At 46.4% G+C, this 140,439-nt stretch overlaps 12 protein-coding genes and 2 pseudogenes across 18 annotated transcripts; 9 read left to right on the top strand and 5 right to left on the bottom strand.

Moving 5' to 3' along the window:
* Positions 1-285: 285 nt before the first annotated feature.
* LOC307091620 (targeting protein for Xklp2-like) lies at positions 286-11,235 on the bottom strand. Of its 4 annotated transcripts, XM_079759260.1 has the most exons (18): positions 11,137-11,235; positions 10,803-10,913; positions 10,106-10,237; positions 9,566-9,689; positions 9,068-9,190; positions 8,846-8,890; positions 7,363-7,449; positions 6,817-6,926; positions 6,387-6,532; positions 5,911-6,088; positions 3,853-3,991; positions 3,293-3,512; positions 2,331-2,426; positions 2,033-2,206; positions 1,602-1,748; positions 1,386-1,497; positions 1,000-1,187; positions 286-733 (listed from the first exon to the last, which is right to left on the bottom strand). In XM_079759260.1, exons 2-18 carry the CDS (start codon positions 10,894-10,896, stop codon positions 623-625), a joined length of 2,226 nt encoding a protein of 741 aa, XP_079615386.1. In that variant the 5' UTR covers positions 10,897-10,913; positions 11,137-11,235; the 3' UTR covers positions 286-622. The 4 variants fall into 4 exon arrangements, with proteins under 4 accessions (XP_079615386.1, XP_079615383.1, XP_079615384.1 ...); XM_079759257.1 differs by lacking the exon at positions 8,846-8,890; XM_079759258.1 differs by lacking the exon at positions 8,846-8,890 and having other exon boundaries at positions 1,000-1,166.
* Positions 11,236-20,824: 9,589 nt separating this feature from the next.
* LOC307091627 (sodium-coupled neutral amino acid transporter 3-like) lies at positions 20,825-41,956 on the bottom strand. Its single transcript, XM_079759266.1, has 16 exons — positions 41,847-41,956; positions 36,900-37,013; positions 35,027-35,096; positions 34,526-34,641; positions 32,946-33,019; positions 32,462-32,554; positions 31,677-31,758; positions 31,254-31,336; positions 30,610-30,668; positions 30,176-30,292; positions 28,269-28,348; positions 27,894-27,994; positions 27,289-27,413; positions 26,377-26,521; positions 25,806-25,909; positions 20,825-22,830 (listed from the first exon to the last, which is right to left on the bottom strand). Exons 2-16 carry the CDS (start codon positions 36,950-36,952, stop codon positions 22,726-22,728), a joined length of 1,407 nt encoding a protein of 468 aa, XP_079615392.1. The 5' UTR covers positions 36,953-37,013; positions 41,847-41,956; the 3' UTR covers positions 20,825-22,725.
* Positions 41,957-46,003: 4,047 nt separating this feature from the next.
* Positions 46,004-62,135, top strand: LOC307091617 (coiled-coil domain-containing protein 22-like). Its single transcript, XM_079759255.1, has 16 exons — positions 46,004-46,348; positions 46,696-46,873; positions 48,300-48,432; positions 49,485-49,591; positions 50,537-50,621; positions 50,927-51,096; positions 52,784-53,005; positions 54,537-54,728; positions 54,826-54,945; positions 55,326-55,442; positions 56,107-56,208; positions 57,244-57,351; positions 58,884-58,979; positions 60,318-60,377; positions 60,461-60,535; positions 60,758-62,135. Exons 1-16 carry the CDS (start codon positions 46,299-46,301, stop codon positions 60,869-60,871), a joined length of 1,929 nt encoding a protein of 642 aa, XP_079615381.1. The 5' UTR covers positions 46,004-46,298; the 3' UTR covers positions 60,872-62,135.
* A 711-nt stretch (positions 62,136-62,846) lies between these two features.
* On the top strand, positions 62,847-74,276 carry LOC307091622 (TBC1 domain family member 25-like). Its single transcript, XM_079759262.1, has 7 exons — positions 62,847-62,991; positions 63,724-63,833; positions 64,052-64,206; positions 64,632-64,828; positions 65,549-65,737; positions 66,906-67,181; positions 69,633-74,276. Exons 1-7 carry the CDS (start codon positions 62,947-62,949, stop codon positions 71,289-71,291), a joined length of 2,631 nt encoding a protein of 876 aa, XP_079615388.1. The 5' UTR covers positions 62,847-62,946; the 3' UTR covers positions 71,292-74,276.
* A 914-nt stretch (positions 74,277-75,190) lies between these two features.
* LOC307091629 (NADH dehydrogenase [ubiquinone] 1 beta subcomplex subunit 11, mitochondrial-like) lies at positions 75,191-77,141 on the top strand. The gene is made up of 3 exons (XM_079759268.1): positions 75,191-75,414; positions 75,750-75,880; positions 76,932-77,141. The coding sequence occupies exons 1-3, from the start codon at positions 75,241-75,243 to the stop codon at positions 77,059-77,061; spliced, it is 435 nt and encodes a 144-aa protein (XP_079615394.1). The 5' UTR covers positions 75,191-75,240; the 3' UTR covers positions 77,062-77,141.
* Positions 77,124-79,061, top strand: LOC307091632 (rho-related GTP-binding protein RhoA-C-like; annotated as a pseudogene). Its single transcript has 5 exons — positions 77,124-77,144; positions 77,558-77,710; positions 77,894-78,013; positions 78,335-78,470; positions 79,057-79,061. The product of its transcript is annotated as a rho-related GTP-binding protein RhoA-C-like (transcript).
* A 1,269-nt stretch (positions 79,062-80,330) lies between these two features.
* Positions 80,331-84,374, bottom strand: LOC307091625 (annotated as a pseudogene). Its single transcript has 8 exons — positions 84,186-84,374; positions 83,332-83,573; positions 83,166-83,229; positions 82,658-82,788; positions 81,851-81,969; positions 81,054-81,186; positions 80,717-80,813; positions 80,331-80,582 (listed from the first exon to the last, which is right to left on the bottom strand). The product of its transcript is annotated as an uncharacterized misc_RNA (transcript).
* A 1,266-nt stretch (positions 84,375-85,640) lies between these two features.
* Positions 85,641-89,569, bottom strand: LOC307091628 (troponin C, slow skeletal and cardiac muscles-like). Its single transcript, XM_079759267.1, has 6 exons — positions 89,448-89,569; positions 87,915-87,945; positions 87,436-87,582; positions 86,842-86,956; positions 86,253-86,389; positions 85,641-85,987 (listed from the first exon to the last, which is right to left on the bottom strand). Exons 1-6 carry the CDS (start codon positions 89,469-89,471, stop codon positions 85,956-85,958), a joined length of 486 nt encoding a protein of 161 aa, XP_079615393.1. The 5' UTR covers positions 89,472-89,569; the 3' UTR covers positions 85,641-85,955.
* Positions 89,570-93,232: 3,663 nt separating this feature from the next.
* LOC307091631 (extracellular matrix protein 2-like) lies at positions 93,233-101,058 on the top strand (the record flags this gene model as incomplete). The annotated part of the gene is made up of 10 exons (XM_079759270.1): positions 93,233-93,380; positions 93,733-93,852; positions 94,973-95,085; positions 96,191-96,641; positions 97,092-97,207; positions 98,431-98,566; positions 99,179-99,336; positions 99,464-99,603; positions 99,975-100,301; positions 100,887-101,058. The coding sequence occupies 10 exons, from the start codon at positions 93,233-93,235 to the stop codon at positions 101,056-101,058; spliced, it is 1,881 nt and encodes a 626-aa protein (XP_079615396.1).
* A 1,576-nt stretch (positions 101,059-102,634) lies between these two features.
* Positions 102,635-108,978, top strand: LOC307091621 (biglycan-like). The gene is made up of 8 exons (XM_079759261.1): positions 102,635-102,841; positions 104,352-104,618; positions 105,337-105,449; positions 106,282-106,495; positions 106,804-106,914; positions 107,128-107,221; positions 107,558-107,696; positions 107,856-108,978. Exons 2-8 carry the CDS (start codon positions 104,378-104,380, stop codon positions 108,051-108,053), a joined length of 1,110 nt encoding a protein of 369 aa, XP_079615387.1. The 5' UTR covers positions 102,635-102,841; positions 104,352-104,377; the 3' UTR covers positions 108,054-108,978.
* Positions 108,979-110,083: 1,105 nt separating this feature from the next.
* LOC307091619 (phospholipase A and acyltransferase 4-like) lies at positions 110,084-112,632 on the top strand. The gene is made up of 4 exons (XM_079759256.1): positions 110,084-110,228; positions 110,893-111,013; positions 111,697-111,995; positions 112,220-112,632. The coding sequence occupies exons 1-4, from the start codon at positions 110,211-110,213 to the stop codon at positions 112,319-112,321; spliced, it is 540 nt and encodes a 179-aa protein (XP_079615382.1). The 5' UTR covers positions 110,084-110,210; the 3' UTR covers positions 112,322-112,632.
* A 552-nt stretch (positions 112,633-113,184) lies between these two features.
* LOC307091623 (death effector domain-containing protein-like) lies at positions 113,185-123,139 on the top strand. 2 transcript variants are annotated; one of them, XM_079759263.1, is made up of 5 exons: positions 113,185-113,341; positions 114,191-114,806; positions 116,907-117,011; positions 117,596-117,733; positions 118,300-123,139. In XM_079759263.1, the coding sequence occupies exons 2-5, from the start codon at positions 114,266-114,268 to the stop codon at positions 118,689-118,691; spliced, it is 1,176 nt and encodes a 391-aa protein (XP_079615389.1). In that variant the 5' UTR covers positions 113,185-113,341; positions 114,191-114,265; the 3' UTR covers positions 118,692-123,139. The 2 variants fall into 2 exon arrangements, with proteins under 2 accessions (XP_079615389.1, XP_079615390.1); XM_079759264.1 differs by lacking the exon at positions 113,185-113,341 and adding an exon at positions 113,435-113,560.
* Positions 123,140-123,172: 33 nt separating this feature from the next.
* LOC307091630 (UDP-glucuronosyltransferase 2A1-like) lies at positions 123,173-124,783 on the bottom strand (the record flags this gene model as incomplete). Its single annotated transcript, XM_079759269.1, has 1 exon — positions 123,173-124,783. One exon carries the CDS (start codon positions 124,781-124,783, stop codon positions 123,173-123,175), a length of 1,611 nt encoding a protein of 536 aa, XP_079615395.1.
* Positions 124,784-130,595: 5,812 nt separating this feature from the next.
* LOC307091624 (plasma membrane calcium-transporting ATPase 3-like) lies at positions 130,596-138,083 on the top strand (the record flags this gene model as incomplete). Its single annotated transcript, XM_079759265.1, has 4 exons — positions 130,596-130,782; positions 135,590-135,787; positions 136,475-136,732; positions 137,958-138,083. Coding segments are annotated over 4 exons (769 nt in total), but the record flags the coding sequence as incomplete, so codon positions are not given.
* Between the last annotated feature and the right edge of the window lie 2,356 nt (positions 138,084-140,439).

The raw sequence follows: 140,439 nt of genomic DNA, 5'->3' as shown, positions 1-140,439 counted from the left end.
AGGGATTTTTGGAACTAAGCGGCAAAAAGCTTCCAGAGTCAACGGGAGTGTCACCACTGTTTTCTCGATCACTCTGGAATTTAGGAAGCAGTAGTCTTCCATTTTCAGTTAAATAGTGACCCAAATACCATAACTGACAAATGAGTACTTGCGACCATAACTAAACGTTAGTAAAGGGAACAAATAAAAAACACATCGACATTACAACAAGACACTGGCAAGAGAACGTTTTGTTGTAAATAACATTTATTAAAGTTTACAACAAAAAAGGATGAAAAACAAGTTCAGGTTTAAAACAAAAGACAACTTTAAAATGTACACTAGAAGAGGAAAGGGTCAGGGCTACAACAGGGAAGGGTTAGGGCCCAACCATAACTCTAACAGAGCAGAGGGTTAGGGCCCAACCATAACTCTAACAGAGCACAGGGTTAGGGCCCAACCATAACTCTAACAGAGCACAGGGTTAGGGCCCAACCATAACTCTAACAGAGCAGAGGGTTAGGGCCCAACCATAACTCTAACAGAGCACAGGGTTAGGGCCCAACCATAACTCTAACAGAGCAGAGGGTTAGGGCCCAACCATAACTCTAACAGAGCACAGGGTTAGGGCCCAACCATAACTCTACAAGTGGAAACGGTCGGAGAACTTCGGAGACTGTGGCACAGTGAGCGCAGTGTCGCACTTCCTCACCTCCACCGGTTTGTATTTCCTGACAGGTTGCGCCTTGTGCACCTGGACAGGGAGAGGGAGGAGTTAGGAACAGCACTTCAAAGCTTTTTGTCCCGTTGTAATATTTACAGTCCAGTGCCCAGGCTGAGCGGCAGTTTGAAGGTACAGACATTCTGGTTATTTACAAGATGAACTAGAAGAAAATAAGAAAAATGCATCAGTTAAACTATCGACGGTCACATGCCCAAGAGGCCAAACACACAGGGGTCCAGAGCATCCCCTACTAGCCTTCACCCTAAACCGCCGCGCCACCTCGTGCTCCCCTTTACCTGCTCGTGGCGCATCCTGGCCACCTCCTCCACCTCGCGCTCCTCCGCCAGTCGCCGCTGCTGCTCCTCCATGCGGGCTCGGAGCGCCTCCTTCTCCATGGCCGCGCGCTCAAACTCCTGCCGCTCCACGGCGCGGCGCTCCGTAGACAGCTGGAAGGCCTCTGGAACTGTGGAATGGTTAGTGTCGTCTACAGGGAGACGAGAAGGGAGTGAAATACAGCAGGTGGGGGGGACACTGCCTGTTGGAGCTATAGTGCTGCCGCCCGCCAAATAAATAATGCTTCTTATGGATCGAAGAAAGTCCCGGTCAGGCCGAGGAGAGTACATTTGTGATGCCTCCAGGTTGTGCCAGGCGTGCGAGCGCCACAGGATCTGCGCCTACTTACCCGCAGCGCAGCGGTTCTCCTTCTTGGGCTGGAAGGGTTCCTTGTGGATCACTGTGTTGGGCCGGGCCCTGAAGGTGGTGGCCTCCACCTGCCTCTTCTGCTCCTCCTTCACCTGAAGAAGGAGAACCCTCCAGAGTTAGAGATGGACCAGTCCGCCCACAGCACTCCTCTCCGGGACCATTTCTTGTTGAGCAGATGTATTTACAGGCCCCCCACCATTTTGTCCCAGCGGTCCGTCTTCACCCCCCCCCTCTCGTCCACCCTCAGCCTGAAGGGCTCCGGCTTGGTGGAGAGCACCACCTTCCTCTCAGGGAGGTTCACCTCGTGGAAGTCAGGCAGGGGCTGGGCCTTGAACTTTGGTACCTGAAGGATCCACGAGGAAAAAATACATTCAACCCAAGAATCAAAACCGTATGCAAACTTATGTTTGTATTGGTGCACGTAAAGCATGTGTAAATGTAACCAATTTATTATTAAATTAACAGATTACCATCTCCCCAGGTGACAATAAAGGTGTGCAGTATGAACATAGTACTTCCACTTCAAAAGCATCACTAGGAGCCCCCTCTCTTTAAAGGGTTAGGGTTAGGGTTAACCTAAACCTAACCCTCTCTCTTTAGAGTAGCAGAATGCCAGGGGAGTCCTACCTCCTCGTTTCTCAACATCTCCAACTTTTTCTCCTTCAGCACCCGGCTCTCCTGCTCCCGCACGTCGAAGGAGAAGGGACACGACTCCACCTGGCTCTTCTCAGGCAACCGTGGCTGGAAGGGCAGGCCGAAGTGGGGCACAGGATGGGCTCTGATCGGAGAGGGGGGCTTCACCTGGAGGGGGAGAAGAGCGGGAGGCACAGATCCTTCATCAACAGACGGCAGTGGAGCAGATATTCAAACATCTCAGCCAAAAGAAATCTGAAATGAAGCCGATGAAACAGGCGATAAAGTGTACCTCCTCTGCTTTAGGTTCCAAGCGGACCCTCTTCTTCAGGGCGAAGGCTGGGGACTCTGGGACTGTGGGATGGGCCACCTTCTTATCTGGGACTCCCTGTGGAGGAAAAAAAGGGATTTCAGACATTGTCCACAACTAAAATGTTTGGATTTATGAGATTTACACACTCTCCGTTTGGGAGCCGAAACTTTGCCTTGACGCCATTTATTTTTTACTGTGGGCTCATGATGATCTAAGGTCATAGCGGCAGCAGGTTTAGATCAAAGCAACAACATTTAGAAATAAGAATCTTTACTACATACACAGCTCAGAAAGCACTTTTGAAAGTCATGGTTCGGCAACAGTCTGGTTGAATCTTGTTCAGCACGATACTGGTCATTAACGATGACTTTTATTTAAGGGGCGCTATTATGCTTTTCTGTTTTTTCCCTTCTATTGTGCTTTACATATGTTTTTCGGTATGTAAATGGTTGGCAAAGATACCATACCACAAAGCGGCCACAAGAGGGAGTCAATTAATACCGCAAATCTGTTACTGAGCTGCCTAGAAACGGCTTGTTGTGAATCCCGTAGGGGCTTTCCTTTACCCCCGGTACGAGGTGACGTTGTACTTTAGCTGGGAGTCAACGGGAGAGGGTCGGATGATTCACAATCAGTCAGAAGGACAGTTCGATTTTGCTACTCTCATCAAGTAAAGTTTTGGATCAAACTAATTATCTCAAAGTGCTAACAAATAATCTCAAAGTTCGAAGCCGTTTTTTTGTTGTGAAGGGACATCTCCGTTTTATGCTTTTCCAAAGGCAGAGCCCTCACATAGCCGTCTAACTGTCAACTGGGGGTTTCACATAGGGGTTGTGATACTCATAAAAGTAGGAGAAAGAATAATGTGCTTAACAACCCTTTATTTTTCATTTGTTTGATCTGGTAGAAGGGCCATAATAGGACCCCTTTAAATCACTCACCACCACCTCCGCCAGGAGGCGTGTTGGCCGCGGCCGGGGGTGGAACACCACAGGCCTCTCCTCTTCCTCGGGCTTGCGGGCCGCCTGCCGCTGCTGCAGCCGCTGGTCCACCTGCAGCTCGAAGCTCTGGGTCCGCGTGGGCTCCTTGGCCGCCGGCTTCTTGGGGTTCAGCGCGCCCTCCAGGATCTTCCTGTTCAGCTCCAGGGCCTTGAACTGGAACCTAGAGGAGCAGAAGGAGTTCTGCCTTTAGATTTCCCCCCGTGGTGCCATAGTCCCTACCTGGACGCCCTAGAGGCTCTGGGGAGTAACACGCTCATGTTGTTACAAGGGGACGTGGTTAGCGGGGCCCAGGGCCTAGCTAACCCTGAGCGGATGGGACCCCCAACCCAGCGACAGTCCGGTGCACACTACGCCAGATTGAAGTGCAGCAGTCACCTCTTTGCCCTTCCTACACATCAAGCCGCCGTTTCCTGCCCCTCAAACATGTCACCCAAGGGGAGGAATACAAAAACCAATTGCTAGTTAGAAATAGCGGATGGACTTTTGCTCCGAGGACGTACTTCTGCATCTTCTCGACCTCTTCGTCCTCCAGCTCGGCGTGGCTCTTGGTCAGGGTGGGCCGGCTGCGCTGGCCGGTCATCAGCTGGGGGGTGTGGGGCTGGGTGATCTTCAGATGCTCCCCCTTCACTTGGGACGGACCTGGGAGGCACAAGACACAACCAAACCATGAGCTCCACTACCGGGACAAACCCGTGTTTAATCCAAGCCAACATGACGTAGAGTGAGGCTGGGGTCCAAGCCAACATGACTATTGTATTCAACAGTGTTCACCCCATATGCACCTAGCAGCGGTGGTACGCCGCTGCTAGGTGCATATATGACCGCCGCTGCTGAATTTCTTTTTTTTTTTAACGAGAGAAGAGCTTCAGCTTATCTCTTTAAATTACGAATGTTATGGGGTCTTTAAGTTACGAATCCATGCGCTACGGACGATTCCGTGCACTACGGACGCTGGACATGCGCTTCATATCCAGGTCAATTCACACACTTGTGAGTAAAGCATATAAACGGCGAGAAGAGGAGAGCTCCTTATCTCTTTAAAAAACTAATGTTATATTATTTTGCGCTACAGACGCGTCATATCAAGGTCAATTCACACACCTGAGTAAAGCATATAAACGGAGAGGAGAGCTCCGTCTTCTCTTTAGAAACAAATGTTATTTTGCGCTACGGACACTTCATATCCCGGTCAATTCACCTGTGAGCAAAGCATAAACGGAACTTCCGCAGATTCAGAGTTTGCGGTTCAATAGATCAGTGAAACATCGTTGAGTCACAATTGAGTGTAGTAACCCAGAGAACCAGCTACAACATTGCTTTCATCCAAACGAACCGTCTTTAGTGAACGGTGAATTGCATTGGCTTCTATGAGCTGTCGGCTTTCAGCCACGAGCTTAGCGACCGTCTGCAAAGTGCAAAACTGAAAACAACCACAATGGTACAATTTCAATAGCATCGCCATTATTGACTCTAGAGCCCAAAAAAAATCGTTCCATGGAGGCATGGCCTCTTCATGGTCCTACTACAACCTTTAGTTTTGAAAAATATATCTCTTCTTATTTGAGGATTTTTTATTTAGGAACAATTTCAATAGCGTTGCCATTATGGACTCTAGATCCCCAAAACGTTTTCCATATGCATGGGCCCTTTTTTGTCTTACGGAAACCTTAAGTTTTGAAAAATATATCTCTACTTATTTTTAAGGAATTTCTTTTTAGCAAAAATGTCAATATACATTTTTTTAGCAACAATTTCAGTAGCGTCGCCATTATTGACTCTAGAGCCCCAAAACTTGTTCCATAGAGGCATGGCCTCTTTATGGTCCTACTACAACCTTTAGTTTTGAAAAATGTATCTTCTTATTTTTGAGGATCTTTTATTTAGCAACAATTTCAATAGCGTCGCCATTATTGACTCTAGAGCCCCAAAACTTGTTCAATAGAGGTATGGCCTCTTCATGGTCCTACTACAACCTTTGTGATGGGTAGAGGGGAGGGAGGGGGAAGATGCATTGGTTTGAGGCACAGACCTTTTCGATTGTTGTAGTATTTGGGTTATGTGATTTTACTGTATAGGGTGGTTATTGAAAAATATTTTTTGTTGAATAAATGTAAATAATGGTTTTAAAGATTATACTTGTAATATGTTCAATCTATCCTTATTTCCCCTGCTCATTACTGTGCACAAATGTACTGTATGTATGTTGTCAGCAGACACATAGAAACCTCCCGGCAGGGTGCGCTTTGCGAGCACACAAAAAGATTTGCTCGTGAAAAACATAACATTTGACCTCCGCTGCTGCAACTCCTTCCTAGGGGAAACCCTGATTCAATACAGTGAAACAAATGGCAGCCAGCCAGGGCACAGAAGGGCTACAGCAATGGGTGGGGAGGAGCTTGTTCATTAGCGGTAGTCCAGTGTGAGTGCTGACCTCACAACACGCCATGACTCATCAATAATCCCCATAACCAGCTGTATCACATTGGCTACGTCTTAAAAGCAAACGGGACCATCCACCCACGCCTCCAGCACGCCACACCTAATGTTGATCCACCCACCTCTCCCTTGCATCTGCCGGCTGCGCAGGTGGTAGCGGTCGGGGGTGCGTCTCTGGAAGGCGGCGATCTGCTCGGCGATGGGGACGTAGGGCTGGGTGGTGGCGTCCTCCGCCCTGCGCTTGCTACCCGCGGAGAGGTTGAAGGGCCTGGGCATCGTAGGCCCCTTCGGCCCCTTGGACTGCAACACAAGTAGTGTCCCGTCGTCACAACAGCTCATAACGGGGATCTCCCAAGGTCCCACAGGTTGCCAGGTTGAAGACAATGAGCGGACAAGGGCAAATATCATTTTGCCGATGACGAGTCCGTAAAACTTGCTCCTCATTTTTCGATCTAAATCAAGATCAAGTTCGAAGAGTCGAAGGAGTGCTTTGTGAAATCAGCCTACTATCTGAATAGATTGTTGAAAATGATAGAAAACCTAAATATCCAACTTTCTATCGTTCAGGCCCTAGCACAAGAAAACCTACTGCTCTTACCGGAGAGGACGGGTGTTTTCGGAGCTGGGCCTGGAAGTTGCCTTGGTCGCTGGCGGTGCTAGAGCCGGGCCTGACACGAGCGTCAGTCGAGAAGTGGAACTCCTTGGGAATGGTGGTGGACAGAACCAGCCTCTTTGGTAGGTGATCTGAAGGAGTGGGGGGGGGGGGGGGGATTTCAAGCCTAAATATATTACAACAAGATGTAGTACCCCACTCCAGATGAGGTTCAATATATTGAATAAAGTGCAAGGATATATAGTCATTTTAAAATCATAATATAATGATACTTAAATTTTTCACCCGATTTAATTTTTACATCTCGCCCAGCCCTTGCTTCTGCCATAAAATTACACCAATGAAGCACAAGTTCCTCCCGAGTGGGGGATCCATCTAATCCCAGATCAGTGGTTTCAGCCCCAGGGACGCCTACCGCCAGCGAGCGCTGCCTTGTAGCTGGCCTCGTTCTGCCGCCGGTGCGCTGCCACCTCACTCTGCAGAGTCTTGATGCGCTCCAGCTCGAGGGCCTCGGTGCTGTTGGGCCTTCAGGGGAACACAGAGCAGACGTCAGAACCCCGTTGCAGACCCAAGCCCTCTGGCGGTCAAGGAACATCGCATTTACACCATTTCAGCAGACATTCTGTGTCTCTTGACTACACCGTTGTGGTGCGTTTAGTGACTGGTTTAAGCAGCTTCAGCCCGAGTCAAGTCTGATGGTGAGGCAGCACACGTCCAGATGACTGATCTCCCTGTTCCATGTCACAACTCGCTGATGAACTGGGTCTCAGCAGAGGAGTCCCGCAAAGACTCTTAGGTGGCAGGGTCTGCTACCACAACCACTTATAGGGACGGATCAGTTAGGTCCCATCGAGCGCCATCCTGTGAGCCAGAACCAACAGGGGCAGCCCCACCCAAACATGGCACGCGTTCAACCCTGAAGGGGACATACTGGGAGTCACATTGAAGAGGGCTGACTCACAGTGGGCTGCTGGTGGCGGCCGTCTGCGGCCTGCAGCTCCTGCGGAGGTTACCGCTCAGCCTAGGAGCAGGGCGGCCGGCCGAGCTTCTGGAGGAGGAAGCAAAACAGAGCTGAATGCAATTGAACACAGCATGTCACAATTGGAAATGGAACTTTAACAATGAATATCTAGCTATTAGAGTTTATTTTGGGTTGTACACCCAGTGCACACAGACAACCAACGCAGTAAACAGACCAAAGTGTGCTTCCCAAAAGGTGCAGAGGGACAAGGCTTTATGCATGTGGATATCAGTCCTTAGGGATGCACAGAGATTGGTCTTTCACAAGTGATACAGTCCAATACCACCATAGGAATTTGATATAAATGAAACGTTGTTATGACTAGGGATGGGAATCATCAATATTTATTGATATCAATACCATTCGATACTCCTTAACGATCCAAGTCTTTATCTATACTTTTCGATGAATTGGTGGAAATACAACGCATTTTTAGTGATGAGGAAAATATTTAGGAAAGAAAATAATTGTATTTTAAATTAAATATGTAATTCTTAAATAAATATTGACATCAGTAGTTTTAATTATATATACTAAAATGATTAGAGCACTAATACAACTGTATTAGTAATACAGAAACATGAGTTATACAGTATTACTCATGTTTCTCACCATAAAGTCAATTTACTGTTACATTTGAACGCATCATGATAACAGTCGTTTTACTGAGCCACCCTCAACACATCACTCAGCACATCTGAAACTTTATTTACTTTTTAAGATAACTAGCTTGTATGCTGCAGATTACAACACCGATTTCACAATTGAGTACTATTTTTAACTGACGGGACTAGCGACAATGTCTGTGTGCGATTACCGCTCGTAGTTTGAGTGGATGATTAAGACGGGCCCGTCTGCGGTGCGACAGGAGAAGGAGGAGACAGGAGTCTTTTCAACTCGGAGACAGTCGAAGGTTCTGCATTTGGTCTTTATTTGATGCACAATGCTACTGTGCTTGGCCATTGAGGTTGTGTTCCCCCCTTTACAATAAATGATTTTTGCCCTTTTCGCCCGTTCAGTCATCCTCGCGAGCAAAGTTAACGGCCAGACTTCACTTGTAATACCTGTTTGCTTACAATTCCATTCAAAAACATTGGTGGACACGATGCAGTGATTGGATTGATTTGATTTAAATGCTGTGAGGCAACTCGAGGGACACAACATTACGTTACAAGACCAACGGGACAAAAAATAAATAAACGAACGACGGGACTCGATAGTGGTATTGATAAGCCTAAACGTTAATGAATTTTGGGTTTTGAAAAAAGTGGACCCGGGTCCTTGATAGAACCGGGTTTCGATCCCAATCCCTAGTTATGACTGTTACAGATAAAGACATTGGCATCTAGATCAGGAGCATGATGTTCAGTAAAATAAAAACAGTCTCAGTGCATCCTCATCGTGTCAGAAGAATAAGACTTGCCTTCTTCGTAGAGTCTGCTGCCTTACAAACACAGTGGACAACATGCTGCAAATGGTGGTCAACAGAGGCAAACGGGAATCAAGATTGGAAGTTCAAATTGTTGTTTAAATCTCAAAGCATACACAAGTACTACTAAACGGCAATCGTTGGTACAGAACAAAAGATGACCGTACCCTGGTAGAAGTCATGTATTTTTCTGACATGTATTTTAAAGCTACCCACCTTTTTTGTTTTTTCACAGGGGGAACGACCACAGCGCTGGTGGACTCCACTGGAGCGCTGGTGGTTTCAGCTGGAGCGCTGGTGGTTTCAGCTGGAGCGCTGGCCTCTTTCCTCTTAGACACCCTTCATGGAGAGAGGAGAGAACCAAACATTAATGGACATCCGCATGGTTAAGATAAACAGATTTTACTGTAGTTTGTAGGGTAGAATAATGTTTGTGTGGCCCAGTGGAGCACGGCATTCTATACAGGTAGGTGCGTAGTCTCGCAGGCTTCAATAATCAGCCAAATTCATTGTCAAGATCCAAAGCTCACCTCCATGATGGGATGACGTTGGCAATAGTGTTGTGACGTCTGGATGAAATGTGAATAAATCCTGACCACTTTGGCCACAAGAATGCACGGAAAATGGTTTTGATCAACGACGTCTACCAGATTGAAGCCATTTACATCTCTGCTGGCTAACCTGTTACTTCATACAAGCAGAACCGCAACAAACCTGCGTGGCTGAGCAGAAGGATTGGTCTGGGCGGCGGGCCCGCGGGCGGCGTTCCGATTGGGAGGTTGTCTCGGACCCCAGGAAGTGATTATGTTAGATGGAGGTGCGGCGTCGGTGCTGGGTACTAGACCAGGAATACATCCAGACATTGGTTGGGTTAACCCTAACCCTGATATTGTCATCAGGCAACGACATGGGGCGTGACCTTGCGCAGGTGGATTGTCATTCCCGAGGCCTGAACTTGAGCATCGGCTGATATAGCAAGTACGATTTCTGATTGGGATATACATTTATTTAATTGAACTGCCATGTCCTACCAACCCTGTATGGAATTTATAGGATTGCCATCAAATACATATAGCATGCAACTACTAATAGCACTAGGTCTTATTGCAGGGTCCTCTGGATGACAGGAATGTACTGATTGCAAGTCTTTGGATACTTTGGAAACAATTAAGCCTCTACTAAAGGACTAAAACACATACAGAGAATGAATTCTCATATAACTACAATAAGGACTTGGTTGGGATCACAACGTACCAGGGTCGACCTCCGCATCCACATAGGGGCAGACGATGGCTTTAGGAAGGTTACCTTTACTGGCTCCACCGAACTGCTGGCCTCTGTTGAGCGGAGTGGCCAGCTGCGCCTCAGACCCACTGGCCCGTTGTTCTAAGAGTCAGAAATCAGGATTGATAGGCCATTGTTTCACCTTCAAATTACAGTTAAATATTCTAATTCAGATGTGAATTAACAAACAGAGTACACAATACTTTGCTCAAACAAAATGTGGGAGATTCAAAAACAATTTAAAAAAAGCGACCAAAGGAATGTCTGAAATGTAGGTAGTGGGTGGGAGAGATGGGAGCCGCCGAACAAGAGGCGATGGACGCCTTTTGACACAATTGGTTACAACAGCTTGTGCATCACAGGTAGTATATAATAATAATATATACAAACACAAACGACCCAATGTAACGTTTGGCAGGGGGTTAAAGTTGAACGAAACAAGACGTGAAACACACGACACAAAACACACCGATAAACCCTTCTCTGCGCGGCCTTCGCAATACTACACAACCCAGATGGCTGATCTGAAGACACTACGGTGAATAAAGTGGACTGAGAGGAACCAGTGGCTGCTCTGATGACACTACGGTGAATAAAGTGGACTCACCGAACCAGATGGCTGCTTTGAAGACCACTCAAATTAAACAAGTGAATAAAGTGGACTCACCGAACCAGTGGTCGGAGGTGTCCGTTCTGTCAAGATCCTTGAAGTCCACGACGTGCGACGGGGCGTCGTATTCCCAGCTGTGGTCCTGCTCCATGTTCTGTTTTAACCGTCCTATATGAGAGCGACGCTGATTGAGTTGGAGACATGCTTTGGACATGTTTAACACACCTTTACAATACAACTCTTCGTAGACCCGATGCTATTCGTTTTCTGTATTAGCTTAAGATGAGAGGCAATATCATGGCCCTGCTCTAAACTAGGAATTTTAGAAAGCACTACTGAAATTAACCCCCAACGACAACATTTTGAATCAAAAACAACGTTTAAACCTTACCTAAAACGACTAATCCAGCGAATGTTGGTGACCGATGCAGTACAAGTCTTGTCTCAAAATGAGGACATTAACGTTTACGTTCAAATGACCACCTTTTTAAACCGCCCAATCAGTAACGTCTCACCCGTGATGCTCTCACTTCTATTGGCTGGTTTGAGGCGCAGCGACAGGAAGTATAATGTCACGTGACAGTGAAACTTTAAGACGAGGAGGACGTGACGTCCTCCTGGGATATTTCTTGCTGTAGATCATAAACATTAATGTGCTTATGATTAGTTGATACCTTCCCATTCTGTCTTGCACAATGTCAACATAATATGGAAGCCAATTACTGCCAGTAAGGGACAAAAGGAAGATGAAAACAGCCTTGATAAAAAATATATATTATCTAATATTGACACGTTAAAACGTCCAAATGTTATGTAAAAAGAAAAAAGTTGTGGGAAGAATGTTAAATATCTGATTACAGAGGTAGGCCAATCCACCGAAAAATAAATGTTATGTGGATCTAGGAAATTATTTAAAATAGTGTTTGGTACTTGTAGTGAACGATACATGGCACTTTGGGCCATTAATGCAGCAAAAGGGATATATTCATCCTGGGACATAGACTCTAATAACTGGAGTACTCCAACATTTCTTAACCATAAAATGAGGCTAACTCATAATCATGGGTGCTTGTGCAAATCCTTAAACTTTTTCTAAATAAAAAGAGTTGAGGGCAGGCCACAATGTGGGGAACATCTGGCTCCAGCTGTGATCTCTGTGGAGCACCACGAGCCTCTACTCTACTCTCCCTCCACCCTGCTCCTCCTCTCCGGAACCTGATAGAGGGGAGAAGGGCCTGAGTGGTCAGTTTCATGATGGTACTCTATCGTGTGCTAACGTCTATTTATGCACTATAGGGAAGCTCTCTCTCTCTCTTCAACTTTCTTCAACATCTTCTCTCGCTGCCTTTTTCTCAGTCTGTCGCCATCTCTCCTTATCTCAGTCCATCTTCTCCTCTCCAACGTGAAATAAAAACGAAACAACACGGATCTGGCCACCGTACACAACGCTTATTAATGTGTGGTGCTGTAAAATTATTAAAGGGATATTGTGCTTTGATAAAACACAAGGTTGCGTCATTAGCCTGAAGAACGTCCATATATTTTACAATTTTACTATTAAAACGTCATAATTAACATCATTTAAACTTACATCATTGTCACAGTTTCAGCGGGAAACTAATGCAAAGATCCATGTTCTACCAATATATATATAAAAAAGAAGTTATTCTGGCTCCCTGGAAAAACAATCTTGTAAAAACAATCTCGTGGTTTTCATATACATGAAGAACGACAAATATTGCATTGATAATAAAACATAAGAAATGTAATATGTTACGGATCCAGGTCGAAAAAAACACAATTGGTGCAACGTGAATAATTTTGCATTCGTTTTCACGCTAATTTATTTGCATTTTTTTGGGCCCTGTTTCATTTTATTTTTGTCCACTAGATGCTGGTTGTTGCATATTTAAGAAACTGCCACGTTTGGGCCATTAATGTCATTTCAACAATCGACACCTGTGCATGTTGTGCTAAATAGCCCCATTGACGCTGTGACAACGGGTAAAAACAAATATACATTTACATTTACATTTAGGGCATTTAGCAGACGCTTTTATCCAAAGCGACTTACAATAAGTACATTTGTTACAATAAGTTCATTTGTCATAAGAAGTGAAACAATATATCGCTGTCGGTGCAGTAAAGACGTTCATAGAACCAAGTGCAAGTATTACAATCGCTAGGCTAACCCGTTCCCCGTGTAAAGCAGCGATAGCAGCTACTGTAGATGCTACACAATTAAGTACCTTGAATAAGTGCAATGTACAAGTGCCAGGACGTACAACATTCAATGGTGGCTGTGCATTGGTTTCTATGCAGAGTCGAGATGAACTCTGAACAGGTGAGTTTTGAGTCTTTTGCGGAAGCTGGTGAGCGACTCTGCGGTCCTAACATCGGTAGGGAGCTCGTTCCACCACTGAGGTCCCAAAACAGAGAAAAGTTGTGACTTTGCTGATCGACCTTTGCTTGCTCTTAGCGATGGCGGTACCAGACGTCCAGCTGAGGTAGTTGAGCGGAGGGATCGAGCTGGGGTGTGTGCAACGAGACAAATACATATTATTCTTGCGTGGCCTACAATATAAGTACACCGTGTAGATAACCCTATGAATTGACTGCATACTCTAGAAACACACATGAAACCAAAAAGAAACACGATACTGAACCGTTAGCGCAATGAGCCTTTTGGCAGTACCAAGTAGAGGCACTAGAGGGCACCAATGTGCGTTTCTGTACTGCACAGTACGCAGTGGCGTTTCTACATTGAATTACACCACGGACGAGACCCCCTCCGAGCGCCCCCGGGGGGGGGAGGAACAAACAACCATGTTTTAGCATAACAATATGAGTGAAAGGGAAACGTCTATTTCTCAATTGCAAGAAATTCGAGGTGGACTGACTTTAGCCCACTAATTCCATTAGAGTACTGCTCTATGCCAGGTGCGTGCCGTCCATATGGGCAGGTGGGGCTGCGAACTACTTGCAAAAGCATGATCCCAAAAAGATAGTTTGTAAATCATTGCACCGAGTCTATTTTCAATAATGTGATTGTCACATTAACTATCTATAGTTCTGTTTTCTTTATGACTATTTTTGGTCGCAATGGCGGAGCCAAAGTGGTGGCCGGGGTGGCATTGGACACCCCTGAAATCTGATTCAAATGGCAATGCATTCGCTACCGGCGGCGACTTTTTCAAATTGGCGAGGAAGAGAGAATATTTTCCACAGCTCACTAGTCATGCGAGAGATTGACTGCGGCGATGGGCGAAAGCACCATATTGAAGTAAGTTTTAAGGTTTAGCATCGGGTTTAGGTTTCCTGAACAACTTTTACGAAAGTTGAATCGCTGTGTAGATGCATATTGGCAAATTGGCTCCATAACGGACAGTTAATCAGATAAGAGAGATCTCTGCTGATCAACACTACGAATGGTAACAAATAAATTCTAAAAAGACACCTTGTGAAGTTATTTTTTCGTTTGGCAAGTAGACGCTCATTATAGAAAATAAGCCCCTTCAGGTCGAAGCAAGACACCTCCATTTCGCGTCAGTGTCCGGTTCGCCCTGTCTGGGCTTATTTTCCCGATAATGACCGGCGTTCTATTATCCCTTACTTAACGTCAATATTACTCTGTATGTGGAAGAGAAAATAGCTTCATTTGTAATTAGAATATTATGCTGCTGTATTTTCAGAGACCCCCACAGATATTTGAGTTTGCTGCTTTCATGGGACCATCTGGGTTACTAACTAACTAACTAACCCTAACCATAGCCAGACCTCTCTCTATGGGAGCTCAGCTCCCATAGAGAGAGGTCAGGGTTACTAACTAACTAACTAACTAACTAACCCTAACCATAGCCAGACCTCTCTCTATGGGAGCTCAGCTCCCATAGAGAGAGGTCAGGGTTACTAACTAACTAACTAACCCTAACCATAGCCAGACCTCTCTATGGGAGCTCAGCTCCCATAGAGAGAGGTCAGGGTTACTAATTAACTAACTAACTAACCCTAACCATAGCCAGACCTCTCTCTATGGGAGCTCAGCTCCCACTGCCCCCCCCCCCCAACCCTAACCCTGGTCTCGGGTATTTGGCTCATTTCGAATCGCTCCTGCCTGCTTCAAATGTGCCTACGCCACAATTAAGGTTGTGATTGGACTAAAATGTCGGTAACTGGATGCTAAGATGTAACCATAGACTTCTTAATTTTGCATAGGGTCAATTAAACAATCATGAAAAGAAAGGGAAAGATATCAGACTTATTTTTAAAGAAGAATAAACAGGCAGCTCAGGTGCAAACAGACCCCAGCCCTTGCCTCACCAACGAACCCCAGAGCAGCTCCCTACCTGAGGCTTGTCAGAGTCAGTGTGGTCAGACTTCACAAGAACCCAGTCTACCACCACCAGGTCAGAGTATCTACCAGACAGTCAGTCACATGCCCAGTTCAGAATTTAAGTTTAGCTTCAGCTTTTTACAATAGAGGACTTTCTTCAGATTAAGCCTCACTTTAAAATGTTGGTTGTTGATTCATGTGTGTTCTTGTTTTGATGGCTGTGGCATTTTTATTGTGATTAAACACTAACGGTTCTTGTGTTTTCTTAATTTAAAAGATTTACCAAAGGATGACACAGATACCTCTGGCTCTGAGCAAGACAGTGAGCCAGAGCTGCCAGGAGATGTCATCAAGCCCCTCCCAACTGCATCAAGCACCAGATACGCCGTTCCAAAAGGACCTAATGGTAGCCCTATATTTTGCAGCTGTCAGTATCTAATCTTGTGGATCCCTTAATTATCCATTCCCATAGAGATATGACACATTATTTAACGTGTTTTCCAGACACTTCAAGATCCAGAGAAGAGGGTCCTGTACAGCCGTGTTTGAAAACATTTCCCAGAACTCAGCATGGTACTAGGAAAAGGGATTTTAACAGCTCCTGGTATAAGGACAATTCATGGCTTGAATATTCTGTAAGTCAAGATTCAACTTCGACTGTAGGCATTTTTCTCTGCCCAATACACCTGAATCTGCTTTCACATCCCAGTCAGGCTTTTGTAACTGGAAAAAAGCGCTATTAAAAGATTCTGGATTTAAGCTCCATTCAAAGGCAGAGAATCATATGAATGCTATGTATGATTGGAATCAGCATAAAAAGGCCATTGACAGCAACTCATCAATGTTAGATGTCATAAATGAGGTCCGGAAAAAGAAAGTGGAGGCAAACTGTACTTACATTAAAACAATTGCAGATGTCTTCCTATTAACTGCCACTCAAAATATAACGCAGAGAGGTCATCTAGAGTCTGATGACTCTCACAACAGGGGTAATTTTTTTGACAATTTTAGAATAAATAGCAAAGCATGACCCTCTCATAGAGAAAAGGATGAATGCATGTGGCAATGCTAAGTACACAAGCCACCAAATCCAGAACGAAGTTCTTGAGGGCGTAGCTGAGATGGTACGAAGTGAAATAATAAGAGAATTAAAAGAAAATGAAGTTTTTAGTGTAATTGCAGATGAAACCAAAGACTTAAAGAAAAAATAACAAATATCTGTAGTTGTGAGTTACTATTACAACGGGGCCATCCACGAAAGCTTTATACACTTTCAGTCAACTGAAAGCTTAGATGCAGCAGCTCTCACAAAGATGATAATTGATGGCCTTGGAAAACATGGTCTGGACTACAAAAAGAATCTTGTGGGGCAAGGCTATGACAGTGCATCCGTCATGAGCGGAAAGCCTTCTGGTGTGTCTGCATGGATTAAAAACAGTGCAAAATTTGTATTTTATGTGCATGGTAATGCACAATGTTTAAATTTGGTTCTTGTCGATGCTGTAAAATCAGTGCCTGAGGCAGTTAACCTTTTTGCTCTCCTGCAGAAGCTTTATATAACTTTGTATCTGGCTCGTACGTTCATCTCAAGTGACTTGCGGTTCAGAAAGAGCTGTATCCACAGCAGCAGCCCAGGGTACTACAGAGACTTACGGATGTAAGGTGGGCATGCAGATACATGGCATGCCATTATCTGAGGGACAGGCTTCCAGCAGTTCTGAGACTGCTACAGGACATCGCACTTGAAAATAGTGGTGATAGATCAGTGGAGGCAAAGGGCCTTCTTTCTCAGATAGATTTACACTTCATAGGGCTTTTGGTTACCTTTTGTAAAGTGCTTGGTGATGCCAAATGTCTTTCTGACATGCTCCAATCCAGCTCTGTTGACCTAGCAAGGGCTGTGGATCTAGTAGGTGCCCTTACAGACACATTACAGACTACAGAAGTGAGGGTTCCTTTGGAGAACTATTGAAAGAGGTTGAAGAGATTGCAGAGCACTGCAAAATAAGTGTACAAACAATGTGTTAAAGAAAGTCTAAAACAAGCTCAAGATTTCATGACTCATTGATGATGAGCACTGTAGGACAGAGAAATGGTGACCAAAGTGAGCTTCCAAAGAGCTATCTTTTATCAGGTGCTTGACTGTCTCACAGCAGAGCTGAAGAGACGTTTTCAAATAAAAATTGAGGGATAATGCAAGGGGTCCAGTTCCTCAACCCAAAGAGTGCAACATTCTTAAATGAGGAGCGTCCGTTAGCCTTTGCTCAGACCTTTGAGTCAGATTTAGAGGACCTCAAACATGAGGTTAATCAAACCAAGCGGCTTCTTGATAGTAGAGAGAAAACTGGAATGGTCTACTCTCCTTGACTTTGTTTTGTTTCTAGAACCTTATAAAGAAGTCTTCCATGAGCTATTTTGACTTTGTAAGATTTCTGTTGTTACACCAGTCAGCAGTGCGTCTTGCGAGAGAAGCTTCTCAGCTTTAAAACTGATTAAAACCCACCTTAGGGCAACAATGGCTGATGCCAGGTTAAGTCACCTTGGAATTCTCAGTGTTGCATCAAGGAGGGCACGATCCCTCAACATGGATGAGTTTGTGAAACATTTTGCCAGTTCTCACCGGAACCGCAGAATTATGCTATTTTAAATCTACCTAGGATCATTTGGCACTTTGGCGGTTCCTCTGCTGACATTCTAAAATGATAAATCCAAAGGGTATCATAAGTTTGTAATATTGGTGGCTACCACAATTATTTTTGTTTTTCAAGTCCATTTCTGCTTGATAATATTTTGTGCAGGCATACCTTTTGTTTTCAGTCAGACCGAAAAAAAAATAATATTGTTTGACTTCGGGGGGGGGGGGGGGGGGGGGAATGAGAGAGGCCTGTACACGTTGGTCATACCTGTATGTTTTCAGTGTTTTTTTTGTAAATGTACTTCCAGAAATAAACTATGCAAAGTATGTCACACACAAATGCTGTCTTATCTCCTTTGTAGCTTTAACTTTCTTCTCTGAAAATATATTTTGGGATGTTCAACACTGTGTGTGTGTGTGTGTGTGTGTGTGTGTGTGTGTGTGTGTGTGTGTGTGTGTGTGTGAGAGTGAGAAATTGAGCTGCAGAGACACTGGCTATTCATAGTATGTTAAAGAATTCTAGTGAAGTAACCCTAGTGGACCACACTATCAGCCACATTGTAGCGCTCCCGCTGCTACCTCTAATCAGCAATCATAGGATTCATTCATGCTCCTTAGATGCCATGTTAGGGTTACACACACATTTTCTGTCATTGTCTATGGACCCCCTGAAGTAGCCTTGGCCACTCCCTGGCCACCCCATGTATAAAAGTCTGTTTCGTCGTATTGGCTCATTTCCACCGGCGGGTACGGGTCGGCCCAGCACGCCTGAGCCCAGTCATGAGGGTGCGTTATAGCTCAGCTCAGTTACGGCTCTTGTTTCCACCGACAGTACCCTTATGGTAGGGCGGGGTTTAAGCCGGATGGCGATAGCCGCGGCAGCTACGTAAGCATCGTGACCCATAGTACCTATTGAAGCATATATGTAGCAAAATTCTAATGGCAATGCAATTTGCAATTCAATAAGTCAGTACATTATGCAATTGACAATTCATTATGCAATTGAATAATGTAAGTTGTAAATATGTTATTCAAATTGTATTTTAATATGCAAAGTGACCATGAAATCAATAAAATTTGCAATAAAAATAGAATAACATTTTGTTACATTTTTTGAGTTCCTTTATTCGAATTGACGTTTTGCAAAAGATTATGCAAAACGCTTTGCAAATGATTATGCAAAACACTTTGAAAAAGACTTTGAAAAAAGTTTTGCAAAAGATTATGCAAAACGCTTTGCAAAAGATTTTGCAAAACGTTTTGCAAAATGTATCAGCCAATCGCGTCTGGGCGGGAACTACGTCACTTCCACGTCAGACCAGCTGATCATCCACGACCTAGCACTTGGCACTTTCTTTTCTATGCCTAGCATTGTGCCAGGTTTGACCGGGTTGAAGTATATAGTAGTAAGGTGAAAATGGCGGAAAAGACGGTGGCGGAGCTGCTGCGGGAGGCCGCTGCAGCTCTAGAGGAGCGGGATGCAGGGTCTGAAACAGCGACCAACATGCCTGCACCGGATCGCACCGGAGAAGGGCGCGCAAACCGCCTGTGCCACTTTTCTGCTCGTATAGGCTACTTTACTGAAATAACTAGTCAGGGGCGTTATCTAGCTTGGACGATCTGCTTTTTTGATCTGAATAAACGTTGTGTCTCGAGTGATACTACTGCCTTGTGTCACGTTGATTCTCGAGCTCGCTGCTTTGCTTTGAGACGATCCAGAGCAAGAGACTACACCAAATCAGGCGACCGAAATGATAGCGAAAGAGCGAATAAAATAACTTTTGGCTGGGTTGTAGGCAGTGGAGGGAAACACAAAATTAGCTTTTGAATAACTGGTGTAATGGCCTCTGCTTTTTGGAAACGAGACAAATACCATGGTCTATAATAACATGGACACTTTTTAGTACTGCGGATGATGAAGTGTGGCTCAACGTTACAATGGAATGGGATCTCAGCTTGAAAAATTTCCCCCTAAAAATGGTATGAGTTTGAATCCCGAATTTTATTATAAAAAACCTAATTTTCCATTTATTTTGGCTTAAAATTTCCTCCAATTAGACTCCAAATACGAATGAGATGAGTATGTTTCTGACATTTTATTGAAAACAAATCAAACAGTCATTGCGAGGACAGCTACGAGTCTTTTCTCGATTTCCAACCATGGACGTATTCCAACAGCTACCGTAGCCACGACTACAAGCGACACATTCAGCTGATGGTCACCAGTTAACACGGTCACTAGTTGAACTGAAACACCGGTTTGCGCGCCCTTCTCCGGTGCGATCCGGTGCAGGCATGTTGGTCGCTGTTTCAGACCCTGCATCCCGCTCCTCTAGAGCTGCAGCGGCCTCCCGCAGCAGCTCCGCCACCGTCTTTTCCGCCATTTTCACGTTATTACTATATACTTCAACCCGGTCAAACCTGGCACATGCAAAAACGTTTTGCAAAACGTTTTTCAAAATCTTTTGAAAAGCATTTTGCAAAATCTTTTGCAAAGTGTTTTGCGGATTGAAATGCAATTTGAATTTCGCAACACACGAGAGTGGCGAAGTGCATTGCAATCACGGGGACGCTTTAGCTTTTCAATTTGAATAAAGGAACTCAAAAAATTAATATAAACCAAGTTTATATTAATAATATTTTCGTTTATTGATAAAGTTTATATCAATAAACGAAGTTTTTGCCGTTTACAATACCTCGTGGGTACTGTGCATGTTGTTATTATCTCCCTGTCGCAAGGAAGTGACGATTCTGTCGACCAATCAACGAACGGCGTGTGTAGCTTGAACTTGCCGGCACCCTTTCAGGCGTCTCAGTACCCCAACGGAGCAGTACTGCAAGACGAGTATGGCTCAATATGGCTCTTTCCGGATCACGCCCACTTTTGGCGGTGGAAACGCGAACCGTGCCTGACCTTTGCATACTGAACCGACCTGTACCGTCTGATGGAAAATAACCTGGGCTATACCGCACCTTCACTACTGGGCCATCAACAGAGGAAAGAAGAAACCAAATAAGTTGCAATGATGTCAATATCTTCATGTTACTCACAAATGTATTTTATTATGAAAAAGAAGCACCAAGTCAATGATACATATTATGCATGCCGTGCTATAAATCTTAGCAATAGACAATTACGTCAAAATCACAGATATAACCCCTTCATAAAGGGCATCCCCTTTTCACGCTTTTCACCCCTTCACAAAGGGGTTACTCCTTTAATATGAAATTCAACCCTGTATAAAAGGTTAAGCCTCTTAGATTGGCATTCAGCCCTTCATAAATGATGCAACCCATTTTCTTTATAATCCACTCCATCGTAAAGGGTTTACCCCTTGAAAAGGGAACTGACCATTTCATAAAGAGTTTACCCTTTCATAATGAAACTCACTCCTTCATAAAGGGTTTACCCCTTCATAAAGGAAATCACCCTTTCATAAAGGGTTCACCTCTTTATAAAAGGTGCCAGACTTTTATAATGCTATTCCAGCCTTCATAAAGGGTTCACCCTTCATAATGCGGTTCTCGGGGTGACCTGGGAACCCTTCATGTGATGAAGCAACCGGCACGGTAGAGATGCCCACCTTCGGTCTCTTTTTCCTGCTGCATTCCTTTAGCGCCTCCGACTGAGTTAGCAGCCTGTATCAGCCGGGTCACGGTTTACATAACTGAACAAAAGACTAAATGTGTCAACATGTCTTCAAGCACATGCATACAAGGCAATTCATGTATAGGAAGCAAATACCAAAACAAAACGTTTCTGAAACCTTTTTTTTTTGAAGAAACTACAATCCATTGGATTACTTTGTAGAAAATAGTTTGGCACACAATAGTTTAATAGTTTATAGTTTTTAGTCATGTGACGTAAACAAATGAGGAACTCAACTGAAAATCTCTTCTATTCACTGTGATCAAATCCTGTGATTATTGACCATTTTAACAATGAAGGGATGGGTTAGACCTTTATATGTCACCAATACTGATCCATACCAGTAAACACAGTGTGTTGTTAGTTGACACCAACGGTATGATGATACCTTCAATGAGCTAATTATTTTACCTAGAGAAGCTTTTTACTCTCACCTGAGCTATTTCTGAACACAGAATGATTTAATAAGCATTTTAACACTGTATAATCTTTAATCATCATAATAAACAAGTTGTTTATTATGCTCTGCCTAATCACAATGCAAAACAAGTAGAGATGTAGGTAAAAAGTAATTTACTGTTTGATACAGTTTTATATTTTGTCACATATCGGCACTAAATTTGACCTGGGGATTTGAAGGCTTTCGCTGTATGGCCTAACATTTAATTTAACATGATAAAATCGTATCGACATTCAAAATGGACAGCTGTTTTCAAGCGATGTTATATTATATAACAAAAACTCATAAAAACCATGATGATTTTCTTTTCATTGTTGATATAAAAAAAAATGAAGGACCAATAAGCCCCCAATTAAAGTTATTTAAACTTAAAAAAAGTATACTAGTTCTCCTTTGGTAACAGTCATAATAATGACCAAATGCGAAATGCAATTTGAACTTAAATTCTTCTTGAGCAAATTCCTCCCTGCAATCGTTTGAATTGTTTTTTAATCGAATCCAACTCCTCTGCATTGGAGATAGCGTCCAACGTTAACAGTCTGTGCTTCCCTCTGTCCTAACTCTAGCCTAGGAAGGCAGCTTGCTTGATTTGGTTTGTCTTTAGCAGGCAGCGTGGCCTCGATTCCTTAATACAATGTAGAGGTAGTAACTCATCTTATCCGCAGCGCCCCCCACACCAGCGGCCGCCTCCTGGACTCCCTACCGCCTGGCTTCAGTGGCGATAACAAAATTAATCAGGGGGGGAATTGTCTTACCAAAATATAACAACAAATCTAAACTCCAAGGTGGTGGGGTTAGCCTTCAAACGGCAGCAGATTGCATCTGGGTGGAGGGCGACGTGCGCCGTGCGCTGTCCCGCTATTGGCTGGTAGTGTCGGGCCACTCCCTTGGGGGGGGGGGCGTTTAATGGCCGCCGGCGCTCCGCTTCTCCCCAGACATCCAGTCGATCCCGATGAAGGTCAGACTCATGACCATGAAGACGAAGCCCAGCGCAGTGAAGCACGCAGCCTGAGGGAGGCGAACACAGATGTAAGAGTTAGCCTAAGGGTTACCCTAACCCTAACCCTAACCTACAGACCCTAACCCTGACCTACAGACCCTAACCCTAACCTACAGACCCTAACCCTAACCTACAGAACCTAACCCTAACCTACAGACCCTAACCTGCAGACCCTACAGACCCTAACCCTGACCTACAGACCCTAACCCTAACCTACAGACCCTAACCCTAACCTATAGACCCTAACCCTGACCTACAGACCCTAACCCTAACCCTAACCTATAGACCCTAACCCTAACCTACAGACCCTAACCCTAACCTACAGACCCTAACCCAGACCTACAGACCCTAACCCTGACCTACAGACCCTAACCCTGACCTACAGACCCTAACCCTAACCTACAGACCCTAACCCTAACCTATAGACCCTAACCCTAACCTACAGACCCTAACCTGCAGACCCTACAGACCCTAACCCTGACCTACAGACCCTAACCCTAACCTATAGACCCTAACCCTAACCTACAGACCATAACCTGCAGACCCTACAGACCCTAACCCTAACCTACAGACCCTAACCCTAACCTATAGACCCTAACCCTAACCTACAGACCCTAACCCTAACCTACAGACCCTAACCCTAACCCTAACCTATAGACCCTAACCCTAACCTACAGACCCTAACCCTAACCTACAGACCCTAACCCTAACCTACAGACCCTAACCTGCAGACCCTACAGACCCTAACCCTGACCTACAGACCCTAACCCTAACCTACAGACCCTAACCCTAACCTACAGACCCTAACCCTAACCTACAGACCCTAACCCTGACCTACAGACCCTAACCCTAACCTACAGACCCTAACCCTAACCTACAGACCCTAACCCTAACCTACAGACCCTAACCCTAACCTACAGACCCTAACCTGCAGACCCTACAGACCCTAACCCTGACCTACAGACCCTAACCCTAACCTACAGACCCTAACCCTAACCTACAGACCCTAACCCTGACCTACAGACCCTAACCCTAACCTACAGACCCTAACCCTAACCTATAGACCCTAACCCTAACCTACAGACCCTAACCTGCAGACCCTACAGACCCTAACCCTGACCTACAGACCCTAACCCTAACCTATAGACCCTAACCCTAACCTACAGACCCTAACCTGCAGACCCTACAGACCCTAACCCTAACCTACAGACCCTAACCCTAACCTATAGACCCTAACCCTAACCTACAGACCCTAACCCTAACCTACAGACCCTAACCCTAACCCTAACCTATAGACCCTAACCCTAACCTACAGACCCTAACCCTAACCTACAGACCCTAACCCTAACCTACAGACCCTAACCTGCAGACCCTACAGACCCTAACCCTGACCTACAGACCCTAACCCTAACCTACAGACCCTAACCCTAACCTACAGACCCTAACCCTAACCTACAGACCCTAACCCTGACCTACAGACCCTAACCCTAACCTACAGACCCTAACCCTAACCTACAGACCCTAACCCTAACCTACAGACCCTAACCCTAACCTACAGACCCTAACCTGCAGACCCTACAGACCCTAACCCTGACCTACAGACCCTAACCCTAACCTACAGACCCTAACCCTAACCTACAGACCCTAACCCTAACCTATAGACCCTAACCCTGACCTACAGACCCTAACCCTAACCCTAACCTATAGACCCTAACCCTAACCTACAGACCCTAACCCAGACCTACAGACCCTAACCCTGACCTACAGACCCTAACCCTAACCTACAGACCCTAACCCAGACCTACAGACCCTAACCCTGACCTACAGACCCTAACCCTGACCTACAGACCCTAACCCTAACCTACAGACCCTAACCCTAACCTACAGACCCTAACCCTAACCCTAACCTATAGACCCTAACCTACAGACCCTACAGACCCTAACCCTAACCTATAGACCCTAACCCTAACCTACAGACCCTAACCCTAACCTACAGACCCTAACCCTAACCTACAGACCCTAACCCTAACCTACAGACCCTAACCCTAACCTACAGACCCTAACCTGCAGACCCTACAGACCCTAACCCTGACCTACAGACCCTAACCCTAACCTACAGACCCTAACCCTAACCTACAGACCCTAACCCTAACCTATAGACCCTAACCCTGACCTACAGACCCTAACCCTAACCCTAACCTATAGACCCTAACCTACAGACCCTAACCCTAACCTACAGACCCTAACCCAGACCTACAGACCCTAACCCTGACCTACAGACCCTAACCCTGACCTACAGACCCTAACCCTAACCTACAGACCCTAACCCTAACCTACAGACCCTAACCCTAACCCTAACCTATAGACCCTAACCTACAGACCCTACAGACCCTAACCCTAACCTATAGACCCTAACCCTAACCCTAACCTACAGACCCTAACCCTAACCTGCAGACCCTACAGACCCTAACCCTAACCAACAGACCCTAACCCTGACCTACAGACCCTAACCCTAACCTATAGACCCTAACCTGCAGACCCTACAGACCCTAACCCTAACCAACAGACCCTAACCCTGACCTACAGACCCTAACCCTAACCTATAGACCCTAACCCTAACCTACAGACCCTAACCCTAACCTGCAGACCCTACAGACCCTAACCCTAACCAACAGACCCTAACCCTTACCTACAGGCGTTAGGGTTAGCCTAACCTACAGACCGTAACCCTAACCCTACAGATCTTAGGGTTAGCCATCCCTAACCCTGCAGATGTTAGGGTTAGGGTTAGAGTAACCAAATCCAGGAATCCAGAAACGGATCCAAGGTATTTCGACCGATCACGACAAGGTGTTGAGCGAGACATTACAATCCTGAATTGCAATGTTTGGCGCCAGTATTTTATTTCCCCAAAAACTCAAAAGAACTCTTTCATTTCAGGAATGTGTTGGGATCAAAGTGTGGGGGGGCTCATTAGATGTACCTGGATCTTTGGTCTGGACGTCATGGGCTCCTGCTCTATGGGCACGATGCGAATGTAGAAGAGGCCTGGGAGGATGAAGATCAGACAGGGGGCGGTGGTGGCTCCTGGACCAGAGTATATAAACAGTTTATTATGTGCATGTTATAACGTGCTCAATATACATCATATGAACTTTCATGAACTGCAGCATCTTAAATGCTGAGAATGCAATATCCCCATATGAGCAATACATGTTCTGTCTTATATCTCAGCTATCATCAAATATACTATATGTAATACTATAAGAGTACTGATAAAAATCAACCATCAAACACAGAAGACCTCCTGGTTCTGACCCGGACCAATGGATGAAGGATTAACCGACACATATGAAGCGGTACCCTTAGAAAATGTGAATGTGAAATGTGTGGTCCCCCCTAAGGAATGTCCTTGGCTACTTCCATCCATTTTCTTTCTGGTGGCTTGGGTTTGTTCCTGTGCCTCCCTCACTCTCCTTATATCGTGACATCGGGTCCCCCTGCCCTTCTGCCACAGCGAGTCCCGTAGGGTCAGGGTTAGGGTTACGCCGTACCGATGATGCCGAAGATGTCCCGGATGTTGGGGACCAGGATGACCAGCAGGTTGACGCAGAAGAGGAGACACACGGCGATGGCCACGTGACGCGCCCAGTGGAACGGCTTCTCAGGGAACAGCAGCTGGAGCAGGGCTCGTCGGATCTGGACACACAAACACACACACACACACACGCACACAAGAGCACACACACACATACACACACACAAGAGCACACACACACAAAAGCACAACACACGCACACAAGAGCACACATACACACACACACAAGAGCACACGCACACACACATACACAAGCACACACCCTCATTGTGTTAATCAGCAAGAGAATCACCTACTTTACTTGAGTAAAGTAGGAGTGTGTTCGGCCGAAAGAGAACATGTGTGTGTTTCATTTTGTGTTCATACTTTTCTGTCAATGTAGGTTTTTGATTTACAGTTTCTACCTGTTCGTTCAAATATGGGGTTCTAACTATATGGAAGTTTGTGAAAAATTTAAGCCACTGAATTATTAAACGAAAATCTGCACATTAGCAAACATTTCTGCCTCAAACATGTACTTGAATATCAACAGCAGAACCAAAACTGTATTCTGCCAGTACTGGTTTATCTTTTACTTTGCTTGCTCAATCAAACTATTCGATTAGCCCTATGGAGTCGAGTGACATAACTGGGTACCAATTTGGACCAATAAGAAGCGTTGATTGTGTGACTGCTGTTAGTTGCGCCCTGCAGCAGGGTAACAGTCCCACAGACTAACCTCACATCCAGAGTCTGAGGAAGAGGACCTCAGATCTGGGGGATAGGCCTTACTCTTTCTTTCGCTTCATAGTTGTTTCGACCAATCATGTTGCCGGAGTGACTGAGTGAGTGCATGTGTGTGTGTGCGTGTATTTGTGCGTGTTCTTACAGGGAACAGCACCACGGGCACCGTCAGGGTGACGGCCACCAGGACAGCCACGCGCACACACAGGATCAGCGTGTCCAGAGGGTCCACCTTACTGTAGGTGTGCAGGAGCTCCGACTCTGTGTTGACTGTGGACACACACACACACACACACACACACACACACACACACGCACACACAAACACACACACGCGCACATACACACAAACACACGTACACACACAGACACACTCGCACACAAATACGCACACACACACATCCACACCAAACAAACACACACAGACACACAAGCATACACACACACACAAATGCACACACACGCACATACACACGAACACACGTACACACACACAGACCCACACACACATGCACAGGCACAATCACACACGCACATGCGCACAAATGCACCCAAGCACACACGCATGGGCACACACACACACGCACACAAGCACATGCACACACACGCATGCACATACACATAAACACACACATATGTACCCAGATACACACAGAAAACTCAAATGAAATACAGAAGCAGAGCTAGATAAAGAAAATATATAAATATAATGGTACAATAATTGTGTTTGCATCATATAATGGTTGGTACCGTAGAAGGTGAGGTAACCGAAGATGGCAGTGAGGAGGTACATCACAAACATGCCCAGGATGGACACGTTGGCAATCCCCTGCATCCTCCTCTTGGTAGGGCTTCAGGTCGGAAAACAGAAACACATGCTCGGTCTCAAATACGGATTGATACGGATATCATGGAATAGAAGAAGTTCGAAAAATATTGAACATGAAAATATTAGATGTGATTATTATTTATAGCAATAATATTTGCATTAATATTTATCTGTAATTGTATTATTGATATAACTATTCCTATCATATACACTAATGTATATGCAGTCACAATGTCTCTTGAAGAGCACATCTGCATGGAGACATCTCTCCAGCCCGGCTATATTTCGCATCTTACTTGCGTAGCTCGGTGTAAATAGGCAGCACCTCAGGGTGGCACACGAAGGCAAACGCCAAGATGGGAATGGTATACGCCGTCTGAAATAATCATAAACAGCAAAGTGGTCACTGGAGAAAGAAACTGGCCAGCATTCAGTGGGGGGGGCCGAGTCTATCATACGCAAGCAAATGGAGCTAAACTGTAGTGCAGCTTTAAACCAGGCAGGTGTGGCCCTCTAAACTGTACTGCAGCTTTAAACCAGGCAGCTGGAGCCCTCTAAACTGTACTGCAGCTTTAAACCAGGCAGGTGTGGCCCTCTAAACTGTACTGCAGCTTTAAACCAGGCAGCTGGAGCCCTCTAAACTGTACTGCAGCTTTAAACCAGGCAGGTGTGGCCCTCTAAACTGTACTGCAGCTTTAAACCAGGCAGCTGGGGCCCTTTAAACTGTACTGCAGCTTTAAACCAGGCAGCTGGGGCCCTCTAAACTGTACTGCAGCTTTAAACCAGGCAGCTGGGGCCCTCTAAACTGTACTGCAGCTTTAAACCAGGCAGCTGGGGCCCTCTAAACTGTACTGCAGCTTTAAACCAGGCAGCTGGGGCCCTCTAAACTGTACTGCAGCTTTAAACCAGGCAGCTGGAGCCCTCTAAACTGTACTGCAGCTTTAAACCAGGCAGGTGTGGCCCTCTAAACTGTACTGCAGCTTTAAACCAGGCAGCTGGAGCCCTCTAAACTGTAGTGCAGCTTTAAACCAGGCAGCTGGGGCCCTCTAAACTGTACTGCAGCTTTAAACCAGGCAGCTGGGGCCCTCTAAACTGTACTGCAGCTTTAAACCAGGCAGCTGGGGCCCTCTAAACTGTACTGCAGCTTTAAACCAGGCAGCTGGAGCCCTCTAAACTGTACTGCAGCTTTAAACCAGGCAGGTGTGGCCCTCTAAACTGTACTGCAGCTTTAAACCAGGCAGCTGGAGCCCTCTAAACTGTAGTGCAGCTTTAAACCAGGCAGCTGGGGCCCTCTAAACTGTACTGCAGCTTTAAACCAGGCAGCTGGGGCCCTCTAAACTGTACTGCAGCTTTAAACCAGGCAGCTGGGGCCCTCTAAACTGTACTGCAGCTTTAAACCAGGCAGCTGGGGCCCTTTAAACTGTACTGCAGCTTTAAACCAGGCAGCTTGGGCCCTCTAAACTGTAGTGCAGCTTTAAACCAGGCAGCTGGGGCCTTCTAAACTGTACTGCAGCTTTAAACTAGGCAGCTGGGGCCCTCTAAACTGTACTGCAGCTTTAAACCAGGCAGCTGGCTGGGAGTAATGGATACCTATGGGTGGGTGGGCTGGACAGTTCAATGACGGACGCCGCCCCTACCAACCCACAAATAGCTTGTGACCATATGCGGTCAGAGGCATTACCCTTTCAAATGTCTAGTTTTTAACATCTAGGGCTTTCCGTTAGAGACCCACGATGCTGTCTGTTAAAGGACGCGTGTTAAGTAGGGTTAGGGTTAGGGTTAGGTTAAAGGGTTAGGGTTAGGTTAAAGGACGCGTGTTAAGTAGGGTTAGGGTTAGGTTAAAGGAAGCGTGTTAAGTAGGGTTAGGGTTAGGGTTAGGTTAAAGGACGCTTGTCATGTACGGACGACTCGAATGTGACTAGCGTAAGACAAACACAAGGGTTAGATATGCAAATTGATTGCTTCAATAGTGAACCATGATAGTATATTCTGCATTTATCAAATATCAGTGAGGCAGGACATACTTGCGAATGTATAAAATGGAGTCAAACAACCTAAACACTATACCCTCCTAAATCCCACCTGTTTGGGAACCCCCTGATGCTACCACTGCATTGTACTAAGTCCCCCAGAAACCCTCAAAGGGGACATTTTGTGTGGGTTTGTGGGGATTCGGCTGGGATGTTTCTCATGTGTTTCTGACCTCTCGGTTGACGGTGAACAGTTTGGCGGTGCAGGTGTCTTCAGGGATGGTGGCGTTGGCGGAGAAGTTACCGAACGCTTCCAGCGGGCAGGGGATGTTAAACCTCTTGTAGATGACCTGGCATGTGAGACAGAGGGCGAGAGAGGTTTGAACAGAGAGAGATATTAGAATGAGAGAAAGAGAGAGAGAGATGTAGGTAAGGATTTCCTATCAGGAGATTTGTGGATACATGTAGTTAAGGAGCAGGTTAAGTGTGAGTGGATGTTGCTCTTGAAGGCCGACATGTTGGGCTGCGGTCATTGGGGCACACACACACACACACACACACACACACACACACGCACACACACACACAGACATTGGGAGATCAAACCCAAGCCCACGCTCCATTACCAGACAATACAGTATGATAGCATCCCATAGTAATACCCCACCGAGGAGAGGAAGAAGACCATACAGGTGAGGGAGAATCCACTGGTGTAACCCAGGTAACCTGTAGGGTGACATCATATAGTCCAGGTCAATCCTCTGGCAGAACGCTTCAGACACTGATGCAAACACAATCAGGTAGGGTTAGGGTAACCCTAACCCTAACCCTAACCTGTAGGGTGACATCATATAGTCCAGGTCAATCCTCTGGCAGAACGCTTCAGACACTGATACAAACACAATCAGGTAGGGTTAGGGTTAGGGTTAGGGTTAGGGTTAGGGTTACCCTAACCCTAACCCTAACCTGTAGGATGACATCATATAGTCCAGGTCAATCCTTTGGCAGAACGCTTCAGACATTGGTACAAACACAATCAGGTAGGGTTAGGGTACCCTAACCCTATCCCTAAGGGTTAGGGTTAGGGTTACCCTAACCCTAACCCTAAGTTTATTGATCTCAGTAGAAAATTCAGGTTTCCACTGCAATTTAAGTAATTATTAACCTACAAATTAGGGTAAATATAGAAATGGTTTATCATGAAATAAGAAATTATTAAATAAATTAAGCAAATAATGAAAAATGAAATAATTAATATAATCATGAAATAATTACACAAGCACATGGATAAATGATAGTAGAAATGCCCACCGAGGTGTTTCATCAAAGCCAGCGGGAGGATGATGGACACACTGACGATGACAATCAGGTAGTTCCCGTTCATGTACCAGTCCCTAGATACACACACACACACACACACACACACACACACACACACACAAATGCAAATGAAATAGTCAAACTCTACCCATCGACTCTGGGTATATGTGAACACACTGGTTTGAACTTGGTTTACAAATTTGTTCATGCAAATATAAAATATATTCTACTTTCTACCAAAAACATTTATAACAATATTACGACAACGACGTGAAATATCATCACCAGTCTTGTGTAGGTTTGCAAGGAAATATAAAAAAATGTTTGCTTTAAGAATAGGTTCCATACAGAAACAATGATGTTGGTAGTTGCATACTTGAGACAGATGTGTGATCCACTTTCCCAGGTACTCACTCAGAGCTCGATGTCTGTCCAAGGAATGCCTGGATGACCAGGGGAAGTTCAAATTTCACGATGAAAAGGTAACTGGACATAGCTGAGGAGCACAGAGAACCATTCAGAATATTCAAAACAACTGAACAAACTAGGCTACATCAATATTTACCAACCCTCTTGTTTAATACATCTTATATAACACAATTTGGTGTATGCATATAATGAATGCAAGCAGAAAACATTCCTTATATTTATGGTGTCCTTTTCAGGAGACGAAGAGTTAAAGGAGGTGGTAACAAACACAGAAGCCAGGCTCAAGTTACAAGTAACCACGATTCTCTGAATTCCTGCACCATGAATGGTTGACAACATGGAAAAACCAAACATATGTTCTCTCTCTCTCTCTCTCTCTCTCTCTCTCTCTCTCTCTCTCTCTCTCCAGGCAAAGCCGGAATCTGTTGTCTTAGAAAAGTGATAAACTCCATCCAATATGTAGGCTACGCTATCAAAGTGGGTTTGGACTTCTGGACTTTCGATGCCCTTTGATGACGTCAACCATTACGGCGAGGTCAGCCAATAGCAGCCGCCCGTCCCCCGGAACCTCCTCCCAGCAGCTCTTTAACAGCAGCTTCAACAATGCAACAAATATAATTGTGGCACTTTAATACGCCATTTTGTATTCTCCATTCAGCTCAATTTGGTATTCCCCATGTGCCTTGAGCGCCTTCCTGGGTCCCTGGTGTACGGGTTTGGAGCCAATAGTCTGGCCGGCACCCCTCACCCCCACCACCACCTCAGCTTACCTCCGATATTGTGTAGGGTTATGATGACAGCCGCAATTATTTTCCCCACTTGGCCGAAGGCACGAAGACCAAGTTGCTCGTAGGCGCGAATACCTGAACAAACACAGAGGATCAATATTTGCTAAGATTGGCATCAGAAGGTCATATAAACATACACACACACACACACACACACACACACACACACACACACACAGCACAAGAGTATACATTTTCAACTTTCATTTAATAGTTAATAGGTAGTCTTTCATCCAAAGAGTCTTCTGTGAATTGTCATTAAGGAGCAGGTAAGGGCTACGCATCTTGCTCAGGGAGGCCCAACAAATCTGCCGACGTTCGGATCTAAAAGAGAAGCTTTGGGCCGAGTCATGACAACCTAGCCAGGAGAACACCCTGCCAGCCCTGGCGTTCTGCTCCCTCAATGTCCCCAAGGTCTACCTGTGAGGGAGACTTCAGCTTCACTAGGAGGAGGAGGAGAACTCACCCACTACCCCTGCACTCTGCAGGAGGAGGTGGACGGAGTAGCTGGACAGGCAGGCGATGGCCGTCAGAAGGATCCTGCATGGAGCAGAGAGGAGGCCGATAGACAGTCCATACTTCACATAGGGGAAATGTTAACAAGACAAATGAACAGCAGTGTTTACCAATGTTACAGTTTAATTCTGTGCCTTGCTAAAGACCATCGCGTTAGGGTTAGGGGCTAGAGAATGAGGCTAGAGGTAGCTTTAACGCTAAAAGCTGTTAAGGCCTTCCATGAGCAATCATCCTTTATTCATTATCTCATAGGAACCATGGTCCTTTAAACCTGAATCTAACCTGCCCAGCTGAGACACTTTTACACATAGAGGCTTGAACAATGGATTCATAAACATGCCGGTAGGGGTCAGGTATCCTGCCAAGCATGCTGTCCTGTGGACATAGGGTACCTTCCTTTAGTGGGGGGCTACATGTGAACCCCCCTCTAGCATAATGCTGCGGCCAACTGCTGGTAAACAGACACCGCCTCATCCACGCCCACTCAGGCCAGAAATAAAGCATGGCCCTCGGCCAATGAGCTACCAGCGTTGCAGTGTATTGCTGACATTTATGGGACATTTATGTCTCCATATTTTGTCTCAATCGTAAAAATGCATGTGGACAAATATCTCCATATTTTGCTATCATGGAGATGTTTTTCTGGGCCATCTTGAACATCTCTATCATGGAGTGAGTGAGTGAATATTCTACCTGTACGCTACATCTCAGACCGGAATAGAATCAAAAGCGATCCGATCCAAGCCGATCGTAACTCACCCTCTCATCAGCTAAGCAACGTTGTGGGTGTATCCGAATGTGGAGCCATGTGCTGTTCGACCAATCAGCTTGACGGGTTCAGCGGCTCCATAAGCTGTGTTCCTTTACCTCTGGTGAAGGCTTTGGTTTCCTCGCTCATGAGTGGCGGCACACGTCTGTTAGCTTTGGTTGAGGGTGAGTGTAGTAGACCTATTATCTGTTCTTTGGTTGGGGTTAGGGAGTGTAGTAGACCTTTAAATCTTAATCCTGTTTTTAACCTCCTTGGTTTCCATACCAACAAGTCAATTCCAGTGTAATGTCAGTCAGTGACTAAGAATATCACAATGGGATTGATTATTGAAGGATGTTAAAAACAGATTGATGATATATTTAGAAGGCGAGTGTCAAAGCAGAAAATAAAACGATTCCTGCCTTTTGGACGAAAATTGCACAATATTTAACTCTCCAGCACAGCGCTTTTCTTTGTTCTATTTCGGTCATTTCTTTGGTCTCATTGGTCCACTGAGGTACAAACCACAGATGCATGCATGTTTGGTTTGTGTGTATTGGTATGTTTGCATCCATGTTGGTGTTTACGTGACATTTCTGCGTGTGTCTTTCTGTGTTGCCGGGGGCCATGTTTGCCCCTGTCTCTCCGTCTCTGAGGTGAGCTTAGAACTCCCTAACCCTAACCCTAATTCAAACCCTGACCCTGACCCTAACCCTGACCCTGACCCTAACCCTAACCCTAACCCATCCCCTAACCCAAACCCTAACCCAAACCCTACTCACGGGAATAGGACGATGCCGGTGTTGGACATGGCGTAGGACAGGCCCAGGATTCCGCTGCCCATGATGGCATTACTCAGGTTGAAGGCAGACATGCCGAACGACGTTTTGCCTTCAAACTGTCAAACATACATAAAGTTTGGAATTGATCAACAAGTGAAAGTAATTTGTGGAATTATAATTCACAAATTAGAAAAAACCTAACTAGCAATGATTACTTTTCATTGAATTCATTGCTAGTTAGGTTTTGTCTAATTTGTAAGCTATAATTACAAATTAGACAAAACCCCTCAAAAAGTAATAAGAAATTAACTTTTTTTATATGTTGAATGATATGCAATGTGTGATTTTATATGTATTTTTTATGTTGTTGCTTAAACATCGAGGTTAACTTTAAATACATGTGTTAAAAACTTGCTATATGTTTTATATTTTTTAACTGTAGATAAAATAAAATCCAATGAAATCAAACTAGGTTTGGATTTGACCAATCGTCGCACTCACGTCGGTGAACTGCTGTTTCTTAAAGCCATCGCTCTTCTCTGGAAGGAAGGACTCCTCCTCTGGTTGTATTCTGAAACAACAACAACAACAAAACAAACATCTACAATTAAACTAACGTTTAACCACATGACAAACTCGAAGAACCAGATACCTTTATCAATCATTTAGCGATTTCTAATCAAACACTGAAACAAACCATAGCAATCAGCCTAAATACACAACAATTACGCAACATGTATGTCTGATGGTTGCTGGCCATTTGCCAATAACATCGCCGGCCTCCAGCATAAGCCAATCAGAGCAAAGCATTGTTGTTTACTAACAGTGTGTTATTCTAGAAATTGTGCTGAGCGTGATTGTATTGTGGCATCCCGCCCCTTAAACCTCGGCCCGGCCGGGTCCGAGGATCAGTGGTGGACGGCGTATACCGCCGCCACCCACTAACCGGCGACAGAGAGCCCCCAATCAGCGAGATAGGGGACACAGGCGCCCCAAAAAGACCAGGAGCCATTTTAAAAGGCACACCAGGACGGGAGAGGGGAGACGAGTGACACGGGGGAAAAGCTGGAAACCCCAACGGAATAGAGGCTCTCGGAGACCCTATATCGAGTACATGTGTTCTCCGTCTTGATAATAAACGCCGTGTGTGGCTTAAACCCCGACTTCGCAGTGTGATCTATCCTTGACCCCGAGACATCGGGGAGCGGGTTCCACAGTATGTAGCCTTTTGCTTACTTTTTAACAACTGTGGTGTTAAAGTCATAGTCTGTAAGATTGAACCACTCTCAGTTAATAGGCGGGAAACTCAAAAATAGTTTTCTGTCCCTGGATGTGCAACTGTAGGCATTTTGACACTGCCAAGCAGGTACAGTTGCTGCTTGGCAAAAGTTACAATATCAGCGTCTTGCCTGTGTAAAACCGAGGGGGTATATTCCCCCTAGGTCAAGGAGCCTGCTACCTTGGTTCATTAGAGTAGGCAGGAAAACACAAGGAGAACACTTTAGAATAATTTGAATACTCTTGACTTTTTATTTATTTTTTCAAGCCTACAAGAATGGGAGACTACATCTGAGTGTAGTCTACAAACGCGATGAACAATTAACAAGTGCAAAAACGCCAATATATTCTATATATTGCTGACCACTTGTTTTTTATCCATACGAAAGCCTCGTAAGGAAAGTTCCTCTGCTGCTGTCTGGTAGATCGCACCATCTTTCGCCGTCTTCGTTAAATGCGACTGCATCTCCCTCTCTCCCGTGATGGTTAGGGATGTGTTAGATATTTGAAGTCCTGTGGGTATAGATATGTGGCGTTGAAAAAACGCTTTGTGTTACACGAACTAGCGTGGTGCCGGAGTGGCGTTTTGGGATAGTGATAGTATGATACTTGTAAACTACGAGACAGATATGGGCAGGCCGGCATGTTTTCTTGGTAGAATACATCAGTTATGCATCTGTTAGGATTATATTTAATTAATAAAAAATGTTTAAACACTATCGATCAGCTCGGATACAGACATGTCTGTTATTTTATCATAAGCGCTAGTTGAAATGTTAAATACTGCAACTTTAAAGTTAATGTTTTATGTTTCACAATCATTCCATTTTGTTGCAAAAATCGTTCTATATTGGATGGGTAGGGTGGTTTGGATATATTAATTTGTTTAAATAATATGATTAGATTTGCATTACATTTGATGTTAGCTTTAACCCCAGTCTTACCTTTGCTACTTGTTCTCATCATCACTACTGTGTGATTGAACGTTTTTTTGTTGATGTATGTCGAGGACCCCTGCCTTGTCACAACATTTCCAAAATGACCGTGTTGTGCAACACACTGTTATTGAAATACTTTGACTTGAAGGTGAACATACCCTTTGTCCAAGGTTTCATATTCACGTCCATTATGCACCTTCTGCAGCTCCATGCTGGCTAAGGCCTGGTTCTTCTGGTCGGGGGATGAGGTACAGTGCGGGCCCACAACGTTTCTGTTTTCAATTAATGAAGAATAGAAACAATTCATTGCAGATAGACAATTTTCCAGTGTCAGTCACAAACACAAAGAAGAAAAAGATTAGAGGATAAGCCTTTATTTTTTTTATACTTAAGGCTACCAGTGTTGGAAACATCGGTTGGTTAATGGTAGCGTTGGGTCCATCTGACATTCCCTGTGGTTCTGGAGAACCCACAGAGTTCCCCTAAAGCCCTGGTCAACTTTAAATAGCCAGAAAATGGACTGCTATTTAAATAAAATGTGCTTATTGGTTGTTTTTTTACTGTATATTTTTTGCTATACTGTAATAAAATGAAACAATTAAAACAAAGCACATAAAACCATTGAAATATTGTTATTTGTGAACATTTTGATGTTAAAACCAAAAGTACTCGTACTCGTATTACTTACCGTATTATTACGTATATACTTACCATATCTTTTTACAGCCATTTAACTTTCAAATCTATTATTATACTGTCTAAATGTATTTCTGACCCTGGATTAATTTCATCTCAGTAGATAATAGAGCTGGGGAGAAAGCTTTGTACACTTTGGTCCTCATTGGCCACACACACACACACACATACACACACACACACACACACACACACACACACACACACACACACACACACACACACATACAAACAGACACATACACACACATACATACACACACACACACACACTCACACACATACAAATAGACACACAAACACATACACACACACACACACACACATACACACACACACACACATACAAATAGACACACAAACACATGCACACATACACATACATAAACGCACACACATACAAACAGACACACACACACACACACACAAACACAGACAGCCGACACAGACCCATACAAACGAACAAACATGCCCACACTAACACACAAACATACAAACTGAGGATCGACACCAGCTACTAACTATGCCATCCCCCTGTGGTGCACAGTTTGTGAGCTGGGTTAGGGTCTGATGGGTTAGGGTTAGGGTCTGATGGGTTATGGTTAGGGTCTGATGGGTTAGGGTTAGGGTCTGATGGGTTAGGGTTAGGGTCTGATGGGTTATGGTTAGGGTCTGATGGGTTAGGGTTAGGGTCTGATGGGTTAGGGTTAGGGTCTGATGGGTTAGGGTTAGGGTCTGATGGGTTATGGTTAGGGTCTGATGGGTTGTGGTTAGGGTCTGATGGGTTAGGGTCTGATGGGTTAGGGTTAGGGTCTGATGGGTTAGGGTTAGGGTCTGATGGGTTAGGGTGAGGGTCTGATGGGTTAGGGTTAGGGTCTGATGGGTTATGGTTAGGGTCTGATGGGTTAGGGTTAGGGTCTGATGGGTTATGGTTAGGGTCTGATGGGTTAGGGTCTGATGGGTTAGGGTTAGGGTCTGATGGGTTAGGGTTAGGGTCTGATGGGTTATTGTTAGGGTCTGATGGGTTAGGGTCTGATGGGTTAGGGTTAGGGTCTGATGGGTTATGGTTAGGGTCTGATGGGTTAGGGTTAGGGTCTGATGGGTTAGGGTGAGGGTCTGATGGGTTAGGGTCTGATGGGTTATGGTTAGGGTCTGATGGGTTAGGGTGAGGGTCTGATGGGTTAGGGTTAGGGTCTGATGGGTTATGGTTAGGGTCTGATGGGTTATGGTTAGGGTCTGATGGGTTAGGGTTATGGTTAGGGTCTGATGGGTTAGGGCTAGGGTCTGATGGGTTAGGGTGAGGGTCTGATGGGTTAGGGTCTGATGGGTTATGGTTAGGGTCTGATGGGTTATGGTTAGGGTCTGATGGGTTAGGATCTGATGGGTTAGGGTGAGGGTCTGATGGGTTAGGGTTAGGGTCTGATGGGTTATGGTTAGGGTCTGATGGCTTATGGTTAGGGTATGATGGGTTAGGGTTAGGGTCTGATGGGTTATGGTTAGGGTCTGATGGGTTAGGGTGAGGGTCTGATGGGTTAGGGTTAGGGTCTGATGGGTTAGGGTCTGATGGGTTATGGTTAGGGTCTGATGGGTTATGGTTAGGGTCTGATGGGTTAGGGTTAGGGTCTGATGGGTTAGGGTTAGGGTCTGATGGGTTATGGTTAGGGTCTGATGGGTTATGGTTAGGGTCTGATGGGTTAGGGTTAGGGTCTGATGGGTTAGGGTTATGGTTAGGGTCTGATGGGTTAGAGTCTGTTGGTTCGAGATCCTGCACTATCGTTGAATGGTAGAGTTGTCTTAACAGGCAAACCTGCATCTCTGTGGCAACACTGTACTGCGTTCACCCGTCTACAGTGAGGTGAGTCTGCCTTACGTTTATATCAGATTAGATCATCAAGCTGATGCATTTATCCCACGAGGCTGACAATGACCAAAACATTCGATCACAATTGCAGTAGAAAATGTATAGTTCTGAAGAGCACAACCTACAGTGTAAAAAAAACAAAACTTCTTGCTAAAGGGTGTGGACATTGGGGATCGACCCCAGTACCTTTCAGCTGGGAGTCGTACACCCAATAACCAATCCGCTACCCTGTAGTATAGTTGTGCTCTTTGCTCCACAACGCTGGGAGCCAGCAGTTATAGCCACAGTGTTGGCAGAGCCTTCTTCTGGGAAGGGGCCATCGTCGGGGAGGAAATCTGATTTTACTCCAATAAAAATAAGCTCTCACTAATTTCCATGTCTGCCTTCAAAAAATGTCAACGGACCTCGACTGGGGGAGAGGAGTTTGTCACAGACAATTTACGGGGGATTTTTCCGACGCAGAACACCAAAGGACCAGGATTGCTTTGTGACGTTAATCTTTCTCTCTTGAAATGTGGATTGAACATATCCTCGATGCACCATGAGTAGGATACAATAACAGTGTGTGTTTCTACTGTTGGTGAAGTGTCATCCGTACCCTCACTGCCCACAGAGGCCGCTCACATCCTGTCTCGAGAGTATTCTACGAGCCGCACACAGCGCTTAGCCTTCTGGGAATAAGGGAGGACATGTGTGGGGAATACAGCGGCAACTGAGACACATACCATTGTTGTTTTTTCTAACTTATCAGCCTCTCTCTCTTTCTCACTCTCTCTTCCTCTCTATAAACTCGGTTGGTAGGAAGTTCTCCGCACGCTGATCCTGTGGATGTCCAGCGAAGAGGAGCCATTGTTCAGACCCTGATTAAACAACCATACTGCGGTTGGGGTTAGGGTTAGTGTCTCGTAAACATGAGGCCAATTTTGACTGCAGACATTAACACACTGTGGAACTACTGGTATGGCTCCCTGACCGGATTGCCTTTTTCCAAAATAGTTTGATATTTCTTTAATATTCCTAGAAAATAACTCAAAACTTCAAAGAAATAGTGTGGGGGGAGAACATACAACAGGATATCTGAATCAACCGTGTTAATTCGGCTCTGTCTCACCAAGGTATCCGGTTGAAAGTGTGCTCCACAGGGTGTTTGAGTGTCTGTGAAACTCAGCAGCTCTGACCGCTCAGCATAAGTATAGCACAGGTCAGACCAAACTGCCTGGAATGTGTGAGGGATTGGATGTGCCAGAGACTTCTGTCTTAAGGTTGAGTGATTGATGCTGTGGGAGGGTGACTGGCCCTTTGTAACCTAGGTTCATCCCTGCTAAATACCCACAAACACACACACACACACACACACACACACACACACACACACACACACACTGTTGGCGTAGAGGAAATGACCACTATAATCAGAAGGGACACACATCACCATGGTCAGTATATACCAGGTCCAACTTGATAACTCCAACTTTCTATTCCAGGCTTGCCAACTCAACATTTAAAATAACCTCCTCCTCTCCCTGGAATAGTCGATCATGTATATCAAGTTGCTAGACAAGCCAGAGTCAAGGGCCACCACTGTTGTGTTCAAGGACACCGCTGAAAACACAAACCTCTGCTTTTGGACAGTGGTGTTTTTTTTACTTGAGCAAACCAGATCCATGTTGATTGTTCCAAAGGACATGAGCAGTAGCAGAGGATATGTAGGTTTTGTCTGTGGTTGGGCCTACCGACATGGGGGGAGGGTGGGGGGAGACACACACATACGCATTACTGTGTACAGGAAGGCGTATGGGGGTTTCCAGGGTCTGTTCAGAGTAGCAGACCCATTCTGCAGGCAGGCAGAGAGAGTGTAGAGTTACGCCTTATGTAATATTGTCAGTTTCCTAGGGACTGCTGTGACTGTGATTGGAGCGGCAGTTACTTTATAATCTTGGCATCTACAACTTGTGTAGATGTGTGGCCACAGAAAACTGTTTATGCTATCTGATGCTTGCTTCTTTCTACCTTATTTCCCTTGTTTATTTCTTTCTTTCCTTCATTTTTCTTCTTTTGGGGGGGAAATAGATAGATGTAGTAGGGAAGTAATTACACAAATGTTTATGAAGCTTTCTCTGCTCAGTCCACTACTAAAGACATTCCTTCTAATAACTTGGACTATGGCTACCATTAAATGGGGCAAGCAATTATTCTCCAATCTCAAATGTAAGGATCCTACCCCTAACCCTACCCAATCAAACTAAGAAAACCAAAATACAAAGCAATATATCAGATTAAAAAGAGACACACAATTTTTTAGGACAAAATCCTCAAACTAATAAAACAGATAACCAAAGTTGAACACCGAAAGCCCGATTAGTATTTTGACATGGTCCACACACACACACAACCACACACACACACACACACACACACACACACACACACACACACACACACACACACACACACACACACACACAAACAGATCTCCACCTCCCCCCTGGAGATATTCTCCGTAGAGAAAACCACGTGGCAAAGGAACCCAAAGAGTGAAGACACCAACCTGCGGCCGCTGAGAGCTCTGGAGCAGCAGTCACTGCTGCTTGGTCCTGGGGGACGGTCAGCCAGGTAGGGGGAGAAGGGAGAAGACAGGTGAGGGGGGTTAGCTCCAGGGGTACAGCTGGCTCAGGGGGAGAGGACCTAGACCGAAAGAGAGTCAACATGCAGGGGGAGAGAGGGTGGGAGGCAGGGTACAGGGGGAGGGGGAGGAAGAGGAGGCGGGCATATATGGAGAAAGAGGAATAAAGGGCGGCTTCTCATTGGTCTCAAGTTACTTGCCCTGTCACAGGAACACGCCCCTCTGTAAAAAAAAAAAGAAAGAAACACACACACACAGTAGACATGGCTGATGGAGTTAGGGGGGCTCTCTGGTGGCTCATGGAATTGTTTCCAAGCAGAGTGGACCCTCGGATCCCATATCACACACACACATGCATAGGCGCATGTCCAGGCGTGAACACACCCACATGCAAACACACACATCCCACTCCCCCAACCACACACACAGTGGAAATGAATATGGAGGGGTGATGAACCTTGCATTGCAGAAGTTTGACCAGAGAAGCCACACAGGACAAGGTGGGAACGGCGGAGCAGCAAAGTAAAGCCACTAGCAGGGCTAGCCGGTAGAGTGAGGGTTGGCGTTAAGCTAACCGTCATCTGTTGCTGCGCCTGAGCAGCACTGTGTCAACAACACCAGATGGTAACAGACAAGGGCATTCCCATGCCCATTGGACAGTTGGTACACAGACATCAACATTACTTTTAACCACATAAATACCTCTCTTTTGCTTTGGTGAACATTAGTGGAGGGGTCTTTAGCGGTTTGGTCTCAGCGCATGAGAAACCACCTCCCCTTGTTGATGTATTGTAACGGTGTGTGACATAGATGTTTCCATTGCTAGCCTACAGCATTCACACGATATAACTGCTTAACAGTCTGCTGCTAACTTAAAATAACAGTAACTGTTCCAGGCTACAAACATATGAAATGATTTATAGGTCTATCTCACAATAAATGTAATAATAAACATAATAAAAATCCTAATAGGAATGTTATTCCACTATATATATTGTAAAAGAACCATGTATGCTGTCAGGTGATTGGTTGAATGCTCCTTGTTACACCCTGTTAACTAATCTGGCCCGTATCTGAAGATCCCCAGTCTGTCCCTTCTTGCTAGGGAAGAGTGACATCAACTACTTAGTGAGGCAAAATGTTGAGAATGTGTCAAGATCTTTGGTGGTGGAGCCCCCAAAGCCCAGTACCTGCTTCCCGTTTTGTGCAAGGGCCGCCTTTATGGGAATACAAAAACTACAAAAGGCCTATTACATAGGTTTACAGAATATCTATGTTTGAATAACTAAATAATAATAAAACATTGAATTTAAAGGGAAACTATGCAACTTGTTTGTCTTAAATTACCTTAATATAAGAGGTTAAGAGTCATTGTGATGGTTCTATAACCCTTTATGGGTCGATTGGCCGCTGTTTGACTGCCCCTGGCGCATCTTGGAGGGAAAAGGGAATATGCAAGTTTCTGCCGGCGACCCGCCGCCCACTCTCGCGCGAGTCTCGGGTCTCGCGAAGCACCGAATTACTCTACGGCACTACAAACCCACAAACACGGAACCGACTCACACAAGTAGCGAAGGGATTGTTACATTCATCATGGATCAGCCGATTAAAAAGAGACAGAGAAACACAATGTCGGAGAGAGAAAAGGGAGATTGACCGACAGAGAGGCCAGACACGAGTAAACGTTGGGCGAGCTTCTCAGGAATAGCGTGAACTGAAAGAAAAAGAAGACTGCAAATCGGATGCCGACTTGCCATGGCCGTGTTCAGACATCCTATACATAGACGCAGCATTGGCTGCTGGGCCGCCATCTTGGAGTGGGGATGGGGAGCCAGGGAGCAGCATAAATTCCGAGGGGAGATTGGAAAAGAGGATGTAATTCTGCTTGGGGGACACAGTTTGGCATCGACAACCACCATTCGGACTTGTTATCATTGGTTGTGTCTGTGTTTCATAAGATAAGGTTGCACCACATTGCCAAACTCGCCTCTCTTGAACTTCAGAAAGGAAGCACGAGAAAGAAGATATGCAAAACAGTCCAGCTCAGGGTTTTAATTACTGACACTACATTGGTCAGTCTGCATTTACCCTGATTGCTTTTTATTGTATTTTGAATTTAACTCCTAATTCATGATAGTCAGGCCTAATGCGATAGATATATTTTCCATGATAATTATTTTGTATTTTATTCTCTTATTTTTGAAAAACTGTAAATGGTCAGTCTGCATTTACCCTGGCTGCTTTTTATTGTATTTTGAATTTCACTCGTTCTGGTCTGATCATTTTCCTGTATCAATTCCCACCTGCAAACTCCAGACCATTCCATCCATCCATACACAAATAAACATTCCATCAGCACCATGATATAACCATGATATAAATGGAGTCATTCAAGTAACAATATTCAAATACTTACATTGTTGGGTAAGACTTTTTTTTTTTTTTTTCTGAATCCAGTGAAACAGATTGGTGGTTTTAGCATTAAAAAAACTTTCAGGTGTTTATATATGTTTAAGTATTTGGCAGACGCTTTATTCCAAAGCGACATACATAAAAAATACATATAAAACAATCACTGTAAACATAATAATTTAAGAAAATAATTTTGTTAATAAAAGTAAATACAAAATATCAATACAAAGTGTCAAGGCAGAATAAACTGCTGTTGCAGCAAGTCAGCGATACAGTCTATAAGGTAAGATATATAGATATCTAATGTATTCATCCATTGTTTATGTAGGATATATATGTATATATAGCCTAATCATATATTGTTTCTTCTTCTGACCGGTTTTTTTATGTTCCCAGTTTTGATCGGACGTCTGGATTACACATGAGTGGAGCGGTGCAATCCCGACATCTGAAGGATAAATCCAGCCTCCGAGCCTCCCGGTTCCCTCGGTCAAATGTCTATGGGAAATAACGGGGCTTTTGAATGATCGTACATAACAATCTCTAGGTGACGAATAAGTCAAAGCTGCGTCACGTTTTGAACTACACACTTTTTCCATCTAGTTTCGACTGGGTTTGGGATTGTCGGTGCCGTTAAAGTAGTAAACGGCACCGACAATCTAAAAACCCAGTCACTGCAGTCATGTGATTGGCTGAAAACGAGGGAGGCATCTGATTGGCTACAGATAGTTCCTTGTTGAAAAAAATGCATTTGTGAATCCAGCCACGTCAGGAGAGTCTCAAAAATCCACACATAAAGACAGACCAGTTCACACACAAATGACAACAAGTTCACAAATGAAAAGCGTCTTGTAAATTCAAGGTTACCAGTTTGTATATAAATGTAACAACATCCAAATACATTTTGATGAAAATTGCAAACTATTTTTTAATTAATATATTTATGGATTTATATTACATTTATTTAAAACAAGACACATTTGTATGTGGATCAGAAATGTGTTTGTGAAACTTATTTTTGTTTATGGATTTATTTTACATTTATACATACCGATATCCATTTGTGTGTGCATTGAAATGTATTTGTGAGAAGAGAGTAATTTATATTTAAATCACAAAATACATTTGTGAATCGTTCTCTGTGCATTCATTATTAATGAGACTGTTCTGACCCCATAACTTTATTCCGGTCACCAATTTATGCATTGCACGGTCTTGCTGTGAGTGCAATACAATGTAAAGTTGTGTTGTTTGTTTTCGAGCTGGTTTGCTGAAGAGGCTAATGTAGCTAACAATAACAACGACTAGCCAATGACATGACAAAATCACAAAGACGAAGGGGAACAATGGACCTATTAAAGAACGCTAGGGTAATGCTATAAATGCTACGAGACATGAAATGACGTCACGAGTGCAACTCGGAAGGCTGGTGTCCGAGGCATCCGGAACACACCATAACCCCCACCTGGGAATGACAGGGTTAACCGTTTTATTTGGTCATGCGACTCCTAAACCCAATCTCTCGCGAAGCACCCTGGGAGTCCAAGTTTTACTGGGTTTCATTGCTTTGCGTCAGTATATATATCTATGGCTCTGACATCCATTTAAAACTCCACCTCCCACAACACCCCGCGGCACAAGCGCTGCGTGACTTTCTCTGTGAACCCGACTAGACGCTGAGAGAAATGTCTGTGTAGAGTGTAGCTGCTAAACTAAACTAGCTAGGGACTTCTATTGCTCAATGCAAATATATCCGGCAAGTCGGAAGAAATGCCCTGCTAAAGAGCACATCGGTTCGAGTCTGTAGCGCTCGGTCAATGGGCGCCAGCGCTCCTTATTAGCTGCTGGCTACTGGGCTAGCATGGTTTTATCAAATGTTAAACACATCATTCAGCCGTTTGACATCAGCTGAGCTGCTCTTTGCCGCTGTTATTTCGTATCGCAGATCGGCAGTAAACGTGAACAATGGAGGAAGTTGATAAGATTTTGATCCACGCACTCCGACAAAGCGGCACGTACGTATACATTCAGTGTATGTGTCCATCCAACAGTAGCATTAGCCCGGCTGTAGCCTGGTACTGAATGCATTGGAGAGGTGAATAGGCAACAGTACGGGATATAGTTATGAACATATGTGTGTGCCAGTCTTGACAACACCATCCACTCCCACCTATCGTTCATTCACATGCCATTAACAAATGATTATGGTGTAACGTTATAGTCATGTGTTGGTCTCGAGCAATACCGTGTGTGTGTGTGTGTGTGCGCGCGCGCGTGCGCAGGCAGGCTAGGGGGTCACTTATTGTACTGTGTTTTCAGACACCCTATTGATCTAGTTGTACCTTTCACCTTGCGACCACAGAGAGGTGGCTGAAGACATTCAGAGTGTGAAACAGTTCACCAGCGAGCTGATCGTGGAGGCGGTGGTGCGATGTGTCCGGGTCATCAACCCCGCCCTGGGAGGGGGGCTGTCGCCGTCGCTGCCCCCCGGCATGTCTGCCCGCTTCCGGGTAGGGATGGGCTTGGCACAGGCTTGTCAGGTAAGAGCTCCAATGCTTAGAACTGAAACATTGGGCTTGACATTGGATTCTCTGATGTGGTCACGATATGGTGGTTTTACGTGAAGTGAGTGAGCAGATATTAATGCACGGGATGCATTATACTTTTGTTATAATCACATCTTGTTTGAGTGCAGTGTGAACAGATGCAAACGAATGAGGTCCAGTCTCTTGCTATAATTAGATCTGGGCCCTCCAGAATGTGGAAGTGATTCATTATAACAACGGTCATGTGGTCAGTAATCTGCATGCTTTGTCATCGATATTTTAACCTTTAATTGTGTCAGCTACGTTCAATGAATGCTGGAAGCAGTCACAACTATTTTATTGAAATTCCCTTTCTTTGAATTCTGTGAGTCGGCTGAAACGGGTGATAACTCTTGGTGTGTGTAAATCATTGAACGAGGGAACTCCTAGATGAATGGGTTTGGGATGAGTCTGTTGCAACGTGGGATGGTGCAGGTTAAGGTTATGGTCTGGTAGCAGTAGCTCCGGCTAGCATGAAGTCACGGTAGGCAGTATGTGGCATTCTCCTCACGGTACTTTTATTAGACTCATTGACCACATCAAGCCAGGTCTCAACGACACCATTTTTAGTATTGAGCATACATGCATTCTAGAACATAGTTTGAGATTCCTGCCTAATACCAAGGTATAGAAAAGTAAAAAGCCCAATAAAACATGCTGGCTTATGGGTTCTACAGTAGTCTCCATGAACGGCCCTTGCATGATTGGATCCCCTGTGTTTTATATCATGTGTTGGTCACATGCTGCTGCAGTGACTGTCAGGCTCATTAGTGACTACGGTTGCTTTTTACACGATTTACCAGTAGCACCACCAAACTCATTCTGAAAGAAGAGCTCTCAAAAACTGTTCCTTTCCTGCTGCCACTGGTGGGAATACAGACCTGTAGGTGGATTATAAAATCCACTCTATCAGGCTCTTTACAATGGCCAACTATGCATTTTACTATTGTTCAAAAGATCTTTTCCATTATGCAGGAATACAAAATGTCGCTCTGTGGTTAGCAAGGATGAGCCATGTGAGTTAGGTGCTTCAGACTAAAGGGGAGGTAGACTGGTTAACCTGCACTAGGTTAACCGGAGTGGAACATTGACAGTGCACTGCTGTAAAATGTCTACAAGGCATCCTGTGTCACTGAGAAGTAACAGCAAGCAGCTTCACACACTCGACACACACTCAAATCTCACACAACACACAGATATATTAGTGAAGACCTATAATATTCCCACTTACAAAGATGCCTATGTATTACCCGTTCAGTCCGTTTGACTATTAATCAGAACTTAAAATGTCTTGCATTGTAGACATAGAAAGAACTGGTTCAATACAAAGGGGGTGCCTGGGCGGGGGTCCACAGACCTTCACAGTGCACTGCTCTTCCAGGACCTGGGCTACAAGGGGGAGATGGGCTACCAGACCTTCCTGTACAGCAATGAGCCCGAGATCCGCTCCCTGCTCATGTTCCTGGTGGAGAAGCTGCCGAGAGAGAGCGCCGAGGCATCGGATCAACCCGCAGGCCGGTCCAATACGCTACATAGTGTCCTCTTCATCACAACACAGACCTCTTCATCACAACACAGACCTCTTCATCACAACACAGATCCTCTTTATCACAACAGACCCTCTTCATCACAACACAGACCCTCTACATCACAACACAGACCCTCTTCATCACAACACAGACCTCTTCATCACAACACAGATCCTCTTCATCACAACAGACCCTCTTCATCACAACACAGATCCTCTTCATCACAACACAGATCCTCTTCATCACAACAGACCCTCTACATCACAACAGACCCTCTTCATCACAACACAGACCTCTTCATCACAACACAGACCCCCTTCATCACAACACAGATCCTCTTCATCACATCATCACAACACAGACCCCCTTCATAAACACAGACCCTCTACATCACAACACAGACCTCTTCATCACAACACAGACCCTTTTCATCAACACAGACCCTCTACATCACAACACAGATCCTCTTCTTCACAACAGACACTCTACATCACAACACAGACCCTCTTCATCACAACAGACCCTCTTCATCACAACACAGACCCTCTACATCACAAACCCTCTTCATCACAACACAGATCCTCTTCATCACAACAGACCCTCAACATCACAAACCCTCTTCATCACAACACAGACCCTCTTCATCACAACAGACCCTCTACATCACAACACAGACCCTCTTCATCACAACACAGACCCTCTTCATCAACACAGACCATCTACATCACAAACCCTCTTCATCACAACACAGACCTCTTCATCACAACACAGACCTCTTCATCAACACAGACCCTCTACATCACAACACAGACCCTCTTCATCACAACACAGACCCTCTTCATCACAACAGACCCTCTACATCACAACACAGACCCTCTTCATCACATTACATAAGTGTTTGTTATTGTAGCGTGGACATGGTGATATGTTGTAATTTGTTTGGTGCAGACATTTTTAAGAAGGAAGGACCACCATGGGCCAAAGTATCCTGAAGTTAGTGCCGTGAATTAGCTTAATTTCTCCTGTTACCCTTCCAGGTAAATCAGTGGTGCTCCAGAGAGCTATTTCCGCAAAAATCAAAGCCCAGCTCGCCCTCCCTTGGCTGCCCCACAACTGCAGGCTGCCTCTCCTTTGTAAAACACAGGTAACACTCCTTAATCAACAGCACTATCGATCCCCAAAGAAAGACATCGGAATAACTATCAAAATGACTAAAAGCAACATCTCATAGCTATTATGGTACGGCCACACTGAACCCGTTACGCGTGTTAGAGGTGTTGAAAATCTGCATTTTTGAATAGGGAACCTTTGGTTTAGGCGCGTAGATGCGTTACATGCGCTAAAGCAGCGCGTTAGATGCGTTTTACGCACCTAAATAATGCATCAACGCGCAGAGTTCAAAGAATTTAACGATAGCCAATCAGCGTTGAGCTTGACCCGATGTCACTGGCAGAGAGACGGAGGACGCACAGAAGCAGAAAGAACATGGATGACCAAGTCATCGTTTCAGTGTGTGCTGAAACGATGAGTAGGTGGTGAAACTCACACAGCTGTGAGCGCCTACGGAGGATGTCAGTTTAGATTCTCTGCCCGAGCCTGAGCCGATCCGCCGTCCGGGTCGGGCCGATATTTCCCACCACTATCCTTGGGCCGGGCCTTTGATCAAGCGTTTGTGTTTTTTGCTTTATTGGCCTAATCTGAGTAGAAATCTATGCCATAAACAGAAATATTATAGGCCTTTATTACACGGGTCTTCTCAATGCCGTGGAACACTCCGTTGACTTGCATGGGTAGTAGTCCGGTAACTTGTCAACCCCAGCGTCTGAAGTTATTTTTTCGTTTTGGCAAGTAGCCGTGTAATAAGCGGGATAATGTATAGAACGTCGCCGGTCATTATCGAAAATAAGCCCCCTCAGGGAGAAGCGTAGGCGCGTTGAACCAGTTTTGTGACACACAATGATCAAGCGTCAGGTTAGGCGCGTAATGCGTTCAGTGTGGCCAAACCTTTAGTTTTAACAGAAGTAGCTGGTAGTGTCTTGGTGACATCTGCTTTAGACTCTGAGCTCTGATTGGTTGCTGTTGTTTTCAGAGTGTTGGAACGTCCCAGAGTCTCCGAACTCAGCCGCTGAGTTTACCGTACAGCAACAAATCTACAGGGAGGGCGCCACCCAAAGGTAGGCCGTAATAGCTGTTTGACCACAGAATGAGAAAGAGGTGTGGGTTCATGGAGTTTGGAGGGGGGTGGACTCCCAGCTGCAAGGCTCCCAGCTTACTTGTTGGCATCCTAAATGAGGAGGCTTCACCATTATATTTATAGTTTCAGACTGACCACTTTTCCATTCTTCCTGTTCCTGTTTGCTGCTGTATTGTTACGGTCTAGTTACTTAAAACAGAAACGCCTTTCATTTTCTACTGGTGTTTTCTCTCAAAATAATATCAACCTTTTTCCTGTTCAAATTCTCCCGTTCCCGCCAATCAGCATTGAGGGATTACCAGAGGGACGTGGTCCTGCCCGTCACAGCTCAGCCCCCCCACCAGGGGGCGCTGGTGGCGTCCCTGCTGGAGCAGCACACGGCCGAGCTCAGCGCTGCCCAGGAGTGGGACAGCGAGTGGAACAGCCAGGGCTTGCTGTCCCGCCTCACGCCGGAGGTACGACCCCCCCCCCCCCCCCCCCCCCACGTCATCAACCCTGGTTCTGGCAGCCGGAGCTGCAGTGAAGCTCTGGACAGATGGGCCTCTTCTGTTCTCCTCTCTCTGTCGGGGTGAGGGTTAGTACCGCCACTGCTAGGTGCATATAGGGGAAACACTGGGGGTAATAACCCTAACGGACGCTGGATATGCGCTTCATATCCAGGTAAATTCACACACCTGTGAGTAAAGCATATAAACGGAGAGGAACTTCCGTAAAGTTGGAAATAAATTGGCAGATTCAGAGTTTGCAGTTCAATAGATCATCAGTGAAACATCGTTGCATTACAATTGAGTGTAGTAACCCAGAGAACCAGCTACAACATTGTTTTCATCCAAACGAGCCGTCTTTAGCGAACGGTGAATTGCATTGGCTTCTATGAGCTGTCGGCTTTCAGCCGCGAGCTTAGGGACCGTCTGCAAAGTGCAAAACTGAAAACGACCACAATGGTACAATTTCAATAGCGTCGCCATTATTGACTCTAGAGCCCCAAAACTTGTTCCATAGAGGCATGGCCTCTTTATGGTCCTACTACAACCTTTGTGATGGGGAGAGGGGAGGGAGGGGGAAGATGCATTGGTTTGAGGCACAGACCTTTTCGATTGTTGTAGTATTTGGGTTATGTGATTTTAATGTGGTTGTTGATATAATATATTTTTTGTTAAATAATTGTTTTAAAGATTATACTTATTATGTTCAATCCCTCCATATTTCCCCTGCTCATTACTGTGCACAAATGTACTGTATGTACACCCTTCTGGTGCCGGTAGACACATAGAAACCACCCGGCAGGGTGCGATTTTGCGAGCGCACAAAAAAACATTTCACCTCCGCTGCTGCAACTCCATCCTAGGGGAAACACTGAACCCCAACCCTATAATACAGCAAAGCGTTTCTCTAACCTCTTTGTCGGGGTTAGGGTTAGGGTTACTCCCTAACCTCTCTGTCGGGGTTAGGGTTAGGGTTATTCCCTAACCTCTCTGTCGGGGTTAGGGTTATTCCCTAACCTCTCTGTCGGGGTTAGGGTTATTCCCTAACCTCTCTGTCGGGGTTAGGGTTAGGGTTATTCCCTAACCTCTCTGTCTGGGTTAGGGTTATTCCCTAACCTCTCTGTCGGTGTTAGGGTTATTCCCTAACCTCTCTGTCGGGGTTAGGGTTAGGGTTATTCCCTAACCTCTCTGTCGGGGTTAGGGTTATTCCCTAACCTCTCTGTCGGTGTTAGGGTTATTCCCTAACCTCTCTGTCGGGGTTAGGGTTAGGGTTATTCCCTAACCTCTCTGTCTGGGTTAGGGTTAGGGTTATTCCCTAACCTCTCTGTCTGGGTTAGGGTTATTCCCTAACCCCTCTGTCGGGGTTAGGGTTAGGGTTATTCCCTAACCTCTCTGTCTGGGTTAGGGTTAGGGTTATTCCCTAACCTCTCTGTCTGGGTTAGGGTTATTCCCTAACCCCTCTGTCGGGGTTAGGGTTAGGGTTATTCCCTAACCTCTCTGTCGGGGTTAGGGTTAGGGTTATTCCCTAACCTCTCTGTCGGGGTTAGGGTTAGGGTTATTCCCTAACCTCTCTGTCGGGGTTAGGGTTATTCCCTAACCCCTCTGTCGGGGTAGGGTTAGGGTTATTCCCTAACCTCTCTGTCGGCGCTCCCTCCAGGAGTACCGCTCCAGGAAGGCGGCCCGCCTGCAGAAGCGGATCCAGGAGCAGCTGCGCTCGGCGCCCGGCACGCCGTCCCCGGGGTCCGGGGGGGCGGGCTCCGGGGGGGCGGGCTCCGACCTGACCCAGCTGCTGCTCTCCTTCCAGGGCTCGGGCCCCGGGGACCGCCTGCTGCCCAAGGGCACCCACTTCACCCACACCCAGAAGTTCACCTTCACACAGGTGAGTCCCACACACAGCAAGCACACGCACACGCACAGAACGTACGGAATGCAGTAACATAGTATCAAGCAGCCCTGAGGGTGTGGAGTGAGCTATAGCAGCAAGAAGAAGAAGAAGAACCCACCTTTGAATGAACACGTTACAAGAAAATATATGCATCGAAACTTGACCTGGTTGGTTTTGCAGGTGTAATTCTACGTCAAATCTGACAGGAAGGTTAATTGGCCTGAAAATCCCAGGCTGTGTTTTGTATGTCTTTATTCTGCTTTAAATGAGCTTCTGGTTACCCAGAGCATGTATCTTCAGTCTGTTGAGGCCGTGTACTGTTCGACAGTCGTGGATCCAATATGAACAAGTCAAAGTTCAGTAAGAGCAGTTAAATAAAGATATAAGAATATAACGTCAGCAGGGCTCACGGTTGGAGTGAAGAATAATATAAATTCTCTTCAGCCTCTAAGGATCTACAGAATCCTGAAGGTGAACGAGATAAAGAAAAAGTCACCCCTGGGCTCAGTAGGATTCTGTAATCGGATGCACAATGTCAAATGCAAAGCTTGCTACTAGTAATCAACCAATATTTCGGCCGGCCGATATTTGGTTCTTTACGTGTATCGGTATCAGCCGATATTTCTTTCAGTATCAGCCGTTTTTTTATTTTTTTTTATTTACAGACAGTTCAATAAATGTTAATTTTTTAAAATCGACACATTGTAACATTTGTTATCATCATTGTGTAATTTTTATAATGTAAATTGAGGGAGGCTTAGCCTGGAAATCCAGACCCACATCTAGGAAGCTGTAGGGTCTGGCAACGAGTAATGAAAATGGCCCAACTCGAGGGGCGGCACCAAGCATGCATTTGAAAATACCACTGGATAACACACATTGGATAACACTATGAACAATCAGAAGAATACAAGGGCTGACGTATCCAGGCCAGTGGAGCTAACCAATAGATAAGACTCTTGCCGTATCCAGTCGGTAAAACAGCAATGCTTTTGGCCCGCCTATATTGATACATCGATGTGATTGATTAATGTTCTGGGCCAGGAGAGGCCCAGAATATACACCAGTATATTGCTCGTTCCCAGAGTGACTCGCTGAGCAAATTCAAATTGTGCTCTCGCGAGAACTCTGGATTTCCAGGGTATTACCGGCTCCAAATATCGGCTCAAGAAAATCGGTATCTGCGTATCGGCGAAGGCTGATTAAAAAAATCGGTATCTGCACTAAAAAATCGGTATCGGTCGATCCCTACTTGCTACTGCTATCATTTAACCTAACGCTGTGTGTGTGTGTGTGTGTGTGTGTGTGTGTGTGTGTGTGTGTGTGTGTGTGTGTGTGTGTGTGTGTGTGTGTGTGTGTGTGTGTGTGTGTGTGTGTGTGTGTGTGTGTGTGAGAGTGTCTGAGCTGTGACGTAGACTCTACTGCGTGTAGCCAGCCCCCTGCTGTGCCGTAGACTCTACTGCGTGTAGCCAGCCCCCTGCTGTGCCGCTGGTGTAATCCCTGTCTCAAACGCGGCTGCCTCTAGGACCCGGGGCTGCTGGTGGGGCAGATGGCGGCGGTGGCCAGCTCCATGCCGCTGGGGGGCCAATCGGAGGGAGAGCTGCGGGCCAGGCAGCAGGTGGAGCTCGGGGAGCTGGAGGAGCAGCTCCAGCAGGTGGCGCTGGGCACAGAGCGGCTCAGCGACCGCATGAAGCAGATGAACCTCAGCGTGGCCCAGGTGAGCCCTCAAAACCTCAAACCTAGCCCTAACCCTAACCTCACCCCTGGCCCTAACCCTCATGACCCTAACCCTCATGACCCTAACCCTAACCCAGGTGACCCATGAGCTGAAGGAGCGGGAGCAGGGCAACCAGGAGAAGGAGGACAGCCTGCAGGTGAAGAGACAGACAGTGGAGCTGCTGCCTGACGCCCACAACAACCTGGCAAAGCTCCAGGTGAGACGCTGGGAGTTTCCCTTCTCCGTCACCCATACTGTGTTTCCATGGGTACCAGGGCTTTTGGACACCATTACCTGGGTTTCACTTCCAAAACGGAATCTATATTTAGTGTTTTCGGGGGCTTTACCCTGATGATAAACATTGTTTACCCGTCCAAACTGAGCATAGCTTTGATCAGGTTTCCTGAGAGTGTCCAATGAGTTTGTTCAGATACATACAAACTGAGCTGTGATCAAACAGTACAACAGTGATGGCCCCAATGTATTATAAATGAATACTGATGTTGTGTTTGAATTAAAGTACTATTAAATACGAACACTCATCTCAATGTGTTAATAATTCTGAAACAGTCACCCATCCTTGTGTCTGGCCCCTAGACGCTGGTGGAGGCCAGTGCTAAGCGGCTGGTGAGCCTGGCCGCCCAGTGGGAGAAGCACCGCGACCCGCTCATCCAGGAGCACCGCAGACTCAAAGAGCTCTGCACCAATCAGGATGTGAGTTCACTCTCCCGTCTGCATAGAGGACCTCTTATCGACCTGGGCCTGGGGTCTGCTGGCGCCGCTAATGTTATGTACTGGGTTAGGGTTATGTACTGTACTGGGACTCCCCAAAACCCGACGTCTATAGTCTAACCTGTACTGGGTTCAATCCCGACGTCTATAGTCTAACCTGTACTGGGTTCAATCCCCGATGTCTATAGTCTAACCTGTACTGGGTTCAATCCCGATGTCTATAGTCTAACCTGTACTGGGTTCAATCCCAGATGTCTATAGTCTAACCTGTACTGGGTTCAATCCCGACGTCTATAGTCTAACCTGTACTGGGTTCAATCCCGACGTCTATAGTCTAACCTGTACTGGGTTCAATCCCCGACGTCTATAGTCTAACCTGTACTGGGTTCAATCCCGACGTCTATAGTCTAACCTGTTCTGGGTTCAATCCCGACGTCTACAGTCTAACCTGTACTGGGTTCAATCCCGACGTCTATAGTCTAACCTGTTAGCCTATCCTTGAGCAGGAGGGAGATCTATACCCCTACCCCTTACATTCAATGTCAGTTGCTTTGGATAGAAGCGTCTGCTGTTTGTAGGTGGTTAATAGTAACTAGGCCATGATTCATTCCAGCCAAATCTGTTTCATGCTTTATTCCACCCACAGGTGGAGTCCTCGAGGCAACTCTCTGAGATCAAGGACCTTCATGAGAAGATCAGGGAGACTGCAGAGAAGGCCAAGAAGAAGGAGTCTGTCTACAAGCAGCTGGTGAGGTTCAGAGGACGCTAGCATGGAACAGATATTGTGGCAGTTAGGACGCTAGGAAGGAACAGTTTTTGTGGCAGTTAGGACGCTAGCAAGGAACAGATATTGTGGCAGTTAGGACGCTAGGAAGGAACAGATATTGTGGCAGTTAGGACGCTAGCAAGGAACAGATATTGTGGCAGTTAGGACGCTAGCAAGGAACAGATATTGTGGCAGTTAGGACGCTAGGAAGGAACAGATATTGTGGCAGTTAGGACGCTAGGAAGGAACAGATATTGTGGCAGTTAGGACGCTAGGAAGGAACAGATATTGTGGCAGTTAGGACGCTAGGAAGGAACAGATATTGTGGCAGTTAGGACGCTAGGAAGGAACAGATATTGTGGCAGTTAGGACGCTAGGAAGGAACAGATATTGTAGCAGTTAGGACGCTAGGAAGGAACAGATATTGTGGCAGTTAGGACGCTAGGAAGGAACAGATATTGTGGCAGTTAGGACGCTAGCAAGGAACAGATATTGTGGCAGTTAGGACGCTAGGAAGGAACAGAGCTAGTAGTAGTGGTAGTAAACCTAAGGAGCTCTACGAATCGTTGTTCACCAGTCTGTGGCTCACCTGTCTGTGGCTCACCTGTCTGTGGCTCACCTGTCTGTGGCTCACCTGTCTGGTCTACCTGTCTGTGGTCTACCTGTCTGGCTCACCTGTCTGTGGCTGACCTGTCTGGTCTACCTGTCTGGTCTACCTGTCTGTGGTCTACCTGTCTGTGGTCTACCTGTCTGTGGCTCACCTGTCTGTGGCTCACCTGTCTGTGGCTCACCTGTCTGGTCTACCTGTCTGTGGCTCACCTGTCTGTGGTCTACCTGTATGTGGCTCACCTGTTTGTGGCTCACCTGTTTGTGGTCTACCTGTCTGTGGCTCACCTGTCTGTGGTTTACCTGTACGTGGCTCACCTGTTTGTGGGTTACCTGTCTGTGGTCTACCTGTACGTGGCTCACCTGTCTGGTCTACCTGTCTGGGGCTCACCTGTCTGTATTCCCCACCAGATCTCTGAGCTGGAGAACCTTCCAAAGGACGTCTCCCGCTCGGCCTACACCCTGAGGATCCTGGAGATCGTTGGCAACATCAAGAAACAGAAGGAGGAGATCACCAAGGTGAGGCTGGGGGCCAAACCGCTCACCTGAACAATGCTGTCACTGGTCAGTGTAAGATCACCAAGGTGAGGCTGGGGGCCAAACCGCTCAGGATAGGTAGAAGGTGGTGACTTCAATAGTTATGGTGGCACGATGAATCCCAGGCCTGTCGTCAGGGCCGTTACCAACGCATTCTATGGTGTGTGTGTGTGTGTGTGTGTGTGTGTGTGTGTGTGGACAAAGCAACATCACAGCCATCGTTAACAATGACTAACAGCCTTTGAGACCGTGTATGGATGATGGAATGGAGGTTATTGAGCTCTCAGTGGGACCTCTAGGAGGAGCTGTTCACTTTTTATTAAGATGTTGAGCTGTTGATGAATGACAACACTGCTCTTAAAGTTAAATACTGGATGGTATCAGCTTTTATATTGTTCTTTTCTCAAAGTGCTTTACAGCTAGTGCCTCACATTCACCCATTCCTACACCCATTCATAATCCACCCATTCCTACACCCATTCATAATCCACCCATTCCTACACCCATTAATAATTCACCCATTCCTACACCCATTCATAATCCACCCATTCCTACACCCATTAATAATTCACCCATTCATAAACCAACGGCGGTTCCAACCATGCCCCGGAACAGCCAGATGGGTGGGAGCAGTTTGGTGTTATGTGTCCTGCTCGCGGGGGGGGGGGGGGGGGGGGGGGGGGGACGACGACACTGGGCCCTACACTGGGGGGGGGGGGGGGACGGGACACTGGGCCCTACGCTGGGGGGGGGGGGGACACTGGGCCCTAAGCTGGGGGGGGGGGGGACACTGGGCCCTACACTGGGGGGGGGGGGGGGGGGGGACACTGGGCCCTACGCTGGGGGGGGGGGGGGGGGAACCTGGGCCCTACGCTTGGGGGGGGGGGGGGGGGGGGACACTGGGCCCTACGCTGGGGGGGGGGGGACGACACTGGGCCCTACGCTGGGGGGGGGACGGACACTGGGCCCTACGCTGGGGGGCCCTACGCTGGGGGGGGGGGGGAACCTGGGCCCTACGCTGGGGGGGGGGGGGAACCTGGGCCCTACGCTGGGGGGGGGGGGGACACTGGGCCCTACGCTGGGGGGGGGGGGACACTGGGCCCTACGCTGGGGGGGGGGACGGACACTGGGCCCTACGCTGGGGGGGGGGGGGGGGGACACTGGGGGGGGGGGGGGGACACTGGGCCCTACGCTGGGGGGGGGGGGGGGAACCTGGGCCCTACGCTGGGGGGGGGGGGGACACTGGGCCCTACGCTGGGGGGGACGGGACACTGGGGGGGGAGACACTGGGCCCTACACTGGGGGGGACACTGGGCCCTACACTGGGGGGGTCACTGGGCCCTACACTGGGGGGGACACTGGGCCCTACACTGGGGGGGACACTGGGCCCTACGCTGGGGGGTGCAGCCAGACAGCCCGCTCCACTGCGGCTCGTTGAACAGTGCTCTCACTGGTCTCTGTAAGAGGGGGAAGAGGTCACTCATATAGGGTTCTTTGTTTCTGGTCGCTGATAGATTTTGTCGGACACCAAGGAGTTGCAGAAGGAGATCAACAATCTGACGGGAAAACTGGACAGGACGTTCGCTGTCACTGATGAGCTGGTCTTCAAGGTGAGAACATCAGTCCTGTGCCTAACCTTGGCAGTGGACCATTAACACTGACAGGGTTTGGTGGGTTGGTTCCAACTGGGACCACCATGCTAAAAAACTATGATCATAGGGGTATTGTTTGCTCTGGCTCTTTAGTTCTTGATGGCAACAAAGAGATCTTCATCGAATAGTATTGTGGCCCAAATGCAAATACTGCTGATATTTTCTAGAGATCATTCCAGTCCCTCTCTGGTTTGTTTTAAGATCATCAGGTTGAACGATGCATCAGTTTGTCCGGTTGCTGAGGTCCAAAGACCCTAAAGCTTAATCTAGCCCAATTTACCTTAGTTTACTTAGAACGGTCCAAAAATCAAACTCCACTTTGGGACGCAGAACCATGAATGAAATCATGGGTAGAGTAGACGCGCGCTGTCTGTTCAATGGGAATGTGTAATTGAACCGTAGCACAGTGCAGCGTTGGGTTATGTGTTCTGGGACAGCCCTGTTCCTCTGTGAGTGAACGAGCTCCCTTCCGATGTTCGGACCGCAGAGTCGCTCAGCAGCTTCAGCAAAAGACTCAAAGCTCACCTGTTCAGAGTTCACCTAGACTCTGCAGAGCCTCCCCCCTTACCCTTCCTGCTTATTGTATTTCATACTTAGTTATAGTACTTAGTTGTGTAGCAACTTATCCTAGCTATTTGTGTTGTATACAGGGAATAGTAATTTTTAGTACTTGGTTCTATGAACATCCTTACTGTACCGACAGCGATATATTGTTTCACTTTCTTATGACTAATGTACTTATTGTAAGTCCCTTTGGATAAAAGTGACTTACAATAAGTACATTAGCATTAACATAAAGCTGAATGTAAATGTTCAGGGACTCATTTAGTCCCACACCCAAACAGTGTGATGTTGTGATGGGAAGGAGAGAACCGTTTCAGGTCCTTTTAGGGAACCCTTGACCCCAACTAAAGGTTTTTGTTTATATTTCAAACTATGGTTGTGTAGGTTTGTCCATCAGCACTTTAAAGGTGCCTTTTATTGTAGAGGTTAGAGGCATCTATCCTTCTGCAGCTTTAATGGGTGTTAGTTTGATCATGATAGACCCTGCTAGGGGTGGGGCTGAGTGCCAATGTTCTTGACTATTGATCCCTTAATGACGAAAAGCTAATTAGGGTCAAGCCTTTAAACCAGGTGTAGGATGTGAATGCCAGGAGAACGACATTCCTTTACTCTGGTAATTTGGTTACGTTTTTTAATTAATTCATGACTGAATGATGAACTACTAATGATGAACTCCTAATGATGAACCAATGATAATGAACTAATACACATGTTGCTCCTAAATTTCCCCAGGATGCCAAAAAAGACGAATCCGTCCGAAAATCCTACAAGTACCTGGCTGCACTGCATGAAGTAAGACTAATTCTCCTTCCATGCTTTTATAAAACACGTCCACACTTGCTAAGCTGTACTTATAACCCTTTCCCCCTCCACAGAACTGCAACCAGCTGATACAGACAATTGAAGACACCGGGACAATACTGAGGGAGATTCGGGATTTAGAAGAGCAGGTAACACTCCAACAACGCTCACTCTTCCCTCCCAAAGCACTAGAGATTCTAGAATCCAATAATAACCAATGGGATTACATCCCGCCTAAACCCTACAAGGATACTAGAACTCAACAATGACCAATACGATTACTTCCTGCCTAAATCCTACATCTAGAACGCAAAAATGACAGATATAATGATTTGGTTTCATCAGACTAAATGGAAATTTTCCCTCTTCAGATTGAGACGGAGAGCGGCAACAAGACGGTGGCCAACCTAGAGAGGATCCTGGAGGACTACAAGGCCGTCCGAGAGGAGAACTCTGCTCTGGCGTCCAAAGTGAGAGAAGGTTGACGGTTCAATGCTCTCCTTGCCCCCGGCCGACGCCTACAGGTTAACCCGACGCTGTGCCCCCGCTTTCCCGGACGCTGCCATGGTCGAGATGGGACAGAGCTACAGACCTGTTTGGACTCAACCAGCACGGTAGCTCCACATCGCAGCACTAAATGCATTTTTTTCTCGAGAAGCAAGATACTTTTTTTTATTTTTTTTGTATTCTGGAAATTTAGACTTTATATTTTCAAATGCACATACCCACGGTGGCCAGAGACAACAACGACGACTTTTGTGTTTTCACACGGATGTTGTGTGGACTGCCACAGTACTTCTCCGGGAAGGGTCGGCACGACCAGGTTTTTTATTTCCATACCTTCTTGCGAGACGCCGGGCAACACGCAGATACCCTGTGAGGTTTTTTCTACTTCTAAGAGTTTCTACTTTCACTCGATTCTGTGGGCTGCGCTCTTCTGTAGTGACCCTGGGTGGTGGAACATGTCTTCTGATCTTGAGCTATTTACAGCAATCCTTCCCACTAATGTACATTGAGCACTAATGAGAATCATGTTGCAGTTTTTGTGTTTTCATTTTGCACCGGTAAAGTGAATGACATTTTGATTTGAGTCATTCATACCTTTAATATATATTGCTTGACTTAAATCATCAAACTGCTTCTCATATGGTATGCCATATACTATTAAAAAGCCTTAAAAAATGTTTGTTGCCAATTATTAAAAAATATATGAAATTCTAGGAATTCATAGACTTAATGTCCAATGCATTCTATGTTTTTTCTTCTACATTGATGCATTTTATTTTATTCACTGCAGTGGTCTTACACATGGTAATGTAACCCTTCATTTAGTTTAGTTTGGTACTGTCATAGAACTAACAAGATGTCTTGCTTTTATTTGTAGTCTTTTATTTAGTAATGGAACCCATTTGTAGTTTATTTTATATAGTTCATGCTGCCTTGAAAGCAAAACGCTGCTTAAAGTATTTTGTCTTTGGAAACATGCTCTGACTCTCCTCGTCCTATATGCTGGAGAAGAGATCATCTGTCCTCAGAATCAAGGTGGACTAATGTCCATCAAATGATTTATATGAATAAAACTGATAGAAATCAATGGCTGAAGTGACTGAATTGCCCATTAAATGTGTGTGACTTGGCATAAAAAAAATCATTCATATGCCAAGTTCCAATATTGTCTCAAGTTTCTGTTTTGAAAATTAAGATCTTGCATCATCACTAGCTAGAATGTGTCTTTTGCTTTTCAATCCGAAATAGGCTATTTAATGGAAAGATGCCAAAATCTTGTGAAAGTATAAAACAAAGGATAATGCAGTTTTTTATTCTGATGTCACAACGTTTTTTCAGTTAATCAGAATATTTGTTATAATATATTTAGTAGCCTCGATGTGTTCCACATCTATTAACAAATACTGTGAACGGTCCATTGTAAACCGCCTAACCACATTATTTTGTCACCTTCCAATTGAAATTCTTAGGATTCTCAATCAATAAAGATATGAAGACTTATGAAATGTCCGCCATTTATATCAGTAGTTACACATTTTATTTAATTTAGGGCAAAAGTGGGGAACATTTCTATACAAGTGCATATTGGATACTGCTTAATAAATGTAGCTCTTAACATAAGCATCAAACCCTTTCTTTCCACAGCCTCTTCTCACGTCTCCCAATGACGTAATGCTCTTTTACGTCCTCAGCGTGCAGTTGGGAACGCTGCACACGTGATAACAGGAAGTAAAAGTCCCTCCAAATATTGTCCCATCTAAGGAGAATATCATATTGTTATTCACATGTTATTACTCTTTAATCAATTTATTTTGTACTGAAATATTGCTATCCCAGTCACTAAAAGGCGTTTCTGATCGCCACCAGAAGGAGAAACAACCGGAGAGCTTTTAATATGAAATCAACACAACGACCGTAACAGGATGCAGACGAGACCGAGCCTCGTCCTGAAAATATGATCTGCCGCATCCTTTCGTGTTGTTGATCACAATGTCGCCTTAATTACAAAAAACATTCAACACAGCGACTGTATTCAGAAGCGGGGACCCTGACGATGGAGGGCGAGGAAGAACGAGGGGTGGTGCGGGTGAAAGTCAAGGTAAAATCTACAATATTGGGTTGTGTGTCAAGTTGCTGAGGGTAGTTCGACGGTCTGACGTCACCCAATGTTAACGTCGGCCTCTTTCTCGCCAGCTGTTTGGGGGGGGGGGGGGGGTCATATCAATAAACTACTTTGATATAATGTCACTTAACCTTTCACAGCATTCATTCATTCATAAAGGCAGTCCGGTGTCCATCCGCCAAAACGTTTGTTCAGATTCCGATGCTGTTCCAAATTGTACTAATTCGATATTTGCAAGTCTGTGATCAGACCATATTGCCTTTAGATCCCAAACCAATGTGCAATGGAAAATAGCGGCATCGCAATCGCACCGTAGTGATGTCCATGTTGAAAGCTGCTTCACATGCAATCAGATATAGAGTAGAAACGTGATAGTTGCTGCCTCTGGTTGTTGCTCAGCCTTTGTTGTGAGCCTGGTTCGATGCAGCAGCAGTTCATTGGGTTTAAACCTTTCCCTGCCACCTCAATTCTGTGTTTTATTTAAAAGTTTGGCCAAGGCGTTTCCTAACTTATTATTTGTTCAGAAGAAAGCCCCAAGTATATGACCAATACCGGTTCGTCAGGTAGCATAAAAACAATATAGATCACCAGGGGACCACAGAAAATATGTCCCTGCGAAATCCGGTTATTGTTGCTATTAGAGTTTATTATTATTATCTTGAAAATCAGTAACGAATGCAAGGTTAAATTGCCACTTGTTTTAATCAGAAATGTGACGGAGGACTTCCGGCGGAGTTTCGCACGTTCGCGGTGGATCCTCAAATTACATCACTGGAAGTGCTCCAGCACATCCTCATCCGAGCGTTCGACCTCAACGGGTGAGGGGTGATGTGCGTGTGTGTGTGTGTGTCTGTCTGTGTGCATTCCTCTGCTGTGTGGGGACTATCTCTTTGTTTGTGGTTAACCAAAGTATTTGGCATTCCCAAATTACCCATATATCTGGTCACAAATAATAAAGTTGAACATTAAAAACAATCTTCAAGATCGACACTTTTTTCCCTCTTAAGTGTCAACGTGTTGTTGTTTTTTCAAACAGGAAGCAGAATTTTGGGATGAGTTACATATCTCGGGATCGGAGCGGGGCTGAGATGCATCAGTCTCTGCTTTCCGACGCGGATTTAGACGCTGCCTTCGCCAGCGCCGCCAAACCCTTCTTAGAGCTCAAGATCGACATCAAGCCTTCAGAAGACAGTGAGTAGACCCTTCTGGTTACACTGACAGCTACCCTCTCTGACCTGGGTGGACTAACATTTACAAGCATTGTACAATGATGGATAAAGCATCCACAAAGTTCTATCATTTCTATCATCTATCATTTTTATATCATTGCACTGATGCACTTAATTAAATCTTCACATTGAACAATCTGAAACCTACATATTGAATACATTGTTTAGTTTTGTATATTTTTTTATATTTAAGGCTTTAAATGCACATTGTACATTTTATTATCTGTCATTCTGAACCAAGTGCTGCTTTGTGAACGATGCATTCTTCTTCTTTACTTTCTCCTTACTATCTTACTGTGGGGTGGTTGATCTTAGTGAAGCTCAGTGAGAAGGGGGCTTCGGTAACGTCTCCCCACCGTTGTGTTGAACCCGACTGTATCACCTCAGGCCCTGTGATGGAGGAGTGGGACATCATCAGCCCTAAAGACGTGATTGGCTCAGAGCAGCTGATGGGGGACAGGGCGCGGTCCCTGGCCGCCACCGCCCTCCCCTTCAGCCAGTCCCTGCTGGCCCAGGTGGTGGACGAGGTCCCGCAGCCCGTTGGACACCTCTTCTACCAGCCCCTGTCGGCCGCGCTGACCCAGGTCACCACTAGTGACTCTCAACGCTTTTACCATCTGCTACGATTGGCCCCTGTGTCGTCGGGTAGCCGTGTTTATCCAGAGTGACTTCCATTGAACTCCCCGCTCCTGGGCTGGTGGGGGTGTAGGGGTCAGGGCCCCTGGCTCTAGGGCGCCTCCTGCAGGCCGTGGGGGCTGGGAGTCCAACACTGTAGCGCTAGACATCAATGCTGTCAACCTGTACTGGCCATCCCATCTGAGACAAGTGTGTGTGTGTCTCAGATGGGCAGGACGCTGTCCCGGGTTGTGTGTCCCTTACGTTGTGCGTTGTGTGTCAGATGGGCAGGACGCTGTCCCGGGTTGTGTGTCCCTTACGTTGTGCGTTGTGTGTCTCAGATGGGCAGGACGCTGTGCCGGGTAGTGTGTCCCTTACGTTGTGCGTTGTGTGTCTCAGAGGGGTAGGACGCTGTCCTGGGTTTTGTGTCCCTTACGTTGCGCGTTGTGTGTCTCAGATGGGCAGGACGCTGTCCCTGGTTGTGTGTCCCTTACGTTGTGCGTTGTGTGTCTCAGATGGGCAGGACGCTGTCCCTGGTTGTGTGTCCCTTACGTTGTGCGTTGTGTGTCTCAGATGGGCAGGACGCTGTCCCTGGTTGTGTGTCCCTTAAGTTGTGCGTTGTGTGTCTCAGATGGGCAGGACGCTGTCCCTGGTTGTGTGTCCCTTAAGTTGTGCGTTGTGTGTCTCAGATGGGCAGGACGCTGTCCCGGGTGCAGCAGGCGCTGAGCTGGTCGTACGGCGAGGAGGTGAAACCCTTCAAGCCGCCGCTGAGCGACGGCGAGTTCCACTGCTACCTCAACGGCCAGGGTCAGCTGACCCGGCCCGAAGACCTGCGGCTCCGCATCTACCACGGCGGCCTGGAGCCGTCGCTACGCAAGGTACGCCGCACCAGCAAGGCACGCCTCAAGGCACGCCTCAAGGTACGCCTCAAGGTACGCCGCAAGGCACGCCTTAAGGCACCAGCAAGGCACGCCTCAAGGCACGCCTCAAGGTACGCCTCAAGGCACGCCTCAAGGCACGCCTCAATGCACGCCAGGAAATAAGGGTTCTATAATTCTATAATAATATAGAATAATTCTTAGATTTTCGCTCACTGGTAACAAGTGGACGGTTCTGTAGGGCGTTAAGGTTGAACTGCCAAGAGCACCAAAGTCTAATTTTCCCATCCAGGTAGAACGATTGTACGGAACATCCCACCGATGTCCTGAGCCAGACCGAACCGTACGGCCGCTGCTCGGTGCGTCTCCGTTATCCCCCCTCTAGAAGTAGAAAGCAGACTCGGCAATGCCTCAGAACTTCTTATTTTTCTGGTTTTATCCGGTCTGATAGAGACGCTCTCCTTGTCCCCTCCTGTACCCCTAACCCCCCCAGGTGGTGTGGAGGTACCTCCTCAACGTGTACCCCTAACCCCCCCAGGTGGTGTGGAGGTACCTCCTCAACGTGTACCCCTAACCCCCCCAGGTGGTCTGGAGGTACCTCCTCAACGTGTACCCCTAACCCCCCCAGGTGGTGTGGAGGTACCTCCTCAACGTGTACCCCTAACCCCCCCAGGTGGTCTGGAGGTACCTCCTCAACGTGTACCCCTAACCCCCCCAGGTGGTCTGGAGGTACCTCCTCAACGTGTACCCCTAACCCCCCCAGGTGGTGTGGAGGTACCTCCTCAACGTGTACCCCTAACCCCCCCAGGTGGTGTGGAGGTACCTCCTCAACGTGTACCCCTAACCCCCCCAGGTGGTGTGGAGGTACCTCCTCAACGTGTACCCCTAACCCCCCCAGGTGGTGTGGAGGTACCTCCTCAACGTGTACCCCTAACCCCCCCAGGTGGTCTGGAGGTACCTCCTCAACGTGTACCCCTAACCCCCCCAGGTGGTGTGGAGGTACCTCCTCAACGTGTACCCCTAACCCCCCCAGGTGGTGTGGAGGTACCTCCTCAACGTGTACCCCTAACCCCCCCAGGTGGTCTGGAGGTACCTCCTCAACGTGTACCCCTAACCCCCCCAGGTGGTGTGGAGGTACCTCCTCAACGTGTACCCCTAACCCCCCCAGGTGGTGTGGAGGTACCTCCTCAACGTGTACCCCGACGGACTCAGCGGCCAGGAGCGGATGGACTACATGAAGCGTAAGACCCGGGAGTACGACCAGCTGAAGGACCAGTGGAGCGCGCGCCGCCGCTCAGAGGAGCTGGACTTCGTGCGCGGCAGCGTGCTGAAGGACGTGCTGCGCACGGACCGCACCCACCCCTACTACGCCGGCTCGGAGGACAGCCCCCACCTCACCGCGCTCACCGACCTGCTCACCACCTTCGCCATCACACACCCGCAGGTGGGGGTGGGGACGAGGGCCGTGGACAGGAGTGTGATAGTGGTGTGATAGTGGTGTGATAGTGGTGTGATAGTGGTGTGATAGTGGTGTGGTGTGATAGTGGTGTGATAGTGGTGTGATAGTGGTGTGATAGTGGTGTGGTGTGATAGTGGTGTGGTGTGATAGTGGTGTGGTGTGATAGTGGTGTGATAGTGGTGTGGTGTGATAGTGGTGTGGTGTGATAGTGGTGTGGTGTGATAGTGGTGTGGTGTGATAGTGGTGTGATAGTGGTGTGGTGTGATAGTGGTGTGATAGTGGTGTGGTATGATAGTGGTGTGGTGTGATAGTGGTTTGGTGTGGTGTGATATCGGTGTGGTGTGATAGTGGTGTGGTGTGATAGTGGTGTGGTGTGATAGTGGTGTGGTAGTGGTGTGGTGTGATAGTGGTGTGGTGTGATAGTGGTGTGGTATGATAGTGGTTTGGTGTGATAGTGGTGTGGTGTGATAGTGGTGTGGTGTGATAGTGGTGTGGTATGATAGTGGTTTGGTGTGATAGTGGTGTGGTGTGATAGTGGTGTGGTGTGATAGTGGTGTGATAGTGGTGTGGTGTGATAGTGGTGTGATAGTGGTGTGGTGTGATAGTGGTGTGGTGTGATAGTGGTGTGATAGTGGTGTGGTGTGATAGTGGTGTGGTGTGGTAATGGTGTGGTGTGATAGTGGTGTGGTGTGATAGTGGTGTGATAGTGGTGTGGTGTGATAGTGGTGTGGTGTGATAGTGGTTTGGTGTGATAGTGGTGTGGTGTGATTGTGGTGTGATAGTGGTGTGGTGTGATAGTGGTGTGGTGTGATAGTGGTGTGGTGTGATAGTGGTGTGGTGTGATAGTGGTGTGGTGTGATAGTGGTGTGATAGTGGTGTGGTGTGGTAGTGGTGTGGTGTGATAGTGGTTTGGTGTGATAGTGGTGTGATAGTGGTGTGATAGTGGTGTGGTGTGATAGTGGTTTGGTGTGATAGTGGTGTGATAGTGGTGTGGTGTGATAGTGGTGTGGTGTGATAGTGGTGTGGTGTGATAGTGGTGTGGTGTGATAGTGGTGTGATAGTGGTGTGATAGTGGTGTGGTGTGATAGTGGTGTGATAGTGGTGTGGTGTGGTAGTGGTGTGGTGTGATAGTGGTGTGGTGTGATAGTGGTGTGGTGTGATAGTGGTGTGGTGTGGTAATGGTGTGGTGTGATAGTGGTGTGGTGTGATAGTGGTGTGGTGTGATAGTGGTGTGATAGTGGTGTGGTATGATAGTGGTGTGGTGTGATAGTGGTGTGGTGTGATAGTGGTGTGGTGTGATAGTGGTGTGGTGTGATAGTGGTTTGGTGTGGTAGTGGTGTGGTGTGATAGTGGTGTGGTGTGATAGTGGTGTGGTGTGATAGTGGTGTGGTGTGATAGTGGTGTGATAGTGGTTTGGTGTGATAGTGGTGTGATAGTGGTGTGGTGTGATAGTGGTGTGGTGTGGTAGTGGTGTGGTGTGATAGTGGTGTGGTGTGATAGTGGTGTGGTGTGATAGTGGTGTGATAGTGGTGTGGTATGATAGTGGTGTGGTGTGATAGTGGTGTGGTGTGATAGTGGTGTGGTGTGGTAATGGTGTGGTGTGATAGTGGTGTGGTGTGATAGTGGTGTGATAGTGGTGTGGTGTGATAGTGGTGTGGTGTGATAGTGGTGTGGTGTGATAGTGGTGTGGTGTGATAGTGGTTTGGTGTGATAGTGGTGTGTGATAGTGTTGTGTACGTGTTTTGGAATGATAGTGGTGTGGTGTGTGATGTGATAATGTTGTGTGTTCGTGTTGCTGTGTCATCGTGTTTTGGTGATGTATGTGTTGTTGGGAATATCACATTTATACGACTGTTCCATGTTTAGTTTTTTTTTGTCACTGTTTATGTAGATATCGAGTGAAAGAGCCTCTTTCATTCCTGCATAACTTCTGTTGAACTCGTCAGACCAATAAAAGCCCTTGGTCCCATCCCGTTGTAACCCTGGTTACCTGGTTCCCCTCTCCTCCTCATCCTGGTCCCATCCCGTTGTAACCCTGGTTACCTGGTTCCCCTCTCCTCCTCATCCTGGTCCCATCCCGTTGTAACCCTGGTTACCTGGTTCCCCTCTCCTCCTCATCCTGGTCCCATCCCGTTGTAACCCTGGTTACCTGGTTCCCCTCTCCTCCTCATCCTGGTCCCATCATGTTGTAACCCTGGTTACCTGGTTCCCCTCTCCTCCTCATCCTGGTCCCATCCTGTTGTAACCCTGGTTACCTGGTTCCCCTCTCCTCCTCATCCTGGTCCCATCATGTTGTAACCCTGGTTACCTGGTTCCCCTCTCCTCATCCTGGTCCCATCCTGTTGTAACCCTGGTTACCTGGTTCCCCTCTCCTCATCCTGGTCCCATCCCGTTGTAACCCTGGTTACCTGGTTCCTCTCTCCTCCTCCGGGTCAGATCTCGTACTGCCAGGGCATGAGCGACATCGCCTCGCCCATCCTGGCCGTCATGGACAACGAGGCGCACGCCTTCATCTGCTTCTGCGGCATCATGAAGCGGCTGGAGGGGAACTTCCGGCCCGACGGCCAGCTCATGTCCGTCAAGTTCCAGCACCTGAAGCTGCTGCTGCAGTACTCGGACCCCGAGTTCTACGCCTACCTGGTGTCGCGCGGCGCCGACGACCTCTTCTTCTGCTACCGCTGGCTGCTGTTGGAGCTGAAGCGGGAGTTCGCCTTCGACGACGCCCTCCGCATGCTGGAGGTCACCTGGAGCTCGCTGCCCCCCGACCCCCCCGAGACTGAGGCAGAGCTGGTCGGCCCGCCGCTGGAGCCGGAGGAGGCGGGCGAGGCGGGCGGCGAGGCGGGCGTGTCTCCCTCCTCCCCCCCCGGCCCCCGCCTCGGGGAGGAGGGAGAGCGGCAGATGACGGGGCAGCGGCGGCGACACATGCTCCGCCCCTCCAGGGAGGAGCCGGAGGGCGGGAGGATGGAGTTTGGGGAAGAGCGACCCGGTGTGTGCGCGGGCGGGGTACAGAACGGGGAGGGGGCGGGGGGAGGCGGGGCTTTGGAGGGGACGCCGCCCGCCCCTCCTCTTGAGAAGCAGCTGAGCTTCGGGGAGTTTAAGTACTACTGCGCTCGCAAACGAGACAGCTTCGACATGGAAGGCACCTCCATGATGGGGGACCGGGCCCTCGACCCCCTGACCCCTGACCCTGCGCCGTGCGCCCCCAGCCGCCAGTCCACCCTGGACAGCGAGGACGACCAGGGGGAGAGGTCTCCGCTCATACAGAGCCTCGACCCCGACGCCAAGACGTCCAACAAGCGGACGGTGTCCTCCCACCGGCCGGCCCCCGGCGGCCCGTCCGGCAGGAAGCCCGGCGGCGGCCCGCCCGCGTCCGGCTCCCCGGACTCCCCCCCGCCCAAGTACACCTGCTCGGCGGCGGCCAACAGCGGAGGCTCCTCGCAGAGAACTCTGGGCTCCCCGTCGGCCGCCGCCGCGCAGGCCTCCATGTCGTCGCCTCAGCCCGGCCGCTCGCTGCTTTCGTCGCCCATCCTGTCCTTCGCCAGGGGCCCCTCATCACCGGGCGGCCGGCCCTTCTCCGATACCCTGCCGTTGGCCGGCAGCCAGTCGCCCCCGTCCTGCAGGGGCCCGGCCCCAAGGCCCTGCTCGCTGCCCCCGCCCCAGGAGTTCGGTAAGGGCAACCCCTTCATGCTGTTCCTGTGCCTTTCCATCCTGCTGGAGCACCGCGACCACATCGTGAAGAACAGCCTGGACTACAACGAGCTGGCCATGCACTTTGACCGCCTGGTCCGGCGCCACCACCTGGGCCGCGTGCTGCAGCGCGCCAAGGCCCTGTTCGCCGACTACCTGCAGAGCGAGGTGTGGGACTCGGAGGAGGGCGACGAGGCCAGCTCGGACTCCCCTGTCACGGCCCACCCCCTCCCCTCCCCCTCCAGGCCCGTCAGCACCCCCCTGGCCTCCCCGTCAGCCTCGTCCCCCAACTCCACCTACAACCTCTCCACCACCATCCCCTCCCCCCCCACGGCCCCCTCCCCCCCCACCTCCCCCCCCACGGCCCCCTCCCCCCCCACGGCCCCCTCCCCCCTGCCCTCGTCCTGATCAGGCGGGGTCGGGAGATTGGCATGGGTCGTGTCCGGGATGGACCGCTTCAGACCCCTCAGACCGCCTCAGACCGCTTCAGACTCCTCAGACCGCCTCAGACCGCTTCAGACCCCTCAGACCGCCTCAGACCACTTCAGACCGTCTCAGACCGCTTCAGACCGCCTCAGACCACTTCAGACCGTCTCAGACCGCTTCAGACCGCCTCAGACCACTTCAGACCGTCTCAGACCGCTTCAGACCGCTTCAGACCGCCTCAGACCGCCTCAGACCGCCTCAGACTGCTTCAGACTGCCTCAGACCGCCTCAGACCGCCTCAGACTGCTTCAGACTGCTTCAGACCGCTTCGGACCACTTCAGACCACTTCAGACCGCTTCAGACCGCCTCAGACCGCTTCAGACTGCTTCAGACCCCTCAGACTGCTTCAGACCGCCTCAGACTGCTTCAGACCGCTTTGGACCTCCTCAGACCGCCTCAGACCGCTTCAGACCGCTTCAGACCCCTCAGACTTCTTTAGACCCCTCAGACTGCTTCAGACCCCTCAGACTGCTTTAGACTGCTTCAGACCGCTTCAGACCGCCTCAGACCGCTTCAGACTGCCTAAGACTGCTCGGACGGATCATCCTCTTTTCTACGGCTGGCCCTACTTCATCGGGCAGTTACTAGTACACTTAGTTCAGTACAGTCACTAGTGCTGATTTTATATGTGTTTAAGACACTACTCATTACATATTAATGTAGTCACGATTAATCCTTAGCATTTAAAAAGTTGCTCATTTTATTCAATTTTTTTTCGCCGGAGGGAACTTACGCGAGCTTTGGTTGCAATGGTGATTTAACAAACGCAAGCAGAAATGCAGAGGTGAACCCTGTGTGTGTGTGTGTGTGTGTGTGTGTGTGTGTGTGTGTGTGTGTGTGTGTGTGTGTGTGTGTGTGTGTGTGTGTGTGTGTGTGTGTGTGTGTGTGTGTGTGTGTGTGTGTGTGTGTGTGTATTAAGGGGGTACATGGAGGATGTGTCTGGGAGGACCTGATCAGACTAATTGGCAGATCATTTTTGTGAAGGCCTTTTATTCCGGTCTCTGCTGAGGACCGGCAAAAAGTTATGTCAATTCTGCACTTTCCTCTTTGTTTACAAGTTATGTTTTCCGAAAAGTGTCTTTACCAAATAACTTAAGTGACACGATGGGACATAGGCTAGTAATGTAAGGTACAGGTTAGGTGAAATCCTCACCTTATTCGATCTGCAACGGAACAAAGTGTCGGCCTAATTCATTTCACGGACCTAGTTGTCAGCCTCAGTCATTATTTTTCTCTTCTATTTTCTTAAACTGTGGCCGGTGAGATCAGTTTTAAATCTAACTGTTGATCAATCCGTCTCCACGGCGAGATTTCACAGTACCGAAAGTCACGATTTGGTCAACTGAACAGAGGACCTTTTTATTTTAAAGGGTTTCAGTTATTATTTTATGATGTTATGCCGTTAATTTAACTTGATATGGACATGAGTCACAATGACCGTCATCAGAAAGTGTGGGCTGGGCAGTTTTTTCTTCAGTTTTAACTATTTTTAAATAACTAGATAGATAGATTACGTGGCTTCACCTGATCAATGTGAAGGTGAAGGCTGGGGCGAAATCCTGGAAAAGCCAAGAGTAAGGAGGGCTTTCCTCCTTGCTTTGGTTTTATCTAGTATTTAAACAACACAAACCAAACCATGCCGCCGCACTGGACTCTTCTCGTGTTTATTGCTGTCAACTGTGATCCTTTGTGTTCTGCTGGATTTGTACTGTATATTTAGGCAATTTGAATTGGTCCTCTTATTTTGGGAATGTGCTCGTGATTGAAAATAACGAGATAGCTTTGTGGTCCTGAAGAACGCTGATTGGATGATGGTCTTCTCCAAGAGCTTTAGAACTTCCTTTATCACTCACAGCCAACTGAACAGACGATTTTTGGTGCAAAACGACATTGTCTAGTAGTTTTTGAAGGTCCATTGTGGGGAATGGATTACCTGAGCAAAGAACTAAAACTATAAGATAAATTTGCTGGTTTTGTGTTTCTTCTGTTTCCAGCAGTCTTGGAAAGATCGGTCTAACAATTTGCCTTTCCTAATATTTGCTTTAATTCACCATGTTTACGCTTTATTCCTGGAGACGGAAGAGGGGTTTGTTTGCGTTATCCAAACTCCCTTGGACTTCGTCAATGTCCGCTTCACGCCCGCCGCGCAAGTGCATCATTTCCAACTGTCCTAAACCCTGAGCCTTTTGAGCAGTTTCTTATTCTGTATGTGTGGCCTTATTATTTATTTGTGTTATTTCTGCTGCTACCAAGCGTCTCATCCAGGCCCCTGATGATCAAACAGCCGAGGCAGGCTTCTCTTGGGAAATGAAGAAGTGAAGAGGTTTTTTTTTAAATGCTTTCCAGAATCGTCATGCTGTCGTGTTTGTTTGACCTAAATGCTGAGGAGACAGAATGTGAGCATCCCTCCCCCCCCCCCATTTTTATTAATTTTTAATTGGGTAAAATAGCTTTTATTACAGACTCATTTACTATTGGTAACAATTGACTATTCCAATTTGTTTCCTTGTGTTGTTTAGTATAACATTTTGTAATAGGGCCTATTTAAATATTTATAGCCAATTGATGAATCTTGTTGGATTGATATAATGTGTGCATTTCTACAAATTCTGACTTGATTATCTCATTAAATTATAAATGTGCACAAAGGTGAACTTTTTATTCATACATATTATGTACCCATGATTGTATATTGTCCAAAAATAAATACCTATTTAATGCAAACGGCTTGCCAAAGCGAGAGCTGTTGGTTTCTATAAAATGAATAACTGTGCTGACATTTCATCTGAAATCATAGGGAACGGCAAACTGCTGGTTAAATCTTGGGAGTTTGGGTAAATGATGCCTTTAATCCCTGGCATGTATAAATATGGTATTATGATGGCAATAAAGAGTTTTCTTTAAAGACTTAACGTTCTCCTTGAGCAATATAATTTGTGGTTGTGAGGATGTTAATAGTTTAAATAATTGCAAGTTTAAATTTGCTGAGCTTCCTGGGTTGAATGATTTGATTTGCGATAAAAGGCCAAAAGGACTGCCGAAACCCGGGATCGAACCAGGGACATTTAGATCTTCAGTCTAACGCTCTCCCAACTGAGCTATTTCGGCATACATTTTATCGTGACTATAGTAGGTAAATAAATGAAATTGAAATGAAACTATTTCGGAGATTCGATACGAAAGTTCTTTATTTAATAAATCCCCGGTATAAAACAATTGTTAAACTACTGCTTTAGGGTGCTATATACTATGGATGCAAACATTATTGTGGTAGAAACCTGTAGTACTCTTTTTTAGCAGCGCATTTATTTGCCTTCTCCTATTTCCAAAAGATTTATTTCATTTTTAATTCGATTTTAAGAACAAGGCCAGCACAGTGAATATTTAATGCAAGCTAAGCGGAAATATGAAAGACTCTTCATATTATAGCCAGACTCTAGCGCCCACTAATGGAATTAAGGGGAACAGAAGTCCACCGTTCGCTTAACGCAGTGGTCGCCAATTCAGCTCTTTGTGTCTGGATTTTATAGGGTGGGAATTTAAAGAACTAATTTCCCTTGTTGCAACCCAACTACAAAATGGATATGTGCGATTGCACTGTAGACAGTAGCATATCTGAAAAAATGGTTCATGCCATGACAGGTTTAAGATGGTCTTACAACTGCTCTCTTTGAAAATGCAATTAAAAAGGTCAGGAGCCAGACCCTCTAATAACATCCCATTACTGACATAGTTTGTTCAGTTGACCAGCAGGTGGCGCCGTTGTAGCGTTTTTACAACTGGCAATCTAAATCTTCCACTACTACTTCCGGGTCGACGGTAGTGTCTATCCTGTGTGTTGGTGCTGGGGTGACAACCGAAGCGGACAAAATGCTATCCCGATTTACCCGGTTAGGGACAACCTTGCCCCGTATTCTCGCCAACAGTGGGGTTCGTTTCGTGTCGCAGTCCCAGAAGTCATCCTCCGCCGGGTCGGCCACCCTGTCGGAGCTCCTGCCTCCCCAGGACAGCCATGACCACGGCGAGGTCAACCACTATGTGAAGGTGAGTTATCCGACCCAGCAGACCGTATGGATCCGCTGGCGTCAACATCGACTTGCAGTGGATGTTTATTTGTGATATTTTACCTCTGCACCTCTCTCTGTGTTTTGTGGAACTCAACGTTCACGTATAACGTCAACATAGCCCCCACTGATCACTGTTTAGGCTTCCATTATCCAGCCACCATCGTACAGTCTCTGGATTTCGTGTAATCATATCCAACATCACGACGGTTACAATACTGAAGAAAGAATGTCAATGTGAATGATCTGGAATGGATATGTAAACAAGTAGCATGAGGTCTTAGTTTGAGCCCACTGTCTTACTGCTTTTTCCAGAATCCCGACTACCACGGGTTCTCCACCGATCCAGTGGTCGATCAGTGGAACATGAGGCTGGCCTTCTTCTTTGGTGTCTCTGTGGTGCTTGTGATCGGAGGAACCTTTATCCACTACCTGCCTGACTATGGGTAACCCTCTTATTATTATTTGTGTGGGTGTGTAGGCCTACACTACTGTAGTTCAAAAGCACCATTCACATATAGTTTTGCATTACTGTTTAGTTGAATTTGTAGGTAATTTTGAGTAAGGCTATGTCATTAACGAGCAGGTAGGGGCTTCTTGCTCAAAGAGGCAGACATTGGGATTCAAACAAAGATCCTTCTAGCTAGGAAACAGTTGCAGTTTATTATTTGTATGTATATATATGTGCATATAGTTTTAGTATTAGTTGTTTATGTTGGCTATTTGAAGCAAACAACTTTGGCCCTTTTACCACTATTGTTTCAAAGTTACCATGTTTGCATGAATGTCTCAGGTTTTGCAGCCCTTTCCATTACAAACATGAATATTTGTGTAATATTCAAGTAACATTCGGCTAATGTAACATTCGGCTTTAACAGAAATGCAGTTCCTGCTTTGAGTTATGCCTTTGGTGTTCAGCTCTGCAAGTCTATTTATTTCTCACCCACCCATGAACCTCCCTCCCTATCTCCCTCCCTCCTTCTCTCCCCCCCCCCTATCCCCCCCTCCCTATCTCCCTCCCTCCTTCTCTCCCTATCCCCCTTCCTCCCTCCCTCCCTATCTCCCTCCCTCCTTCTCTCCCCCCCCCTATCCCCCCCTCCCTATCTCCCCCTCCCTATCTCCCTCCCTCTCTCTCTATCCCCCTTCCTCCCTCCCTCCCTATCTCCCTCCCTCCTTCTCTCCCTATCCCCCTTCCTCCCTCCCTATCTCCCTCCCTCTCTCTCTATCCCCCTTCCTCCCTCCCTCCCTATCTCCCTCCCTCCCTCCCTATCTCCCTCCCTCCTTCTCTCCCTATCCCCCTTCCTCCCTCCCTCCCTATCTCCCTCCCTCCCTCTCTATCCCCCTCCCTCCCTCCCTAACCACCTACCACCCTAAGCCCCTTGCTGCCCTTCCTACCCAGCCATCCACTCCCACGCCTCCATATCAGCCCTTAATGTGTAGCTAGTCACAGAGACCCATCCCAGCTCAAACCTGACCCAGACTCTCTCCGGTGCGCAGCATGCGGCAGTGGGCCAGGAGGGAGGCGGAGCACCTGCTGAAGCAGAGAGAGGCCAAGGGGCGGCCGCTGATCGCCGAGGACTACTACGATTCCAGCAAGATCGTGCTGGCTGCTGCCAGAGACGACTAGTCTGCGTGGGTCCGAGCCCCACAACTTCAACTGTACATTGTATTTCAATATTATGTTAATAAATGTCGTCTGGGATTGTTGCAGTTGTGTCTTCTTATTGTTATTGTGGGGAAATGCACTTGATGAAAATATTTAAAGGTCCCATGGCATGCTGCTTTATGGATGCTTTAATATAGATAATAGTCGCCCCAAACACAGTATTTGAAGACGTTACTGAAATTATTAGCTCGTAGTGGCAGAATTACAGCCACTACGAGCCAATCGCACATTGAGCTTTCCCCAAACGCGCCGTTTCGGAGTCTGCAGCTTTAATGCAAATGAGGAGGAGAGAGGCGGGTCAAGGAGGAGGGTGGGGGTGTGTCCCTGAGCAGCTTGCAGCCACGGTACCATGCGCTCTGTTTACAGTGGGTGTGTATCTTTAGCCGTGTTCTGTTAATATTCTAGAACACACGGGAGTCCTGGAGCTCTATTAACTATCTAACTAAGGGTTAGATAGCCTAACCCTAACCTCTATCTAACTATTGTGGGGGACGGGGCTTGTGGGAAGACCTGCCTGCTGATGGTGTTCAGTAAGGACCAGGTCCCGGAGGTCTACGTGCCCACCGTGTCTGAAAACTACGTGGCTGATATCGAAGTGGACTCTAAGCAGGTGAGCTGGTCTACGCATTTAACAACAACCCTGAACAATGTTTAATTAGTTACAAGTATTGCGGATTTCTTTTTTTTTTTTGTGCGCATTTTTCTGCAGGTAGACAGTAGACACCGCGGTAAGAACCACCCCCTAGCCACTTATACCTACAACTTAGCCATAGCCGTTGTGTGTTTGTTTCAGGTGGAGCTGGCTCTGTGGGACACAGCTGGCCACGAGGACTATGATCGCCTGAGGCCCCTATCCTACCGGACACAGACGTCATTCTCATGTGCTTCTCCATCGATAGGTCGGACAGATTAGGTTATGAATCCAAAATACACCCTGTGTTGCCTATCTAACATCATTGAAAATGTTTAAGTTATCCAAATGTAGAAATTTGTAAAATGCGACCACGAAGGGACTCGAACCCTCAATCTTCTGATTCGAAGTCAGACGCCTTATCCATTAGGCCACGCGGTCATATAGATTACTACACTTAGAATTTGCCTTTGATTCGATTGTTCTCAGCATCACTTAATACACTGTGGATATAAATGCCGGCTAAATGCCCAAATGTAAATAATGCTGTAAATCCTAACTATTTGCTAACTGACGTTGGCGTACCTTCCGGTCGGCTCTCAGAGAACATCCCTGAGAAGTGGACCCCCGGAGGGGAAACACTTCTGCCCCACCGTTCCCATCATCCTGGTCGGCAACAAGAAGGACCTGCGCAACGACGACCACCCCCGACGGGAGCTGGCCAAGAGGAAGCAGCTAGGTGACGGACGCGGGGCCCGGGTTCACTCTTGGGGGCAGGAGACCAGTCCGGCCTCCCCATTAACTGCACCACAATATCCATAGTGGGTTCGAACACTGGGCTAGATGGGGCCCCTACCAGCTCGTTAACGATGACCAGTGTCTACTGCCTTTGTATATATAACCCGAAGTGTATATATAACATATAACCCTAAGTGTCTAATATATAACTCAATGGTCGGGATAGCAGCAGGGAGTACAGTCCAATTAATTGGTCCTATTTGATTCATAATTCATTTTTAAAAAAGTTTGTTGATCATTGACTTTCAACATTTATATGACATAGATTCAACTTGAATTTTTCTTTACCATTTTACAATGAAGCGTGCCGTTTTTTTCCCTTTTTTAAAAAATAATTCAGTAGTCATGAGAACTTTTCGATCTTTTAACCTCCTCTCAAGCTTTTTCCGTTTCCACGGCAACACAGGAGCCCATCAATAATCATAAACAGCAAAGTGGTCATTGAAGAAACGAAACACATTATATCATTGTATTGTTTACCTCTTGCCCTCTCCCTGGGACTCAGTGTGTTTGTGGCCTTCTCCCAGATTAGACCCAGCTTTAGCAGCCAACGCTGTGCCACATATGGCAAAATCAGCCCCTCCTCCCGCACCATCATGAGATTTTATTGGACAAAAGCCAGGTAAACCATCTCCACTTGGCCTCAAATGGCATGAAAACCCTGTGACCATTAGCACAACAAAGCTCCTCTCAAAAGCTCAAGAGTCGCTTACCTAGGAAGTCCTTATAGCGCTGGCTAGGTATCAAGAAGAACGGTTTTCTTAAATGCCCCTAACCTGCTATGTTTTGATATTAGACATTACTGCTTTATACGCGTTTAACTCTGGACAGTGACTGTTTCCCCAAAAACGTTGTAGATAAGTTGGACCGTTAACATAGTCCTCAAAATTCCTTTCATACACTTTCCCCATAAAATGTCGCATGTATGAAGCAATGTTTTCTATCAGAAGTAAAACAGCTACAGGAGATGTGGGGGTATTAGCACCTGAACCTGACAGCCCGCTTCCTTTAGATCAGCTTGCCTGGATTCAATGATAGTTTGGAGGAACAAAACAAAACTATTAATATTATAAAAAGAAATTGAGGGCTGCTGGTCTTATGGTCTTTAATCAGGGCATTCAATAGCTGATTACCTTGTTTTCCATGGATGGATAAACAGACTACCTATTGAATTGGACCAGCCTTGGTCACTGATGAGCCAACAGTTGAATGTTGCTTTCATTCAATACAAGCAGTTTCAATATATTTAAAGTAGCTTAATATTTTTATTTGACTTTAACTATAAATATATATAAGTGCATACTCTGGATAATGAGACTAACAGGTTCTGTGTTTTTCTATAACCTTTTCATGTAATTTATTGGTTTGCCTGGTTCTAGTTGACTAATAGCTGACTTGGCTCAAACATAATGACCGGGATATGATTTCTTTATTTTACATTTAGGTTTAAATATTACAGCTTTATAAACATTGGATAATGTCTTCAGATTGGCAGTGATTTCAAAAAAATCACTGCCTGTCTGTTCACTGTATGTTTACATGTCTTGAACTTTTCTTTTTAGACCTTTCCTTTGAGAATATCTTTTATTCATTTTAATCTCTTTGGAAATGACACTGCCATGTCCTTCTGTATAAATTGCACATATTTAGCAAACTGCTTAAACGGTTGTTAACTTTAATCTTGAAAGCATCAACTTTGCCTAAATACAAAATCCAGAAACTAGCAAGCTGTTCTTTTGTGTCCAGCTTCCAAAGAAAGTCTTATACACACATTTGGTCAGTTTGATTTCTTCCCCTTCATTGAAGATTTTGAAATATTGAGGTCAACTGTAATGGAGACTTCAAGCAAAGGTCACAAGGTTATATATAATTTTAAAAAAAGGTCAAAAATATTTATTTCACAGTATTTACTAAGGAGTAATGGGTTAAAATAAATGTTTTGCATTCAGGATAGGGTGAAATGTATTTTACAGCATCAAGAGTGTATGGTGTTCCAGATCTTAATCTTATAAGGTTTGGTGAAGCCCCGTCACAAACTCCTGATAGTAAGGCTCTGCAAAAGAAGACATTAAAAAAGGTCATTAAAAAGTTGCCTTAAACTCTTGAGAATCTGATGGAGAGTGGTTCCCAAACTTTGAGGGACTAATGCACCCCAGGGAACCACAGGTCTGGATGGGGAGGTCCTACCTGTATCTGGGTCTATACAGGAGTGTCTTATAAGAAAGTCCAGCACCACCATGGCACAGTTTGGTTTGAAATCTCCACCGACCAGCAGCTCTTTCACCTGAAGACAGACCTTTAGTTATGCTCCAAAGTAATACGATAATATAACATGAGGCATGCTGGGGTTTTGACTTCCAGCTGAAGGTACTTGGTTTGTTTCTCCATTTCGACCACCTACCTGGAGCCATGAGAGAAAGATGCCAAACCCCTCACTGTAAGTCATTTTGGATAAAAGCGCGTGCTAAACTAGTCAAGCAAAATAAAACATTTGCAAGGACGCTGAGTCATTTTAAATACCCACTTTATCTATCGGCAGAAAGTAGAATTCCTGCACTTCTCCATCACCAACTCTGGGCTGGAAATCAGCAGGAAGTTCGAGGTCGAAGACAAACTGGCTCTCTGGAAAAACGCCTTCCTCTTCCTCGTAGGTGTAACTTCAAACGCACAAGGTTTTGTCATTCATCAACTCATGAAGCAAACGCAATGTTCTCATTTGATTCCAAAGAGCTCTTCTTAATATGTGCCCTTATATATAATTTATGTCAATAAATGGGTTAATGAATAGCATTATGACATATTGATACATGTCAAAATGCTATTTTTAACAAATTTATTACACACACTAGTGATCCAATACCCAATGACAAACAGTTGAATATGTACATTTTGACGTGCAATTTAGATTTACAATGAGTGTGCAGTGGTCAAGTCTGAAAATACGTTCCTGATTAATAGCCAGATATACCATGTACCATAGGGCTCTTCCTGTATACCTTATGCAGACTGGAAGTCAGCCCCCTTGTGCTTAGACAACGGTACCTTATTGGACTAGAACATGTCAAACACATGACCTACAGCGATGGTACCAGATTGGACCAGTACATGACCAATCACATCCCTGTGGTGACCGATCTAGCCTTCACAGCGATGGTACCTGATTGGACCAGTACATGACCACTCACCTCACTGTGGTGACCGATCTAGCCTTCACAGCGATGGTACCTGATTGGACCAGTACATGACCAATCACATCCCTGTGGTGACCGATCTAGCCTTCACAGCGATGGTACCTGATTGGACCAGTACATGACCACTCACCTCACTGTGGTGACCGATCTAGCCTTCACAGCGATGGCTGCTGGGATACAGGCCTCCTCTTCACACTCCTTCAGCGCGGTGTCTCCGATGCCCATCCCTGCAGCCAGGCCCCCCGCCGCCTGAGAGGAGAGGGGCAGCGGAGCTTTAACCTCCTCCTTCATACCCGTGTCTTATGGGAATCCTTCTCTTATCCAATGAAAGACCTGGAAAAGCTTAGCTAGTGTTGATGCATATGCAGGAAAACGCTTTGCAATGACCTAAGTACTGACACAGTAGTACTAATGCTAACATTGACCGTAATACTGACACAGTAGTACTAATACTAACATTGACCGTAATACTGACACAGTAGTACTAATACTAACATTGACCGTAATACTGACACAGTAGTACTAATGCTAACATTGACCGTAATACTGACACATTAGTACTAATACTAACATTGACCGTAGTACTGACAAAGTAGTACTAATACTAACATTGACCGTAGTACTGACAAAGTAGTACTAATACTAACATTGACCGTAGTACTGACACAGTAGTACTAATACTAACATTGACCATCGTACTGACACAGTACTACTAATACTAACATTGACCGTCGTACTGACACAGTAGTACTAATACTAAGAGCTAGTTGCAAGTTTAATGATCGTACGCCCATTAACCATACAAGCAGCAGTCATGAACCTCCTTATGAGTGAAAACAAATAAATAGAAAATAATACAAAGAGCTTATTTTGATGCATACAAGGCCTATATAATATATGTGTTGTATATAGGATCCTTCCAGCGGGCCTCACTCACCAGGTTGTCCAGGAACCCGGCGTACGTCTGCTTGGTGGCGGAGCGGCGGGCCAGCCACATCCGGAGCGCCCCGTCGGTACTCCGGCAGAACCCGTTGATGTGGACGCCGTACCTCCTCACCCCAAACAGGCCTGCTCAGAACCAGGGTCGGGATCAGAACCCAGCTCAGAACCAGGGCCGGGATCAGAACCAAGCTCAGAACCAGGGCCGGGATCAGAACCCAGCTCAGAACCAGGGTATGGATCAGAACCAGGGCCGGGATCAGAACCCAGCTCAGAACCAGGGTATGGATCAGAACCAGGGCCGGGATCAGAACCCAGCTCAGAACCACAGGGCTGGGATCAGAACCAGGGCTGGGATCAGAACCCAGCTCAGAACCCCAGCAGGCTCAGACTGGATAACACTGGGCTGGGATCAGAAGAGATGAGGTGATCACCTCACCTACACACTGCCCTGCCCGTTCTAAATTTCTCAGGAGTCTAATTGTACAAATTTCAACAGGACTTACTGGTTGCTGATCGCTCCATAGACATCAGTGGGGCGTCGCAGTATCTGGCCATGACGTCATACCTCTGACGGGGGGGTTAGACATTAAGTTATGTTGAATGCCTCCATAACTGCGTCAATATGATTGCATGAGGCTGTGGAGGAAGCCCGTCCAGTTAGTCACTCACCTCATCCCTCCATCCCTTCAAACATGTCAGTGCGTCGCTGCGTCTCAGGGTCTGCAGGACGCTGTCGACGCCCTCTGACCTCTTGGAGTGAGTGTCCAGCCTCCAGCTGAGGGAAAGGGCGCCGTCGCTTGGCGGATCGAAGACGTCTGGGAAGTTCCTCAAAATGGCGGCCATTTGAGGGAGGATCCAACCGACCTGTTGGTCCGCCACCATGAAGCGCAGACATCTGGCGCGGCTTGACCCTGGCAGGACCCGGACTAGTAATCAGCTGATTTATTACTCATTATTTACAATCCAGAGTATGAAATAACCACAGTATACCAGCATGGTACAATATGGTACAATAGTGGAAGTAAAAGCATAAAAACCTCAAGTATGTATGTTCAATCTATGTATTTATTCTATGCGCAAATCAAACAGGCTTTCAGATGCAAATCAAATAAAGACATATTGTAAACTGTATAACCTTAATCAGTAGGACAATGTCCACATTAAGAATCTCAAAAGAACCCATCTTGGTTAGGCGTGTCTAATTTTTAAATATGTTAATTTGATAATTCGCCAAAAGAACATCAGGCGCTGCTAACAATCGTTCGAGGTCAGTAGACACACAATCGATGACAGTGATTGATGACAGTTGATTGACGAACCAATCAAACCAACGGAACTATAGCTAACTATAACTAACACTGGAGTGCCTTTCATTGTTTGTTTAATAGCCTTCAACATTGATGGGTGTACGAGACATTGATTGGTGTACAAGCGGACTAAATAGTCTACAACTCAACACTAAACAAGAAAGAATACAAGTGGGCAAGTCCTATACAAAACGCAAATCCCGTTCGACAGTGTACCTGGTGAATGGAAGTTATTCATATTACGGAGCAATTGTAGCATTTTCTCTGACCAGACAGTGGCCATTTCGACTGCTTGTAAAGACACTACTCGTAAGCGACGAACAATAGATGACAGCAAGTATGTAGTTTATAATATTTGACCCCTATGAATCTAGAATATACATTCACTATTTTACCCGAACGCATCGGTACATGAGAAGACTTCCGTATTCTCCCGACCAATGGTGCAGCGAGGCTGTGTTCAAGACCAAGGGTGAACTGGTCATTTACAGCTTCCCCGTGTAGCTCTCTATCTGTGTATATATATCGATATAGATATATAGATGTGTGTAAAGAAATACCACAATAATAAGCGACTCATACCAATGCTAAATAAATAAAGAATAGTACCGACGTTCGTATACGTTCTTTTACCGTTATTTAGTAAGGAAGGTATAAAAGTCCTTCGAGCCGGATTTGAACCAGCGACCTAAGGATTCCAGACGTTAGCCACTACAGTCCTCCGCTCTACCAACTGAGCTATCGAAGGCCGAATTACTATCGCGGTTTTCCCGTTTATGTTTCAATCCTCACCGTAGTACTTATAGTCAAGGACTGAACCACATTAAGGATTAGAAAAACAAAAACGCTGGTCGTGTATGATATTGTTTCAAGGTTTTGTAGAAAATACAATTTAGTATTTAAAACAGCATCGAACCATCCGAAACACCCCTCATTTAAGATAGTGCTGGATTATTTACAATTTGAAACACACTGTTGGGATGGAACTTGTGTTAGTAGCGGCGACAGCAGCTGCAGCCGCCAGGGGGCGCGGTTGTCCTTTCCGAAACAAAATGGAAAAGGTGAGCGGAGCTCTATCAATGTAGTTCATGTTGCTAACGTTATCTATCATAAATATATAAGAAAACGACAATATGTTGCAATTGATTTCAATCCATAATAGTATTCACGAGGTTGGTTTCACACCCCAAAACTAAAAACAAATCTACAATGAAGTCCACATTAAGCCTTTGTGGGGGCTAATATTAACTGTAATATCTGTGTTAAAGAATAACCTTACTAAAACTTTATGCCAATAATTTCAATTGAACAATGTATGTACCACACACAAACATGTGCTTACCTGTTAAGTCAGTAAGTCATGTCATGAACACTAATTGTTCATGTGTCAATTACAATTACAATTAGGGCATTTAGCAGACGCTTTTATCCAAAGCGACTTACATCGGTTAATACACACATTGACACACCGACGGCAGTCGACCATGCAAGGCGACAGCCAAATATGTCGACCAAATATAATATCGGCCTCTTCAATAAGCAATAATATGCATATTGTTTTACATTACAATTGATTAAAAAACGCACAAAAAAGACACAAAGCAGCAATACTGAAAATCCCTTTATTGAAAATACATTGTTTTCTGCTATAATGTATTATTTTTTCGACTTGGTGGAAGGGTGGTCAAATAAGTTTAGAAAATATATTCTTACATTTTCTTGAGAAAGGTGGCATGTAAACTTTATGGGCGTAATAACTTTGAATTAACTCACTGTACAACAAAGGAATCGCATTCATATTTGAAACATAAAAATGTTTAGAAGGTTCTATGTGTTTATATTTGAAATTTAAGATTTGTAAAAGTAGGCCTGTTCAATTAACAACTTGTAGACAAAGGACAGAAGACACGAGGGAATGACATCATTGAGCTTTGAGGAGTCGTTCAGGTATTTTAAGATGGATCCATGTTGTAGTTCAGAAATCTTCTATTCTACACCCTTCATAAACTCCAGGAACTCTAGAAGAAAGATAAAATAACAAAAAACATTATACTGCTTGTAAAAATCTAAAATTATATTATCATACAGGATATGATAATAATTCAGAATCATGCCTATTGCAGAAAATGCTCCATGGTTTAATAGATTTATAGAAAACGCAATATGTATGCTAAAACCTACGCCCTTTGAACCTATGCCTTGTCTTTCTTCTGCCAGAATCGTTGTAATTTAACTAGTCATTTAAAGTCGTTTAAACACCGCCCCCGCTCCTTCCCTGCATACCGTCGTAGTCGATTCTGCCATCGTTGTTCCTGTCGCCGTCCTTCATCAGCTCGTCGATGTCGTCCTCTGTAATGGACTCTCCTGTGGACTCCAGCATGGCCTTCAGCTCCTCCAGGTCGATGTAGCCGTCTCCGTTCCTCAACACAGGATCATACGCCTCTTATCGTTGGGACTGCTTGCTAACTCACCTGCTAGGGACCACTTGACGTGATCCAGGATCCAGCCTACAGATCCAGGATGTGAAAGTCCTTCTCACTAGTTTGAGACGACCATCTGGATTTGCTAATGAGCTAATTATCCTGATACCACAGTTTAACTAATGAGGGGATACAGCTATATTATGGCAGTTGGGGTTTGACATTGCAATAGATATCTCTTCGATATCTATCAACCATTTTCATCATTATGCAAGTTATGATCATAGCTGGTTTCAGTTGAGCATGACAAAGCTGGCCCTCAATAATACCTCACTGGAACAAAATGATCCTTCAACACACCCTTTGTTTCACTTTGTTTCCTACAGGGCTACAGTGTAGGCATACCCTTCACTGTGTCTTGGAGTAGTGGAGATACTCAGAGGGGGACTCACTTGTCAAACATGCGGAACAGTTCAGCGAGCTCATCTTCTGACTTCCCCTTACTCTCCTCCTTCATGCAGCGCACCATCATCACCAGGAACTCGTCAAAGTCTACGGTTCCACTGCCTGGAAGAACCGGTTAATAGCTTAGAACCAGCGGGTCACTTGGAGCTTCTGAATATAATATGTCTGCCATCTGAATTGCTGCTTGGTAAACCCAGTGATGTAAGAAACTGTTTTTACTAAACTGGTTAGCGAGGATGGCTTTTGTTTTCTGAACGTTATTTTTTTCAGCATGAACTTGAGTACTCTTAAAAATATTATATTGATCTTGATGGGGAATCCCTGTACAGGAATGGGAGATTATATATATATATAACTTATAAAAGGTTTGCTATGTGCGACTGAGTTAGCGATGTGGCTTGATGACAATGATGACTAAAAATGGTTTATTAGTTAGCAGAGATGGACAGTAAGGTGGCTATGTTAGCCATGGCTGTTTGTACTTTGGCTGGGATTGAAACGATGGCAAGTTATTTGGCTAGGTTATCAATGGAAGCTAGCAGTCTGGCTAGCTTAGCAACGATGGCTAGCTGCTGACGTACCATCTTCATCCACTTCGTCGATCATCTCCTGGAGCTCCTCTGGCGTGGGGTTCTGTCCAAGCATCCTCATAACCTTCCCTAGCTCCTTGGTGCTGATGCAGCCATCCTCTGCATCCTGAATGAAGACATCAAACGCGGCCTTGAACTCTAAAGAGGGCCAGAAACACAGGCGGCATTGAGAGGTAACGGAAATCACCAAGATGTGAAGAACGTCTCAAATATTGTTGTTAGTAATAAGATAAGATAAGATAAGATATACTTTATTCATCTCAGCAGAGAAATGTAGGTGTAATTAGCGTCGTCATGCTATATTTATCTAGACTAGAGGTAGAGACACTTGTATTGGGTTGTAGGATTATACAGCTTTGGTATTAGTAGTAGCTTCATAAGGATTCACGCTAGGCTTTTATAGTGATGCAAGAAGTAGTGGTACTTGCTACATGCTAAAGCTAATGTTGATTCCTCAACAAGATTCTCACCATTTTTCTGCTCCTCTGTCAAGTTCTCAACCTAAAGAAAGAGAAAAACGTATCGTTAGTTTCGACATATTAAAATAATTTTATTATTTTAAGTACACTACTTACAACCCCATATTTTCCGATACATACAAAAACGGGCATTCAATTTATGCAAAGTGAGGAAAGCAGAAGCTTGTCATCTCCTGACAATACGTGTATTTTTATACGCACTGCAGCCCACCCCATGATGCATATCGTATCACCAGGTTCTTGCCAATTCCACTGGCTACCCGCCCCCCTCACGATTCGTCCTTGAACCCTCACCACCCAGTCCCTGGCCCAACCAATGACTCCATGTAGACACCCAGGCCTTCTCACCCCCCCACCCCTGACCACCGTATGACTGAAATGTCATGGCACTTTCTTCACCTGCTATTCTGGTCCCACGGGGCCGCAGTTGGATGCGTAGGCCAGTGGAGGCTATTGGGGGAGGCGGGTGGGTTGGTGGGGTTAGGGGAGATATTGGAAGGGTTGGTCGAGGCAGGCAGTTGGCAGCCACCGGTCCGATCTGCGGTAGCAGTCCTCACTTTCGATGGCTGGGGCCAACAGCTGTCATGTCCTCTCCTCATTTGTCCTACCTGACCGTCCCAACTGTCGCTTTGTTCTATTGTTGTCACGCTGAAAGATGTCAGAAATGCTTGCTAGCTGAGGCAGGCATCTCTTGGACTGGGACCAGTGGATAAGAACCAAAGGTCGACCGTCTCAACCGTCCAGCGAATACCCTGCCAAACTAGGCTGTGGCGGTTCGCCTTTAATGCGCTGACAGAAATAAATATACTTGTGTAACAAGTGTGCGTAGACAAAGAGTTATTGTGGGAGCGATGAACAACCACAGCACTATGAAAGGCTTCTGAAATGTTTCTATGGGATTGGCCCATGTTCATGTGATGTCAGTGATAATGGGCTTCTTAGCTTGATCTCTGACAACGGGGAAGGCAGTTGGTCTTGACCTTCCATAAGAACCCACTATGTGTATATACCGTTCGGAAATCCTAGCATGCAACTGGCCTGGAAAATGACTAAAAGTCTCTATTCAAATTCAGATTTGCCAATGTGCGCAAAGAGGTACATATGCAAAAACCTTTTTATCCGGAGCTTTCAAACGTGTTTATATTCTTATTCTTAATGGCAACAGGCTGGATTTCAGCCCGTCTCCAAGACGCATGACGTAGCAGCGCTCAGAGCCAGGGACCCCGGAGCGGTTCCCTCTGATACCCTTGTCCTCAATGTCATGCCACTGCTGTCCTTTTAAACACACTCCACACAGACAAGTTAATACCATTTCTAAACATGCCTTTATAAAACGTCACAAGTTGCAATTTCACTTCTTGTAACTTGTTGATTGTAGCAATATATATATAGATATTTTTGCTATATATATATATATATATAGCATATATATAAATATATATATTTCATACTTAATGTAATTGATAAATCCGTTAATAAAATAATCATACCATGATCAAATAATAATGCTGCTTGTCCACTCACCGCTGCCTTATACACATCATCCATGGTTTCTGGTCTGTCTTTGTTTTATCCACACTCACACACACGCACTCACAGTGCTGCTCTCACTGAGATACAAGACAAAGACTTGAAGCACTACCTGCCTCTCTCTTTTGTTGGGTGGGTGGGCGGCTTTGGTCACTCAAAACCCACCGTTGACGTACACACGTCACCCAACTTGATGAGGAGTGTGTGTGTGTGTGTGTGTGTGTGTGTGTGTGTGTGTGTGTGTGTGTGTGTGTGTGTGTGTGTGTGTGTGTGCGTGTGTGTAGTTGTGTATGCACATGTATGTGTTTGTGGTGTGTGTGTGTGTGTAGGGAGAGTATGGGAGAGAGAGAGATCTATAAATAGAGACAGAAGGGTGATTTTCCAACAATAGCAGTGCATTGGCGGCAGCACCTAAATTGGAGACATTGTCTGTTTGTCCCGGCCTCCTTAGCTAATAGAAGAGCCACCATTGGTTCATTGTCTGTTTGTCCCGGCCTCCTTAGCTAATAGAAGAGCCACCATTGGTTCATTGTCTGTTTGTCCCGGCCTCCTTAGCTAATAGAAGAGCCACCATTGGTTCATTGTCTGTTTGTCCCGGCCTCCTTAGCTAATAGAAGAGCCACCATTGGTTCTGGGAAACAAGCTCTGCATTTAGTTATGCCTTTATTCTCCTGTTGGATGTACAAGCAGTGGACTTCATAACCATCCTCAATCAATTAGTTTTTGATACAATAACATTGTGTGACCTGACCTTCATCAGCCTTGACCACACTGCAGATGGTCGCCCAGGCCTGGCCAACCGACCAGGCCTTGGGTCAAGGTGGCGACCATCTGCAGTGCGGTCTCATTGAGGAGCAATCAGACAGGAAGAGAGCGAGAGGGAGAGAGCCTGCAAGGACAAATGCTGGTATATATATACATAGTGGAAGGTCCTTCTGCTGCACCAAATGGCTTCCAACTCCAACTGTGCTCACCGAGTCCTACAAATAGAATAAAATACATTTCCCAAAGTGCATCTCGGAAAAGGAGCTAATAGGTCAGACATATCAATTTCCTCATAAACAGGAACGCTCTTCTAAATTCCGTACATACTGAGGGTGGACATCTGCCCCCCCCCCCCCCCCCCCCCCCACCCACACACACACACACACATACACACACACATACACACACACACACACACACACATACAAAGCCCTGTCAATCAGGCACAACAAGCATATAATGTCTGTCCATCAGGCCCCAGTATAATCCTGAGGTACTGCTGGCCAATGGTCATTGTGAGCAGTGGCAAACCATAGAAGAAGAACATGTTTTATAACAATAGAGTCGAGGTGAAGATCTAAAATGGCATGTGTCCTTGACTAGAAATAGTGTTGCAATTCAGGGGGTGGTGTGTGTGTGTGTGTGTGTGTGTGTGTGTGTGTTGTGTGTGTGTGTGTGTGTGTGTGTGTGTGCATGTGTGTATCTGCGTTTATTTAGGTGGATGTGTGCATGTGTGTTTATTGGAATGCACGTATGAATGTGTGTTATTTAAACGTGTCTTTGTGCATGTGCATGTCTGTCGGTTGTGTGCATTATCTTATTAATGTGTGTGTTTGTGTGTGCATGGTTTTATCAGTGTGTGTATACGTGCAACGCGTGTTCTTGGAGGTGGCATCAGGGTAATAGTGGGGTAACAGCGGGGCAGATGGGGTAACGTAGCCCCTCTCTGCTGGGCCAGCAGCACCAGCTGTAGCGTGGGTCCTGGGGTCAGGGGTCAGACTGCAGGGTTTGGACCCGGTTATGTGTGGACACCGATCGGCTTTAGATGCAATTAAGACAAGACAGGACCTAAACGCTCGCTTACCTTAGCTGCTTTCCCCCAGGGAGGGGTCTGAGCTCAGCCCTCCCATGTGATTCTCTAAACACATGGGAGGGGGAAATCATTCACTGTTATCTCCACCTTCTTAACCCTCACCCTAAACCGGTTTTATGGGGTCATGAAATGATCATGCTGAGATGTTACGATGAAACCGAATTTAAAGATGGCAAGTCTGAATAGAATCATTGGGATTTCTTTTTAATTATTTACAGGCATTGTCCGTTTCCTTTCTGCAGTTTACATTTGTGATGAGGTAAAACACCCCAACCACCCTATATCACTTTTTAAATCCCTAATTTCTCTCGGATTGATTTAACACTTGTGTTGTTGTAGTACCCTGTATAACCATGGTGTGGCTATATATCGATTGTATGTATAAATCGATTAAAGTGTGTTTGTAGTTTTGGGGGATTTTCGTTGACATCACAACTATTGGTGTAGCGAATCAGAAAGCAGCAGGCCTGACAGGTAGGGGACTTGTTAAGGTTGTTTACGGTCTAAAGCCCACATATTTATTTTAAATGCCCAAGGTCAAATGAGGGGTGACCTCTGGGATAACGTGTTGGGATAACAGCCGTCACAACACCGCTACACCACTAGTTGTTCGAGAGAGCTATAAATATCTGCTGTCACCAAGATATATTATTTCAAACTCACATGTTGGGGCCAAAGTTGACAGCCTCTCCTGAGAACAGGAAGTTGCTTGACAAAAGGTCCGTTGTATTATATAATATAATATATATATAATATAATGTTCAACCTCTCGGGGGAGAATGTGTGGATCAGTGAGTTTTGTGAAGATTTAAACTCTTTGAACACAGAGACAGCCCCTTGTGAAAAGTCCATGGTACAAACTCTTCACAAATAGCCTTGTAATGGTTTATATTTTTAACCCTTTACAAGGCTACAGGGCTGGATATTGGTCCAGTTTACCTTAATCATTCAGACTTCTTTTCATGAACCATACACAGCAGACAAAGGCTTGTTGAACTTACGACATCACAGTTGAACCTAGCCTCCTCCCTTGTTGTTCAACATGTCTCTACTTGGAAAGACTCATAAACCTTCCCCCTATGGAAGCAGAGAACACGACAGAGAAGCAGGAGGCAGAAGACTGCTCGGTTCACATGTCCTGGAAGGAATTTCTCATATGTGTGGTTTGCAACGTAAGGAAGAAAAGTAGGAGAGAACCTGGTTGACTTTCGCTGGTCGCTCTACAGAGTGGTCATTCTTTCATGTCCTGCAGCCTGCGCTCCTATTGGTCGGCTCTCCAGGATGTTGTCTTTATCCCTCAGCCAAACGGAGACAGCTTCCTACCGTTGGACCAGGGTATGGAGGTTGGACCGGAGCCATGGAGGGGGCCTTAGTGCTGAGGGCTGGGGTCCAGGAGATGGGAGAGAGGTAGGGCTCCTAGCAGGAGATCCAGGGCTGGAACCTTCACCTTTTGTGCAGATCATAATGTTCTGCCAAGATATACCTTTTTCAAAGGTAAGTCTGTTCAAGTCATAAATTATCAAGTATTTACATATAAATATGTAATATTTGTTTTTTTCTGTTACTATTTGTGCAGCAAATGTGTGTTTGCATGTTTGTGTGCAATGTGTTAGAGCGTTTTGCCATCAGTGTGCTAAAACGTTTGTTGCGGTTTTAGTTTGTCGACTCATGCATGGCCGTGCACCCGTATGTGTTTGCTGGGGCCCTTGTGCACACATGCACATTTCTCTTGGCTGGAGGGGGATAATGGCAGCAAGGGGGGTTTGATATCCTGACAAACGTATGAATGAGGGCATTTATCTCCCTCGAACCTGAAAACACCCCCCCCTTCCTCACACCTTCTGGTCTGCTCTCCCCCCTCCCTTACCCCCTGGTCTACAGGCTATAAGAGGGTCTTTCTCAGGGTGTGGGGACTTTCACCATGAGTGCAGCCGGGCTGCTGTGTCTGCTGTGTTTCTGCGCCGCGTCCCCCTCGGCCTTTGGGAGAACCAGGGGAGCGGGCCCAGGGCTAGGGGCCGGAGCCAGGCTCAGTGCTCGGACCGCCACCAGGAGGACCCCCCCGCCTGCGGGTGAGACCTGGGAAAGATAACTGGAGCTTTGGATTGTTTCATTGGTTGGGTTTCTGGTTGCCATTATCCTTCTTGCACCAATATACCAATTTCTTATGATTAGTTGTGTTATCCTATATTATAGGATAACACAACTATGTATTCTCATACATTAAGAGAATATATACATTTTTTATAATTGGTTTTATTTTAACAATGATCGTATGATGAGTTTTAATTTAATGTTTTAATGAATTGTGATTATTGATGAGTGACTGATAATCATTACTGATTACTGAATATTTACAACGTGTGAGTTGTGTGTAGCCTTCCTGTGCGTGTGCTCATTGTTTGGGCCATGTGTGCGCTGCAGGTCAGTGTGTAGTTTACGGGATGACCATGTTTGAGGGGGCTATGTGGTCTCCAGAGCCGTGCACTGTCTGCCAGTGTCAGAGAGACATGGTGAAGTGCAAACCCACCCCATGTGACCCAGGTGAGACACCGCCAACCTTTCAGAGTCCATTTCAGTCTCAATCTTCACCTCTAACCCCAGAATGCACCAATCCGATCTCTCATCCCCTCATTCCACAACCTTGCCTCAGATCATATCATTCCACTTACTAACCCATAGTATATCATCTCATATACTAAACCTTATAGTACCTATCTAGCCCCAGAGAGTATACTTTCTCTATCTAACCCCAGAGTGGCTCCTTCCTCTATCTAACCCCAGAGTGGCTCCTTCCTCTATCTAACCCCAGAGTGGCTCCTTCCTCTATCTAACCCCAGAGTGGCTCCTTCCTCTATCTAACCCCAGAGTGGGTCCTTCCTCTATCTAACCCCAGAGTGGGTCCTTCCTCTATCTAACCCCAGAGTGGCTCCTTCCTCTATCTAACCCCAGAGTGGCTCCTTCCTCTATCTAACCCCAGAGTGGGTCCTTCCACACATCAGTAATCTATCATCTGAATGCACCTAAACTTTTTTCTTACAGGATGTATTACGACACAAATGTATTTAGTTATTGTCCATATCAAAAGGGATGATCAAAACTGTTATGTTCGTACAATTTAAAAACCTTTCACAGGCATGACATCTCTCCTTCTGGTTAGACTTGGGTTTTTCCCTCAAGAAGTGTCACATTTGACTTTTAAATCTGCTATTCGACCAATTATAATCTCTCCCTTTCTTTCTATATATATACATATATATTTAAAGAATATCAATAACACATGTTGCACCACACATCAAATAAATGTACACAACGATCAAAGTCAATTTTTTGAATGAATGATGTGGTCCTTCTGTATCAGTCCTCAGGACCTCGAACACTGGGAGCATTGTCTACAGATACACTCTGTAATTATGATGAAGTCATTGGTTGTGTGAAGGTAGTTTGCGGAGCAGGAGGATGAAGACCACAAGTCAGACATGTCCTGGGGACTGAATGCGGCCATTGATGCCTGCTAGGGGTTAGCATTAGCGATGTACCGCCTTAACGTTTAGCTGACATTTGTTTTGGATGCTCGCCCTACTTCCTCCGTTCCCGATTCTTAAGTTCTTGAAGCCACTTCTGGGGGATCTTCTGAGAATGGTGGTGTTGTTGGGATTTTCAGGACCAGCAGCAGGAAAAGTTCGGGTGGTGAAGGGGACCACGGAACATAAGGGAGTGGGTGGAGGAGCAAGGAGGAGCAGCAGTAAGATCTCCAACTCTAGAGGAGGACAGGAGGTCAGAACCAAGGGACAAACCGTGAGTCCATCACCTTTAAAACGACTGCTGCTACTGTTGTCACTGGTAATAGAACTGCTATTACTACTGCTGCTACTGTTGTTACTGGTAATATAACTGCTAGTACTACTGCTGCTACTGTTGTTACTGGTAATAGAACTGCTATTACTACTGCTGCTACTGTTGTTACTGGTAATAGAACTGCTATTACTACTGCTGCTACTGTTGTTACTGGTAATAGAACTGCTATTACTACTGCTGCTACTGTTGTCACTGGTAATAGAACTGCTAGTACTACTGCTGCTACTGTTGTCACTGGTAATAGAACTGCTATTACTACTGCTGCTACTGTTGTCACTGGTAATATAACTGCTAGTACTACTGCTGCTACTGTTGTTACTGGTAATAGAACTGCTAGTACTACTGCTGCTACTGTTGTCACTGGTAATAGAACTGCTAGTACTACTGCTGCTACTGTTGTCACTGGTAATAGAACTGCTAGTACTACTGCTGCTACTGTTGTTACTGCTAATAGAACTGCTAGTACTACTGCTGCTACTGTTGTCCCTGGTAATAGAACTGCTAGTACTACTGCTGCTACTGTTGTCACTGGTAATAGAACTGCTAGTACTACTGCTGCTACTGTTGTCACTGGTAATAGAACTGCTAGTACTACTGCTGCTACTGTTGTCACTGGTAATAGAACTGCTAGTACTACTGCTGCTACTGTTGTCACTGGTAATAGAACTGCTAGTACTACTGCTGCTACTGTTGTTACTGGTAATAGAACTGCTAGTACTACTGCTGCTACTGTTGTCACTGGTAATAGAACTGCTAGTACTACTGCTGCTACTGTTGTCCCTGGTAATAGAACTGCTAGTACTACTGCTGCTACTGTTGTCACTGGTAATAGAACTGCTAGTACTACTGCTGCTACTGTTGTCACTGGTAATAGAACTGCTAGAACTACTGCTGCTACTGTTGTCACTGGTAATAGAACTGCTAGTACTACTGCTGCTACTGTTGTTACTGGTAATAGAACTGCTAGTACTACTGCTGCTAGGATTTAGTTTTCTGTAATAACTGTACTGTTCTGGTTCCCCAGCGTCCCGCCATGGGCCCGGTCCGCCCACCGGCCGTCACTCCAGCGGTTAAAACACTGGCGGCGCCCAGGAACCGCAGGCCCCACAACTCCTCCGACGAAGAGGACCGCAACTCTTCCAAAGAAGACGAGGATGCGGAGGACGAAGACATCGTCGGCCCCCCACCTCCACCGCCGGCAAAAGCGAAGGTCGATCCCCCGACCCCGTCGCCGTCTGTGCTCTGGACCACCCCCCCGAGACCACCTGCGCGTGGGGCGGGGCAGCCCCGGAAGCCGGGCCCGGAGCCCCCAGCGGGGGGCCGGCCCGTGGTGGTCTTCCCCCAGAAGCCCCCCTTCATGGAGTCCCTGCCGTCGGGGTGCCTTCTCTCGGAGACGCTGGTGGCGTGCGGCAGCACTGGCCTGACCCGCATGCCGCTGATCTCCGACCGGGGGGTGAAGACCCTCTACCTGGCAGGTGGGGGGGCTGGTTGAACACACTTTAAATCATAGGCTTTTCTGTTCACGACTTTAACATTCTTAGCATGGGGGCCCCAGGTGGAATCAACCCCTCACCCTGGCATTGTTAATGCCTTGCTCTTCCACTTCAGCTGGACAGGGAATCAACCCCCAACACTGGCTTAATGCCTGTGTCTTCCAGTGGAGTTACACAGGTCGGGTGTATCTGTAAGACCTAAACCTTGTTTAAGCCATTTTATAGTCATTTGAAAGACATTTAAAATGACATAGTAGATGGGATCATTTTAAATGATTTTTACATGAGAACCTCAAATAGACAAACATTAAACATCTATAGACCATAAACAAGGCATGGAGTCGAACAAGTAATGTTGTTCTACTGATTGGTAAAAATGAGATCCTTTACCGTATCCAATCCTAATTGTGTCGCGTTTGTTTGTGTGTCCAGACAACAAGATCAGCCGGATCCCAGCCAAGGCGCTGGCCGGTCTGCCCAACCTGGAGTGGCTGGATCTGAGCAAGAACAAGCTGGATGATGCCTCCTTCAGCCCCCTGCTGTTCCAGGTGCCCCCTCCACACCAGCACCACCGCAGGGTTAGCCGTCTGATGTAGAATACGTACATGACACTTCCTCCCTGCTTTGTAACCGAAGGCTCTTCCTCATATCGTTGGTGCATCCATTCTGCCCCTGTTCGACCCAAAAGTTTCCTATCATGACAGTATAGAGTGCGATGGGTAGATCAGCCATCCAGATGGTGCAGACCTCTGCGTAGGCTGTTAGGTTCAGCTGTGACCTTCTGTTTTGTAAACTCTTCCTCACTTCACCGAGTCTCCAGTGGGTTTAGGTGCGTCAGCCAACCACCAGCCAGGCTTGAAGGAAAACCTCTCCAACTCGTGGTACTAAAAACAGGAAAAAAACAGCCGCCTGACACTGTGAACCGCTCTGTTATGCTACGTTACCGTTCTAACTCAGCTCTATCCCCATGGCAACGCAGAGTTTATTGACCGACTCTTCGGTGGTTGATCGAAACACACCTTTTTTCTACCAGCCGGTCGACGGTAGTTCACGGACACGTCCATAAAAAACAGATTTAGAGTCCTTACGTGTATGACGCCGGGACAAAGCGCACATGCTCCTTGTTGAATCAGGACCACAGGCAGAATGTTGCACCCTCGCAATGAATTCCACCAGATGCTTCGCCGGTCGGGTGGAGTTGGTCGCAGTCAACAGTGGAAAACCTCTACTAAGAGGGAGACAATGGTTTGTGCCTCCCAGCGTCCCCCAGCACTGGACTCCCTGGCTCCTACGGTCTGTCACAGGGGTGACATAATGTTTTCAGTCTGTCTGGGGGCAGCTGTGTTGTTCCGTGGCTCATACATATAACACTGGACTATTTCGATTGGTACTCTTGTGCTCAAACAGCTAAGTAATAATAAATTGTGTATTTGTCTACGAGCCGGATGAGGAATCCACACTAATTCCGACCTGACGACATTAAATTTAAATGTGGCAGGAACTTTGCACTTTTCTTACTCCTTTTAACTTAGTCCTCTAATGACATCTGGTAACTGCCTCACAATAAAGCAGCTCATCCTAAAGCCCCGACCCCTGAAGCAGTTTGATGTTCAGTGCTTCAGAAACAACATGGACCTCAAGTTGGACCTCTCTCTCAGCGGGGAACAGACGGTGTATACAGTGGGGGGGCCCAGGGCAGGCCGGGGGGGCTCTCTCAGCGGGGGGGTGCGGGGGAGGATTCACACTAAGGCCTGGATGCTTTCTGCTGCAGAACCTGACCCGGCTGCGGCGGCTGATCCTGGACGGGAACAACCTGACCCGGCTGCCCGCCCTCCTCCCGCCCTCGCTGCTGGAGCTCAAGATCAACGACAACAAGCTCAGCGGCCTGACCCCCAGCAGCTTCAAAGGTCCCCCCCCCGACACACACACACACACACACACATCCTCCTCCATGTCAACTCTCAACTCCACTCTCACTTCTCCATTCTGAAACACGAGCAGGGATTCCCTGTTAATGTCTGCAGAGACAATGGGGGTTTTATTATAGCGATAGATAGATCTATAGATCTATAGATCTATAGATCTAGACACTAGGGACGCCGGGCGCCATTCACTTGTTCAAATTTCCGGGATTTATCTACATAGAACAATCCGGATTTTCCATGTATGGTAATTCTGCAACATGCACTTCCGGAAGGTAACCAATCACAACGGAGTGGGGTTGGCAGGAGGGGGGCGAGGGGGGGAGAAGGACAAAGCCGAGTGCTGACAGAGAACGCTGAAAGCGCTCGGATGAGAGGAAGAGTTTCCCGAAAATCTACATAGTTTTTTGTGCTGTGATTCGTGTCAGGTTGCTCTATAGGAGTCATTAACAAGAAATGAAGACCAGAAAAGTAGTATAATAGGAGATCTTTAAAGACAAACGTCTCTATCGTACAATCCCGCGTTCTTTTTCTTTTACTGTTCCCCATTGGAGAAATCCCAGCAGAGAGCTTTTCTAACTCATTTCATCCCGTCAGGTTTGTCCAAACTCCTTACGCTAGAACTGGAAGACAACCACTTCCACGATGGGAACGTTTCACCTTTGACCTTCCGACCGCTGCGAAAGCTGGCCTACCTTCGTCTGGACGACAACCGGTTCCGGGGTGTTCCCTCGGGTCTGCCCGTCTCCCTTCAGGTACGACCGACCCGGAACGACGAGGAACGCCGAGGAGGTCGACGCTCCAGACCTTGTGATTTCCTCCTCCTTGTATGACACTCTGGTTTCCATTTTAATTATTTATTTTATTTTCTCTGCTCGCTAGGAGCTCCACCTCTCAGACAACAAGATAGAGGTGGTGCAAGCCGGGATCCTGAACAAAACAGTTAACCTGAGGGCTCTGGACCTGAGCCACAACCGCATCCGAGAGGACCGCATCGCCCCCCACGCCTTGATACACCTGCTGTATGGGTATACACCTGTAGACACAATCCCCCGTTCACTCATGTTCCACTGCGTCCAATTAGAGATAGAAGCCATGAATATACATGGCTTTGATGAAACATGAAAGAAGTTGTTGTATCTGAAAGTCATATTTATTAGCGTATACTATAAAGTAAAATTAAAGCTGATACTGATTAGGATTATCTCCTCCTTTATCTATTTTCTAGCTTCTTTAATTGTCCTGTAGACTTCTAACAACTATCAATAATTTTCCTAACCGAGTGTTCGGATTGGTCCTCCTCTGATTGGTCCTAACTGAGTGTTCTGATTGGTCCTTCTGTGTTTGGCGCTAACCTCGTGTTCTGATTGGTCCTCCTGTGTTGTCTATCCAGGAAGTTAGAGTCTCTGGACCTATCCCACAACCGGCTGGTCCACGTCCCGTCCTTCCTGCCCCCGGGCGTCCGCCAGCTCGTCCTGCACCACAACCTGATCCAGCTGATCCCGGCCTTCATGTTCGGCCACATGGCCCCGGGCCTGGACTCCCTGCACCTGTCCCACAACCGCCTGCAGGACGGCGGCCTGGCCCAGGCGTCCTTCAAGGGGCTGAGTTCCTCGCTGGCCGAGCTGCTGCTGGACCACAACCTGCTGCACTCGGTCCCCAGGGGCCTCCCGCAGCTCAGGAACCTGCAGCACCTCCGTCTCAACCACAACCTCATCAGGTGGGCGGTATGGGGGGGGGCTGAGGGGGGGGTGTACATTTAGCACAAGAATATTCACACTTCTCAGTGTCCAAGAAGGCCTCTGTTGTCCGTCCTTGCATTGATTTCTTGTGAATTTTGATACATTTTCATTCGTATGAAATTAAACAGCACCAATTAATTTTGATAAAGTGTATCATGCAAGATACTTTCTTACCTACAGGGGGCAGCAAACTCGATGAAAATCAAAATCACCTATTCTGTAGGACACTTTATATTAAATCAATTCAGCTTTTTGTGACTGGTTAACTTGGCTCCACTATACTAACGTGAAATATTACCTCCAGACCCAACCAAGTATAAACATTACCAAGACTTAGTACTTATGAGCCAAAATACCTCCCTGCCTCAAATAACAACCGACCTTCCATCAGCACAAGAGAAAATAAACCCCTGGGCTTCAGCAGCGGAACCACCACCACATGTCCGTCCTTCTTCTAAACATTCGACCATCTCCTTCCTCTCCTTCCCCTCCTCTCCTCCTTCCTCTCCTTCCCCTCCTCTCCTTCCCTCCCCCCCTCCCCCCCTCCTCCCGTGCGACGGCAGCGACGTCCCGGTTGGCGCCCTGTGCGACCCGGGGGCGCGCGAGGACTCCCTCCTGCTGAGCGTCCACCTGGAGAACAACCTGATCCAGAGCCACCTCGTGGCCCCCAGCAGCTTCTCCTGCATCCGCAGCTACCACAGCGTGCTGCTGCGGCCGCAGAGACACGAGGAGTAGGGGGAGGGGAGGAGCCGCCCAATCACAGCCGGGGGAGGGAGGGGCCGCCCAATCACAGCAGGGGGTTTGTTGGGTTCTGTTCCGTCTAACCGCTCGCCAACTGGGCTCGTCTCTTGAATGAAATCGTATACATTTGGGAAATTAATGATAGTGAAAATAATTGTTGCATTTATTTAGTGTTTTTTAAGGCACTCAAAGCGTTTGACATATCAAGCTATGAAGATAAACAGATACAAGATTTAGTAATGTTTGAATTTGAGACTCATTTAGAGGTATGGACGTTTTCACAAACTAAAGGGGAGTAATGCATTATCCAAGATTCTCACCAAAAACCAGCACTCGAGTTGAGGGGGGATGGCATCCCCCTTTGGAATTAAAATGATCAAAATCATCCCCCTCTGAAACAGCCATCTCCCCTTCCCAGACAGACGCTGGTAGAGTGAAGCTGTCTCTGCATCTCAGACATCGCTTCCGCAGGCAACTGTCCCGTTTTCTCCCTTTCATTCCAACCCGTGAGCAACGCTAGTCTCCCTTATCTGCCGAATGCATTTTTGAAAAAAAAACAATAAGAATCAGTTTTTTAAATCCTTAAATGTGATGCACACCTCCGAATCGTGTGATGCGCCCGATCAGCTGCGTTTTTTGGGATAAAATAAGAGTGATGACTGTAGTCATCGCTCTTATTTTATCCCAAAAAATATACAATAATATAATAATAGTAATACAAATAATAATAATTATCACACCGTTGGTCTCCCACCATATCCAATGTCATCAGCACAAATGATCTGTCCCTAAAAGTTAAAATCCACCTTCCCCCCTGGCTTGTTTTTACAACTCGACCACTGCCAAAAACCATCATTCTAACAAAGTGATTCACTTCTTGTGGGAGACCAAAATAAAAAGGATGCAGGAAGAAAGCCATTCGAGGTTAATGGTCTTGCCTTTTGTGTTCTAACAGTTGCCATAAATTCATGCTTAAAATAAAGAAATACGTGCATTTTCCATTATGAATCCATGTGTTCAGGGCATATAATTATGAATAAATAGCATCTTATGATTCTCTTGGAGAAGCTGGTGGTCCTGGTCTTAATGTCACACACATCCTGTGTTATTTGAACTGCTATTTTTTCGATCCTTGTATGTTAGAAGGCTGATTTATAATTGTCTTTTCACCTATTTTGAGTTCTATAAAAATAAAAAATATTTTTGGTTTGAAATGTCTCAGTATTTTTTAGTGAATACATCCACTGATTGGCTGAGAAGCATGCTATTTGCTATTATCATCCCCTATGGATTATTAAAAACCTTATCCGACCTTGCCAAATTAGATCTCTCTCTCTCTCTCTCTCTCTCTCTCTCTCTCTCTCTCTCTCTCTCTCTCTCTCTCTCTCTCTCTCTCTCTCTCTCTCTCTCTCTCTCTCTCTCTCTCTCTCTCTCTCTCTCTTTCTGCAAACCTCTCTCTGGCTCCAACCACTTGAAGCTAGGTTTCTGTGCCAGTATTTTTTTTCTTTCCTTTTCCTTAATCTATCTTTCACCCTCTCTGTTTCTTTGTCCCAGTGTTCCTCTTTCAGAACTCTCTCTCCCTCTGGTCTCTCCGTCAGGACTCTGCGGGTTAGTCTGTTCTCTGCCTCTTCCCAGAGTGTTTGTCCAGCGTGTCCCCAGTGGATTCAGCTAAGCCAATAGGAGCCGGGGGAAACAGCTGCTCGGCCTGTCGAGTTCTCCCTCCTAAACTAACTTATGGACGGTTGACATTTCACTCAGTTTGTCTTCACATTGAGAGGTATGTATTTTTCCGTTTTTTTTAATGTCATAGCATGATATAATATAACCTTACTGAATGATGCTAAATTGCATGTTGCTTAAAAATTACCTAATTCGATGAAATATATAAAAGAAATAACCTTGCATGCTAGAATCATTATGTATATTTAAATATACATACGTATACATACATATATGCATACATATACCGTCTATATATATATATATATACATATATATACAGTATATATACACATATATACACAAAAGGTATTATGATATGTTATACTCATTACAGTGTGTGTTATACTGAAGGGTTGGAAACACACTCATTATTACCAGTGCCTGAGGCTTCTGACTTGCAGCTTCGAGGCTTCTGAAATGTTCAGGTGGCAAAAAACAACAAAGCAATGGGAGAGAGACTCTTGCATATCATCAATGGGAATAAGAACCAATGAATTGTGAATGAATGAATGAATCATAAGTAGCGTCACCCTCTCACACACACAGTCCCATCATCCAGGTCTGCGCCTCCTGCATCCCGCTCATCCAGAGGTGAGCGTATTGTTGAGCCGGGAGCGACATGTGTTTAAACAGGAGAGAGCCATTTGCTGCTTCAGAATGGAGACTAAATATAAAGCATGGTCTTTGGTTCTCTGGGTCTGTGGCTTCTCCTGCTGCTGTGGTTCAGGGTGTGGGAGGCTCCCCTTGGGAACCAAGCCTCTACCGCATGTGGTGCTCCCTGGAGCCTGTCCAGACAGCCTCGGCCCCGCTGGGAAGCCCATTGTTTGGTTCAATATAGAACGCCGCAGAGAGATGCTTTTGGGGTTTTCGCTTTACTGCAAGTTCTGTGTGTTTTATCAAAACTAGAAGCAAAAAGATAGAAACGGATCAAATCCTTATTGGTTGTGCATCCCACCAATAATGTCCTATTTAATGCTATCCGAAAAAATACATGTTTTAGGACTTTTGTGACTCCAAAGGTTTGAGAGTAAACGTCCCCGTCTTCCTGCGACCGCATCTCCTCCAGGCTCCGTCATTTCACAGCGGTGGACTTCTGACCACGTAATAGAAGGGGGAGGAAGACGAAATGTGAACTAAAACAAGGCTCGGTCATGCAGGATCTATCATTTCACGAGTCTTCATGTGTGTAACTGTATACAGGTCTTCTCCGATGAACCAGCGCATTGCCAGTGTTTGTGAATGGGATAACACTTTGCACTAACGGTTTGGTGCGGAGTCCGGAAGTAAAAATATATATCTCAAATGTAGCACGGGCCTCCTCGGCTTCCCTGAGTGCTACCTGCTCCTTAACGACTTGTATGTCTTAGAAAAAAGCGGAAAGTCACTCTTGATAAAAGTGTCTGTTATATAGTAGATTGTATATATTGCACTGCAGATGCAGAGCTTTGTTTTAAGAAATGTCTTCCTTTTGTTGCTGTGTTATAAATCTGATGCATGATGGCTTTAAGGTGATTCCTCCCCCTCTTCTCCCCTTCCATGTGATCCCTTTCCGGCCACACCACCAGAGAACATCCAGACCTGCGGTGAAGCAATGCATCTCTGTATGATAGTCCTCCTCCTTGGGGGTCTAGTGGCCCCTGCCCAGGCCTCCCCCTTCAGCCCGAGGGGACTCTCGCCGCTGGGAAAGACAGTGGACGTCCGGAGCTTGATGTTGTTGATGATGAACGACCAGGAAGATGGCTCCGGCTTCGTGGACTTTGAGATGCCAGCGTTCCCCAGCTGCCCGTTTGGATGCCAGTGCAACAGGAAGGTGGTCCAGTGCTCAGACCTCGGTGAGCGGCCCCCAGGAGCCTGAAGGACGCCATGTTGGGTGTATAGGAGCTACGCCTTAGTGTTGTGTTTCCATGTCCCCCGTAGGGGATGCAGGGCATTAGGCAGATGAGCTGCATATCGAACCTTTGCCATATCATCCACACTGCATACTTCTTGAGTTGAGTTTTAATACAACACAGAAAATGAAAAGATAAAATATCTGTTCTAATCAGTGAGTCCCCTCAACATGCCTTGACTCACAGGGCCAGTTTCCAGTATGTTGCATTCAGAGTAACTAAAGTACATCTTCCCCGTGTGCAACGTGGAGCTGTGGCTGTAGTTTTGCAGTAAATGACATATACTTACACACAACAACCAAGTGAAAGCAATGCTCACTTTAACCCTGAACCACACAGAGTGGCTTTCTCTGTGATTATCAAATCACAGTGGGGTTAGAGATGTCGCGCGCTGACTCACAACGGTTGCAGAGAGGAATTTCTTTTATGAGGAGTAATTGCTGATCTATGGAGAAATGTCCCATTTGTGAGAAAACGTTTGTAGTATGTCTGGGTGTTTACCAGAGGCATCTCTACTAGCAACCTGTCTTTGTTTAAACCATTTGAAAAGTTGCCTTATTGTGGTTTTCATTTTTCTGTTTTTGTTGAGTGTGATCCGAGCTGAAGAAACATGTCTGTAGGCCGCTTATGGACAATAACCTTTTGAAACGTTCCCCAACAGGTTTACCTAGCGTTCCATATGACATTCCTGCTGATACAAGACTGTTGGACCTCCAGGGAAACTTCATCACAGAGATCAGAGAAAATGACTTCAAGGGTCTCAATGATCTTTACGTAAGCCACATCCTGTAGCTCAATGGTATTGCATCCTTCATTCAGCACCTCTCTCTATGCTAGTTTGTAACTGGTTTCTGAACTAATGTAAATTGCTTTGGATAAGAGCGTCTGCTAAATGCTACAGTGTGGAAAATAAAGTAGGTGGTCAACTTCAAATCCGCTAAAACCAGTCATACAGAAACAGTTTAATATTGCTCTTTAAGGAAGCAGTACTGCCCTGATTCTGGAGGGATTATAATGTCAGCCAATCAGATACTGCGACTGCAATAACCACTGTATGATCACAGGGCGTGCTGTTGCTGAGGTTTGAATTTTGTATTAACTCTTTGAGAAGGCAACAGTGCCTTGTTTCTGGGTTAGGATGGAGATAATTGGCCTGTTGTGTTCTGACTGGTCTGGTTCTGGTTCTGACTGGTCTGGTCCTGGTTCTGACTGGTCTGGTCCTGGTTCTGACTGGTCTAGTTCTGGTTCTGACTAGTCTAGTTCTGGTTCTGACAGGCTCTGGTTCTGTCTCTGACTGGTCTGGCTCTGGTTCTGACTGGTCTGGTTCTGGTTCTGACAGGCTCTGGTTCTGTCTCTGACTGGTCTGGTTCTGGTTCTGACTGGTCTGGTTCTGACTGGTCTGGTTCTGACTGGTCTGGTTCTGGTTCTGACTGGTCTGGTTCTGACTGGTCTGGTTCTGACAGGCTCTGGTTATGTCTCTGACTGGTCTGGTTCTGGTTCTGACTGGTCTGGTTCTGGTTCTGACAGGCTCTGGTTCTGTCTCTGACTGGTCTGGTTCTGGTTCTGACTGGTCTGGTTCTGACTGGTCTGGTTCTGGTTCTGACAGGCTCTGGTCCTGGTGAACAACCTCATCTCCAAGGTGCACCCGCGGGCCTTCCTTCCCCTGGTGAGCACGCAGAAGCTCTACCTGTCCCACAACCGGCTGACCACGGTGCCCAGAAACCTCCCCTCCTCATTGGTGGAGCTCCGTATCCACGACAACAACATTAAGAAGATAGAATCCAGAACATTTGCTGGCCTTCACAAAATGAACTGTATTGGTAAACATTTTACAGTGTATTTCATTTAAGTGAAGGATGTTTTTATGTTATTATATAGAAATGGGCTAACATGATGTTGACCATGTTGGCTTAAATCATTCCGCCAGAATATAATTCTGTGAATGGATTATCACTTGGCCTACATTTAAATCCAACATTCAGTATTATCATTGATGATGTTATTATTGGAGGACCTTCTCATTTTGAAGGCACAAAAATTGTAAAGGTAACATCTTTAATATACAGCTATTGCAAGATATATATCATACAAATAAATCCCATTAAAATGTGTTTGAATATGATGGCAGAACTGGGTCGTAACCCCATCAGAAACAGCGGCCTGGAAGCTGGTGCGTTCGACGGCCTGAATCTGAACTTCCTGAGGATTTCAGAGGCTAAACTCACCGCTATCCCAAAAGGTAAAAACAGAACTTAAAACGATAATGATGATGATAAAAGGATGATTTACATTTTTTATGTCAATTTGGGCGAGACTCACAAAATGGTTGATTGTTGTTATTTGGAGTTACTTCAAAATAATTTCTTTACATTTTGGTAATTTCATTGTTCCCAGATAGAAAATAGCGTCATTTTTCCCAAGTCAGTCTTTGCTTTTCTGCGCCCGTCACCAGACCTCCCTGACAGTCTTCGTGAGTTACACCTGGACCACAATCAGATCCAAACCATTGGGCAGGAAGACCTCACGCATTATGGCGAACTGTACAGGTAAAAGATCTCTGCAAATATTGTTCTAGCAAAATACAATTGTTTGAAATTATGAGTTATAATGACTTGTTGTTGGCTTCCACTTAAACGTCACACATTTTGTGAATAGTATTCACTATTCAAATTACAAGACAATAGAATGATACAAATTTTAGAAATATCAATTCATCAATCAATTTGTTTACCCAATAACTAATAAACTACTACTAAACCTGAACAGCTATTCTTTTTTTCTTTCTTAATGGCCAAACCACCGAGGTTCTTTTGGGTGTTTCTTACTCTTTAGAAGTGTTGGAGCGCACTCCTCTTCACCACAAAATGTGTGTTCTCTAACAGGCTGGGCCTGGGCCACAACAGGCTTCGTCGTATCGAGTACGGGGGCCTGTACTACGTCCAGAGCCTGAGAGAGCTCCACCTCCACCACAACCTGCTCTCCTCAGTCCCCGCTGGGCTCCCAGAGATGAAGCACCTGCAGGTACCTTAGTGAAGTCCCTGCCAGCCCCAATGTTTGAAGAACGCACTTCTTAGAATTACTTTTAAAATACTATTTGAAATCCAGGACCACTCTGAAACGATGTCATTCTTTATCTTTGAGTGACAACGTGTTGTGGTCATCATGTCCCTCCTCCTTCAGGTGGTCTACCTGCACTCCAACAACATCAGCAAGGTGGAGGTGGATGCCTTCTGCCCTTCCTCCTTCAGTGTGAAGAAGACCTTCTACAACAGCATCAGTCTCTATGACAACCCAGTGCGCTACTGGGAGGTGCAGCCCGCCACGTTCCGCTGCGTCAGCGACAGATTGGCCGTGCAGCTCGGCAACTACAAGAAGTAGCTTTCTGTCATGTGACCCTCATGGGTCACATGACAGGAAGCTAAGGGGGAAATGGGCGGAGCCAGCGGGAGAGCAAGGCCTGGAGCAGATGTACATCATCACGCATTACATTACCTTATATTATCTTTCAATACATTACTTTACATTACAACATGGCAATTCATTATTTTACAATAGATTTAATTGCTTTACAATACTTAAAGTTTAATGGCAATTATTTACAATGTACGGTGCTTGCATTACAATACAACACATGTCATCCTGCCAAAAAAAACATTACAACACTTTTTATTGGTGTTCAGCTTATGTCTTGCTGATGCCAATTCTAGCTTTGTGTATTTTATTCTACTTTTATTTTACAATTGATTGCCAACCAGAGACCAAATAAACGTCTTATTTTCGTGTCTTTGAAGCTGGTTGGCTATATGACAGTTTCCCATTTCTTTACACAGTCCTTTGTGTTTTTTTGAACACTGCAAGATCCTTTGAGCTGGTTGGGTGGGGGCCGACAAGGCAGTGCTGCATTGTATGGTCCTCTTCCCCACATCCAGCTTCAGAGCCCATGGCAGCTTTGATGGCCCTGTTGTGTTCTCAGGCGGCTGAGCGTCTCCCACTGGACCCATGGTGCTTCTGAGCCCGGAGGCTTCAGAAGGAGGGATACCCGTGTCAATGGGGGGGGTCGTCCCCAAGCCTTTTTGTCCATAGTTGGATTCTGGTTTCTTCCCGTGATTAGGGGCTGGACATGGCTGGGAAAGCTTCTCCTGGACTTCAGCCGTTGGGCCGGGGGTACACGTCCGTAGAGGAGGTGGCGCTCATCACCGGGGGCCTTGGTCATCTCGACACGGCTGGCGACTTCCCGTCTCACGTCAGCAGGGGCAAAGCCAGCGAGGAGGTGCAGGCTGGTTATGTTGGTGGGCTTCAAGCAGCCAGCGGCAGGTGTTATTCAACGCTGGGTCTACTAAATAAACTAAAATTGTATGAAACAAGGACGATTGTCTCTACGATTTTGAATGGTTATAATATCCCTGTAATCAAGAAACAGCGTTGCCCTAACTCATTAAATTAATAATTAGTGTGGTCGCAAAGAAAGCCACACTATTTTTTTATCATGTTTATTTTTATTATTATAGTTCTTCCGCCTCATTTTCGGTAATTATCTACTACAGTTTTAGATGTTTCAAAGCCAAACCACAGATATTTTTAATACTTTTTTAAAATATATTTTTACCTTATTATCTAAGATGGAAAGTGAATGGGGTAAAAACGCTCAAATCAACCACTCCAAACCTGAACACCTTGGAGTTGTCAAATGAAATCTGATTATGTATACCGGTAAAGAAGAAAGCGGTACGGCTGGTACCACAGTGGGTGCTCGCGGTCAAGCCTAAACGGCCCCGCCCCCCGCGACAACATTTTCTGAAACTTGGAATCTGGCAGAGCTATTGTATATGGCCCCGCCCCCTGAACCTTGAAGATTTGGGAAAACCTTGAAAAAAGACCCATACACCCGAATCACCCAACATTTGTTACACATGCTCCTTAATCATGGCCGACCTTAAGTTATTTAAAATTGTTTGAATCTGTTAAAAATGGCCTAGTTATGGCAAATACGATGCAATTTATGCAATTTGGCTCCATTATTCAATCAATCACAAGACCACTTGCGAGTACCCAGGGACCTTAATTGGCGCGCAGATGATGGACACGCCCCTTTACTAATGGGGATCGTTTTGTGTGGATTACTGTGGACTTCCCATTATCCATATAACTGTTGCAGGGGCTCACCGACCTATTTTTTTTTAAAATCGAAGTCAATGGGGGGAAAAACACAAACTACAACCATTCCGACGGTGAACAACCGTTTTCAAAGTTGGTACCGATTGGCCTATAGAAACAGGTCTCAAAAGAGTAAAGTACCTCTTTGGCGCCAGGGGGAGGCTATATCACGCAATCAGACAAACGCGATCACGGAGCCGCTTTGAAGCTGACTTGTGAATGATTAAATTGCTAGCATTAGGATGATAGCATGCTCAGGGAATGTTCCTCAGTAGAAAACTAGTTTGGTCGCGGAAACTCGTTTGGTAAGGGACCCGCCCTTTATAGAAGATTACCATTAGAGGAGTTGGCAAAAACAAGAACTTGGCAGAAGAGTCTACAATGGACATTCAGTCACAGGTAAGAATCAAACTTTAAAAGACACCTGTTTGATCATTACCTGCACCAACCGTTTAGTGTGACAGATCTACTTGATGGATTAGATGAGTCTATGTTAAATCTGATTAATTTACATTTGTCTCATTAAGTTGTATATGATAATTTAAATTCTAGTTAACAATCAACTTGAACGGAGGACAAAGTAAAATAAATTTAGTAAAATGCCAATGGGTTCATAACAAAATGATAGGCCTAAAATGATGGACGATATAGGTTAAGTAAATAGTATGAACTTCGTGGATGGCATGGAAAAATATCGATCGATGTAAAACATCTTGGTAAATCGCTTCAAATCTATTTTAATCTCCTGGTAAAATCCAATTGCTTGGATCTATCTCCGTTGTAACGATTGGCACTCTCTAAAATGAGACTGCAATAAAATTACATTTCTTCTTATTGGTGTTCAAAAATCTTTAGGACTACCATTAAAATACAAGTAGCCTACAACTATTGAAGGAGAGTGAAACGCATCCTGTGACTGTCAGGCATGGGCTGGAGTTATGCAGCTGAACCTGTTGGAAACTGGATAGGCGCGGTGGGCAGGGTGGAGCTTTGAGTGATATCGGTTGCTTTTTATTGTTCACATCCATTAGTTACACACATTTGTTTTTGTTTATGGACACAGATCGAAGAGATTGTGTCCACAGCCCAGTTTGGAGATTTGATAGAATTTGTATATCCCATTGGATATTCACACTGGGGAGTTTACGCTGAAGACGGATTTGTCATTCATTTCGCTGTCGCAGGTGAGAATTGCTTACAGTAGGTAACATATACACCATACTGATGACCTGTAATTAATTACGTAGTACAATTTACTTATCTGGTGTTTTTGAACAATGACTTTCCTCCCATTCAGGTGTGAATAGAAAGACATAACATTGTTTGCTGCCATCTGTTGGTAGAAATCCATCGATGATCGTGCAGCGCAATTATTCATTGCTGCTACTGTTGATTGGTCAATTTTCATTCAGTTTTTAATTAAATCTATATACCTTACACTTTAGTTATTTGTAATTTCTGTAATATTTACCAGTCGGTTTTTCATAGCTGAATAATTAAACTCAAACTTAAAAGTGCTACTGTTTATAGACCAGTTAGTCTTTTGGATCTCTACTCCTTCTGAAATGTGAAATTATTTTAGTTTAAAACCGAAGCACCTTGACATATGCCGATACATCAATATAGCCCTTCAAGATTTGCTATTTCTTTTAACCTTTGGCATTTATTGCATGTTTTTTATTCTTTGTATTGTTACCAGATAGTTGTGTTTGTTCATTAGACCAAAGCAATCGTTCTATTGTTACCTGATAGTTGTGTTCGTTCATTAGACCAAAGCAATCGTTCTATTGTTACCTGATAGTTGTGTTCGTTCATTAGACCAAAGCAATCGTTCTATTGTTACCTGATAGTTGTGTTCATTCATTAGACCAAAGCAAACTGATGACCAAAGTCAGCGGCTATTTGCAAGCGGCCTTCCCCGTGTGCGGGGACCTGCTCCTGGGAGCAACGAAGATCCGCAGAGTGCCGCTGGCCCAGGTGACGGTGCCGAAGGGAGCGCGCATCACCATCGGAAACAACGTCCACGCCGGCAAGCCGTCCTCCGTAAAGAAGATGAGAGAGCGCCTCGACGTGCTGCTGGACAAACAGTTTGGTTACGATCTGTTCACCTTCAACTGTGAACACTTCGCCACCTATGTGCGCTATGGACAGGCTGTGTGTAACCAGGTAGGCGTACTAGCGATTCTGTTATGGAATTCATTAAGCATAGACAAATTCTTAATTTTACAAGATTTCAGAATATCAATTTCTAAATTTGTTTATTTGTATATTTTGATCATTATAATTATTATATACACCATCTACATGGTATGTAGACTACTTTGCTCTATGCCTGTTCAACATATTGTGTTATTCTTTCTACTTTATTATTTATTTATATTCCTGGACAGCTTCCTGGACGTGCCAAGGACAAAGAGTGTGAGGTAGCAACGGAAAAGTTTGATGACATCGTCATGTCCGCCGATATTTCACGAGAACTATTCAAATTCTAACTGTCGAATAACGAAACAAACGGAATAACATCTGCATGTGAATTCGAAGAAAACAATCAACATTCCCAATGACTACAGACACAATGTTATAAAGATTAAAGCAGTATAATATTCTAATTTGGGTAAATGTATAGCTTTCCAGAATAGGGTGAAGTTATTCAGATTTACCGTTTTTTTATTTACTTTGAATTCATCAAGTAACAGGACAACCACAATTAATCGTTCACTTTCAACTTGGGCCTACTTGAAAATGAAAACGTGACATTTGTAATAAATTATTTTATGTAATGCCAATAAATACTTCCCAAAATTAAAAACAATGTCACTTATTGGAGGCCTAGGCTATGTGTTTTTAGCTTTTTCTTGTAGTAGGACTCAGTCTACGTAGAGATTAATCCTATGTTACGAATTATCATCCAAGCCAATTTAGTGTAACGTTAGTGTCGGGACATTGCCAAACCATGTTTGTTTCGTTCTTTAAAGCAGTTAATGGCTGGGGTTTGGGTTCGATGTGCGGTGGTGATAGCCTACACCGGGGGGATATGACCCAGCGTGGCTCTGCCGGTATCCTGCGAGGCGTTTTCAGTCCCTGGCCGGAGAGCTGACTCGACAATCTGCAAGTGAACAACCAGGATGCAGCTGTTTTTAAGTAGTTTTAATGAAAAAAACACAATATTCTGAAACATTTCAATAGGACTTGGATGTCTGTAACAGACATTTCTTTATTTCAAAGTCGCATTGTTTTTGAATTGATCGAAAATAAATCTTTACGTTGCCCTCTGTCGGTTAAACGCCGAACATCATCCGGATATGGACTGCACCATGACCCTGGAAGTTCTTTCATTTTAGCTGAATAACGAAAATGGGCATGTTACTCCCGACCCCCGTATCATGAACCACATCCCCGTTAAACAGGACCATTCTTCTAGGACGGGGACACCTTTGCGACACGGGACCGCAACAGAGCTCATCCGATGCCTGGTTCCCTGAGCCGTGTTGGAGAGTAGAAGGAGACCCGAGGTAACGAGGACACAGAGCAGCTTCTCTTCCGAAGGCTCTTAGCTCTCGGCTAGCGGAGGCTAACGGAGCCACAACAAACCATCACGCAGCCCACAGGGATCCGACCATAGTGTAGTCGCAGAGTCCTCCAGGAAAGCCGGACAGGGGTGTTTGTAAAGGGACCCTCACCAAATCAAATTTTCGGCGACTGTTACCTGCACCAAGCGACGAGCGTTACTGGTAACCCGTCTCTCGTTAGTGGTTACCCGTCTCTCGTTACTGGTAACCCGTCTCTCGTTACTGGTAACCCGTCTCGGTGTGTCTCTGATGCTAGCTTTTAGCTAGTGATGGTAGCCGTGAGCGTTAGCTGTATATACTGGCTAGCTTTGTGTACGCAGCATGGCTCATTATTCTCACTGTGTCATGTGAATGTCAGTGCTAATGCCAGGTGCTGTGGGCTTTCTGAAATAACGCCGTAAGAGAAGTCGACGATCCGGGTTTCTAATGGAAAACCTAAACCAAATGTCAGATATGCGTCTCATTTGACCTGCTTTTGCTGCTACTGCTATGTTAATGTGTGTTAATCGCTGTGTTTAATGAATTAATGGTTAACAGCTATACAAATGCAGGCTAGTGAAGGATTCCCCTGTCGTATTAGTATCACGCTACTTACTGAATCACGTTTAGGAACATTTGTGTGTAACAAAACTATAGCATCAGCAGTTATGTTCACCAAGTGCAAACGATGCCTGACTATTTTATCGCGAGTGTATGAATAACAAATAGGTCTCTTATGGTACTACATGACAACAAGTGCAGTTAATGTATCCATCCGTTCAGCCTCTTCTTATGTATTTTTCTGGCACACAGTGGCTCTTCTGCAGGAGTGGACCGGTCCGCTAGCGACAGGGACTCCAGCGTCCCTCCCCTTCACCTCCCCCTGCGATGACATCACAGCAGCCTCCCCTCCCCAACGCCAACGTCAGCGCCGCCCCCATCGCCCCGCCCAGCTCCAACGCCCCCAACCTCCACCACGCCCACCCCCTGGACTCCAGCCCCGCCCCCCAGCCCCTCCCCCAGCGCCCGCCGACGGACAGACGCACGGGCTCCGACAGACTCGCCCCCCCCGCCCCCTCCTGCTCGCACACTGGCTCCGCCTCTTTGCGGCGGCCGGCGGCCGGCACCTTGGAGCCGTGGCCGGAGGAGGCGGCGGACGGCTCCTACGGGCTGTACTCGCTGCACCGCATGTTCGACATCGTGGGCGCCCAGCTCACGCACCGCGACGTGCGCGTGCTGAGCTTCCTGTTCGTGGACGTCATCGATGAGTACGAGCGCGGCGGCATCCGCAGCGGGCGGGACTTCCTGTTGGCCCTGGAGCGCCAGGGCCGCTGCGACGAGACCAACTTCCGGCACGTTCTGCAGCTGCTGCGGATTATAACACGGCACGACCTGCTGCCGTACGTCACGCTACGCAAGAGGCAGGCCGGTGAGTGACCCCTGACCCTGAGTGGGACCCCTAACCCTGAGTGGGACCCCTAACCCTGACTGGGACCCCTAACCCTGACTGGGACCCCTGACTGTGACCCCTGACCCCTGACTGTGCCCCTTGTTGGCCTGAGTCAACCTCTGCTTTGGTTTATGTTTTAGTGGTCAGGTAAATTGTGTTTGAATGGCTCCCGTTACAGTCTCAAGGGGCCCAGTTACAGTCTCAAGGGGCCCAGTTACAGTCTCAAGGGGCCCAGTTACAGTCTCAAGGGACTCCAGTTACAGTCTCAAGGGGCCCAGTTACAGTCTCAAGGGGCCCAGTTACAGTCTCAAGGGACTCCAGTTACAGTCTCAAGGGGCTCCAGTTACAGTCTCAAGGGGCTCCAGTGACAGTCTCAAGGGGCTCCAGTTACAGTCTCAAGGGGTTCCAGTTAGTCTCAAGGGGCTCCAGTTACAGTCTCAAGGGGCTCCAGTTACAGTCTCAAGGGGCTCCAGTGACAGTCTCAAGGGGCTCCAGTGACAGTCTCAAGGGGTTCCAGTTAGTCTCAAGGGGCTCCAGTTACAGTCTCAAGGGGCCCCAGTTACAGTCTCAAGGGGCTCCAGTTACAGTCTCAAGGGGCTTTGAGGCCATTCAATGACACCAGCCTCACCCCTCTAAAGGGACAGAGACATCAGAGTGCGGTAGATGCTGAATGGGCAAACAGTGGTGGTAAAAGCTGACGCAAACTAGAAATAAGGGTCATTTTAGATTATTGCCAAACGCTTTTAGGCAACAGTAAAAGGAACTGTTCTTCTGTTGACATGATCCACGGTTCCCGTTTTTCGATGCTTGGTCTCGTTTTGTATCAGGAGACATCCCACCCGTCATTGGATGCACGTAAAGACCAGATCAGTAGCTACCCTAACTATAGCTAGATGAGTAATGGAGTGATCGTCTGTAGTGCAGAACCGTAACTCTGACCTTCATAGGACAGAGAAGCAGCATCTAGGTATGCCTGTGAATGTCAAAATGGATTCCAACGATTGCAGATTATATAACAGGGTGTACTATTGTGGGTCACCCTCATTGTGACTTCAAAGTATTTTATCATGCAAACAATTCGTTATGTACAAGTCTTTATACCAACAACAACTATTTAAACATGATTCCGTATTATTATAACCAAATAAAAATGACGCGCTGAAAGCAGGCATGCAGCTATGCTGCTCGCGTTTACACTTGCGTCATGGCGGGGTGTAAAACATTACTGCCACAGTCATATTGAGTAATCTAACGAAGGTGCCCAAGGCAGACAAAGGACACCCCAACAGAAAATAGTTTTCAACCGCTCGGTACCGGCCCGTATTAATTCCCAAGTTTTGAAAAGAAAAAGTATTTGAAGCGAATAAGTGACGCCAAATGCCCAGCCTGTTTTCAGCAGGATTTTGCTGCCACAGACAAGCTTGCAGTGTCACTGTTGTTTATGATGGTGGGAAACATCAATCAGGCTTTTTAACATGTGACATGGTCAAAAAGCTGTGAGGATTCATCCGAGACGCCCGAAAGTCTAGCACGGCATGTAGGAATCCTCGACCGATTTCACATTGTCAGACAACTTGTCAACTTCAACTTGTAAACTGATGCCAATGCTTCCAACAGCATGGTTGATCGTGTCTCAAACTCCGTCCCCTATCTCCCTGATCCCAGGTGAACTTCAATGACGCTTGCATGTGAAAATGACAAAAAATGTTATCAGATGTGCCTTTCGTTTAGACGGCGACAGCATTTTAGGGGCTTAAAAACGCAAAAAAAAGTGAAACCACCCTCCAGAGTGAAAATCTTACCCTAGGTCAGGAAAACTGAATGGCTCAAGGCCAAACGTGTAGTGTGCCTTGTCTCAAGGCCAAACTACAGGCACCTTTCACGCTGCAATAATCGGCTAATGTGACATGGCAACAATGGTGAAAGACCAAAATGATATGTAGTCTGATGCCGGCATAACCCCTACCTGCTCCTGGATGACATGCATCTAAATCCACGCTCTGGATGAGAGCACCTGCTGGATGCCTCGGGGGTGGAATGGAACAGCCCTAACCAGCCTGGCTCTCCTTGTGTCCCCAGTGTGTCCGGACCCAGTGGATAAGTACCTGGAGGAGACCTCTGTGCGATACGTCTCCCCTCGGGGCGCGGCTCAGGGACTGGATCATATGCCTCACAGAAATACAGGTGGGTGTGCGGTTGGCATGTGCATACAATCATGTATTATGCATGGAAACATGCAGGTGTGGTTCCCAAGAGACGATGTTTTCACTCCTTTCCCCAATGCTGTGTCAATCTAGAAGAGGCTAGCTTAGCATTGGTGGGGTGGGCTACCACGGGAGAGTCACGGAGCGTTCCGCTTGCCAGCATCAATCTAGCCTTCATATTTATTCATCAACACATTGTTCCTCTGAACAAAGACCACCTTGAGCATGTCCTTCAAGGAGTCCTGTCATTGGTGTGAATTATAGGGAAGCTGATGGGAATCTTTTGTTTACCATTTGTTATTGTTGGGAGAAGGTCAACCTACTCTTCTCAAAGTCTTCCTCTCAAAGTTCATGTTTTGTTTAACATCAATATAAACGAGTTCCACATTGCCACTTCCGCGATGTAGATCTCGTTAATACTGATGTTTGGAAGACTACAAAGGTAGCCTTCGTAAAATCAATATGTTAACCATTAATATTGTGGTTCTGGAGTAACATTATTCCATAGTGTATCTCCATCATAAAGCCCAGAAACCTCATTCTCATGTCCCGCCCCTTCCTCAGGAACTCAGCCCGTGATTTGCTGCTCCCCGTCGGGGCGACAGGTGGGCACGCCCCAGACCAAGCCAGCCCCTCCCACTTCTAGCCGCAAGAGGAAGAGGAGCCACTCTACGGCCGAGTGCAGGGAAAAGCAGACCTGTGGTGAACAGAGCCCTAACCCTAACCCTAAGGACTACTAGTCTGTTTACCTAACCCTAACACTAAGGACTACTAGTCTGTTTACCTAACCCTAACACTAAGGACTACTAGTCTGTTTACCTAACCCTAAGGACTACTGTCTGTTTACCTAACCCTAACCCTAAGGACTACTAGTCTGTTTACCTAACCCTAACACTAAGGACTACTAGTCTGTTTACATAACCCTAACACTAAGGACTACTAGTCTGTTTACCTAACCCTAACCCTAATACTAAGGACTGCTAGTCTGTTTACATATAAGTTAATAAAGCAAGTTATACCAAAATAACCTTTTCCAGGTTCTAAGGACCTATTGCACCGTTTGAGATCCTAACCACAGAGCTATTTACAATGGGAGTTTTAACGCATGTAGTCCAGAGGTTTGACCTAACCCTAACCCATAGGTCCGACCTAACCCTAACCCAGAGGTCGACCTAACCCTAACCCAAACCCAGAGGTCGACCTAACCCTAACCCTAACCCTAACCCTAGCCCTAACCCTAACCCTAACCCGAGGCTGTCCTGTTGCAGATATCCGCCTGCGGGTGCGGGCCGAGTACTGCCAGCACGAGTCAGCGCTGCAGGGCAACGTGTTCTCCAACAAGCAGGAGGCGCTGGAGCGGCAGTTCGAGCGCTTCAACCAGGCCAACACCATCCTGAAGTCCCGAGACCTGGGCTCCATCATCTGTGACATCAAGTTCTCTGAGCTCACCTACCTGGACGCCTTCTGGAGGGACTACATCAACGGCTCGCTGCTGGAGGCGCTGAAGGGCGTGTTCATCACGGACTCCCTGAAGCAAGCGGTGGGCCACGAGGCCATCAAGCTGCTGGTGAACGTGGACGAGGAGGACTACCAGGCTGGCCGCCGCAAGCTGCTGAGGAACCTGGTGGCAGGGGCGGGCGGGGCCGGGAAGGAGCCCTAGACTGGAGGAAGCTCGTCGCGGGACGCAGTAGTTTGGGTCGGGGTGTGGGTGAGCGGGGGGGATCTCCGTGAGCGCCCGCCCCCTTCCCAGGGGGGCTCCAGACCAGACGTTGGGCGGTGCAACTCGATGACGGGGGCTAGGGAGGAGAGCGAGAGACTCCATTAGGACGGCGCTGTTGTGTTTCCGCTGAGGTCAAAGGTCGAGCAAAGAACGCCACACAGGACGACAATGGGAACGGCGAACAGCGCATCCAGGTTAACATCGTTTCGTTACCGCGGCAACCAGGACGGCCGATATAGAAACTTCGGTGTTGGAATACAAATGAAGGAAAGAAAGCAACTGTCCGCTCCGTATTTATCACTGAGAACGACGGCCTGCTGACGGCCCTGACACCTTACATACGGCGGCCGTCAGTGTCTACAAGTCACGTCTGGAGTAGTAGTACCTTCTTGTAAATACTACTGCCATCTTTTGTGGATCCTCTTCTTTGCGTTGTTGTATGAAGTGCAGTCAGGTTTGATTGGAGGTTTACTGTCTAGTCTGGAATGGAGTAGGCACCTGCTTACCCGCTTATTCACATTGTTCTATTCCTGCCAAACGTGGAGCCGACTAGCACCACATTTTGTACTTGTTTTTTTTTTCTCGTCTGTGTAGATCTCATTACCTTTTAGCTGATTTTATGGTTAGCTAATTTTTCGACGTCATCTGACCTAACTACTCGGTATCTCCTCCTCCCCATTTCCCCATTATTTCATAATGTGCTCACAAGTGGCCAAAATGTCAAATTTGTTGTGTGTGTGTGTGTGTGTGTGTGTGTGTGTGTGTGTGTGTGTGTGTGTGTGTGTGACACTCAATTAGACATAACAGATACATCGAAGGAATTCTTGCATTGAGGATGGAAAAAAAGCATACAGTGCCTTGCAAAAGTATTCACCCCCCTTGGCATTTTTCGTGTTTTGTTGCCTCACAACCTGGAATTAACATGGATTGTTTGAGGATTTGCATAATTTATTTTACAGAACATGCCTACAACTTTGAAGATGTTTTTTTTTTTTATTGTGAAGCAAACAACAAATAGGACAAAATGACAATGTGAAAAAGTCAATGTGCATAACTATTCACCCCCCTAAAGTCAATACTTTGTAGAGCCACCTTTTGCGGCGATCACAGCTCCAAGTCGCTTTGGATAAGTCTCTATGAGCTTGCCACATCTTACCACTGGGATTTTTGCCCATTCCTCCTTGCAAAACTGCTCCAGCTCCTTCAAGTTGGATGGTTTGCGCTTGTGAACAGCAATCTTTAAGTCTGACCACAGATTTTCTATTGGATTGAGGTCTGGGCTTTGACTAGGCCATTCCAACACATTTACATGTTTCCCCTTAAACCACTCAAGTGTTGCTTTTGCAGTGTGTTTGGGGTCATTGTCCTGCTGGAAGGTGAACTTCCGTCCTAGCCTCAAATCACGCACAGAGTGGTACAGGTTTTGCTCAAGAACATCCCTGTATTCAGCACCATCCATCTTTCCCTCAACTCTGACCAGTTTCCCAGTCCTGGCTGCTGAAAAACATCCCCACAGCATGATGCTGCCACCACCATGTTTCACTGTGGGGATTGTGTTCTTTGGGTGATGCGATGTGTTGGGTTTGCGCCAGACATAGCGTTTTCTTTGATGGCCAAAAAGTTCAATTTTAGTCTCATCAGACCAGAGCACCTTCCTCCATACATTTTGGGAGTCTCCCACATGCCTTTTCGCAAACTCAAAACGTGCCATTTTGTTTTCTGCTGAAAGTAATGGCTTTTTTCTGGCCACTCTGCCATAAAGCCCAACTCTATGGAGCGTACAGCTTATTGTTGTCCTATCTACAGATACTCCAGTCTCTGCTGTGGAACTCTGCAGCTCCTCCAGGGTTACCTTAGGTCTCTGTGCTGCCTCTCTTATTAATGCCCTCCTTGCCCTGTCCGTGAGTTTTGGTGGGCGGCCGTCTCTTGGCAGGTTTGCTGTTGTTCCATGTTCTTTCCATTTGGTTATGATAGATTTGATGGTGCTCCTGGGGATCATCAAAGATTTGGATATTTTCTTATAACCTAACCCTGACTTGTTCTTCTCAACAACATTGTCCCTGACTTGTTTGGAGAGTTCCTTGGTCTTCATGGCAGTGTTTGGTTAGTGGTGCCTCTTGTTTAGGTGTTGCAGCCTCTGGGGCCTTTCAAAAAATGTGTATATATGTAAATATATGTACTGACAGATCATGTGACACATTAGATTGCACACAGGTAGACGTCATTTCACTAATTCTGTGACTTCTGAAGGTAATTGGTTGCACCAGAGCTTTTTATGGGTGTCATAACAAAGGGGGTGAATACATATGCACATGCCAAATTTCAGTTTTTAATTTCTAAAAAATAGTTTTATGTATATATTTTTCTCATTTCACTTCACCAACTTAGACTATTGGCTTCTGATCCATCACATAAAATTCAGATTAAAAAAATATTGAACTAAAGGCTGTCATGTAACAAAATAGGTAAAAAGCCAAGGGGGCTGAATACTTTTGCAAGGCACTGTAGAGCTCCACTATCGGTCTGTATTTCGTAGGCTTGCTTTGGAGAACGGATTGATCATCTTAAATTGTAATATAACTTGAGCGCGTAGCTACATTTTATTTTCAACACACAGAAATGCTGCCAACAAACTACTATCTTGATCCATCAGATGTAAGCTTTTCTCTCTTGCAATTTAAATAATTGTCACCGTTTAAATCTCGATTCAGAAATCCCGATATTTGGACGCTAACAGACGTTTTTTGTAATACCGAACAACGTTCAAATGTAAACCGCGGGTCCACTGACTGGTCATAGTCCCAGTCTGATCAAACAAGTCTGTCCTTTATACCACATTTACAAATGTTTAAGTTCGCCTCCGATGCTAATGTACCAAAACAAAGATTTATTTTAATGTTGTTTTAGAAAGTGGATTTTCATTTAATGCAATGACAGTATTAGGGAGGTGTTTTGGTTTGGTATGTGTGCAGAATAAAACCATGTTGATCTCCACCTGTTTGTCTCGGAGGTTTGACGACACTCGGCGTAACGAATCCCTCTGGAGCTCTGCTCTTCAATGACGTCAACACTCAACAGAGAAAGAAGGTTTTTGGGTTTGTTAACCAATGAGGCTGGGCCGATACAGGCGTATGATTAATGCACAGACAGGGATTGGATGTGGTAAAGTGATACATGCCGATATCTACATTGATTTACTTGCAGATATAAAGGACCAAGCATTCAAATTTGACCATTCCTCCACAATCAGTCTTTTACAATAGTCAGGTGGAATAAATTCAGACCACATAATACTGTACACATATTTGCTGCATTAGCAAGCAAATTATATTCACAATCTAAATGAGGGTTTCATGGGTGACGTATTTAGAATATAATGGATGCTCTGAGTGTTGGTTTACCAGTTGAGGGAGATTTTTATCGATCTGCATCTCTTCCTGTTCTTGATTTAATCTTACTGTTCTTTGTTCACTGGGCTTTCTTCACCTGGCGGCCATCAGTTACATCCCAGCTAGAGTTTAGAACCAAGACGGAACTAAGATGGCGGCTCGGTGGATTTGGCCCTTGGCTGCAGGTTGTGACATGTCCTCAATAACCATAGCATGTATGTGCCATCCACCCCACCGGTCTTGGCCCTTATGTCTCCTAGCATCTCCTTGTTTTTGCACCCATCTAAATGGTCATTTCTCACACAAAATTAATCTTATTTTTTTTGTATGATATGGCTCGCTCATCATTATCTAATAAGTGAATTATCAGAAGACGCCTTAAGATTACAAGGCCATTGTTACTGTGAATTGTTTAGGCCAAGGTTGATGCTTTTCCCAGTGGATTCCAGTGGTTATGAACTAGTATCTATTATATAGGTGGCTTTATCTTCTGATTATGTCTTTTGTATAGTTTTACGCATCTTTCTTCTTTACACTTAACACTTGCATGCAAGATGTTCTGAGGTCCATTAGTCCTCCTGTGTGGCTGGCAATTTAGGCAAATCGAAAATGGTTGAGCTGGATTTGGTCCTTGTTTTTAATTGGTCGCTGTTCCAATTGTTCTGTTCAGATGAAGGGTGTGGGGGGGGGGGGGGGTACCACTCTAAAGTGACTGGCCAATAATGAACTGAAGGCGCACAAAAAATAAATGTTTCCATTACTTTCAATTCCATGTAATGTTAATTGAAAGCTCCCTCAACTGTAGAAAACCCCATGGTCCCCTTCAATAAGCCAAGGCAGATGTGCCCACTTCAACCTATGACATTCTCATTGTTTTCCTTTTATTTGTGTCTACCAAGAAACAGATATGTGCTAAAACGTGAATATTTACATGGTTATAGTTGACTGGTACATTTTGTCTGTACAAATCGATTTGTTAAAGATCAATAAAATAATGTATACTCAAACCTTGACGGCAGTAATTGATTAAGATTAACTCTGTTTTAATTTTCTTTTACCTGCGACCAGTCTAAATAGAACTTTGCAACATGTAAAGAACACCATCAGGAGAACCACCAGCACACAGAGTAGAAACAACATGACGTCCAGGCTGTGGTATGAGTACCAGGGCATGTTATAGGACTCTGTGCGTAGATGGGATGCGCCTTTATGCCTCATCACAAACTCTGACCAGAACACGGCTAGATCCAAGGGCTTGATGGGCTGGTCGTGGTGCAGGCGGGACATCTGCACCATGTTCCTGTTGTACTTCTGCTTCTCATCCAAAAGTTCTCGCAGAGCCTCGGCGAAGGAGTCGGCGTCCAATCGGGTGACGTCCAGCACCTTGGCCACGCCCCTGGCCTCCAGGCGCACCATGTTGTCGAACTGGTCGAAGATGAGCGGCAGGCCCAGCATGGGCACCCCGTGGTAGATGGCCTCGTACACGCCGTTTGTGCCCCCGTGTGTGACGAAGGCCCTGGTCCGGGGGTGTCCCAGCAGGTCGTTCTGCGGGAGCCAGTCCACGATCAGCGTGTTGTTGCCCAGCGTGGAGGGCTTCGGCCCCAGGTGCCTCCACACCACCTTCTGGGGAAGGCGGGCGAAGGCGGCGGCCACCACCTCGGACGTCTCCGGGAGAAGGCTGCCGAGCAGGGTGCCCAGGGACATGATGACCACGCCGTGGTCCCCGGAGCTTTGGACAAAGGCCTCCAGCTCCGCGCTCAAGGGGTGGGACGGCTTGCACTGGAACCCCCCAATGTAGACCACGTTGGGCATGGTCGGCCGGGGGAACTCGAACACAAAGTCCACCCTCATGAGCCACAGGTCGGCCCCTTGGATCAGGGAGTAGATGTTGGCGCTCGGATCCAGGAAGTCTTCACACAAGCTGCGGTAGAGCGGCCTCACGGTGACGTGGTCGACGTACTGCGAGATGCCGTAGTGCACAACGTTCTTCAGCTTGTCCGCCAAGCTCATCCGGTCCGAGACCAGGGAGCCGAGAGTCGGCACGTAGGACAGAGGGGACGGCGCGATGGCGAAGTGGCCTTCTCCGTTGGTGATCCAGCGCACGTTGAGCACCAGGGGGAGCCCCAGGTACCTCCCCACCACCACCCCTCCGGCGAAGCCCGGGTCGGTCAGCATCATGTCGAAGCGGGAGGCCTTCAGGCGGCCCACCAGCTCCTGGTCCTCCAGAACCCGGCGGGCCAGACGGGCGCTGGCCCGATGGGCCCCGTCCAGCAGGGAGATGGCCTCCCGCTGGAGGGCGATGAAGGAGGTCAGGGAGCGCTGGTGGGTCCACAGCTCCAGGTTCCTCTTCAGGAAGGAGGCCATGTACTGGGGGTCCTCCAGGTTGCAGGCCGTGCTGACGGGCACCGTGATGGAGGTGTAGTGGGGAGCGTCCTCTGAGATGTACCAGCTGGAGGAGGAGCGCACCACACTGATGGCGTGGCCCCTCTCGTGCAGCTCCTTCAACAGGATGTTCATGTTCAGCCAGTGACTGCCATCCAGTGGATACACCAGGATATTACCGCCTCGCGTTGGTGGGAGGCTCCACAGCGCGGCGGCCAGCAGCAGCGGCAGAAGGCCAGCAGTAGCGCCCCTCGGTGTCATGTTTCGTCTGTGGACGAAAGAAGTAGTTTAGAAAGATTATCGGCTTAAATAAGTGAACTGCATGTCAATGCATTGAATGACGACGGGAAACGACTGACATGTTGAATATTTTAATTATTTGATTTGAATCCGAAAGTTGAAGAAAAATCCATACATGTTAATTAAAATTAATTATTAAAGACCTAACCTTTAATGTTGTGATGCTGGAATCACAAACCTTGTTATGACCATCAGTCATCACATCTTGCATTTTGGTAAACAATGAAAAACAACAAAACAATGCCGGTAGACGCAACCTGCAAACATTGCTGCAGCAGAAACATTGAGTACAGAAGGTTAGCAGCCTGTTGATTATAGATCTACTGCGAGCGTGCGGGGAAGAATAATGGTCGAAGCAGGTAACCCACTGGTCGTGTCAGTTGAACATGCATCAGTGCAAACTGTAACCTAATAACCCTTCTTTGAATGTTCCCTATTGGATCATATGATATTAACAATGGCATATACGAATTAAAAAGTGCTAACGTTTTCGTAACAGTTCGACAAAATCATTCCGTCTCCATTGTATTAAGGTATTTGTAGAACGACACTCGTCCATATATTGTTGAAGCGAGCAGTGAGCACATGCATATATTGAGGACTTACCTTATGGTCGTCTCGTAAGACGTGATACTAGTTCAAGTCGAGTTGGAGGAGCCACTTCTCTGCTCCAGTGCGTCGGTAATGGCCGTGGGACCCCTATGTCGGCCTCGGCTCTGGTTAGTTGGGTGGTTAGGTGTTCTCTGGACCCCTTTCTTCGAAATTTGATGAAAAACTCCTGTGAACTTTGGCATATATCTGACATAACGAAATAATCTACAACACGTGTTCCAATATAATTCCTGACCTTGGACATGCCGTAAACAAAGTGGTCTACTTTATTTCGAATGGGCTATAGGTTATGTCCATAATTGCTATACTGCAGTACTGTAGGCTACGTTATAGAGGCATTCCGGTTGCTTTACGATCTTAAATGGTGGAACGCTTGAATGCAAAAAAAACGAGAGGAAACTACGTGAATTAAAGCTCGAAAAAGTGATTTAATTTTAGGTGTAAATACAGTAGTGGTATAGCAAAGTTGAAAAATAAAACTTGGATTTGGATGTGATTTGCTATTCACATAATAAACCACAGTATAATAGGCTATTAACCTATTCAAACTAGACTTAGGTCTGTAGTTCTCAAAGTCTTGGTTGGGCGAAGATTAGTTGATTACTTGTTTCGACACAGGGGATCTACCTTTGAGTCACTTTAGACTTTTGACACATCTAATCACAATCACAATATAAGTCATATCTTACAATCTACTATAGACCACAGGCGCAGGCGTCCACACATTACCTTGACATGTAGAATGTAGTAAGGAAGAGGTTGTCTCTTATGGCGCATGCTGTCACGTTATCATTTACTCACTCCCATCGGTCTGGTGTAAAGAAAAGAGTGATTTACACCAGGTGCATCCAACACACTCAACAGCACACTGTTAGAACGCATCATCCATCCCTACATTCACCCCTCCACCCACCCATTCACCCTCCACCCATTCACCCCTTCATCCATGCATCCATCCATCCTTTCACCCCTCCATTCTTTCACCCCTACATCCACCCCTCGATCCATCCATCCATCCATCCATCCATTCACCCCTCCACCCATCCATTCACCCCTCCATCCATCCAACCATCCATCCATCCATCCATCCATGATCCCTTCATATATCAAGACATCTCCATATCTCTGGGTTATTATACATTAATATTATATAATATTAATAATTAATATAATATATTAAAAAATAATATAATATTATACATTATTATACAAGCTCTAATTTCACATTGTTCTGAAGACCACCGTCAGAAGGGGACTGCATGTGTTGGTAGAACCTCTGCTCCACACAGGCCTGTTTCTCTGTCCTGTGGTGTGGATGTTCTGAGTAACTAAGAAGGCTCTGTGTTCCACACCTAGTAGGCTATAGGATGCCCCGCCTGGTCCCTCGTTGGGCTTAGAACAGCCCACAGGGCAGTCACTGGAAGGTGGAGGGAGCCTCAACGTGATGAGGCATTTAAATTCCACCTACATTCCCTCTCGTCCTCCTTGGTAACCAGCGGTGTCATCCCCAGCTTACATTTGAATGAATGAATAATACACACACTATAAAAGCTCTGCCGTGCACTCGTGTGTGAACGGCAGAGAGCGCGGCGGACGTCATTGTACAGTGAAGTCTAGCCAAGGGAGGTGCTGCAGAGAGGGAGAGAGAAAGGGGAGGGGAGAGAGAGAGAGAGGGGGGAGAGGGGAGAGAGAGGGGAGAAAGGGGAGAGGGGGGGCCGAGGGAAGAGAGAGAGGGGGGAGAGAGAGGGGAGAGAGAGGGGGGAGAGGGGAGAGAGGGGGAGAGAGGGAGGGAGGGAGAGGGGAGAGGGGGGGGGGGGAGGAAAGAGAGAGGGGGGGGGAGAGAGAGAGAGGGGCGAGAGGAAGACAAGAGAGCAAAAGAGGGGAGAGCAAGAGAGGAGAGAGATATGGAGAGAGGAGGGAGAGAGATCAAGAGGAGAGAGAGGTGGGAGAAAGAGAGGGGGGAGATCGAGACAGAGGGAGAGGGGAGCGAGAGATAGGGGAGAGAAGAGAGCGAGGGGAGAGAGAGATTGGTGAGAGGAGAGAGAGATAGGGGTGAGGAGAGAGGGGGGAGAGAGAGAGAAAGGGGGGAGAGAGAGAGTGAGAGGGGAGAGAGAGCGAGAGGTGGGAGAGAGCGAGAGAGAGGAAGAGAGGAGAGCAAAAGAGGGGGGAGAGAGAGAGATCGAGAGAGAGGGGACAGAGAAGGGAGAGAGGAGAGAGAAAAGAGAGAGAAAGTGCGAGATAGAGAGGGGAGCGAGAGAGGGGAGAGAGAGATAAAGAGAGAGAGAGGATCAGCTCGCAACTCCGTGAGAGATCCGCAAGCGCAGCAGCGGCTCAGTGCTGTCGACCCCTCCCCCTCACATCCGTCGCAGAGCAGATCCATGTTAGCGTTGCCATCACTGGACGGGTGCGGTAAGCGCAGCATCTTTTTTTTTGCTAAGCATGTAGACTCATAATATGAGCACACCTTTTCTTCAGGGTATGATCTGCTGATAATGTCTGTGCTGCTTTGACGGGGCGAAAACATTGCAATAAATTAAAACAAAATCGGCGAATGTTGTGACAAAAAAAAACAAGAGGAAGAGAGGGTATATGTAGGCTACAGGAGGATGCCTGCTGCCGCCGGGTCTACAATAACCCTATCATCATCTTATGCAAACACATTCACATCTGGCCGGGCTGTTTCCCTTCCGCATTAGAGGAATCCCAAAGTCAGTGTCTCTAGTCTGTTCATTGTGGCCACAACAGATGGGACCTCGCTCGCTTGTCCGCCTCACAAACACGCAAATACTCACGTTTTTTTGTGTGTTGTTGCTATCGGATGTGAGCGGAATTTAAAGGCAAGCCAGGCTGGTTATAATATCCCACGTCTGTCCTTGGACGGGTGAGTATTTAAAGTGACTAGCCTCACTCTCGTTTCTGTCGCTTTAAAATTCCATGGTGTGTTGCAAGGTTTGTCCTAAATAGCACATAGCCTGCATTTGATTATGATTAATACGATTTTTATATTTTAATTATTGAGATTATCATGATTATTGTAATAATAATAATCATAATAATTCTTACTATTGCAGCAGCTGCAGCAGCAGCCAGCACAAAACCCGGGCATCATGTTAGAGATGAACCTGTCGTGCTATGATCCGTGGTGCGGATGGGCTGTAAAGCCTCCTGCTCAAAGCATTCCTCCATAAAGCTCCATCCACCAGGCCTCTTTCTAGCGGTTATATAAATTCCTTTAAATGACAACTCATAGTGAGGACTCAACCTGCACACTCCCGCAGTGCTCTGTTGCTTTATGCTCTCGGCCGGATGATAGAAAGGGGGGCTAGGGGCATTTAGACGATAGGACTAGCCTGTAATGCCTATCTGGCTTCTCTGGCAGAGATTTATTTATTTTTTTCACGTTGAGGAGCCGGTGTCTCGGGGAATAACCTTGCAGTAGAATCCGGCCCCCCCTCGTCAGAACCCCGCGACAACTTGTTCTCCCGCCCCGGAGGAGACGACGACCTGTTTGGACCTGGACGGTATAGAATCACTACGTGTGATGCATTCTGATGGGTCTGGTTCTCTTTGAGTCGAGTGGGAATCTGTTCCCACGACAACCCCTCGAAAAGCCCACACTTAGTTGAATTTCTGCAATTTAAAAAAAGGACAAATCTTCGATTATATCGAGTCTAGAACAGCCCCCGTGCGTGAGGAGGAAGATCCCCTGTCATCGAGCGAGGGATGGCGGTGTGGTGTGGGGTTGTGGAGACCAAGGTTAACCAGCGCTACGTGAAGGTTAGAGTAAGGGCATCCATCCGCTATCCCGCCTCCTCAGCACCGCCTCCCGCTCCTTCGGTGCTGCACGTCCGTGTTGATTATCGACACGGGAGGTTTTTGCCTCTGACCATTCATTATACATGGAATTGCGGTACGGTGCGACGGGTGGACCGGAGGACAGGGGAGTACTCTAGTGTCTCTGACGAGGCGCCGCTAGCACGGATCTCTGGCGGAAAGGGATTCTCGCTTCTGATTGGCTCGTTTCATTTGGGCATCACGATTCACGGCGTTCAAAAGCATTTTATCTTTCTGTATCTGTCAGTTTTTTGTGGCCTTCCTATCGATGCATCTTTCTATTTGTCCTTCTGTCTGTCTGTATGTCTATCTGTCCATCTATCTATCTATCTATCTATCTATCTATCTATCTATCTATCTATCTATCTATCTATCTATCTATCTATCTATCTATCTATCTATCTATCTATCTATCTATCTATCTATCTATCTATCTATCTATCTTTTTATCTATCTGTCTGTCTGTCTGTCTGTCTGTCTGTCTGTCTGTCTGGCGGTCGATCTGTCCGTCTAATAATCTATCTTATCTATACTGTCTGTCTGTCTTTCAACCAAGATTTGGTCAGCTGTTAATTTTATATAAATATGAATAATGAGGGCATGGAACAAGATTGAACTCACTTCATTGCAGAGTCAGCAATTACAAAATTTTAAATGTTACCCCGGTAAAGTAATATTTGTTTGCTTCACAACCTTCAGCCCAAAATAAAGACACATTATTCACGTGCTAGCTAGACAAGTCATATTTTTTACTTTCGCAACAAAGAGCGTTTACTTCTTCAGGGCATTAATGAGCATTCCTACCGTCTCTGTCTCTGTTCACAGCTTCTAGATGTTTCCATCTTCATTGAACAGCCTCCCCTCTCCAGACCTTCCTATGAAAGTCCACCATTTAACTGTTCCCCATGGAACGGTTTGATCTCCTCACAGAACCACACAGAAGACACATTAGATCATATTTAATACAAAGATACAATTTATTCGACGTAAATGTGTAGGCAAAAGTGTCTTTCACACTTTGATATCTCATCAGTGACTCGTAGGAAATACAAAGTCCCCCATTGGCCCCAGATGTTCTTCCATCGTCTGTCCCTGCCGACGACAGCGAGGGCATGAGGTGAAGATGCTCCCGGAGTCGGCTCGCGGCAGAGACCCCCAGACAGACGGGCAGCCCCAGCGTTAGGGAGCATTAGAAGATACATCTGACCCCCACCCCACAGAGTGTCCACCACACACATCCAGGACCCCCGCTCCTCTCCGCCCCCGATAGGGACCCCTTTAGAGGGATAAAGACAGTCCAAGCCCCCCCCCCCCTCCTCATCCGACCATGGCTGCCGTGACGAGCCCGGTGGATTCCGGCGTGGAGGTGAACCACGCCGGAGACTTCGGGGCGACCCTGGAGGACCTCCGGGACCTCATGGAGCTGCGGGGGCCCGAGGCCCTGCAGAAGATCCAGGAGATGTACACGGACACGGAGAGCCTCTGCCACCGCCTGAAGACCTCCCCCACGGACGGTGAGTGGACGCTAGGCCCCGGGCCCCCATGGGGCCCCGGGCCCTCATGGGGCCCCTCACTCCTGGGGGGGGTTGGAGTGGGGGTGGTTTGGGGGACTTTAATTCAAATTGAAGCGGTTCATGGTCGTAGTTTGGGGAATTTAATACAACTTCAATTTATAATTCAAGGTGATGGCAATTCAATTTAACTGGTGTTCAAATTCAAATTGGGTTTTGGGTGGGGATAGTTTTGGAAATTCAATCAAACTGTTGAAATTAGGTTTTATTGTTATTGCTATAAGAGCTGGTCGTAGTTTAGGGAATGCAGTTTAAACTGCTTTTAAAATAATGACATTAACAGTAATTCCCATTCTTATTGTTAGCAGTAGTGATTGTGGTGTTAGTTTGGGGAATTGCATTCAACTGCCGTTAAAATGATCCTTTTCTCTTTAGCCTACTGATGGTCAATCAAAGATACTTGATGCTTTGCACTCAATGCAAACTGCACAATGCTAATAAAAAAGAAAGAGTTTGGTCATGTTGGCAAATTAAGAACACTTTGAAGCACTGTCTCTCTTCTACTAAGTCCTTTCAGGTTCCTAAAGGCATCACTTAATGACTTTTGCCCACAACTTATTTTGATCCACATGCACTTTAGCGGCTGGCATTAGTTAGTAACTAACTGCTCTCCTCCTTGTGACATTGTGTGTAGGGGTGTAAGCCTAACCCTAACCATGGGTGTAATCTCTCCAGAACTGCACCGTGTGCACATTTATTTTTTGCCTCAAATCATTTTCTGCAGCAAACTTGCAGGATCCCAGTATCCCAATGGCAGAGCAGCACTACCTGGGTCTACCTGGGTCTAACCCTAACCCTAACCCTACCTGGGTCTACCTGGGTCTACCTGGGTCTAACCCTAACCCTACCTGGGTCTCCCTGGGTCTCCCTGGGTCTAACCCTAACCCTAACCCTAACCCTACCTGGGTCTCCCTGGGTCTCCCTGGGTCTACCTGGGTCTACCTGGGACCAGCTTACAGACTGTTCCCTACAGGGTGACATCATTCTCCTTACCAGCACATTAAGCTAATGGTGTGTGTGTGTTCTTCTTTGTGTGTGTGTGTGTGTGTGTTCCTCTGTTAGTGTGTGTATCTGGACCTTTCAGAGGTCTAATCTCCCATGTACGCAGTCTCCCTGTAGGTTAGCTGACTGTGATATATAACCCTCTGTCACCCTATAAAGTAAAAATAGATCCTGGATCAATCGGCCCCTTACTATAACCGCCGTCAGGGTGCACCTCACACTGGCCCAAACATTCTTGGGTGGAATTAAAACAAATCAAATGAGACCTTATTCTGTACATTGTTTTACCGAGATAGTCACGGCATTTAAATAATCTGCAGCTCGCTCTCGTTTCTTTCTACATAACTTTAGACGATGTGCAAGGCTTACACGTTAGGTTGCTAAGCTACTAAGGCGCCATCAGCGACTGGGTGGGTGTGAGAGAGAGAGAGAGAGAGAGAGAGAGAGAGAGAGAGGAGTGATGGACAGGCATGAAAGTCCTGTTCTACAAAGTGCTTTCCCTCTCTGTCTCTGTCTCTGTCTGTCTCTCTCTCTCTCTCTCTCTCTCTCCTTTCTCTCTCTCTCTTTCTCTCTCTCTCTCCTCTCTCTCTCTGTCTCTCTCTCTCTCTCCTCTCTCTCTCTCTCTCTCTCTCCTCTGTCTCTGTCTCTGTCTCTCTCTCTGTCTCTGTCTCTGTCTCTCTCTCTCTCTCTCTCTCTCTCTCTCTGTCTCTGTCTCTCTCTCTCTCTCTCTCTCTCTCTCTCTCTCTCTCTCTCCTCTCCCTCCCCCTCTCTCTCCACGGGCAACATGAACTGGTCTTTTGTAGTGGAAGGTTATGGAGAGAACTGTACTGCATTAGCAGAGAGATGCCTGTGCATTGACTTGACAAACCAGCTTGTGTTGTAGGTGGTGATTTGCTGCAGGAACATAAAACCAATTGAATTGCAGTTGAAGGCTTTAAGCTTTTTTGATCCATCAATCGCCTTTCTGTCTTAATTGATTTAAATGGCTACATCTTGTAATTTGAGATGAAAGTCTTTTTATGACGAATGGGACGACAATTATTAATACAAAAGATGCCAACGCACTTCAAAAAACAGAATCAAAACGAATTCAGGCACATCCATGTATAATTAATATAATTAATTAAAGAGACTATAATTACCCAGAGTGCTTAGCGGGTGGCGTTGCATGAGCGTACCAGGGGGTTAAAATCATCTTCATAAGAAGTCTCTTAAAAGCTGTGCAGGTGGGCAGTATTTAGTAGATCTAGGGTGTAATGAATCCAAGGTCCAGGGTAGAAGTTCCGGGTTCAAACCCCAACGCCCGCCATCTCCCTGCACCCTTGAGCCCTAAGGTTAGGGTTAGGTTAGGTTTCATAAATCAGATTGGTAGTTTAAAATGGTCAGGAGCTTGTCTTTGTGTGAATGAAGTTGTTTCAATCAGCGGTGACTTCACCGGGGGGGGCATCTCTCTCTCCCTCCACCCGTCCGTCAGGTGGAATGAAGTGACAAACAGACATGGTAGTTGCGGGGGGGGGCGCTTGGGGTAACAGCCTGTCCTCGCAAACGCACCCCCACACAAACACGCACACACACACACAAACACACAAACACACACACATACACACTGACTTCACCATCTGTCTCCCTTCCATGGCCAATCCATCTCACTAGTGAGTCGGGGGGGGCTCTCCTCAATCCAGCCTTGTTACACTTCATGGGGAGTGAAGGGGTGAATTTATTCAGACCTACTGTAAGGTGTAATCAGCGCCACTTGGGTGAGCTTTGTGAGGGTGTTGGAATGGTAACTGTTGGCCGCTCCTCTTGGCCCCGGAGGTGCTAACGAGGTCAGGGCTCTGAGCCTCGTTGGGCTTCGACTGCAGCAGAGTGCGCAGGGCGCTCAGCCAAACGAAGCCGTCCCTGCCCCAACACACCGCGGCCTGCGATGGGGGGGCGATATCAGCGGACGATCGCCTGCTTTTACCCTGGGCCTCGACGTCTCCCACCGTGACGCCGTTAAACCAACAGCCCTCCGTGTGCGTCTTAAACGCCCGAGAGCTCAGCTACCGTGTGACTGTGAGTCTTCCGATGATACATACTCGCCCCGGGCCCTGCTAGGACACCCCCAGCCCAGCTCAGACTTACCCCGCATGGCACAGGGACCCCCCTGGGGTGGGGGGGTTACCGCATGGACTGCGGTCACAGATGACCCGTCACAGCAGTTCGACATCCCTTGCTAACACTGCAATTTAGATCTTGCTGTAAATAAATCTGGGGCTTTAGGGGCTCCATCTCCACAGGGTGATGTCCTTCTCCAGCAGTATTTAGCACTCGGATCAAGGTGTTTAACGCTACACCCTTTCCATGAGAACAGCTTTGGTCCCATACTGAGGGTGCAAAGGGATCCATGTGCTCCTAGGAAGAGGAATCCCCCTTTCGTTCCAGTTAGCCTATTCCTACATGTTCTGTCCTTCCACTCCCCAAAAGATCTACGATATAGGGAATATGTATCCTTGTGCTGCGTCCATTAAATGCCATATCTGCAGACAACTTCCACATTATATTATCATTGTTGATATGTATGAGCCTGGGCTCTGGCGGCACCTGGAAGGAAGCAAGCATGTGATTAGAAAGAGGAGATCCCTCCTGCCCTGTCTAGGAGCCTTAGGGCCGTTTAGTGTACTATTCTTATGTCTATGAGGCTGTTATCCTCCGAGAGATATTCCTTTGGGATGTTGGAGAGGATACAAATGCAGAGGCCCGAGGTCTTAACTGAATCTCCATCTCCTGGACTGAGAACGTTCTTCCTCCTTTTCATAAAAAAGGGATCAAAGAAAGGGATCTAAAGATGGAAGATTGAACAAAGCATGGATTTATTTTCTGGGGGTTGGAAAAAAAGATTAAACAAATTACCGGGCGATGTTTGACTATTGGGAGGAATATGTAAAATACTATGATCTTTTTAAGAGGTACGACAAATATGCGATGTCTCCCGCCATGTTTGAAAACTCTCCAACCGCAGTTTTGTGGGCGCGTACAGAAACTGAACCCAGGGTCAGTTGTGTACGAACAATGGGCCACAGCTCTTCTAATTCTGGAACTCAGTGTTAGGATTGAGTTGTCCAGGGTCATAGCGTTACTGCTGACACACACATCATTTTCAGAAATATCCAGGGAAAGGGTCGTCTAGTGGCTAACACTAACCCTAACCTGGTAGGTAAAGGTATGCATCAAAGAGCAAGATTCCCTCGCCCCCTATATGCTGCTAAATGATGTTTGTTTGTGTCTCTGTGTCCACTGTATGTGGCTTTGATAAAAGCAGAACATGCTAAATAATCGACCACTAACGGTAACCAGTTGAGATCATCTACCCCGGCCAACGTCCTTAAAAAATCCTCTGCCGTCATGTAACCATAATGACTCTTGACATGCAGTGTAAACACAGTTTAGCCACCAGCAAAACGGCTAATGACAGCAGCTAATGGCCACTGTGACCACACAAGGGACAGTTTCAGAGACAGGTTCCCTCAAGCAGTTCCACGGCCCTTGGTTAACCTAACACCGATATCCTCCCAAAGGCTTTTGCAGAGACAGGGAATAAGCCAAGCCGGACCAGCAGACTAAGTAACGACACACTGTGCGTGTTTGACTTTTTTACACTGCAGCGATCCCAGCGGAAAAAAAGTACATCATCAAAACTAATATCCCGATAGGAAGAGCTTCCTCCTGGGAAACCCCTTTGACGTGTTCCTCCTCCTTCGCTCCCAAGGTCTCTCGGACAACGTGGCGGACCTGGAGAAGCGCACCGCGGTGTTCGGCCAGAACTTCATCCCCCCCAAGAAGCCCAAGACCTTCCTGCAGCTGGTGTGGGAGGCCCTTCAGGACGTCACCCTCATCATCCTGGAGATCGCCGCCATCATCTCCCTGGGCCTCTCCTTCTACCAGGCCCCCGGCGAAGAGACTGAGTGTAAGTCTGCACCCCCACCCCAGCCCTGAATCTTGGGGTTGTGGCATTATACGGGTTGGGAGGTGGGATTGTTTTCTCAAAGATATAGTGTAGCATTGATGTCACAGTTAGAGCTCAGGGGTTAGAGCTCAGAGCTCAGGGGTTAGAGCTCTCGGGTTAGAGCTCAGGGGTTAGAGCTCTCGGGTTAGAGCTCAGGGGTTAGAGCTCTCGGGTTAGAGCTCAGGGGTTAGAGCTCTCGGGTTAGAGCTCTCGGGTTAGAGCTCAGGGGTTAGAGCTGAGAGCTCAGGGGTTAGAGCTAAGGGGTTAGAGCTCTCGGGTTAGAGCTCAGGGGTTGAAGCGTGGAGTGATCATGGAGGAGAGCATTATTGAAACATGCTCTCCTCCATGATCACCTTGCTGGTCTGGACATCTTGTTTCCTATATAATCAAACGTGATTCAAGTATAATGAAATACAATCCAAATTGAGTAGACATGCTGGACTTTAACAGTTTACGTTTACCGCATCTATTATGAGAGTGTTCCTAACCTTTTGATTATCTCTTTCTCTCTCTACCTCCCTCCCTCTCCCCCTCCCCCTTCTCTCTCCCCCTCTCTATCCCATCTCTCCTCTCCTCCTCTCTCCCCCCTCCCTCTCCCCCTCTCCCCCCTCCTCTCCCCCTCTCTCCCCCCCCCCCCCTCCCCCACAGCTTGCGGGAACATGGCGGCGGGGGGAGAGGACGAGGGCGAGGCGGAGGCGGGCTGGATCGAGGGCGCGGCCATCCTGCTGTCGGTGGTGTGCGTTGTCCTGGTGACGGCCTTCAACGACTGGTCCAAAGAGAAGCAGTTCCGGGGGCTGCAGAGCCGCATCGAGCTGGAGCAGCGCTTCGCCGTGGTCCGCAACGGCACCGTCATCCAGATCCCCGTGGCCGACATCGTGGTGGGGGACGTGGCCCAGGTCAAGTACGGTCAGTAACCCCAGACCCCCAGCCAGACCCCCTCCCATACTCCAGACGCCCATGCGGTCCGTGATTGGTTCTGCTTGCATGTCAATCAAGACCTCTTCCAGACGAGTAGGCGGGTCTTAACACAGTTAATCGACACCGTGTCCCAGACTCTCTGTACAGAACTGTGAGACGGGTATAGCCAGTTTAAAGGGTCCTTCTGAATTAGAATCCTCCTCATCTCAGGGCAGAGGATCGCACTTAGGGCTGCTCAGGGTGTGTGCCTAAAGGTTGTGTATAGGTCGATAATAAATAATAGTAGTGTGGTGATTCATTTGCATTTGTTGATTCGTGATCCCTGAAGGAAGTAGAGTCCAAGGGACGTTGGGAATCTTCTACACATTGGATCGCTACAGCACTGCTTATTAAGTCCTACAATACTCGGTTTGAAGGTCAGACGAGCGCGCTCCATATTGTTAAACTATCTGAATATCGATCTCTTCTACTGTCCTCTGCAATTATTTGGTCTAATAACTTCCGAAGGAGGTCCAATGAGCGGGCGACCGTCCGTTCCCTCTGGGACCCAAAGACCAAACTACTTACCACCGCTCATTTGCTGAAAGTTAATGTGCAGATAACTTGAAGTCACATCCATGTGTACAAAATGACTTTAAATCGCATGCTGCAGCGCCACATCAAAATGCAAAGAATGTAATCTCAAAGACAAGACTGAGTACCTAAAGATTCATAATCCTAATTGTTCTTCACGTTTGGAAATTAGTATCCTTACCGAACCTTTCATCCTATTTCATCATCATAATTCCTCTTCCTTATTTTCTTCCTCCTCCCCCTCCTCCTCCTCCTCTTACTCCTCCTCCTCCTCCCCCTCCTCCTCCTCCCCCTCCCCCTCCTCCCCCTCCTTCTCCTGCTCCTCCTCCCCCTCCACCTCCTCCTCCTCCCCCTCCTCCCCCTCATCCCCCTCCTCCTCCTGCTCCTCCCCCTCCTCCTCCTCTTACTCCTCCTCCTCCTCCCCCCTCCTCCTCCTCCTCCTCCCCCTCCTCCTCCTCCTCCTCCCCCTCCTCCCCCTCCACCTCCTCCTCCTCCCCCTCCTCCCACTCCTCCTCCTCCTCCCCCTCCTCCTCCTCCTCCTTCCCCTCCTCCCCCTCCTCCCCCTCCTCCTCCTCCTCCTTCCCCTCCTCCCCCTCCTCCCCCTCCTCCTCCTCCTCCTCCTCCTCTTCCTCCCCCTCAGGTGACCTCCTGCCTGCCGACGGTATTCTGATCCAGGGTAACGACATGAAGCTGGACGAGAGTTCCCTGACCGGCGAGTCCGACCACGTCCGCAAGTCTGCCGACAAGGACCCCATGTTGTTGTCTGGTAAGCAGTCGTCGTGGCAACCCCCCCCTCTCCGTAATACCATTTGGAGTCACAAACATGGCTGGCGTCATGACGACCACTTTGGACCAAAACAAACAATAACTAGATGTGTAACTGTTAATTATCGTCCAACAACCAAATCTATTTATTTGTGTCTGTAGTTTGAGATTTCTTTCTTCTTTCGCTGATCCGCCTTTCAGCCTTTCAGTCCACGAGTGTGTCTAAATTATAACGGTTGTTTTGGTAAGGTGGTAAGAGTTATATCGTACATGATTACTGCTTATCGCAATGCGATACTTAAAACACATGTTTTTTATTTTTAGTAGAATTCATAAAGTTTATATGAAATACAAAAAAACATATTCTACAGTATCGCTTCTAACAGCCAAAGTCCTACAACCTTCTAGATAAAAGCGGAAGCCCATGCTGGTGTAAGAACTGGACTGCCAGGATGTTGTGTTTCTTTCCGAACATTGGATATCGATTCACGGCTGAAGTATGTCAGCTGCGTCTAGCGCCTCCGGTGTTAACGAGGTGATCTATGAAACTCAGAGGTTAAGTCATGGGTCCACAGCCCTCTGCATGAAGGCTCCGGTAGATGGTGCGTCTCTGTGAGGTGCAGCCGTACATCTGTGCATCCGGCATCTGTGTGTATGTGTGTGTGTGGGTCGGTGGGGGGTGAAATGTGATTGGTGGAGAGGTGCGGTGGTCATATGAGCGGGCTAATGGGATCACTGGTCTCTGGGAGCTTCCTGGAGGATCAGGAGCCACAAGTTCAGCAGGGGCCCCCAGGGGCCAAGCTGCTCCTCCTGGATCATTAGTGGACCCAGAGAAGGGACCCCCCCCCCACACACACACACACACACACCACACGAACACACGCACGCACGCACACACACACATACACATACACACACACATTCATAAACACACACATGAACACACACACACGCACGCACATGCACACACGCACGCACACACACACACACACGCACACACACGCACACACACACACACACACATACACACACACACACACACACACACACACACACACACAAACACTTTAAAGTGTAATCCTTATATACTGCAAGAGATTTCCTTTTCGTATTTCCTCTCTCGGCTCGATTTCTCCAAACACACATTAGCCATTTGAATTATTTAAGGACCCATATCAAAGAGATAGCTAGCTAGTCTCAGATTTTACAGCATAGCGCTGCGAGCCTCAGCGCTAACTAGCTTGCCTCGTGCGCTCTCTCTCTGCGCTAGTCACGGGATGGGCAGTAAGCCGTGCGCTGAACAGATGTTCTGCGTCAGGATGACCTCAGGTCCGACCTGAGGCCTCCGTATTGTGCGCCCAGCGCCACCGGAGCGTGATGACAGAGTGATTCATGAACGCACAACGAACACGATGCTGAACACACATCCCTGAGCATCCTCAATGCTGAGCGCACACACACAGCGACGACTCCCCGCAACAGAATGAGCCATTATCATTCATTTCTTGAGGATATGTCTCCATTCAGCTCCATAATGGTGTGTTCAGTGACTGTGTAGAATCAGTCAATCTCTCGTTATTCGGGCGCCGATGGCCTACATAGGCCAAGGGGTGTGTACGGAATACCGGAATACCATGAGAGCACAGTAAAGAGAAGCAGCCAGATTGTGATTTTATATCAAACTGTTTGTATATTCTGCTCAGTCCTAACAGTGTATATTCCAGGTTTCCCAACCTTTGGGTCGGCTGAGATTACCGACATCGGTAAGCGATAAATATACAAAAGCACAAATTGAAAAGGGTTCAACAGGCTCATAAGCAATCCGGCGAATGATTCGTAACCAAAAGACAACTACTACTAACCCTTAGTTTGGTGCCACGCTCTGACATTTACGGGGACTTTTATATTACCCGCAGCTTCTGATCAGGGTGATATTTATACTGTAAGGATACATATATATAGTATACATACATATATATATTTATACTGTATAGATACATATATACAGTATACATATATATATTTATACTGTATGGATACATATATACAGTATACATACATATATATATTTATACTGTATGGATACATATATACAGTATGCATACATATATATATTTATACTGTATAGATACATATATACAGTATACATATATATATTTATACTGTATGGATACATATATACAGTATACATACATATATATATATTTATACTGTATAGATACATATATACAGTATACATATATATATATATATATGTATACTGTATGGATACATATATACAGTATACATACATATATATTTATACTGTATAGATACATATATACAGTATATCTATATATATATACTGTATGGATACA

The sequence above is a fragment of the Pollachius pollachius genome (assembly GCF_949987615.1).
Source record: "Pollachius pollachius genome assembly, contig: scaffold_33, whole genome shotgun sequence".
Taxonomy (NCBI): Eukaryota; Metazoa; Chordata; class Actinopteri; order Gadiformes; family Gadidae; genus Pollachius; species Pollachius pollachius.
This window is presented reverse-complemented; position numbering and strand designations above follow the sequence as displayed.

Coding starts and splice junctions, on each gene's coding strand:
- LOC307091617 (XM_079759255.1), top strand. CDS start 46,299: ATGGAGGAAGTTGATAAGATTTTGATCCACGCACTCCGACAAAGCGGC. Junction 57,352..58,883: donor AGAAGGAGGAGATCACCAAG/GTGAGGCTGGGG, acceptor GGTCGCTGATAG/ATTTTGTCGGACACCAAGGA. Junction 60,378..60,460: donor ACCTGGCTGCACTGCATGAA/GTAAGACTAATT, acceptor CCCCCTCCACAG/AACTGCAACCAGCTGATACA.
- LOC307091623 (XM_079759263.1), top strand. CDS start 114,266: ATGACATCACAGCAGCCTCCCCTCCCCAACGCCAACGTCAGCGCCGCC. Junction 114,807..116,906: donor GCTACGCAAGAGGCAGGCCG/GTGAGTGACCCC, acceptor TTGTGTCCCCAG/TGTGTCCGGACCCAGTGGAT. Junction 117,012..117,595: donor TATGCCTCACAGAAATACAG/GTGGGTGTGCGG, acceptor CCCCTTCCTCAG/GAACTCAGCCCGTGATTTGC.
- LOC307091629 (XM_079759268.1), top strand. CDS start 75,241: ATGCTATCCCGATTTACCCGGTTAGGGACAACCTTGCCCCGTATTCTC. Junction 75,415..75,749: donor AGGTCAACCACTATGTGAAG/GTGAGTTATCCG, acceptor TGCTTTTTCCAG/AATCCCGACTACCACGGGTT. Junction 75,881..76,931: donor CACTACCTGCCTGACTATGG/GTAACCCTCTTA, acceptor TCCGGTGCGCAG/CATGCGGCAGTGGGCCAGGA.
- LOC307091620 (XM_079759260.1), bottom strand. CDS start 10,896: ATGGAGCAGGACCACAGCTGGGAATACGACGCCCCGTCGCACGTCGTG. Junction 6,927..7,362: donor GCCGCCACCAGCAGCCCACT/GTGAGTCAGCCC, acceptor GTTCCCCTGAAG/GCCCAACAGCACCGAGGCCC. Junction 2,427..3,292: donor GCCTCCTGGCGGAGGTGGTG/GTGAGTGATTTA, acceptor TTTCCTCCACAG/GGAGTCCCAGATAAGAAGGT.
- LOC307091628 (XM_079759267.1), bottom strand. CDS start 89,471: ATGGATGATGTGTATAAGGCAGCG. Junction 86,390..86,841: donor CTGTTCCGCATGTTTGACAA/GTGAGTCCCCCT, acceptor TCCTGTGTTGAG/GAACGGAGACGGCTACATCG. Junction 85,988..86,252: donor TGGCAGAATCGACTACGACG/GTATGCAGGGAA, acceptor TCTTTCTTCTAG/AGTTCCTGGAGTTTATGAAG.
- LOC307091621 (XM_079759261.1), top strand. CDS start 104,378: ATGCATCTCTGTATGATAGTCCTCCTCCTTGGGGGTCTAGTGGCCCCT. Junction 107,222..107,557: donor CATTATGGCGAACTGTACAG/GTAAAAGATCTC, acceptor GTTCTCTAACAG/GCTGGGCCTGGGCCACAACA. Junction 107,697..107,855: donor CAGAGATGAAGCACCTGCAG/GTACCTTAGTGA, acceptor CTCCTCCTTCAG/GTGGTCTACCTGCACTCCAA.
- LOC307091619 (XM_079759256.1), top strand. Junction 111,014..111,696: donor CATTCATTTCGCTGTCGCAG/GTGAGAATTGCT, acceptor TTCATTCATTAG/ACCAAAGCAAACTGATGACC. Junction 111,996..112,219: donor GACAGGCTGTGTGTAACCAG/GTAGGCGTACTA, acceptor ATTCCTGGACAG/CTTCCTGGACGTGCCAAGGA.
- LOC307091622 (XM_079759262.1), top strand. CDS start 62,947: ATGGAGGGCGAGGAAGAACGAGGGGTGGTGCGGGTGAAAGTCAAG. Junction 64,829..65,548: donor TGTCGGCCGCGCTGACCCAG/GTCACCACTAGT, acceptor TGTGTGTCTCAG/ATGGGCAGGACGCTGTCCCG. Junction 67,182..69,632: donor TCGCCATCACACACCCGCAG/GTGGGGGTGGGG, acceptor CCTCCGGGTCAG/ATCTCGTACTGCCAGGGCAT.
- LOC307091627 (XM_079759266.1), bottom strand. CDS start 36,952: ATGGAGCTGCAGAAGGTGCATAATGGACGTGAATATGAAACCTTGGAC. Junction 34,642..35,026: donor AGAAACAGCAGTTCACCGAC/GTGAGTGCGACG, acceptor TATGTTTGACAG/TTTGAAGGCAAAACGTCGTT. Junction 27,414..27,893: donor CGGTTACCTCACCTTCTACG/GTACCAACCATT, acceptor GTGTGTCCACAG/TCAACACAGAGTCGGAGCTC.